The sequence below is a fragment of the Betta splendens genome, chromosome 5, assembly GCF_900634795.4.
Source record: "Betta splendens chromosome 5, fBetSpl5.4, whole genome shotgun sequence".
NCBI lineage: Eukaryota > Metazoa > Chordata > Actinopteri > Anabantiformes > Osphronemidae > Betta > Betta splendens.
This window is the reverse complement of record NC_040885.2, coordinates 3,061,014-3,205,192: the sequence shown is the minus strand read 5'-3', so window position 1 is coordinate 3,205,192 and position 144,179 is coordinate 3,061,014. Positions and strand designations below refer to the sequence as shown.

At 43.3% G+C, this 144,179-nt stretch overlaps 2 protein-coding genes and 1 long non-coding RNA gene across 16 annotated transcripts in view; 2 read left to right on the top strand and 1 right to left on the bottom strand.

The window, feature by feature from the left end:
• Positions 1 to 45,004, top strand: part of LOC129604081 (protein NYNRIN-like) — a 448,396-nt gene extending 403,392 nt beyond the window's left edge. For 3 of the 5 annotated variants that reach the window (XM_055508819.1, XM_055508818.1, XM_055508816.1), the window contains one exon: positions 39,960 to 45,004. In XM_055508819.1, the coding sequence (XP_055364794.1) occupies positions 40,630 to 42,591 (1,962 nt within the window). In that variant the 5' untranslated portion in view covers positions 39,960 to 40,629 and the 3' untranslated portion in view covers positions 42,592 to 45,004. Of the gene's footprint in view, positions 1 to 36,884 lie in introns of those variants that run through there. The other 2 variants (XM_055508817.1, XM_055508820.1) reach the window with 2 other exon arrangements.
• A 13,769-nt stretch (positions 45,005 to 58,773) lies between these two features.
• On the bottom strand, positions 58,774 to 121,308 carry chl1b (cell adhesion molecule L1-like b). Of its 9 annotated transcripts, none has more exons than XM_029150605.3 (29): positions 121,153 to 121,308; positions 88,048 to 88,244; positions 80,198 to 80,215; positions 79,512 to 79,620; positions 79,136 to 79,326; positions 78,503 to 78,625; positions 77,972 to 78,142; positions 77,674 to 77,700; positions 77,400 to 77,511; positions 77,067 to 77,248; positions 76,345 to 76,476; positions 75,553 to 75,693; positions 74,725 to 74,836; positions 74,425 to 74,591; positions 74,161 to 74,326; positions 73,937 to 74,061; positions 73,482 to 73,583; positions 73,065 to 73,262; positions 72,796 to 72,866; positions 71,825 to 72,047; positions 71,291 to 71,406; positions 70,855 to 71,059; positions 70,600 to 70,722; positions 67,150 to 67,329; positions 66,158 to 66,187; positions 65,416 to 65,487; positions 62,036 to 62,167; positions 61,222 to 61,294; positions 58,774 to 60,280 (listed from the first exon to the last, which is right to left on the bottom strand). In XM_029150605.3, the coding sequence occupies exons 2-29, from the start codon at positions 88,148 to 88,150 to the stop codon at positions 60,073 to 60,075; spliced, it is 3,612 nt and encodes a 1,203-aa protein (XP_029006438.1). In that variant the 5' UTR covers positions 88,151 to 88,244; positions 121,153 to 121,308; the 3' UTR covers positions 58,774 to 60,072. The 9 variants fall into 9 exon arrangements, with proteins under 9 accessions (XP_029006438.1, XP_055364939.1, XP_055364938.1 ...); XM_055508964.1 differs by lacking the exon at positions 121,153 to 121,308 and adding an exon at positions 120,836 to 120,853; XM_055508963.1 differs by lacking the exon at positions 121,153 to 121,308 and adding an exon at positions 109,569 to 109,710.
• Positions 121,309 to 124,655: 3,347 nt separating this feature from the next.
• LOC129604177 (uncharacterized) lies at positions 124,656 to 126,958 on the top strand. 2 transcript variants are annotated; one of them, XR_008694851.1, is made up of 3 exons: positions 124,747 to 125,692; positions 126,318 to 126,707; positions 126,804 to 126,958. It is a non-coding gene; the product is annotated as an uncharacterized LOC129604177 (long non-coding RNA). The 2 variants fall into 2 exon arrangements; XR_008694850.1 differs by having other exon boundaries at positions 124,656 to 126,707.
• Positions 126,959 to 144,179: the final 17,221 nt, after the last annotated feature.

Sequence of the window (144,179 nt, the reverse complement as noted above, 5' to 3'; positions counted from 1 at the left end):
TTAAGATACCCTAAACCCATGAAATTCACATGGACACGGTAATTAAAGAACTGCATCAAGTTTCCTAATGAGTCATGACCCTCCTCAACCGAAGGCTCTGGTTGAAATTCCCCTGTAGAGACTCACACAGTAAAGTAGCACATTCCTTAAGCAGCTGATGATACACACCTTCTGGGACACCTGCCTCCCCACAGCACCGTCTCACCCCTGTTTACTGTGACAGATGCTCAGATAATGGAGTGGGCCTAGCTACAGTGGTGCAGATGCATACTGTTGTGAGTCTCCTCCCAACCTCAGAGGGCGGCACTGAGTAACTGTTCTCTTCCGGGAACATCATTAACTTGGGGACTATTTAAGTGGAGGATGGAGACTCCTCCGGTTGTCAGTGTGTTATGGTGGACTCTCAGTTTGCATCTGGCTTCCTGTATGACGGTTGGTTTTGTGTTTAGTTTGGATCGTGAACAGCCCTGTTATTCCTATTTTGCCTACTCAGTGCAGCGACCTATTGTGTCCTAGTTTTGTTTGGTAGTGGCTTCTGTTTTGTATTATTCCTCTGCCTAGTTTGTTTGGTCCTGCTTCGCAGTGCGCCTCAGTTTAGTTTTTGCACCTTTGCCTACTCTGTAGTGACCCTTGGTTTTGTGTAGTATAATAAATATATCGTTTTGTATTCTGCCATCCTCGCCTGTTACTGCTTTTGGGTTCTGCCCTGTCTGGTCTTGGTGTTTGTAACAGTACACACTGACCAAACATGGACCCAGCAGCAGGAGAGGAGGCCTGGCAGGTTCCGAGCCTTAGCAGTGCTCGTTTGTTACTTGACAGCCCACGCACTACAGCCCGAGCTGAGGCCTTGCGTACTCTGCGGGAGATCGGCAGTGAACCAGCGTCTTTAGAGACGATCCCGTCCTCCCAGGTTAGATTAGCCCCTCCCGACAAGTTTTACGGGGATGCCTCTCGTTGCCAGAGTTTCATTACCGCGTTACGGCTAAAATTTAGAGTAGAAGCGGGGCTGTTCCGATCTGAAGGGGAGAAGGTGGCGTACTGCATCTCGCTGCTAGGAGGAAAAGGACTAGAGTGGGGTGCGGCGGAATACGGGAACAACTCAGCCTGTGTCGCCACTTTCGAGGGATTTGCAGAGGAACTCACTTCCCTGTTTAACCCCGTCGCGCATCGCCGAGTGGCGGCGGCCAAACTGTTCCACCTGTTTCAAGGACGTTCCTCATTAATGGATTACGTGGTACAGTTCCGCACGCTGGCGGCCGGGTTGGATTGGACACAAGAGACCTTGTGCGATCGTTTTTATGACAGTCTCGCGGAGGAGATCAAAGATGAGTTGGCGGGGCAGCGTACTTCCGGATAGACTGAGAGATCTTGTGGCGCTGGCGGTGGCGATCGGCCAGCGTTTTCGCACAACGCGAGGCGGAGCGGGGAGCGCTGCGTCGCAGCATCAGCCGACCCTCCATCGGCAGCAGGGTTTTCACACCACAGCGGAAACCGGGCAGCTTCAGCCGTTCATTCCAGGACGACGAGCGACGAGCGCAGGGGCCCAATCTGCAGCCGACGCGGGGGAATTCCCTACGTCACGTCGACGTCATCCGTCTCCGCCCACCCGCCAGGTGCCCGGGGGCTTTTCCCCAGGGCGCTCTCATAACAGAAAGGGAGGAGCCAATGGAGATCGGACGAGGTCACCTATCGACGGAGGAGAGACGGCGTCGTTTCAGCTCCGGACTGTGTTTGTACTGTGGGGGTCCGGGTCATCGCGCTAACCAGTGCGCGTTAAACGGCAACGCTCGTCAGCCGGTGGAGAGGCGCTGACGAGCTTCACCGTGTGAATTTAATCTCCCTCTCCAAACCATTGTTTCCAGCCACTCTGTCAGGACCTCTGTCGGCGCGAGAGCTTCCCGTGTTTGTGGATTCCGGAGCCGAGGGAAGCTTCATAGCCAGGCAATTTGCTCAGGAGCTGGGGCTCAGGCTGATTCCAGTACAGGATCCCGTGGTGGTCCAAGCGCTGGACAAACAGGTCATTCACCGCATCACCCATCGCACGGCGCCGGTGAGTTTGATTGTGTCGGGAAATCACAGGGAGGAACTTTCTCTCCATGTTTATGATTGTAAGGAGGTACCTGTTCTGCTGGGCATGCCGTGGTAACGGACACACAACCCACACATTGACTGGGCAGCGGAGAGAACTGTGGGTTGGAGTTCTTTCTGTTTGGCTAATTGTTTGCGGGCGGCGGGGCGGATCATTAAGGAGCCTGAGGTTGAAACTAATGCAGAGATCGACTTGAACCGGGTTCCTGCATGTTACCATGACGTGGGGGCCGTCTTTGATAAGGCTCGCGCTACTTCGCTTCCGCCTCATCGTCCATATGACTGTGCGATTGACCTCCTGCCGGGTTCCACGCCGCCGAGGGGGAGAATCTTCTCACTGACTAAACCGGAGCGGGAGGCTATGGACCAGTACATCGCGGAGGCGCTTCGCACGGGGCTCATCCGTCCGTCATCATCACCCGCGGGAGCGGGGTTCTTTTTTGTCGGGAAGAAGGATGGCGGTCTCCGTCCCTGCATAGACTATAGGGGCCTTAATAAGATTACTGTACATAATCGCTACCCACTTCCCCTCATTGCATCCGCTTTTGAACTTTTAGAGGGTGCTACTATTTTTACTAAGTTGGACTTACGTAACGCCTATCATCTTGTCCGTATAAGGGAGGGAGATGAGTGGAAGACTGCATTTAATACTCCCACGGGGCATTACGAGTATTTGGTCATGCCTTTTGGTTTGACAAACGCACCTGCGGTTTTTCAGGCCCTTGTAAATGATGTCCTGCGGGACATGGTCAACAGGTTTGTCTTTGTCTATTTAGATGATATTCTCATTTTTTCCAAAGACCCGCGACAACATGAGGTGCACGTGAGAGCAGTTTTGATGAGACTCTTGGAAAACCAGCTATTTGTGAAGGCTGAGAAATGTGAATTTCACACAGCTAAGACTTCGTTCCTAGGGTTTTGTTTGGAACCAGGAAAGCTGGCGATGGATCCAGGAAAAGTGGCGGCTGTGACAGATTGGCCGGAGCCGAGGGACCGTAAGCAGCTGCAGCGGTTTCTGGGGTTTGCCAATTTTTACAGGCGTTTTATAAGGAACTTCAGCAAGGTGGCGGCTCCTCTTCATGCCCTCACCTCATCTAAGGCTCCGTTCGTTTGGTCGGCAACCGCGAAGGGAGCCTTTGAGCTACTGAAGTCCCGATTTACGTCTGCACCCATCCTCTGTCTCCCTGATCCTCAGAGGCAATTCATAGTGGAGACGGATGCCTCCAGCACCGGAGTGGGGGCCGTGCTGTCACAACGCAGCGAACAGGATGGTAAGGTGCATCCATGTGCATTCTTCTCCCGCAAACTGAACTGCGCAGAGAGGAACTATGACGTAGGCAACCGGGAGCTGCTAGCAGTGAAGCTGGCGTTGGAGGAGTGGAGACATTGGTTGGAGGGGGCAGAACAACCTTTTATGGTTTGGACGGACCACAGGAACCTGGAATATATCAAGACGGCCAGGCGGCTTAACGCGAGACAGTCCAGGTGGGCTTTGTTTTTTGCTCGGTTCAATTTCACCCTATCGTATAGGCCCGGCTCCCAAAACGGGAAGCCGGATGCTTTGTCTGGGAAGTTTGAGGAGGTCACAGAGGAGGAGCCGAGAGCAGAGGAGGACCGTATCCTGCGCCCGCTGACAGATCCTACAAACACTCGGTGCCCATTCCTGCTGGCTGTCCTCCTCGTTGCTTGTTTGTTCCGCCTCCTCTGCGCACCCAGGTTCTACGCTGCGGCCATGATTCGCGGCTGGCATGTCATCCGGGGGGGTCCCGGACGCTGGCGCTGGTCTTGCAGCGTTACTGGTGGCCTTCAATGAGACTGGACGTTCGACGTTATGTGGCAGCGTGCGGCGTGTGCGCGAGGAACAAGACGTGCTGCTATCACTGAGTGATGACAAACAAGTTATGGGACCATAAGGCATTAAACACTGCACAGTTTTTTACATTAATGTTAAATGTTTAGTAGTAAAGTAAAGATTGTTGATTGTTGATGATGCTCAGTCTTTCACATGCTGCTGTAATTTGTTGGCCATGCACTTAAATGGTACTACACAGCGTTCAACCGGCATTTTAGAGTTGACAAAAGAAGAGAAATTATGCTGTTCATTATGCTCTCCCAAGATTCTTTATTGGCGCCCCACTCTAATGTGTGTTGAAGTCATTTTTGTGAGCATCTCTCCACCACAGCACCAGTGAGACAAGCCTCATTCCAGTCATCTTTCAGCTTTATGCCGTTTCCCCAGCAGACTGCAACAAAACATATAGTATGTAGAATTTCTCTGAAAAAGGATCTTTATCCTATTGCTCAGTTGCACACCTATTTTTTTTAAACAGCACCACTTCAGTGTCCACATCATATACTATATACGAACTGTATAAGCAGGGTTTTAGATTAAAACACCCACAACCATCTCCTTTTATCTTAGAGCCTCGGTAATAGGTAATGTTTGTGACTTCAGTCGCCAAAGGATTTTATTAGGTCTCTGTCATACTCTTCCTGTCAATTCCTGATACAAGCAGTAATTGCAGTGTCATCAGAACACGTACAGTATGTGTGCTTTACAGTATACTGTGTTTACAGGAATGGAGTTACAACAGGCCCCAATGGAGCCTTAGTGCTGTTTTCAACTTTACCAAAGATGCAGATTCCCAGCCTGACGTTACATTATGTGGCTTTTGTATTTAATTTAGGATTTAAGATACCCTAAACCCATGAAATTCACATGGACACGGTAATTAAAGAACTGCATCAAGTTTCCTAATGAGTCATGACCCTCCTCAACCGAAGGCTCTGGTTGAAATTCCCCTGTAGAGACTCACACAGTAAAGTAGCACATTCCTTAAGCAGCTGATGATACACACCTTCTGGGACACCTGCCTCCCCACAGCACCGTCTCACCCCTGTTACTGTGACAGATGCTCAGATAATGGAGTGGGCCTAGCTACAGTGGTGCAGATGCATACTGTTGTGAGTCTCCTCCCAACCTCAGAGGGCGGCACTGAGTAACTGTTCTCTTCCGGGAACATCATTAACTTGGGGACTATTTAAGTGGAGGATGGAGACTCCTCCGGTTGTCAGTGTGTTATGGTGGACTCTCAGTTTGCATCTGGCTTCCTGTATGACGGTTGGTTTTGTGTTTAGTTTGGATCGTGAACAGCCCTGTTATTCCTATTTTGCCTACTCAGTGCAGCGACCTATTGTGTCCTAGTTTTGTTTGGTAGTGGCTTCTGTTTTGTATTATTCCTCTGCCTAGTTTGTTTGGTCCTGCTTCGCAGTGCGCCTCAGTTTAGTTTTTGCACCTTTGCCTACTCTGTAGTGACCCTTGGTTTTGTGTAGTATAATAAATATATCGTTTTGTATTCTGCCATCCTCGCCTGTTACTGCTTTTGGGTTCTGCCCTGTCTGGTCTTGGTGTTTGTAACAGTACACACTGACCAAACATGGACCCAGCAGCAGGAGAGGAGGCCTGGCAGGTTCCGAGCCTTAGCAGTGCTCGTTTGTTACTTGACAGCCCACGCACTACAGCCCGAGCTGAGGCCTTGCGTACTCTGCGGGAGATCGGCAGTGAACCAGCGTCTTTAGAGACGATCCCGTCCTCCCAGGTTAGATTAGCCCCTCCCGACAAGTTTTACGGGGATGCCTCTCGTTGCCAGAGTTTCATTACCGCGTTACGGCTAAAATTTAGAGTAGAAGCGGGGCTGTTCCGATCTGAAGGGGAGAAGGTGGCGTACTGCATCTCGCTGCTAGGAGGAAAAGGACTAGAGTGGGGTGCGGCGGAATACGGGAACAACTCAGCCTGTGTCGCCACTTTCGAGGGATTTGCAGAGGAACTCACTTCCCTGTTTAACCCCGTCGCGCATCGCCGAGTGGCGGCGGCCAAACTGTTCCACCTGTTTCAAGGACGTTCCTCATTAATGGATTACGTGGTACAGTTCCGCACGCTGGCGGCCGGGTTGGATTGGACACAAGAGACCTTGTGCGATCGTTTTTATGACAGTCTCGCGGAGGAGATCAAAGATGAGTTGGCGGGGCACGTACTTCCGGATAGACTGAGAGATCTTGTGGCGCTGGCGGTGGCGATCGGCCAGCGTTTCGCACAACGCGAGGCGGAGCGGGGAGCGCTGCGTCGCAGCATCAGCCGACCTCCATCGGCAGCAGGGTTTTCACACCACAGCGGAACCGGGCAGCTTCAGCCGTTCATTCCAGGACGACGAGCGACGAGCGCAGGGGCCCAATCTGCAGCCGACGCGGGGGAATTCCCTACGTCACGTCGACGTCATCCGTCTCCGCCCACCCGCCAGGTGCCCGGGGGCTTTTCCCCAGGGCGCTCTCATAACAGAAAGGGAGGAGCCAATGGAGATCGGACGAGGTCACCTATCGACGGAGGAGAGACGGCGTCGTTTCAGCTCCGGACTGTGTTTGTACTGTGGGGGTCCGGGTCATCGCGCTAACCAGTGCGCGTTAAACGGCAACGCTCGTCAGCCGGTGGAGAGGCGCTGACGAGCTTCACCGTGAATTTAATCTCCCTCTCCAAACCATTGTTTCCAGCCACTCTGTCAGGACCTCTGTCGGCGCGAGAGCTTCCCGTGTTTGTGGATTCCGGAGCCGAGGGAAGCTTCATAGCCAGGCAATTTGCTCAGGAGCTGGGGCTCAGGCTGATTCCAGTACAGGATCCCGTGGTGGTCCAAGCGCTGGACAAACAGGTCATTCACCGCATCACCCATCGCACGGCGCCGGTGAGTTTGATTGTGTCGGGAAATCACAGGGAGGAACTTTCTCTCCATGTTTATGATTGTAAGGAGGTACCTGTTCTGCTGGGCATGCCGTGGTAACGGACACACAACCCACACATTGACTGGGCAGCGGAGAGAACTGTGGGTTGGAGTTCTTTCTGTTTGGCTAATTGTTTGCGGGCGGCGGGGCGGATCATTAAGGAGCCTGAGGTTGAAACTAATGCAGAGATCGACTTGAACCGGGTTCCTGCATGTTACCATGACGTGGGGGCCGTCTTTGATAAGGCTCGCGCTACTTCGCTTCCGCCTCATCGTCCATATGACTGTGCGATTGACCTCCTGCCGGGTTCCACGCCGCCGAGGGGGAGAATCTTCTCACTGACTAAACCGGAGCGGGAGGCTATGGACCAGTACATCGCGGAGGCGCTTCGCACGGGGCTCATCCGTCCGTCATCATCACCCGCGGGAGCGGGGTTCTTTTTTGTCGGGAAGAAGGATGGCGGTCTCCGTCCCTGCATAGACTATAGGGGCCTTAATAAGATTACTGTACATAATCGCTACCCACTTCCCCTCATTGCATCCGCTTTTGAACTTTTAGAGGGTGCTACTATTTTTACTAAGTTGGACTTACGTAACGCCTATCATCTTGTCCGTATAAGGGAGGGAGATGAGTGGAAGACTGCATTTAATACTCCCACGGGGCATTACGAGTATTTGGTCATGCCTTTTGGTTTGACAAACGCACCTGCGGTTTTTCAGGCCCTTGTAAATGATGTCCTGCGGGACATGGTCAACAGGTTTGTCTTTGTCTATTTAGATGATATTCTCATTTTTTCCAAAGACCCGCGACAACATGAGGTGCACGTGAGAGCAGTTTTGATGAGACTCTTGGAAAACCAGCTATTTGTGAAGGCTGAGAAATGTGAATTTCACACAGCTAAGACTTCGTTCCTAGGGTTTTGTTTGGAACCAGGAAAGCTGGCGATGGATCCAGGAAAAGTGGCGGCTGTGACAGATTGGCCGGAGCCGAGGGACCGTAAGCAGCTGCAGCGGTTTCTGGGGTTTGCCAATTTTTACAGGCGTTTTATAAGGAACTTCAGCAAGGTGGCGGCTCCTCTTCATGCCCTCACCTCATCTAAGGCTCCGTTCGTTTGGTCGGCAACCGCGAAGGGAGCCTTTGAGCTACTGAAGTCCCGATTTACGTCTGCACCCATCCTCTGTCTCCCTGATCCTCAGAGGCAATTCATAGTGGAGACGGATGCCTCCAGCACCGGAGTGGGGGCCGTGCTGTCACAACGCAGCGAACAGGATGGTAAGGTGCATCCATGTGCATTCTTCTCCCGCAAACTGAACTGCGCAGAGAGGAACTATGACGTAGGCAACCGGGAGCTGCTAGCAGTGAAGCTGGCGTTGGAGGAGTGGAGACATTGGTTGGAGGGGGCAGAACAACCTTTTATGGTTTGGACGGACCACAGGAACCTGGAATATATCAAGACGGCCAGGCGGCTTAACGCGAGACAGTCCAGGTGGGCTTTGTTTTTTGCTCGGTTCAATTTCACCCTATCGTATAGGCCCGGCTCCCAAAACGGGAAGCCGGATGCTTTGTCTGGGAAGTTTGAGGAGGTCACAGAGGAGGAGCCGAGAGCAGAGGAGGACCGTATCCTGCGCCCGCTGACAGATCCTACAAACACTCGGTGCCCATTCCTGCTGGCTGTCCTCCTCGTTGCTTGTTTGTTCCGCCTCCTCTGCGCACCCAGGTTCTACGCTGCGGCCATGATTCGCGGCTGGCATGTCATCCGGGGGGGTCCCGGACGCTGGCGCTGGTCTTGCAGCGTTACTGGTGGCCTTCAATGAGACTGGACGTTCGACGTTATGTGGCAGCGTGCGGCGTGTGCGCGAGGAACAAGACGCCACATCGCGCACCCGCAGGGCTGTTGCGCCCACTGCCAGTACCGTACCGGCCGTGGTCACACATCTCAATTGACTTTGTGTCAGTTTGCCACCGTCTGAGTGTATGACCGTCATACTTACCATTGTGGATCGCTTCTCCAAGCTCATCCACCTCGTTCCTCTGAACAAGTTGCCCACAGCCAAGGAGACGGCGGAGCTACTAATTGTCCATGTGTTCCGCGTACATGGCATTCCAGAGGACATTCTGTCTGATCGCGGTCCGCAGTTTGTCGCAGCTGTTTGGCGGGATTTTTGTGCAGCGCTGGGTGTCTCCGCCAGCTTGTCGTCTGGTTTCCATCCTCAAACCAACGGACAGACGGAGCGCAAGAATCAGGACGTGGAGACTATGCTGCGGTGTATGTCGTCCACCAGGCCGGCGTCTTGGGTCCGGCAGCTTCCTTGGGTCGAATACGCTCACAATACTCTTCCTTCCCAGGTGCTGGGATGTTCTCCTTTTGAGGCTGGCTATGGCTATCAGCCCCCGTTGTTTCCTTCTCAGCAGGTCCAGGGGCTGGACGGGTCGGTGGGAGCCTTCATCCGGCGGTGCAAGGCGGTTTGGACCAGGACCCGCGACTTCCTTCTCCGGGGCCAGACGAGAGCGGCCATATGGGCTAACCGCCGTCGGTCTCCAGCTCCGGAGTATCGAGTAGGGGACAAGGTCTGGCTTTCCACCTTGAACCTGCACCTGAAGGGGGCTAAGCGGAAGTTGGCACCCAGGTTCATTGGACCATTTGAGGTGACCAGGGTGGTCAACCCTGCGGCGATGAGACTCGCCCTCCCTCCCTCCCTGCGCGTTCATCCTGTCTTCCATGTATCTTGTTTGAAGTCGGTGGTGGACTGTGGTCTGGCGCCCGCCTCCGACCACCCTCCGCCCGCCCGGGTGATCGACGGGGGTCTGGCTTATACGGTGCGGGAGTTGTTGCACTCCAGACGGCGGGGCAGGGGGCTCCAGTACCTGGTGGAGTGGGAGGGCTATGGCCCCGAACACCGGCAGTGGGTGCCGTAGAGGTTCATCTTGGACAAGGGTCTCATCGAGGACTTTCATCGGAACCATCCTGCGGAACCCTCCTAGGTCGCCGGGGGACGACCGTTGGGGGAGGGGCTCTGTTGTGAGTCTCCTCCCAACCTCAGAGGGCGGCACTGAGTAACTGTTCTCTTCCGGGAACATCATTAACTTGGGGACTATTTAAGTGGAGGATGGAGACTCCTCCGGTTGTCAGTGTGTTATGGTGGACTCTCAGTTTGCATCTGGCTTCCTGTATGACGGTTGGTTTTGTGTTTAGTTTGGATCGTGAACAGCCCTGTTATTCCTATTTTGCCTACTCAGTGCAGCGACCTATTGTGTCCTAGTTTTGTTTGGTAGTGGCCTCTGTTTTGTATTATTCCTCTGCCTAGTTTGTTTGGTCCTGCTTCGCAGTGCGCCTCAGTTTAGTTTTTGCACCTTTGCCTACTCTGTAGTGACCCTTGGTTTTGTGTAGTATAATAAATATATCGTTTTGTATTCTGCCATCCTCGCCTGTTACGGCTTTTGGGTTCTGCCCTGTCTGGTCTTGGTGTTTGTAACACATACAGGTGTAAGAAAATGAGCTGACAGAGGAGGAGACATTGATGAAGACTCAAGGGGTGTGGTGAACAGGCTGTAGTGTTTAATATACTGTATTTTTATAAGATGGGGCATTATGGCAAAACCTGATTTAAAAGGCTCAAATATATTAAAATTAACAAATAATTGACATGTTTAATTCAGGCTGGTGTTGGCTGAAAGAATAAACTCAAAAAAAAATAAATACAAAATATTGATCAACAATATTTGTATGGATTTCATTTAAAAGCACATTTTAGCACATTGATGTCAGGATTAACAGTTGCTTGAGAGAACTGAGCATACACCAGAAGTTATAATGGACAGACCAAACTAGATCGTATGTATTTACATCTTGGAATTACTAGAAAGTGTATCCATCTTTTTTTCTTCCTACCTTCAAGCCTTATTTGTCTGAAATTAATCCAGCCACTAAACATAAATAGATTAGATTAATAAAGTGTAACCCTGAAATTCATGGTTTAACTGCCAGATAAGAGTTAGACCTTGCTGCTGCTCAGTAACTCTTATTAATGCAGTTTGGTTTCTGCTGGTGTTTTAAGAGTGATTTGGATTTTGTGGTGAGCTTTTATTCTGTTGCGTTTCAATTATTAGATCCTGGCTTGTGCAGCTCTTTTGTTTGATTACATGTCAGCATCTGTGTACCGGGCTTGTTAGTCTATGTTTTGTAATAAAAATAAAAAACGTTCTGTAGGTATCTGTACCTAATTGGATAATAGGTCTGGCGTGCCTCAATTGAGTTGAGTAAAGCTACAAATCATCTGGGATTTCATGTCTTTTAAACATGCTTAAAGTTTGACTAAATGGTTTGTTTCATGTGATTTCAGGTATGCATAACTGGGCGTCAGTAGCAGTGATAGTGTTTGCCTATATTTTCCTGTCAGTATTTAGTTTGATCCCTGTCACCTGTCTGTATTAGTATTTAAGTTCCTTGTTTGCATTCACCTATTGGTTTATTGTTTTGTGTTACATGTGTAGCTTTTTGGTTACCATTACTGTTCACCTGCATTAGCAATGATTTTTAGTTGCCATCACTTATCTCTTTGTGTCCTCATTAAATCTTTTCAGTTCACTCAATTTAGTTTGTGTGGGTCGTGCATTTGGGTCCTCCCTAGCGTCACAACTTGCCGGGAGCGAGCAGGAGTGGGAGACCCAAATGCACAGCTCGAGAGACAGGACTTGGAGCAAACAGGGTTTTATGGCATACAAACCAAACAGCAGGCAAAAACGGGGTCAAGCAGGCAGTCGTCAAAATCAATAATCCAAGATCCAGCAGAGGTACAGGCAAGGACAAGGCAAAGGCACGATCAAGGTACAGGCATGAGTCAGAAACCATAGACTTAAAGGTAATCGCTGGAAGCTAACAAAAGATCTAACAACAAGATGCTTGAACAATGAATCTGGCAAGGAGTGTGGTGAGTACTGGGGTTTATTTAAGGATTTGACTAATAACTAATTAACAACAGCTGGAGAATCATGTGAGGGGAGAGTGAAACAGGAGGGAACCAGGGCTGACCAGGAACTAAACAGGATGTAGAAGAAAGTAAAACAGGAACTGAACATGACAACACAAAACGACACAGGAACAGTCCAGGTTATGACAGAACCCCTCCCCCCCAGGGCAGATTCCAGACGCCCAAACATGGCACAAAGTCCAAGCAGGGTGGGCAGAGGGAAGACTGGTGGAGGGCAAAAATCAGACACGACCTCACAAAGTGAACACATGAATCCATAACAGGGAAGAATACAAAGTCCAAATACTCACTCAAGGAGGACAGAGGCGAGGAGAGTTCTTGCCCACCAGCCGCTGAGACGGAACAGCACTCTTAGTGCCCAGGAGCGGAACTAGAGTCCTAGGGGACCGGTGTTTGAGCAAGACGCCTCCACAGGCCCAACACGAGCGATGATGTCCTCCAGGCAGGTAATGCTCCAGGAGGCTGAGGGGTCGAGGTGGCCGGCGACGGCAGTGGCTGTAGCTTGTAGCAGAGGACAACGTCCTCAAAGGCAGGGTGCCGCCCCAGAGACAGGACTGTCGAGGTGGCCGACAACGCAGGAGGCAGCGCCACCCCTGTGTCAGATCTTCATAAAATGTATTCTAATACAGGTAGACAAATAGTTCTCTTGTTACTTTATTTCCTTAATAACTTAAGCGTAAAGGGCAGATTGGATGTTAACAAAGAGCTAAAACTGAAAAAGCCATTTCCCTGTTTCCCCTCTGAGACCATCATCAGTAATCAAGTCAAGATAAGTCTTTTAAATCCAACTCCATCAATTTATTCCTTGCTGAATGACTAACACTTTTTACCTTCGGAGGTGAAGGTCAGAAATCCTCCATAGCTCCACAGCTCTCGTTCCTTCATAGCGCTCTGTCTTTGCCTTTATATTTCCACAGCTCTCCTTCTCATTTCCCATTATACCAGGGTGTTATGTTTTCTTTTATTTTCTCCATTAGTCCTGAAGGAATGTTTTTGGTTTATTCTGGTCATGTTTGTTGTTCAAGTACTTCTTGTCATGGCTCATTGTATACCTTTGTTTAATTCATTAAAGTGTTTTTGCCCCAGCCTTGTCCTCCTTCATTGCTATGGTTCAGTTAAAAAGACCTTTCATAGATGTGTTCCGCCAACCTGTGTGGCAGAAAGTGACACAGATACGCTTTTATATCCAGACTGTGATGGCTTCTGCTGTCGCCTTAGGTCAAATTTATCATATCTTTGTGTTATTACATCTACAAAATTGTATTTGCTTGTTTTGCTGAGGCAACATGTTTCTTTCTTTAATTGTCTTTTTGTCAAAACAGACACTAGTCTTTGTGTGTAAAGCAAGAAACAAAAAGAGACATTATTATAGTTTTATTAGTGTTAAAGAACAAAACAATAAACAACAGATTGTACTTTGAAATTTAGATGTGATACAGTACAAGCAATTCATAGGTATTCAACCTGTCATTGTATTGAATGAAACTATACAGTAGATACAAACTGCTAGACACAGGATTCTTCAGAATCTGTAATTCTGATTCTGTATTTAAAGCAATAGAATAAAATGAAAGCAAAACAAAATGCTAAAAAAATTGGTACTTGTACTGTAATAAGAAGTTATTCAGTCTCAGATTGCCATATAAATTGTTGAAAAAAACTTATGTACAGTAAGTGTACTTTCCCCATCTTCTAGCACTGTGTACATTTTACCTTATGCATTTGCATTGTATATTCATATTTGTGTTTTGTATTTCAGTCCAGTGGAGGTACTGTCAAATGATACTGTATATAAAAGCAGTCCCCACCTTTGCAGCAATAGCCATTATACTATATGCTGATTCAAATTTGACATAGAATGCATTATTGTTATGATGAGCTTCAGTATCTAATCCATATGACAGTATCTTCACTGATACTGAGACAACCTCAGGAGAGTTAGTGAGGTACCTCCTTGCAGGTGGAAAGGCACATGAGAATGAGGATGATTCCCATGAGTGATCCTCATGCTTCTGCCTCCACATTGAACATAACAGGTGATGGAATGTCTGTGATTGGGTCCTCAGACAATCTGCCTCAGGAAAATAAAAACAATTAGTGATAAGCTTAAACCATTTTTAATAACTTTGAATTAACCTGACAGCAGGTCATTGAGCTAAGTGTGGAAGAAAATTTTAAAATTTACTGTAAATACCACTGAGTAGGTAGATATGCATAAGCAGTATCAATTATACCTTTTTTTAATCCTAGCAATATTACGCAAGAAGAGTTACAGTAAGTGCTCTTATTTATATGTTGGTTTTCTCTCTATGGATTTTCATAATGTTAACATGTTCAGACTAGGTTTGTTTGTCTTCTATGGATCTAAACATGTTACCGAAACAAATTAAACTACAGTATGTGAAACGTGATTATAACTGACACCACACGTTTTTATTGGCTAATACTTTAAAGAAGCACTGCAGTGCCAGAAGATTCCGCTTTATATGAAGACACCATCACAAAATTTGATGGCCATTGATATGGCCATTTGATGGCCATATCTTTCAGTCTTTCAATAACTGAAAGATATTTGATCTTCAGCTATGGTCTACAGGAACCCCTAACCCAGAATGGCCAGAATTGATAAATGACCCGACATGGCGTTCTCTTGCTCTCTTTGTAGCCAGACAGACAGCAGCCACACCCTCTATCTGAGCACGCCCCCACCAAACCTAGTAGAGGGCGTGGCTGCTGTCTGCTGCATTTCATGACAGGTGTGAAAAACACCTCCTGCATTTTATCAAGTCATGTCAAGTGTAAATCAAGTCATGTTTAGGTGACAATCAGCCCTTTGCACCACTGGAGGCGCTCTTGTGTTTTGGTTTCTTCTTGTGTTTATTGGTTTTTAAATCCTGAGTGGGAACCCAATGTGTTTTCGGGGACATGGAGTTTTGTTTTCGTTGATGCTGTGTCTTTGTTGTGAGGTTTGTCTTTGTGTCTGTCTTTTCTTGTGTTCTGGTTTGTTTGCCTATCGTATACGGAGCATTTTTTAGTTTAACAGTAGCAAGTTTAGTTTTGTTCCTGCCTGAACAGTGATTTTTAGTTCTTACATTTAGAGCTTTAGTCCTGCCTTGAAATGAGTTTATGTTAGTTTGTTATCTACCTGTGCATAATTGGTCCTGCTGGAAGCAGGGAGGTAGTGTTCATCTTGCATTAATAAATAATTATATGTTTCATTATATTTCTGTGTTGGGTCGTTGCATTTGGGTTCTACCCCTCTCCTGATATCGTCAAGCCCCGCGGGTTGGTAACCGGTACGGGGGGAGTTTGTAATAGTTTAAGTTCAAGTCAATTGTTTTAGGTCATGTCATGTTATGTGAACCAAGTCATGCTGGGATCAGTCATGTACAGCATGGTCCTTGTTTTAGATTAAGAGGTGTCTTTAGTTTCGTCAAGTGTTTTGTTACATGTGCAAGTGTGTAATTAAAGTTGTTTACTCACCACTTTACAGTTTTTCTATCTATCTTTAAGTTATTATATTAAGTTATTTTTATATTTATTATTATTCATTATACAGTATTATATTTTTACTATATTCACAGAATCTGGTTACATTTCATTTTGTTATAAAACAAAGGCCAATATTATGTCTTTATTTAATTGATTTAACCATATAAACAGTTGATATCAGTTGTATTCAGCTCAGTGGAAAACAACAACACACCACTACACTAGAAGGTTTGCACTTTAAATGACCACAGAATGGTTTTTAAGGCTTTTACTGTGAGTATAACACAATTAGGTTAGCATGTCAGTCATTGCTATAGAATGCAGGAGATCCTAATGCTGCTGGTTTCTAAACATTCAAAAACAGAAACAAGGTACACACTGGGCCAGAATACCTATCATGACAGAGGAGGGAACACAGACTCTCATTAACTGAAGCCGTTTGGAATGATCCCAGCACACAGCCTAAGGAGTGGGAGCCAACTCACTCTATTACAGGAAAGAGAGAGACTTCTAAAGGGCGCAACCATCTGGAGCAAGCCTTTCTCATTTTTTGTGAGCTGTGTATGGGTGGGAGGCAGAGTTCAGACTCATCAAGCAGGCTGATAATCAGGTGCTTTCATAATGTAGTCACGCTGCTCTGCTTAGGGTCAATTGTGGCCCTCAGCAAAACTAGACAAAATGAAACTGGGGGGGACTTTACTTGGGAAGTTTAATGTGAATTTAAGCAGGCTAATTAGCAACAGAACTAATAATTTAGAAAGAAGAACTAGTTTTAGTGTATAAAAGATTTCCCTAGCATTTCATCCAGCATCCAGGAAATGACAATGGAAATTGCATTATCACAATTAAAATTATTCACAAACCTGGTATTAGTAGTGACAAGAACTAAATAATAATAAAGTCATACAGTGAGTTTGGCCTTCTTTAAAGCTACACTCAGAAGAAACTAATGAGGACTGATACAATTAATAACATGTAAGCCTTGACTTCCTGAAGCTACTGTATTTGTCTGCTCTGTCTGTTATGCGAAAACACGCCTCAAGCACCAGGTTTAACAACCAAAACAATGACAAAGTGAACCTACCTACATTGCTAATGTTTCTGTGAAAGTAAATGTATGACATCACCATTGCAGAATGTTCTGTTTTGTAGTAATATAAGTATGGATTTAGTAAATTCTGTACCTCTGCACAATATCACTGCAAGTAGGGTAACCATATATTAAAGTGCCATCAACACACTATTGCATTAACCCCAAGTCATTCATGCAAGTGACAGGAAGCCTTAACGAATCTGCCAGCAACCAGAGGCACCGAGACCTACTTCCGCACTCAGATGCCCCATTTAGGGCAGATGCATAGATAATCAAAGCATGACAGTAGGTTTTATATTTCAAATAACCCACAGAGCATTACCAGCAGTTATTTACAGTGTATGCACAGCTCATTAATTTTTAATAGACCCTTAAGGTCTGGTTGACAGACAAAGCAAAGCACAAGAAAGACGGTTGTTGTTTTTCCAGCTCACAATAAGAAATATAGTAATGGCACTGAGTAAAGTGCTACACAATGCATTATTAATGTGGTGATGATGCAGTATATAAGGGTCACAACCATTGTCTCTGGGTGCAGCCATTCATCATGCTACTGCAAGTGTCTCAATGCACCGTACCGAATTCTGTGTGTCTGTACAGATGCTCTTAGTCAAAGAGGAAGCAAACATGTCCTTAAGAAAATTACCTCATCAAAGTTCATAGATCATCTTTACTAGTTAGGTAGAGTCTGGGACAATATTTCTTGTCCCTTGAGGTTGTTCTTGCCCAGAGGTGCATATTAGAATTTTTATTTGACCTTACTTGCTCACTGTCATGTGTCATGGACTCAGTCATTGCACCACTGTTTAGGTTATTTCCGGTTTTATGTTCTTGTCACTTCCGCCTCAGTCATTGTTAGTTTCTGCCAGCCTTACTTCCTGTTCCAGACTACTCACCTGTTTCCCATCTAACCATCATTACTCACTACTTAAGCACCACCTCTCACCCCAGCACCCTGCCAGATTGTCTACGAGCATTAGCCAGCAATCCAGCGTTTGTATCTGTATCTTGAAGACCGTGAATGACCCTGCTTCTCCTGACCTTGACTTGCCTACGATCCTGCCCTGCCGTGAGTTGACCCCAGCTCGTTTTGTGCCCACCGATTGTCTAACCCTGCCTGTACCGTAACTGCCTCCTCTGTGTACCGACCTTTGCCTGCCTGACCACGAGAACTAGTAAACTGCATTACCACCCAGTCTTGTCTCCGCTGTTGCATGTGGGTCCGCTACCTAGAGCGCCGTGACAGTACAATCTGGCCAAACATAGACCCAGCCAGCGCCGAGACCATCCGGACCGAGCTCCAAGCCCAGGTGGAACAAATCCGCAAGCAGGAGGAACAAACCGGGTTGCTGCTCTAGGAGTTAACTCAGCACGCGGCACGACAGGAGGCGCAGATAAATGCGTATGGGGAACAGCTGAGCTACTAACCCAGCAACTCGCCGCCCTCCTGCACCGAATGTTCATCTGGGAGCTCCAGCACGCTTCTCCGGAGACTCAGGTGACTGTCGAGCGTTTATCACGCAATGTGAGATCCAGTTTGAGTTGCACGCGCCGGATTTTCCCACCGAGCGAGCCAAGGTGGCGTACGCCGTTTCCCACTTGTCGGGCAGAGCAGAGCTGTGGGCCACGGCCGAATGGCAGAATAACTCCGCCTGCCTGAGCACTTTCACTGCCTTCTCCCAAGCGCTGAAGCGCATTTTTCAGGAGATAACGCCGGGACGCGAAGCGGCCCAGAAATTAACGAGTCTCCGTCAGGGCGATCGATCCGCGGCGGCTTACGCCATTTAGTTCTGCACACTAGCTGCGGAGGCGGGGTGGGACTCCACCGCTTTGAGGGACGTTTTCCTAGCAGGATTGGCGCGGCGGGTCAAGAACAGCCTGGCGGCCAGCGAGGCCTCATGGATTCCAGCCTTGTAAGACGGCTAGGCGTTAGCACTTTTCCCCTACCCGTCTCAATGGAGGCAACAGCCTTGGATGGACACCGCTTGTGGAGGGTAACTCACCGCACCGGCCCTGTAACGTTGACATTTGCGGGGTTGAACAAGAACAAGCCCGTTGGTCCTTGTTCTTCTCTCGATTCAATTTCCACCTCTCCTACCGCCCAGGGTCAAAGAACACCAAGCCAGATGCCCTATTCCGAGTCCACGAGTCGGGGGAAGAGGTGGAGACGCCATCAACGATCCTGCCCGCATCTTGCCTAGTAGGAGCGGTCACCTGGTCTGTTGAGGTTCGGGTGAAGGAGGCCACCCGGGGGTTGCCCCCACACCCAGCGTGCCCGCCGAATCGGCTGTTCGTGCACCCGGAGCTTCGGGGGGAGGTCATTCCACTGGGCCCACGCCTCCACTTTTAGCTGCCACCCGGGAGTCCAACGGACGGCTTTTGTGGTGGGCAGTCGTTTCTGGTGGCCGTCGGCCCTCAAAGATATCCGGGAGTATGTGGCAGCCTGCCCAGTCTGTTCGACCCATAAAACCTCAAACCAGCGCCCTCCGGGGTTCCTCCAGCCTCTGCCCGTGCCTCACCGACCCTGGTCTCACATCGCACTGCATTTCGTCACGGGGTTACCTCCCTCCAGGGGTAACACAGTGGTCCTCACAGTTATTGATCGTTTTTCCCGCTTGACCCATTTCATTCCTTTGCCCAGACTCCCGTCAGCCAAGCAGACAGCTCAGGCAGTGCTTGAGCATGTGTTTCGGCTCCATGGTTTTCCCAAGGACGTGGTCTCCGATAGAGGGCCCCAGTTCGTCTCTCGGTTCTGGCACGAGTTTTGTTCCCTGCTCGGCGCCCAGGTCAGCCTGACCTCCGGATACCACCCGGAGTCAAACGGCCAAACCGAGAAGACCAACCAGCAGCTGGAGACCGGTCTTCGCCTTCTTGCCTCCACCAGCCCGTCCACCTGGAGTCAACAGCTCCTCTGGGTGGAGTACGCCCACAATACTCTGCCTTGCTCCTCCACAGGTCTGTCACCATTCCAGTGTGCGTACGGCTACCAGCCACCACTCTTCCCATCATTGGAGGGGGAGATCGTCACCCCATCCGCACATGCCCTCCTTCGCCGTTGTCGGCGCACCTGGTTACGAGCGCGACGTGCTATGATCGCGAGCCAGGAGCGCCACAAGAGGGCAGCAGATCGCCATCGGTCACAGGCGCCCAGTTATGCAGTAGGCCAGCAGGTGTGGCTCTCCACCAAGGACCTACCCATCAAGGTCCAGTCACGTAAGCTGTCTCAAAGATTCATTGGACCTTTCGCCATAGAACGCATCATTAACCCATCATCTGTCAGACTCTCCTTACCTAGAACCATGCGTATCCACCCTACCTTCCACGTCAGTCGGCTCAAGCTTTTCATCTCGAGCACTCTGGTTCCCCCCATGCCCCTGCCTCCTTCACCACGACTCATCGATGGGGGCCCGGCTTACACGGTCCGGGCATTGTTGAACAGACGGCGGCGGGGTCGTGGACTGGGAGGGTTACGGTCCAGAAGAGAGATCATGGATCCCGGCACGGGAATTCCTGGACCCCAGTCTCATCCAGGAGTTCCATCAGGCCCACCCGGACCTCCCTGGGCCGTCTAGGAATCCGCCCTAGACGGGGGGGTTCTGTCATGGACTCAGTCATTGCACCACTGTTCAGGTTATTTCCGGTTTTATGTTCTTGTCACTTCCGCCTCAGTCATTGTTAGTTTCTGCCAGCCTTACTTCCTGTTCCAGACTACTCACCTGTTTCCCATCTAGCCATCATTACTCACTACTTAAGCACCACCTCTCACCCCAGCACCCTGCCAGATTGTCTACGAGCATTAGCCAGCAATCCAGCGTTTGTATCTGTATCTTGAAGACCGTGAATGACCCTGCTTCTCCTGACCTTGACTCTTGCCTTGCCTACGATCCTGCCCTGCCGTGAGTTGACCCCAGCCCGTTTTGTGACCACCGATTGTCTAACCCTGCCTGTACCGTAACTGCCTCCTCTGTGTACCGACCTTTGCCTGCCTGACCACGAGAACTAGTAAACTGCATTACCACCCAGTCTTGTCTCCGCTGTTGCATGTGGGTCCGCTACCTAGAGCGCCGTGACATCATGCTTTTTAGTGTAAACCCACTGGAGACAAAGAAACACCTTGGCAGACATATTGTATTGCCTTTAACCTGATGCTACTGGGAGTGGCAGGAGTCTCAGACACCGCAGACGAGATTGTGCAGCTGCAGTCTGTCTGTGTGAAGCTATATGTGCAGGTGAGAGCCCAGCTACTTGCAGAGCAGTGTGAGGCTGTGGCATCGTGTATACTCCTTCCTACCCTTTCTCCTCACACCACATTGCAATCTCATTGCCCATGCATATCTCATTAATTTCCATCATTCCCAAGTGCACCACCACACCCACCAGCAACACTTCTGCTGTCACCACCTCATAAGACCCCCGGCCACTGTGACAGCCACCCAAGGCCTCTAAACAAAGGAGCATGTGAGGAAGAAGATATGTGGCCTGCGTGGTTGCCACAAATCATTGAAGAGGGTCAGACAGCATCAACTGAGAAGTCACCTTGGGCTTGACTCCTTGCAGCCTTTTAAATGTACTGTGAACCACTGTCCGATGGATGAATTGCAGGAGTATTAGGCCTTGATAAAGATTGTTTTAAATAGCCACAGGCTCACTTATTGTATTTGTTCAGTGAGTGAAACATTTAATACATTTTAGTTATCGTTTTCACTAAAATGAAGCTGATCCAGGCGTGATGAAGTCAAGCATTTAATATAACTAAACTGAGATGTGGACAGCTTCTATACATTATATACAGAATAATTAGAGGGCTAATGTTGCTTAGTAGAAGGTGATTAGTGAAATCCTTGCAGCTTAGTGCTCAGTTCACCCTTTTGTATAACAGCTTCATAATTAACTTCAAAATGTCTAAATAATGATATTTGTCACTGTGACTGCAAAGACAGAAGTCAATTGCCTAAAACACTGTTTAGTGTAGAAAAGATGAGAGAACTCAGAGAGGACTCTTCTCAGTGACTCACTACTTACTTATATGTAATTGCTGCTTGTTACCCTGACCCCACTACAACAGGTCATAAAGTGGGTGTGGCTGCAGGTAAGGGGTATGGTTAGAGTAAATGGGCGAGAGCAGCAGGGTACATGACATAATCCTGATTTATATTTAAAATTTAAATATGTAAAAATGCTGTTAATTTTGGATCTAATTTGAATCTAATTGCTTGAAGATTTTGATGTTGGGATCATGTTTTCTGATTTTAATCATATAAAAAACTGTAATGGGATATAATATAATTTTTGTTAAATGCCAATTAATGCTTGTCCATGTGCCTTTTAGCATTTAGATGACAGGGAGCTGTCATGCTTTCATGTAACATTTTAGAATTTCAACAAGTTAACATCAGTTGTTTCCTCCTGGCTGCTCGCTGAGTGATCCCATTAAAATGTGGTATTATCCTGACAGATCTACATTCCGTAGTTCTCCTTTCCCATCTGTTTTTTTTGGCCTGTATGCCAGGTCCAGTTAAATCAAGTATTCATTTTCCCCTGCATAACTAATTTATCAATCATTTTTAGACCTGGATTGTGTGAACAGAAAAACAAAATAAATCACACCAAATCTGTACTACTGAAGACTTGTACGGGAGTATTTTCCCCACTTTTCCCCAATTTGCTTGCCATAAACAAAAGTTAGAACAAGGCTACATGATGAAATAGAAAAACTCAATCTTTTGGAAGACCAAATGCTATGGGTTTTGAGCAATTCCAAAGATTTTATCCCAGATAAGTTGACTGTTGCCACAATTGGTAAAAGGTGGCTTTGACAGCTTCAGGAAATTGAATCCCCAAAAGAAAAAACAAAACTTAAAATTGTGAAGTGAAGTGAGTGAAACACCAAAAAAATATTCAATTGTGAGATTTTACCAACATAAACTGTCTGATCACAGCTTAATGTGAAGAAATACTGTAGAAATAAAGTGTAATTACTGTATGGAAACTGTATAAAATTAATAAAACTAGAACATTCTTATACAGTGAGAATGTCTGGTGTGTAAACAGAATCCACTACTACACTAAAATGTACCTTGTTTCGACTTTTCCCGTCAGGGAACCAGGAATGGTTCCGGCGAGTTTTTTGCCTTTCCTGACACAACCCCTCTTTTTTATCTGGGCTCAGGACCGGCAAGTCACTGGCTTGCAACTCCTGCGGCTAGATTAAAAAATATTGCACTACAGTACAGATGTAATTTAATATTTCAGGAATACCCCTAACCAGCAGATGTTGATGTTCATTATGAAACTACAGTAAAGGCCGGCAGATTGAAAGACTCTATGGGAAATCTGGTCTCACTATCTACTGTACAAACAGCTTTTTAAAACTCATTTGGCTAATTATTAGGATTCTATAGCCCAAACTAAACTACATTATTACTCTGACCTAATTGATGCTAACCAAAGAAATACCAAAACTTTATTCTTTCTACTTAAAACAATATCTCGCTCACCCCTCTCTTTGCCTTTGCATATGTATTTTACTGCCAACTGCAACTCCCTTTTGTCATTTTTTAATAGAAAAATATTGGCTATCCACCATCAACTCAATCATAACCCCTCAGCTATTTTCTCCCCTGATCTTTTTACATTCCCCCAACATTTCCTCTCAAGCTTTAAACTTACCAGCATCACGGACATCTTCGACCTCATTACTTCAAATTCTTAACATGCCAGCTCGATCCCCTCCCCACAGTTCTGGTCAAATCCAGTCTCTCCTCTCTGGTCCCCTCTATCTCTACTATTAGCCACTCCTCACTTATCTCTGGAAGAGTTCCTACCCTTTTTAAAACTGCCATTGTCACTCCAGTACTAAAGAAACCTGGCCTAGATCCCAACAACTCTAATAACTTATGCCCAATCTCTAGCTGTTGCTGCTCAGCTCCATGTCCACCTAACCCCCAGGTGTCCCTACGAACCCTTTCAGTCAGGTTTTCGTCCTTGCCATAGTACCGAAACAGCCCTCATCAAAATTTCCAATGACCTTCTTATTGCAGCTGACTCTGGTTTGTTATTTATTCTTATCCTGCTCGACTTGAGTGCATCTCTTGACACTAAATCCCACCCCATACTTCTCAATAGACTATCTTCGATTGATATCACTTACACTCCCCTCCTCTGGATTCAACCCTATCTTTCAGGTCATTCCCAATTCATCCAGCTTAAATCTTATTGTTCCCGGTCCTCCCCTGTCACATCCAAAGTCCCTCAGTGCTCTTGTGGAAAATTTTTTGTTTGTCATGAGATGCTGTGCCTCTGGCTGAGGGTTGTTCCTGGGGGGGTCATCAAGCATTTGGTTATCAAATGGTGGGGGTTTCACTGTAGTGACCACGGGAACATTGTTAAAGGAAGTAAAGGGGGGTTTAATACACTCATGTATATCAAAGACCAGTCAACAGCTCATGTGGGGGTTTGTAACAGGGTATAAATACAGGTCTTGTGTCCTCAGTCCTTCAGTGGATACTTTGTACATAGTAAGATATGCCTTACATCTTAGATGTTATGTAATTGTGATCCACTCCGTGTCGACATGAGAGTAAACTTTGAGATGGTTTATCACACTGATGATCTCTGGTTGATTTCTTTATAAGAAGATTTCCTCAACACTCTGTCTTCAGGACTTTATTTTTCATTACCTACATCTTGCCACTCGATAATATTTTCAGAAAAGTCAACTCAATCAATTCAGTTTCACTGTTTTGCCACCTTCCTCCCTCACAAATTTTCTATTTGAGATTAAATCATGGTTTAGTGCAAACTTTCTGCAATTAAATAGCAACAAAACTGAGCTGCTCCTTGTTGGTACAAAAACCACTCTCTCCAAATCTAATAGCTTTTCGATGGCCATTGATAGTGCCACAGTATTTCCATACCCCCAAGTAAAGAGTCTGGGTGTCATTCTTGACATTACTTTATCATTTAAATCTCATATTAATAACAGTCTCGTTACTTCCCGAATAGACTATTGCAGTTCCCTTCTGCTCAACTCAGTCCCATGGGGAGCAGAGCCTTCAGTTGCTCTGCTCTCAAACTCTGGAACTCTTTCAACTAAACATTAGAAACATTGACTCTCTCTGTCTTCAAATTAAATCTTAAAACTCACTTCTTTAAATTCATTTTTTTTCTTTGAATCATTGTGTGCTACCTTGTATTGTTTACCTTTTTGTTACAGTTCGTCCCTCAAGCCTGCCGGGGGCGCCTTGGGTTTGCTCCTTTGTGTTTGATGTCACCTCCAAGTTGTTTCCTGTCTTGTAATTAGTGTCATTATGTCCACCTGTGTACTGTATGTAGTATTTAAGTTCCTAGTTTGAGTTTAGTCATTGCTGGTTCATTGTGAATGCTACATGGCTGTCACCTGTGTTCACTTGTGCATAGTGGTTGTGTTCAGTCCTTGTCCAGGTTTGTTTGCTCGTACTGTCGATCTGTGTGGTGTCTCTGTTGTTCTTTGGCAGCGCCTTTAGTTTTGTATTTCCATCTACAGTATGTTTGCTGTTTATCAAAATCCATTTATTGTCAGTCCTGTCTGTGGATCGTTGCATTTGAGTCCTCCTCTTAGTGTAGTTTGTCTGTCAGTATGTAACACTTATATCCTTGTTTGTTTGTTGAATAAAATGTATTATTATTATTATTATTATTATTATTATTATTTATATTATTATTATTTTGACAGTTTGGTGTTGCCATAGCTGAAGAAGATCTTAGGCAGTAAACAGGAAGTAAAAAGCACATGTTAGATATAATTGAATAGGTTCAAAATTGCTGCAGATGAATCCAGCTCCATCCCTTGATATTGCTTATGGAAATCATTGCCTGTGAGTATTACTGTACTGTAAGGATTAGCACTAAAATTACTGGCATTACTGATTTTCTTTCAACCAGCCAGGAATAAATGACAACAGACAAAGACCAAAAGCTTCCTCAGTCTGAGGGAAGTTCCATATTATCCTCCAGTTTGGCTTCACTTCACACTTGCAAAGAACTGGCTCATTACGTGAACAAAGACACAAAAGTGAGTAGATGTGAGGAACCCTTCCCCAACAAGGACACCAGACTGAAAGAATTGACATGACTCAACTTCCACACAACTTCACCTGAGCAATGAAAACCAGATATATTTGTAAAATGCTTAACAAGAAAATTCTTCATGGATCCATAACTTTAAAGGTGTTAGAGAAAATATATTTTCATCTATTATTAATCTATATCATTTCATTTATATTATACATTTATCTTTTTATGTATCATTTAACCCTTTTTACATTTTCTATTTATGGTTTTCATTTGCTGTGCCTTATAACCCCATTGACAGGTGCACAGACTTCTAACCACAGGTTTTCAAGTATTGTCATATACGAAGAACAATTTTGTCACATTTGCCATTTGCTCTGTCCTCCTACGCTGGCGTAGGGGTTTAAAACCACAAGAGGGGTTGGAGGAGTACTGCTATGCCTAATGTGTGTGTTTCCGCATGTTCAGCAATGATGTGATGATGGAGGCGTGTACAAGTGTCAATAAAATGTTGTGCTTTGGGGAAGTTCGTTGGAGTTGGTTGGTCTCTGAGTGAAGCGCTTACAATGCTAAGATCTCAGGCGAGCTCCCCTTGGCCAAGTAAAATCTCTGGTTGGCTCTCCGTGTACTATATTGTTCTCGTCTCTGTGTGTATCAGTGCTGTTGTGGTATTTTCAGACCCAACATAATTTGGTCCTTCGAGACGGATCTCCACTCAAATCAAGGCTTTGTTAACATAATGCTGTATGAAGAAATTTAGTGTCTGTCCATACAGTAGGTCACCCTCAGAGGACCAACAGCCTAGTCGTTAACACTGTATGAAGAAATTTAGTGTCTGTCCATACAGTCGGTCACCCTCAGAGAACCAACAACCTAGTGGTTAAGGCACAGAAGCTCCCAGCTAGAGACTCCTGGTGTAAACTTGTCTCTGGTGTCTTTTGTTTACCACACAAATTCAAGTGACACAAAATACAGAGATCTGTGCACCCCATTTTCTGTTGACAAGGCGAGAAAAATCAGACAAGGCAAAGAACATCAGTGCCTCAAGAATGGAGAGGCGTTGGGCCTGGTTGTACAGCAGGAAATCAGCATCATCATCCACCATATCCAGTAATAAAAGGACATCTGAATACATGTATGTGTTATGAGTTATGCCATCTGATAATCTTTCAGTTCTGTGTCATTTCAGTCACCTTACTGCCAAATCTTTCCACAATCGGCTGATTGTGACGACTCAATAATTTTCAAGTTAACTTAGAGACTTTTCTTAAAGTAGAAACATTACCAAAAGTGCAGGAACCTTTAGTCTGAGTAAAATTACATATTATTTACAAAAGCCTTCACTTCACACCTGTAAAGAACTGGCTCATCAGTTGAACAAAGGACTGTGAGAAGGTGTGAAGACCACGTCCCCCATCAAGGACATACCGTATTATTCCTCCACTGTCAGACAGGCCTGTGTGCTGCTGAGTCACTAGATTGAATGATTTGTATTTGGCTGCACACATTTCTAAATGTGTGGCTGCACACATTCAAAAATTAATAGACACTAGAGGACAAACATGTTATTAACTCACATGCTCAAGTCTAAGATTTAATTAGTTGAATATAATACTGTACTGTTTAATGAGTAATACATAAACAGACTAAACTGACTAAACAAACAAATTTAAATCACACTTTGGGCTAAAACTAAACACAAAACAGCAGTAACGACTTAATGTAGAACGTAAATGCTGAACAGAATGTCAGTTTTTAAATGAGGGAAACCATGAAACAAAACCAACACAATAATGGGTGAATTTCTTATTTTGCTGTGCAGGGGATCAGCGGCTCAGACACTGAAAATGGCAACAGATGTGTATGATCAGAGCCTCTTGGCAGTGAGAGGCTGAGTGATGGATTATGCAATAATACTGATCAACATATTAAAGTAGCTGAAATGCATTACAGTTTGTAAATAGGTGACAACACATTTTTCAATCCACCTAGTCTTACTTGAACAAGTGGTACATGCCAGTCAAGCGGCTTGTGGCTGCAGTTTTCCCCTAATACCACATCCCACTTTTTGCCTTTTTGAGACATTAACAAACATATGTCAACCAATGAGTCAGTCAATTAACAACCCAGCAACCTATTGTATGTGTCTACAGAGTCATTGTAATAATTAGGAGAACCCATGAAATGATGTCACATAATGTGAGCAAATCCTTTACCGGCATGTATAATAATGTGATAGTTCGTAAATATTTGTTGGTGCATCTCTCAAACAGTGACGTGGATTATGTAATAGGTCTGAGGACACAGTGTTCATCAATTTTCAAATTAAAACATAGGTGGTTTGTATGGAGTTCAATATTAATTAACAGGACATTATGAAATAAATACCTATATATACAAATGTTGTCTGTGCATGATTGAAACAAATCGAGTTTTACAAGAACTGACGCCGTTTTAACGTCACTTGTGTTGTAGTTAAAAGAAAATGAGGACTGAGTAAGTCTGCTCCTGAATTCATGTGATCTGCTTTCAATAAAGTGCCATTCTCAAACCTCTGTGTTTTGTCTTTGGAGCCTGGATTGAGTTTAACAAGCATAATTTTTTATTCTGTTCCGTTTTTGTTTCGGTGAGCATTTATTTATGACATCAAACTATTTAGTGGCAAATACAGGATGAGAACTGATATGTTAAAGCACGGCAACAAGGACATAGGTTACACAGGAAAGACGCATCGTAAACAATCGTCAACTTCATATTACAGCACCAGAGACATAGAATGTGAAAACACTTTATAATTTTTGTCCATATGATAACAAACAATACAGTAAATAATTCGCATAAAAACACAGCAGGTGTTCTTTAATGTTCCCCCATTAAACATAACACATGATACATTCTCACGAGGCCTGACCGTGAAGGAGTAACGAGGAACCGTCCTCAGGTGGACCCACCATCCACAGGACGATCCCTAGGGGGCTGGTGCATAGTGGATAGTGGATCACCTCCACACATACCTGGGCCACCCAACTCCTTAAGAGGGGCTGGACCCTCTTCTACTCTGGAGTTGTCCGCGGCAAGAGGCGTTGGTGTTATGTTATTGGACTCCTGTGCTAGGTATAGTTTGTCCATAACCATCACCATGTTCGAACATTACGGTGTCCATCAGTGCACATGGCACCAGGAAACCCTAGGCCGGAGGTCGATGATAGACTTTGTAGTCATTTCACCTGACCTTCGGCCATATGTTTTGGACACTCGGGTAAAGAGAGGGAACTGTCAACTGATCACCACCTGGTGGTGAGTTGACCTGCTGGCAGGAAAGGAGGCTGGAATGACTTGGCAGGCCCAAACATATTGTGACGGTCTGTGTCCTCTGGGAGAGTTTCGACTAGATCCCAAGGGAGGTTGGCGACATAGAGTCTGAGTGGACAATGTTCTCCACCACTTTTCTCAACGTGGCCATTCGGAGCTGCAGACGCAGGGTCTTCGGTGCCTGTCATAGTTGTAATCCCCGAACCCAATGGTGGACGCCGGATGTAAGGGATGCCATCAAGCTTAAGAAGGAGTCCTATCAGGTCTGGATGACCTGTGGGACTCCTGAGGCAGTTAGGGTCCCGACAGGCTGCAGCCGGTGCGGTTGCATAGGCAAAAACTCGGACGGTGGAAGGAGTACCTTGAGGATCTCCTCAACCCCCTCGACATGCCTTCTGCTGAGGAAGCAGAGGCAGGGGACTCAGAGGTGGACTTGCCCATCACCCAGGTTGAAGTCACGGAGGTAGTTTGTAAGCTCCTCTGTGACAGGGCAGCGGGGGTGGATGAGATCCGTCCTGAGTACCTCAAGTCTCTGGATGTTGTGGGGCTGTTTTGGGTGACACGCCTTTGCAACATCACGTGGACGAGGGACTGGACTACCGGGGTGGTTGTCCCTCCTCACAAAAAGGGGGACGGAAGAGTGTGTTCTAACTATAGGGGGATCACACTTCTCAGCCCCCCGGGAAAGTCTATGCCAGGGTACTGGAGAGAAGAATTTGGCCGATATTTGAACCTCGGATACAGGAGAAAGAATGTGGTTTTCGGACTGGTCATGGAACGCTGGACAAGCTTTTTACCCTCAGCAGGGTGCTTGAGGGTTTGTGGGAGTTTGCTCAACCAGTCTACATGTGTTTTGTGGACTTGGAGAAGGCATTCGACCGCGTCCCTCGTAGCATCCAGTGGGGGGTGCTTCGACAGTATGGAGTCCAAGGCTCTTTGTTAAGGGCTGTTCAGTCTCTATATCAAAAGAGCAGGAGCTTGGTTCGCAGGGCTGCCCTCTGTCATTATTTTTATGGACAGAATTTCTAGGCACAGGTTTGAGGACCACAGGACTGCATCTCTGCTTTTTGCAGATGATGTTATCCTGTTGGCCTCGTCAGGCCGGGACCTCCAGCGTGCGCTCGTGCGGTTTGCAGCTGAGTGTGAAGCGGCTGGGTGTCACTGTCTGGACTTTTGTGTGCCATTTCCTGTTTTTATTTTGCCATTTTCTGTTTTGTTCCTGCCGGTTTTAGTTCTCACTTTACGTTTTGAGGCACGTGCCCTGTCAGCTGTTTCTGTTTAGTAATTATCTCAGTATATTTAGTCTCTAGCCTGTACCTCAGTTCTCCGCCAGATCGTAGCGTGACATTACCTCTATCCAGTGTTTCGTCCAGTTCATGTACGATCCTGTTTTCATTATCGTACTTACCTGTCTTTGCCTGTTCCCTGTTGGTACTTTTGCCTGCTTTCTGGATGTCCTGTTACTGACCGTTGCCTGTATGACTCATAATTTTGCCTGCTGCTTTTGTGGAGTTATTTCCCATCAAACGAACATCCAAGCTAGTTCTGTCTCCGACTGTGCATGTGGGGCCTGCATCACACTCGTCACAGTTCCTGAACACTGGGATGAGAGTCAGTTCCTCCAAGTCTGAGGCCATGGTTCTTGACCAGAAAAGGTGTCTTGCTCTCTCCAGGTTGGAGGAGAGTTCCTGCCCCAAGTGGAGGAGTTCAAGTACAGTATCTTGAGGTCTTGTTCACGAGTGAGGAAAGGAAGGAGCGCAAACGTGACAGATGGATCTGTGCAGTGGCTGCAGTAATGCAGTCGGTGTACCAGTCTGTCGTGGTGAAGAGAGAGCTGAGCCAAAAGGTGAAGCTCTCAATTTACTGGCCAATCTACGTTTCTACCCTCACCTATGGTCATGAGCTTTGGGTCATGACCGAAAGGGCAAGATCACGGATACAAGCGGCCAAAATAAGCTTCCTCCGTATGGTGGCTGGGTGTTCCCTTAGAGATAAGGTGAGGAGCTCATTGTCCTCAAACCGATGTAAGTAAATAGATGTAAATAGATAAACAAACATACATTGCACAACAAAATTAAAAAAACAGTTGGACCGTATATGCTGTGGATTAACTATTTAGCATATTCAATTAACACAGTTAACAATACAATTAAGCACAAAATACTGTAGCTCTACTAACTATGTCCATAACCTACATAATAACTGATCTTATTAATGCTTCCAGTTGGAACTTTAAACAAAATACCGTTCCTAGGTTCCTTATTACTTTATTGTCCCGTATACTATTTTTAATGTTGTAACCACCTTACGCTTTTAACCATACCATCTTGCTTAGTGGTGCCTTCAGGGTCCTTCTGAAATAACACCACTCTGTCTTGACAGAATGTTATAAGGTCATAATAAGACTATTTAACACTACACACAGACACAAATACATTATGCATGGAAATACACAACATTCTCAAATGTTGCAATCAGTATTTACAACAAGCGGTTTTCAAATCTGTGCAACATAAAACTGGATTCAGATGCGTCACAGTTTGACAGACATTAAGAGCAACCATTGCAGCGTAAGGTAGTACACCCCATTCTCCTCCGAACCGTACTGGGTGACACAGCAAGATGATAGCAAAGTGTCTGCTAGATATGCTAGACAGCGCTGAAGTCCTTAGTGTTGCATATAGAATTTCAAGACGTGGCCAGCCAGCAAAACAGTTCCTCTTGTGCATATTCCACTTGGACACAACGCTCAATTTATCTGAAATGGTCAAGGAGTAATGGAGTAGTAACATCCCAAGCATTTCAAAAATATCACCTAAACAACTCTGCTGGTAAATTACCCCTATCTGCTTAATCTGGTAAAGTAAGCAGGACTTCACTGTTGTCCGCCATCTCTAACCACACAACCCCACATGGGTGTCTAGGAAAACAAATTGATGTGAAGAGATCAGCCAGTGGGCATGCAGGTCCCACCCACCAGCACTGATTGACAGATAGACTCATTCTGCTGTAAAGTAGCATGATGAAATAAATACGCCACAATGGAAAAGGGCATTATGCAATAACAGCCAACTACATTTTGAAATGACAACTTCTGGATTTCAATAAAATAGGCAGATATGATCATTTGTATTATTATGAAAATAATCATTATGAATTTGAATTTCATAATAATGAGCAGCATAATAAAACATATTTTAATAATAAGCTTAATTCTTAATTGTCTGTAAGAGTGAGTGTGAGAGCAAGTCATTGTCTGTCTGCATATGGATGCCCTCTCATGACCTGTACTCCACTTCTTGCCCAATTAACTGCTGGGATAGGCCGACAAACCCTTGTGAGAATAAAGCTATGGAAAATGACTAATATTAAGATGACATTCAGGAAATGAGCAGTCATGTATGTGACTGACACAACAAGAGTGGGCCACACTACCAAGAAAGAAGAAGAAGAAGAAAAGAAGAAGAAGAAACCTCCATCCTTCAGGGACTCCATCAAGACACATTTCTGAATGAGTATCGTGTTGCCAAACAGGGTCAAGGGCGGTGATATTCAGGTTTTGTGTATTCTGACATGTGCACCCAGAGGCTGTGCAGGGCTTGGTTAACTCAGGTGGGTTTTTCTTTCCCCCTTTTTCATGTCTCAGCAATACATCACAGCAGTGACTGAAGCTTTTATACATCTTACATCACTTTCAAGATTTTTTTTCCACAGGAAGAAAAGGTTCCAACGGCGGATAGATAGTATAACAAATCCTTACACTCCATCGACAAAGTAGGTTGTTCCCATGGGACAATTTCAAGTGAAGGTGCGCAACCTTCTCACTGCTCTTCAAAGCATCAGGTGAATAAAAAGGCTTGTACTCTTTAGGTTTCACCTTTCATAAAAGACAACTTGAAACTCCATTTCCTCCTCATGCTGGAAGGAGTGCATGAAGAATAGACTGCGTGAGTTCAGGGTAAATGTCTTTGATCCTCTTCCTTCTGTCCTTTACCCTCTGCCCATTTGAAAGACGCTCGAAGATGATACGTTTGAATGTATAAAGTCACTGGGGCTTTGGAGGAGACACGGCTGAAATATTAAAGCTGCATTATATGTTCACCTATGATGGAAAAGTGTCAGAGACAATCTGGAAAAATCTCACAGCTTTTACAGGACGAAGCCACATGGGTGTGTATATGGAGTATATGGAGTGGATAGTGCTATGAAATAGGCTATGTTGTTAAAAGTTAAGAGCTAGTGGATATGATGTAGCTGTCTATGCATCACATATCCTATTTCGCAGATGACAGGAGCAATTTTTTTTTTCCTGCGTTTATCAAACAGTTCTGACTTACTCGGATGTACATCCTCAGTACAACTGTAACAATTGTCAGCAAAAGCTAAATCCCACCCAGCAAATAAGGCGTTCCCAATCTCTCCTGTGTCAGTCCCATAAAAAAGACCTACTGCAACAATGAGTCTTCTTTTATTTTATTTCCTCTTTCTCATTTGGTTTGGTAGGTGTCACTGCATGATGCGTGTAGGCAAGTGATTCAAAGCTAAGACACAGTGTAGTAAAATTCAGAAAATATTGTGTCCACAACTAAAACACACAGTTTTCAGAAGTTTTAATGTTTTAGAGAAGATGATGTGGCTTCAGACATGGCTCAACGACACGGTTACAGGACTATTTTATTTTAAACAAAGACTTTCTCTCTGGAGACCAGCAAGGCCTTCCTAGAGAGCCATGCAGGCGTCTTCTCTGTGTCAGCCTTTAACGTGCAGAAAATAAGAAAAATGACACAGGGAGACCAAATAACTTTCTGTTCTGAAAAATGAGTTTCCTCAGTATAGAATGAGCCTAAAAACACTTTCACATTGGTTTAACTGATTGTTTCTAACTTGGTTTGGAGTTGTATGTAAGTGCATCACTAAGGCACTAGCGTTTATTTAAACTACAGTATATACTGGATTTGACCAAAATGTCAGTTGAAGCTTCGCAGTTTATTCAGAGACAGATTTGCATACTGTATGCTTCAATATAAACAGCAGTGGTACTGTGAAGTGGTTTCTCATATTTCAGTGCTTTCCCAATACAATAATATCTTATCACACAGAATTAACCCATTATCATGGTCAGCTACACGTAGACACTATCCAGCAGGCACACAACCGACCTTCAACCGACCTTTAATGTTAAAATATGGTTGAAATAATGTCAGTTATTGTTGTGACGTTGATGAAACATTGAAACAACGTTTGATCAATGCTTGATCAACGCTTGATCAACGTTAAATCATTGTTGCCCATCAACGTTGATTTACTTTTTAAAATCAAAACATGATCCAATGGTCATTCAACGTTGAAATGCCTGCTGGGTAGTGATGTGACGTTCTACATCGAGGCTAGGAAGCGTGTGCCGAGTAGGGGAGGGGGCGTTTCTGCAATGCGTATATTGAGGCTTCTTTGTTTAGGGAAGGAGCTGAAAATGATGACATCCGAAAATTAGTTGGTAAGGATGAACACAAAAAGGGAAAGCTGTGGGAAATCAACAATCAAACAAATCAACAACCGTTGTAGTCGTAGTATTCAGTCAGAAGTAAGTAGCAAGTAAACAAATGTTACAGCTTATCACAGAGGCAAAACACAAGGGGCATTGTACATTTACCCAGAGAAAAACTGTCAGCTTAACCTTTTCCCTAATGAATGGTGAGTATGGTATGGACAAGTGGGTCTAAAATATATGTCTTCATTTAGTATATTATGTACAGTATCTACTAATAAAGAGGTGCAAATTTGTATTACTTTTACTTTTTACATGCAGCATTTATATTTTATTATACATATGTTTGCACTGATTTTTTAAGCACTATCCCATCATGATTTTGGGTGGTGAAATAGTTTGCAGTTACTGTAGGTAATGTTTCTAACTTACCCATTTTGGTGAATGTAGGTAGTTGCCCGTCCACATCTGTTAGCTCTGCGATGGCTGACAACCTCATCAGGGCCAGCTCCACACCCAATTGGGATTGCTAATACGCTTTTATGAACAGAAAGTGCTTATTAAATAAATGGATAAATGCAATATGGGCAATATACAATAACAGATACAATCTATTTTAATTAAGTCCTCATATAGTAAGTTGCTTGTTTCTTTGTAAAACTATATAACATTGGACCATTTCCCTTGATTCCAAGCAGAAGGCTGCCTTGTTCAAGGGCCATATTTCAGATATGAGTCAACAGTGCATTCCATTACAGTGTGTACTACTTTGTCCTCATTGTGCATTCCCCACAGTTTATTCCAGCCATAAGGGGGATGACTAATGTCTGAGGAAATCCCATGGAAAGCACTCTGTGTGTGAAGTGGTAGCAGCTAAGACTCCTTCTCTTTGTAGTGACTGGGCCCAAAGCCATTTGTTACGCTTCTGGCGCATTTGCACAACCTACTCTCATTTATCAAATCGAAAGCTGATGAAAGACTTTTGACTCTTAATGAAGCTGTTGCAATATCCCAGGCTGAGCATCTGTAACAGTGTCATTATTTTAAAATATAACAGGTGTAAAATTATTTTTTCTCTAAATCACAATGTATTATGTATGATATATGGATATAGATTAGCATGACACTGATATTATATGAGTATGTTTCATTTTTGTCAGGGATGGATTTGTTTGATGCTAAAACATGAATAATAAAACCAACTCAGTCAGGTTGATGTCTGTTAACAAATCAGTAACTTCCCTCCGTCTCTGTGAGCCAATCATCTGTCACTTCAGTGTCACCACTGTCTCACTAATGTGTCATCAGCTCCCTATTCCTCTAATGTTGCACCATGCTCATCAGTCTGCTTCATTCACATGTTCAGCCGTCACATCTCTGCCACCTTTACTTGGGTTCTTCGCTGCCTTGTCACACACCTCCTTTACCCTCATCTTTAATGCTCTTCATCACAACCAGCCCTTAGATGCTGTCAGGTAAAAATCCCCATCTCTTGACAAATGATAGCATGAAGTCACATGAGAAACTAACCGTGTGACTGTTTAATAAAGATTGCTCTCACTTCTGTGATTCATTTAATTTCTGCTTGGGTGATTCATCCGTTTGACCTTCAGGAACTGCTGGTAATGAAAATAAGACAGGTCATAGCATTTCTATGCTATTCTGTCCTACCTGTCATTTGACCTAATCTTTGTTGTCTAATGGAAGAGAGAGAATGTGCATTCACAGACCGCATTAATAGGCCATAATACAATGCAGCATATTGCAATTAATTTCATAGTGTGAAATATAATAAACCAAGGTCTGCATCCAGAACACACAGATACGAGTTTTATCAACGTTAAGAATATTGTGTTCAATACAGGCAGCTCTTACCTTTTAAGGCAAATTAAATAGAACAAAAAAAAAAAAAAAAACAAGGAAGAATTTGTGGATTGTGTTATACACTGATAAACACCTTCATTAATTAATGTTTTATTTTTGCTCAAGTTTTTTTTTATAAGTTATCACAGCAAGACAATATGAGAAAAGACGGCATAATAGAAATAATAGAAATGTATTACTTTGACACAACTGCGATAACAATGATCTCATTATGCAAATGTGTTAGAAACCAAACAATATTTAAATCCATGGTACTCCATCTAACTTCATTACTAGCCCATAGTATTAAGTATTATAAGTCTAAATCACTAATTTGAGCAATACAAATTCAACATTCAACAATACAAATATGACATGATGTAACCGGATACAGTACCATAATAATTCTAACAGTGAATCTGTTGTGCTGGAACATCTTGGGTACATACATGTAAAGAGCAATTCAAGAGCAGACTTTCTAGAAGTTGCTTTTTTTAGCAGTGGATCCTGCTGTTCATACTTTAAATCATGTGGTCTTCATTTTCTACTACACCTCTAATGTTTGACTGGCATGGTTAGGACACCATCACTAGCTTTATTAGCTAGATTCCAAACAGAATATTGCAGATGGAGAGACTTTTAAGATAACAAGTGTTACTATAACAAGCATGTTACTACTTACATCATATACTGTACATGCATTTCTGTCAGTTGTGCTGAATTCAAATTGCCACATTGTTATGGGAAAAATTGTCTCTTCCTTATTTCTATGTCTCTTCCTTACTTCTATGCAGTTATTATATGATTTATGACTTATGTTCTGCAATTAATATCTTATGTTTTGTCTTACTGTATGCATTTGACATTTCACCTAGATTGTTCAATGGTTGTCTCTGCCTGATAGACTCTCAACTCTAGCTCCCAAACCCAAGGTCAGGGAGTTGTGTCTCTGTCTGTTGAGACTTGGTGCTCCTTTCTCACAGATAGTTGGACGTCAGCAATGCAGGTGTGAGAATGTAAATATCTTCACACACACTGCGACAGGGAGGAGATGGTGCATGTAATTTGATTGGGTTAGAAAGACATTCCACCCTAGTCGGACAGAGAAGCTAAAAGGCAGAAACAACTTTAGGATCGTGGGCTCTTTGCATCACACCTTCGTGGTGTGTGCACTGATCTCCCCAGCTGGTTTTTGGTTTGTTGATGTGCACGATCAACATCCATGTTTTTATTTGCTTTCCCCATTATTTTTATTTTTTTATCCTTTCTTTATTATTTTAATAAATCGCACAAAAGGACAACTCTCTCATCTGCTTTATTATGGAAAATTTCCACCACAGAAATTGGCGTTGTCGGCAGGATCCCGCAGCAGGTCGTCTGGACGGTGTGACCAGGGACGATAGTCCTGAGGACTAGGGTCGCTCAGCCTCCGAACCTCTACAGACATTCAGAGCTGGGAGGACTGCTCACCCGTCTGGATCGCCTCTGACGAGATCCACGAACTCAGATTCAAACTCAAATCCTAATTTGGCTCAGCTCGGTGAGAGAGATTCCTTTTAATTTGGGAAAAAACAAAAAGAAAATATAACTAGGAAAAGAGATAATATTTCTAAAACGACTATGTGGCTGAAAACATCTAAAATATAATAATTAGGACCAAACAATTTTTTTTAATTAAAAAACTTAATATGCGGGTAAAATTAATTAGGTCAAAGTGTGCCCTGGTGGTCGAGACGGTGGTTGCTAAGGGTTGGCTCGTGGAACCGAGCTTCCGTCTGTACTGAGGATACAGACATGTTTTTCTGATCTGTGCGTGGTCCACACGTGGGGGACTGAGTATAAAAGACGGCTTCTGAAAGAGGGAGTGCGTTTGCAGAGTGAAGTATTTTCAAGAGACGAGGGCCCCGGGCCTAGAGGGGCCTAACGTTGAGGAAGTACTTCGTGAAAGACTCTGTCGCCAGATCGGGTTGGTTCCCTTTTTACGGAGACGTCCGATAAAAAGGCATTTTGGGAAGGTTCCGGCCGGAACACATAAAAATCTAAGGCAGAAAACCGCCGGGACTCTGAAAGATGGGTTCGGGGCGATCTAAGTCTCCACCACCAGACTGCAGCATTACAAAAGTAAAAGTAATTAAAAGTAAATATGGTTATTAGTGCGTTTCATGTTTCCATGAGTGGGAAACTGGTTATGGGTTCAAAAGGAGAATCGCTTGTGTAAAAGACATATGCACCTTTAAAAGAAAAATTAGATACAAAAAGATGAAATTTGAAAAAGCAAAACTATCAAAACTAAAGCCCTAAAAGAAACAAAAGAGTGATGAGAGTAACAGGAAAAAAGGAGATAACAACTCTGGGGAAGAATTGTTTGCACTCGCCACACACACACACACCACACACACACATATCATGTCAAGAGCAAATGCTCCCATTCTTTCTGCTCTCTATTCTAATGCAGAACTGAGCGCGATGAGGGTAAATCCGGATCTGGACTCCTTTCCCACCATCAGCAGAAGAACCGAAGGAGAAGAAGCGCCTGACCAACAACCAGAACAGGGTGGAAGCTCTGACACCACAGCAGCTGGAGGACACAGACCACAGCATGGACGCCTCACCGACTCACACAACGTCTGCAGCCATCACGTTCTGGGCTCATCAGATGAACCAGCTACTACAGACCCTGCACCAGCATGAAAGGACTGTGTCTGAAGCTTCAGAGGAAACTGTCTTACAAGCGTGTGTGTCTGACAGACACCTGCTTATGACAATCAGCAAAGGAAAACAAGGACAGAGCAACAGCAGAGAAGACGTGCTCTGACACAGACACTGGTTGAAACAACAGGAGAGGCTTCAGACGTGATCGGCCCAATAGAGCTGCATGCGAGAATCCAGGAAAGGTCTGTCATCGAGGAACAACTGTCCCATTGAAATGCTTCACCCGCTGGCGCTCACATCAGACTGATGGTTGGGGAAGGAGGAAGGTGACGGTTCCTTTTCACGTGACGTACAAGACGGTACCGCAAACACACACACACACACATTCATACACGCAATGAAGTAACACGCTTACAGCTGATACACGCTCAAAATCATGTTCATGCTTATCTGCTCGCAATGAAGAATCGCTTTTTGCTTAAAAAAATCCCACAGAGTGATTTTAAAAATATGACAAACAGCTAAATGACAACTGCTGCATGACTTTACAGTCTGATGGGTTTAAACTATTTCAATTTGCAACAAATTCAGTAATAAAATCCTCCATGTTTCTAAAAATACTTGTGCACAATATAGGTTTGTCTGGCCAGACTAGAAGACTAGAAGACTATAGGAAACAAAACAGACTGTAGAAAAAAACAAAACAGACTATAGGAAGACTGAGACTGACTGAAACAGACTATTAATGACTATTAAAGGGAAGACGACTATTAGAGAGAAGTAATAATAATGACTGTACGTACCAGATTATTAAAGAAAAACTTATTCTTTCACTGTCATGTGCAACATCTGACAGCAAGACACCTTAACATTCATTTTTGCTTTTAAACTTATGCCCAGTTAAATTTTTAGGAAGAGATCTCATGTGTAGTTTAGGTATTTGATTGGTTTCCACTCCAGACGGAGTGCAGGTTACATCTACAGACATTCTAAATAATCCCTCTTTTGTTGGTGTTAACTTCAGCTCAGCTGTGCTCTTATCATTGGCTGCTGAGGGGGGGCTGTAACTGAGGCCCTCACACAGGCTGCTTCACAGCTTGTTTATGATTTAACACACACACACTGACAAACTGGCCTCAACTTCCCTCTTTTGGGATGAACACAGGTCTGCGCTTGCGATTTCTTTTACTAACGAACAAAAAGATTTTTGATGTTTATTCTACAGTTCCACACGTCCCTCTGTGAAAACATGATGGAGACAGATGCAGGACGTGGGTCCTTTCATGAACAGATGTCAACGGGGTGGAGACTGGTGAACGACTTCTGACCCCATGTGACGTATTCACCTACTTTGCATACTTTTAGAAAACTTCTTTTTATTCTGCCGTCATGTGCAGCAAACAGTAAACTGGGTACCTCCACATTCTAATGACACACATTACACGCTTTTGTTTTTATTTTCATTTTTCAGAGGACGCTCTGACCCAACACTCAGCCTTACAGGAAGCCCTGCTTCCCTGTGGCTCACACACAGACATGATGTAGGTTTGATCAGAGGATGTGAACCAGTGGTCATCACACCTAAATCTGACCACAGACCATGTAAACAACAACACCCTCTTAAAGGAAGCCATAGATGGTGTTACTGCAGACACCACTAAGCTACTGAAACATTGGATGCTACAGGCCACAAAGAGAGCCTGTCTAAATTACAGTTTGTTCAGACAAAGGTTATTTTCTGGGTCATTGTAATTACAGCTGATGGCAAATCCATCTCACCCAACAGAGTTAAAGCAATTTGAAACCTGCCTAAACCGTGCACGTAAAAACAGCTGATGTTTTTTCTAGGTCTTTGTTCTTATTGTAGGACCTTCAGTCCTAACTTTACTGTCTTTGAGGCCCCACTCAGGGTTCTGATGCAGACATCTTCATCGTCCACTTCTTGTCTCACGTGGACGTCTGAGGCTGAACAGGCGTTCACCGACCTCAAACTTGCTCTTCAGTCGGCTCCTACTTTGGGTCTGCCTGACCCTACGCGACCTTTCACCCAAACAGTGGATGTGAAATCAGGTTGTATGACCTCTGTCCTTTTACAGGATCACGGAGGACGTCCGCGCCCTGTAGCCTATTTCTCTGCTAAGCTTGACCCAGTCGCTGCGGGGCTCCCACGATGCCTCCGAGCAGTGGCTGCGGCAGAGAAAGCCGTGCTGGCATCACGTGACATTGTTGGCTATTCTGATGTCACCCTGCTGGTTCCTCATGCCGTGTCTTTGATCCTTTTGGAACAAAAAACATCACATCTTTCTACAGCCCGATGGCTTAGATACAACACCATCTTACTGGAAATGCCAAACATTACTGTCAAAAGGTGCAATGTGCTTAACCCAGCCACTTTGTTTCCAGGCCCTGACGATGGCGAGCCTCACAACTGTGTTTCGGTCTTGGACCAAGTCTGCACTCCGCGCCCAGATCTGTCGGAGGTGCCAATTCCTAACTGTGACCTCGTTCTCTTTGTTGATGGCTCCGCCTCTAGAGACCCTGCTTCGGGCCGCTGTCAGGTTGGATATGCAGTCTGCACCTCTCATACTGTTTTACAGTCTGGCGCTTTGCCAGGACATTACTCTGCTCAGGCTGCGGAGTTGATCGCACTGACCGAAGCCTGTAAATTGGCTGAAGGGAAGTCTGCTACTATCTACACAGACTCCAGATACGCTTTTGGCGTCACACATGACTTTGGTGCTCTGTGGAAACACAGAAGGTTTTTGAAATCTGATGGCAAACCTATCTTGCATCATGATAAGGTTGCTGATCTGCTCGACGCAATTCTGTTACCAGCTGCAATTGCTGTATGTAAGTGTCCCGCACACACTGGGGGCACTGATCCCATCTCTGCTGGAAACACACGTGCTGATGCTGCTGCGAAGGCAGCTGCTCGACATTCCCTTCCCTTTGCTCCCTGCCTCTTATCCTCCACCTCTACCCAACCTCCCTCTCCTCCCTCTGCTCTCCCTGATCTTCAGACATTCTCTACCCCACAGGAACGCAAGCTCTGGCTGACGAATGGCGCCACCAGTAGCCATGGCGTTTGGTATGGGCCCGACGGCAAACCTTGCCTACCTAAACACTTTTTCCCCCATTTCGCGAAGTTGACACATGGATTAGACCATGTATCAAAGGGGGGAATGTTAGATGCTCTTACAAAACATTGGTACACTAAGGGATTTTCAATCTATGCGCAAAAATACTGTAAAGCATGTATGACATGCGCCCAACACAACCCAGGTAAGACGACTGCCAAACCACTGGCAGCTCACCCACCACCGGAACAGGCGTTTGACCATTTAATGCTGGACTTCATCGAACTAACGCCGGCAGGAGGTAAAAGGTATTGTTTAGTGATTGTTGATATGTGGTCAAAATGGGTGGAGGCCTTCCCAGCTAAACATGCTAACAGCCATGCAGTTACCAAAGCCTTGCTGACAGAAATAATTCCCAGATGGGGAATTCCATCTAAAATCAGCAGTGACAACGGCTCACACTTCGCAAACCAAGCCCTCGAGGAAGTGGGAAAGTTTCTGAACATCGACATCAGAAAGCACTGCTCTTACCACCCTCAAAGCGGAGGGGCGGTAGAGAGAAAGAATGGCACTTTGAAAAACAAACTGGCTAAATGCTGCTCAGAGACTGGTCTCAAGTGGACTCAGGCTCTTCCCATTGTGCTCTCATACATGAGAATGAGGAGAAGGATGAGAACAAACCTCAGCCCGTATGAGATCCTATTTGGTAGACCCCTATGATGGGACTCCACCCTGAGACCGAGACTAGGATTTTACCACCTACTGAAATGTGCGAAGACGCAATGCTACAGTACTGTAAGAACTTATCCTCTGTTCTGTCCCAAATCTCCAAGCAGGTGAAAGCGGCTCTGCCCAAACAGGCGACAGAACCACTGCACATCATTCAACCAGGAGACTGGGTGATCATTAAGGAGCTTCGCAGGAAGCACTGGAACTCAAAGCGGTGGCAAGGTCCCTTCCAGGTCCTTCTGACGACCAACACGGCTGTGAAGATCGCAGAAAGAGCGACTTGGATCCACTCCAGCCACTGCAGGAAGGTCCCGGATCCGACAGACGACCCTCCATCTATATCTACACCACACGAGAAACCACCACTGACGAAAAGAACTGAGAAGGTCGACCCTCGCTGTGCTCACACATGCACTGAGGCGAGGCTGCGTTGACCATTCAGCTAAAGGTGTGAGCCAAGCGCCGCCTGAAGCTGCGCCGGTGAATCACACTATCAGACCATACATCTACACACACGCTCCTGAGAAAACACACACACGAGCAGCCTTGAGTTGCCGACGCTGGACGACGTGTAGAATCTTCACATCACGGGAGTGACAGTGACTCAGACGACATTGGGAGGAAACCTGGCGGTGATAACGAATCCCAAGTGTCTCTGTGATCAGCTGATCACAACCTGAAGAACCCCAACGAACTGTCAATACATCAACACACAGGTTGGAAACAATCTAACGCTACTGTTCAACAGGACGAAGCAGATTGTTACGAGACATCAATTGTAACCTCGTTGCGTTAGACATTTTATGTTACTCTGAATATTGCCTTTATCATATGATGTTTCCAGGTAACTTCACACACTACTTTTGAAGAAGAAAATTTCACAACACTGAGTTTAAATATCCTGAAGTTGACTTGGTGTTTAATTTGCTCACAATCACTTTATTCACTGCTACAATTAGTTCTATCCTTCATCTACAGATGAAAGACAACAGAAGCGGAAATATGCATCATCATTCTGGTTAAATCCCTGAATCTCCTATTCGCTCTAGACGCAAATGTACAATTAAAGATCCGAAAGCATTAAATCTATCTTAAGATTATATGAAACAGAACCCCACCGGAAACCTATGGCTATCATAAATTAATTGTATTTATTACATTACAATTGAATGGCCGTAGACACGTTGTTAGCAGAGAAAAGAGACGTTTGTGTTATGTTTGGAGACGCATGTTGTACTTCATCCTGAACAACACTGATTCTAATGGTATTGTGGCGAAGGCGCTCCACGGCCTTCAGAATCTCAGCTAACTCTGGTATAGGGTTTTTTCCCTTGGAATTGGCTAGACGAAATGTCTGGAAAATGGAAATCTGTTCTCATGTCCGCAGCTGTTTCCCTTATAATTGAGATGGCGATTCTCTTGTTTGGTTTTTGCGTTATCACACTGGTTAGAGGTCTCATCATGCGTGCGACCCCAGCAACACTCTCGTATCAAATGACACAATGCACTATGTTCAAAAACCCCAACTCTAATTCACTTAATGACTTTGACGATGGTCTTAGGCTATCGGATCAAAAATATAACATGATACAAATATGATAATGAGCTTATTTTCTTCACATGCCAATACAGAAGTTATTCTTGTATAACTACCCACCAAAACAGTTCCCAACCTTTTGTCCCTAAGTTACTTGCATTTTATGTGAAGGTGTATTTTGAATCTTGATGAGTTAATACCCTTATTGTTTCATTTGCAAGGGTCTTTTATTATTACAGAATGTGACGTTGACAATTTTTATTCTTTTATGGGTTGATTAATGTGTAATCAAAAGGGGGGAGTGTTATGGGAAAAATTGTCTCTTCCTTATTTCTATGTCTCTTCCTTACTTCTATGCAGTTATTATATGATTTATGACTTATGTTCTGCAATTAATATCTTATGTTTTGTCTTACTGTATGCATTTGACATTTCACCTAGATTGTTCAATGGTTGTCTCTGCCTGATAGACTCTCAACTCTAGCTCCCAAACCCAAGGTCAGGGAGTTGTGTCTCTGTCTGTTGAGACTTGGTGCTCCTTTCTCACAGATAGTTGGACGTCAGCAATGCAGGTGTGAGAATGTAAATATCTTCACACACACTGCGACAGGGAGGAGATGGTGCATGTAATTTGATTGGGTTAGAAAGACATTCCACCCTAGTCGGACAGAGAAGCTAAAAGGCAGAAACAACTTTAGGATCGTGGGCTCTTTGCATCACACCTTCGTGGTGTGTGCACTGATCTCCCCAGCTGGTTTTTGGTTTGTTGATGTGCACGATCAACATCCATGTTTTTATTTGCTTTCCCCATTATTTTTATTTTTTTATCCTTTCTTTATTATTTTAATAAATCGCACAAAAGGACAACTCTCTCATCTGCTTTATTATGGAAAATTTCCACCACACACATAGACAGAGGTTTTAACAAGAACGATACAGCATGTAATCCATGGTTTCATACAATAGACTTTTCTCTCTTTGTGATAACGTGACAGCTGTTAAAAATAGCTGCTAACATTAATTCTAACTGGAACATGTTTTATGACTGCTTCCTAAAAGCATTAATCACAGGGAGGTGCACTTCTGTTGTAAGGCAAACAAAGGATGTATTTGGCATCACAATAACAATATTAAGGATTAAGCTGTTTCTAGATTTCTAGACTCTAAATTTGAATATTACCTGAATGTAAAACTTGAAAATGTAATTGTTAATTTATGTATAACAATTTATAACAATTTTTACTGTATAAAACACCTTTTGTTTTAATCAGATGTATTATTGTATTTTGAGGAAAAAGGCCAAACGGTGTTTCCAGATCCTCAGTAAAGAAAGTAACTGTTAATATAACTAGCTACAGTAGTTACACTAAAGGTAAAAGAAATTATTCTCTAATGTTTGTTGTTTATCTTGGTCCTTTGGGCATCTGGAACAACACATTGTCTTCGATAGGTTGTGGTGTAATGTAGACCGAAGGGCTAATAAAGTACGAGACAGACTCCGCAACTGTGTTGAAAATCCGGAACTCATGATTTATTTAACAGCTGTGAATGATACATATTTACAAAAATAGAAAAAAAGTTAGCAAAGCAATTATTTTCTCCAAAATAACTCAACTAACACACAGCTGCACTACCTAGTCCTGCCTCACTCACCTCCCACAGCACACTAGTTAAATACCTAACTCAATCACGGTGAGCCGCTAAACACACTGCTGCTGAAAGGGGGGATTTATCAATAAACATTTCACAGACTAAAACAAATAATAAGTTTAATCAAAATGTATTCAAGTCACTCAACTTTCTCAACTGCTTTAAGACATAAATTAAAAGACCATTTTGGTCTCACCTACAGTATGATGTCACTGATGATGTCATGAGGTTTTAAAAGGAGTAAAAGGAGAAAGTACCGTAATTGGGTGCTTCTTCCTTTGTCTCCAATCTGGTCAGTATGTGTGTGTGCTTCCAAACAGGTTGCAAATTATATTAAAACTCAATGAATAGGGACAAATGGATGATCCCACTCACTTTGTCATAGGTAAATATTGGTATTACCTGAAGAGGGATTTTAGAGTTTGTTTAGCATAATTTAGCATTTTCTGTTAACGTGCTGCAGAAATAACAGTTAGGTCATGTGTTCAAGTGCCACAAATGTTGCTGAACAGGCTATCTTTCCATCAGACTAATATAAACCTTGCATGGTTCTTGCTTCTGCCATGCCCCCAGCCATCCACACTGACTTCCTGTTTTTTCCACCCAAATACCTAAGGTCATGCTCACCTGTGTGAGCATGATCTCTCTTCAGCTGTTAGTATATGTTTACCTGTTCAGGCCAGACAGATTGCTTACATTACATTTTGGTCATCTCACTATGTCTCCCTCTTACTGGTACCATGCCAAGTTCAAACCATGTAAGTCAGGTAAGTTTACATTACTTGTTGCACAAATTTTTTCACGCCACAATTTAATGAATCGTTATAAGTAACCAAGCCAAGCTAGGACAGGATAATAGGTGAGACCAAGATAGTCAGACTTTTGATTGCTGTTTAAACAGTACCATGTCAAGTGTGATCAAAACCAGTTTTATTCTGCTCTAGGCATCTTCCCTACTGAGTGTTTGCTCTCCTGTTTAATTATTTAAATCTTTGTTAGAGGAGGTTTCAGTTACTTGGTTTTGTGCACTCTTCATTTATTTAGGGATTTAGTTTTATGCCTATCTTCTGCTCTTAAGCATCTTTATTAGGGTCCATCTACCTTTTGTTGTACCTTGGTGATAGTCTGCTTTCCTCCTCCTGCTGCAGTTGACTGTATTGGCCTGTTGTTCAGTTCTGCACAAAACTGTCACTGTTGTGTCACTGTCACTGGAATGATGGGGATATTTATATTTTTCTTATATATAGATCAGGTGTTTACATTCATTCATATGGTCTACTTACAGTTTTTATTGGTCGATTTGACCTGTTTTATGAAACTAGTTTCCACTCAGTTTTCATCACTATTCCAGCAGATGTGTAAACCTGTTCTCAGGTATTTCTTCATCTGGATCCAATTCTTTGCATAAAAGGTAAATGTGACATAAACTACAATGACGACAAATAGAAACAGGCTCCAATGACAATCAATGAAGCACTGATTCACACTGAGATCAGTGGTTTGTGTTTTGCTGTCCACTGTGTTATGACTGATTGGTCATGTTCATATACTTGGTTGCAAATTGTATTGTTTGAAGGCAAAATTAGTTTTTGCTGCATATTTCAAGTGTTGGTGATGAATAATATGTAATTCTAGCAGCACAAGTATCTCATAATTTCCTGCGCATTTCAGGTGTTTTGACACAGTTACTGTAGAGCCTTTTGCAAACAAAACTTGTCATTATGACATTGGAGCCACTGTTTAGACCTGTGTGTGTGAACTGTTGAAAAAATGTGTTGTTTCATTAGACGGCTGCGTCAAAGCGACAGATAAAAACTGTAATATCTCATAATATTTAAATAATGCTGCTGTCCATTATCCCACATCCTACTTAGTACTTCAACTTGAGTAATGTAAGCGATTAATCAGTTGTAGTGGATGAAATTTTTAGACAACTCTTAAATAATGTTATTTTTTTTGTGTACTTTCACCACCACCAGCCACAGGTCATTATTGGCCACACAATTCTTATCAAATAGCAATATTTTAAGTGTGTATAACTAAATTAAACTAGTTTGTTTGAATATTATGTTTTTTCTTTTTTTAAAACCTGACACAACATAAGTCAAAGACTGTTTTCCATTAGGACAAAGACTTTTTTCCACAGAAATCCAAGCTTACAAATAAAGAGATTGACCTCTTCATGAATAGAACACGTGCACAAACACATGGTCTGACTTTAAAGTGTAAAGGGATGGTATCCTCAATGTTGGCAATGATGGAAGCGAATTGATGGAAGCAGTTTAAAGAGGAAATCAGATGTTGGATTGGATCATACTGTAATACGTTAATTATGTATCTGCTACAAAAGTAGGTTATTGGCTTGACACTTGGCAAAACACTAACAAAACAGACCATGAAGAAAATGAATGTAAATATGTTGGAAGTCAGCCCCTGGGGAGAGTAACAGAGCTGGTTAAACCAAGCAAAAATAAAGGTCTTCAAATATTACAACTCTGTACTGTGGCCAAAAGGTGACAGAGTGAAAACCACTGGATTATCGAATGCTGGTGCATATATTTGGTGCAGTTTGCCAGTTATGCTCTATAGAGCAATTTTTTGCGCACAAGAATCCAGACTTCAGACACCAGGTAACAGTATAATTCTGAAGCAATTCTGTGTTGCTGTGTTGTCATTGCTTGACATATGTGCTCACAGAGCCAAAAGCAGTACTGCTGATTTCTGACGTGGTGCAGTAATGATGAACTCCAGCTTGCAGAGAGGGTGAGCAACAGCAGAGTGGTGCTGAGAACAGGATGGAGGCAGTGAAATCAGATCCCTGGACCATAATGGAGAACAACTTCCAAATGACTGTGCCCTGAGGCTTCAGTGAGGCATTTGTGACATAACCATTGACATGGAGGGAAGCCTCTCAATAGTAAGCTCATCTGTTTTAAATCTGTTCTATTTCACCGACCACAACCCCTGGGGAATATGAAATATATTTAAAAAAAATATAGATTATAAAGCTGTTCAAACATTGATAAAATGACACCGTTGACAAATATTACACACGCCTGTCTTTTTGGATATTCTTAGTGATAGATGGCAGCACTTTGACAAATCTCTTGCAGTTCACCTGACATGGTTTAGTCTATTGTTATACTTATGTGGCAATTACTGTGACATAATGCACACTGCATAAAGGTTGCTGCAGATTTAGACTCCTGGTGGCCTCCATAATTCACTGAGCTTCTCAATTTTTTCTTGGCCTTCCTAATTCTATCCACTACCATGTCAGCATAACATATACCGTATTGCAGTGCTTAACACTGGACATGGTGGAAATTATCTAAAGAAACGTTCTGGAAGAAGTGACAAATTCTACTTCTTTGGACAGTCGCTTGCAGTTCTTCAAAATAGATGAGAAGAGAAAGGAAAAAAGAGGGAATTATATACTAGTTTAGTGACTAAATAGTTAAGAGTTAAGATACACTGTATCTACACTGATATAAAAAGCTTCCTGGACTTTCTTCTTCACAATTCTGGCCTCTGTGCTTGTTGAGCCAACCAACCAAACAGGCTTGTTTTTAGAGAGACAGACGTGGCAAAAGTGAGAAATAAATAAAGAGGTGAGGACTGGGTGCGGGTTATTAATTTTAAATCCATCATGTTTTACCAATAAATGTCAGCCTTGTGCAGATGGAAGGCAAATGATAGGCAAAATAAACACAGGTCAGAAATGCAATGAGACATCTGTAAAAACAGCCACGCTGTCGGGACATAATGAAATACACTTTTCAGTGTGATGAACTGGTCTCTGCTGGCTCAGTAAACCTCGGGTGATAAAAGGACGGCATTTGATTGTGAAATCTCTGCTACAGACGAGAAGAGAATAAAGTGACTGTAATTCAACCATGAAATCGTGGCCTGTAATCCAGCGTACACCAGTAAATATGTTAAATGACTATAATCATCAGTGCCTCTCCCCGCTGTCACGATCTGGGTTTTGTTTCTTGTTGTTTCCTGTTTTGTAATACTTCCTGTTCAGTTGTCACGTCCCGGTTTTAGATCTGCCTTTATGTTGAAAGGACTTCCGGCTACGTCACATCACAGCTGTTCCCTGTTAGTACCGGTCCGCATTATCCACACCTGCACTTCATCTGCTATTAGTTCACTTTGTATTTAACCACCACCTTTGTCCTCAGTTCCCCGCCAGATCGTTGTTCGTGTGTCATCGTGCTTTCCCAGTTTCATTGTTCCTGCCGTGTCTTCGTGTTTCCTGGCTTTGTTGATGCTCGACCTTGTTACTACTGCCTGTTGCCGACCATTGCCTGCCTGACCACGATTCTACGCCTGATGTTTGGTATCGTACTCACCTCTCGTATCTGATCTGTGCCTGCTCCTGACTACGTCTCTGCCTGATCCCATTTAACCTGTTCGACCTCCTGTGTATGACCCTGCCTGGATTTGACTCTGCTTACTGGAATAAACTGCACTCTTTAACGCCAGAAAATCGTGTATCGTGCTGTGCATGTGGGTCCTCTTCCGAACGAGCCCTGACAGAACGATCTGGCCAAACTTGGACCCAGCCAGCACTCAGCCGTCGCCCAGGTCAGTGACCGTTTTTGTTTCTAGTTTTGTTGGCGGCGAGTCTCATTCACCTGCGGGGAATATGAAGTTTACATGCGCCGAGCTACCCAGCGACCTCCGTCGGTACTTTGCAATCCTCGCGGAGGATTACCGAAGGGCGCCCAACCCGGAAACCCAGCGCAGCGCCGTGGAAGTGGCGTAGTGGTCCTTGGAGGACGAGGACAGCGTGCTGGAGATCCCCAGTGTCCGCCGCCTCTATGAGCAATTGTGCGCGCGGCTTGAGGAGTTAGGCAGCGCGCTCCGCACCACACCCGCCTCCACGCCGTCCGCTCGGGCCACGCCAGCCCCGGTCGCACCGCCGATGGTTTCGGTTTCCTCCTCCCAGCCCCGTCGGACCGTCACGATTGCACCAGCCTGCCCAGCCCCACGTTTGCTCCGCTGGGAGGATTTCCTACACTCGTGCGGTCCCCTGTCTCCGTGGTCTCCAGCTCAGCCGTGTTCCGTTCAGTCTCCAGTCCAGCCGCGAGCTGTTCAGTCTCCAGTCCAGCCGAGCCCTGTTCAGTCTCCAGTCCAGCCGAGCCCTGTTCAGTCTCCAGTCCAGCCGAGCCCTGTTCAGTCTCCAGTCCAGCCGCGAGCTGTTCAGTCTCCAGTCCAGCCGAGCCCTGTTCAGTCTCCAGTCCAGCCGAGCCCTGTTCAGTCTCCAGTCCAGCCGCGAGCTGTTCAGTCTCCAGTCCAGCCGCGAGCTGTTCAGTCTCCAGTCCAGCCGAGCCCTGTTCAGTCTCCAGTCCAGCCGAGCCCTGTTCAGTCTCCAGTCCAGCCGCGAGCTGTTCAGTCTCCAGTCCAGCCGAGCCCTGTTCAGTCTCCAGTCCAGCCGAGCCCTGTTCAGTCTCCAGTCCAGCCGAGCCCTGTTCAGTCTCCAGTCCAGCCGAGCCCAGTCCAGGTTCCAGTTCAGTCGAGCCCAGTTCAGGTTCCAGCCCAGTCGAGCCCAGTCCGGGCTCTAGCCCCGCTCCAGTCGAGCCCAGTCCAGTCGAGCCCAGTCCAGTCGAGCCCAGTCGAGCCCAGTCCGGGCTCTAGCCCCGCCCCAGTCGAGCCCAGTCCAGTCGAGCCCAGTCCAGTCGAGCCCAGTCCAGTCGAGCCCAGTCCCAGTCCAGTCGAGCCCAGTCGAGCCCAGTCCCAGTCCAGTCGAGCCCAGTTCAGGTTCCAGCCCAGTCGAGCCCAGTCCAGTCGAGCCCAGTTCAGGCTCCAGCCCAGTCGAGCCCAGTCCAGTCGAGCCCAGTTCAGGTTCCAGCCCAGTCGAGCCCAGTCCAGTCGAGCCCAGTTCAGGTTCCAGCCCAGTCGAGCCCAGTCCGGGCTCTAGCCCCGCTCCAGTCGAGCCCAGTCCAGCAGCGCCGCCGGCTCCCGTGGGGAGCCTGGGAGCAGCGCCGCCGGCTCCCGTGGGGAGTCTGAGAGCAGCGCCACCGACTCCCATGGGGAGCCTGAGAGCAGCGCCGCCGACTCCCGTGGGGAGCCTGAGAGCAGCGCCGCCAGCTCCCGTGAGGGGCCAGAGAGCAGCGCTGCCGGCTCCGGTAAGGACGTCGTTCCCGTCCCTGTTCCTGTCGGCCATGTTGAGGCCGCCCCTGTTCCTGTCGGCCATGTTGAGGCCGTCCCTGTTCCTGTCGGCCATGTTGGGGCCGTCCCTGTTCCTGTCGGCCATGTTGGGGCCGTTCTAGTTCTTGTCCCTGTCGGCCATGTTGGGGCCGTTCCAGTTCCTGTTCCTGTCGGCCAAGTAGAGGTCGTTTCAGTCCCTGTCGGCCATGTTGCGGCCGTTCCAGTTCCTGTCCCAGTCCCTGTCGGCCATGTTGCGGCCGTTCCAGTTCCTGTCCCAGTCCCTGTCGGCCATGTTGCGGCCGTTCCAGTTCCTGTCACCCTCGGAGCCGCAGTTCCTGCGCACCTCCAGGAGGAGGTCGCGCCAGCCGCAGTCCCGGCGGACCTCCAGGAGGGGGTCGCGCCCGTCGCAGTCCCGGCGGACCTCCAGGAGGGGGTCGCGCCCGTCGCAGTCCCGGCGGACCTCCAGGAGGGGGTCGCGCCCGTCGCAGTCCCGGCGGACCTCCAGGAGGGGGTCGCGCCCGTCGCAGTCCCGGCGGACCTCCAGGAGGGGGTCGCGCCCGTCGCAGTCCCGGCAGACCTCCAGGAGGGGGTCGCGCCCGTCATAGTTCCTGCCCACCTCCAGGAGGGTGTCGTTCCCAACATAGTTCCTGCCCACCTCCAGGAGGGTGTCGTTCCCGTCATAGTTCCTGCCCACCTCCAGGAGGGTGTCGTTCCCAACATAGTTCCTGCCCACCTCCAGGAGGGTGTCGTTCCCGTCATAGTTCCTGCCCACCTCCAGGAGGGTGTCGTTCCGCTGCGACGGGAACGACACCAAAACGAGCCCTGACACCCGCTCGACCTGCGACATACATCATTACCTTATTAATGGGATAGAACTGCATCTTTCCTGCAGTAAAGTGTGGCATTTGATTTTTCTCAACAACGCCATGCTCCATTATTGTTGCGCTTTGTTGCAGTTGATAATATTCTTGATCCTGTTTGGACACGCAAATTACATGAGAAACAGTTGTCTTATCCTTGATGAAGCTGTAAACTTATAACTGATGTCAGGCAGAATTTCTTATGTATTAACCTTTAACATTTGCTTGAATATTTTCAAAAAGGTAAAAATAAACACAAAGCCTCAAATTGATTTATAGACAAAGATCAAGTTAAGATATGTGAGCTGTGCAGAAGGAAAACAGCAGCAGTACAGCTGTATTCCTGTTAGGCAGTGAAATTTGATAATCTGCTCCAACGTCAGATAAGCTTCACCTGTTAGCGCCTTTCAACTCATCTTATGCCGAGAAGATCAATGTCAACAAGGTCATCATTCCTGAATAATCCCTCCAGTGGCACAGCTGGCTAAGAACTGCCTCGCTTGTAATACAAACATTTCTGGAAGTCACAGCAACTCTGTGGATGTGGAGCTTAGTAAGAGAGGATGAAACATTTATTTAAATTGCAATTGAGGCAGCAACATTCTTGCGAAAGTCAAACTATTTTATTACTTGTTTTTAATTAGTTTCTTGTTTACTGCATGTTTTTGTCTATTTATTGCACATTAATTAAGTAATTCATCCTGTCTAGACTCATCTATCCTAATAACAATGATTAAAGACACATGTGTCTACTATAATAGTGTAATTGTTGCCCTCTTTCATTTTTTTTCAGCCATGATTCACACTTACAGTTCCCAGCCCGTCTCTGTCCACACTCATGTTATGATTTTTTTCCCCTCTGTCACCTTTTACTTGGCTCATTTCACCAACTTTACTTACCTGTGCTTCCTCTCAGACTCTTATCTACAGTATACATTATACCCCTCATGTTACTCAGACAAGCTGCGAGACTGTCTCTGCACTGTGACCTGTTAGTGCTGGGCTGCGTCTATGGAGAAATTAATCCGTGAAGGATGTGTAATATACAGTAGGCCCATCTGTTCGCCTCCTATGCATCCATGGCTACCTTTGCTCCACCATGTGCTTCTCTGTAGCCTACATTTCCAAATCGGTTGCAAGTGAGCTCACACTCAATGTGTGTGTCTGTCCTAGATACGTCAGGATGCACTGGGCCGCATGCAGCCCCACATACTGTACTGACAGGATATTAATGCACTCAAGCTTCCCACACCTCCTCAGTAAATCAACTCCTACACAAAAAGAAAGCAGTGTATCGCCTAGGAGTTTTAATTTCACAACATCAACTTCTCGGTCCAAACGGCTGACATCGCAATGTAATCACCATTACCCTCCCAACAACAAACAACTGAGTCCTCAAATATCATAGAATCACTGCAGTAAAAAGGTTTCAACGATTAAACTGTCCTTTGTCTGAAGAAGCATTTGCTAAAAGGAAAGAATCAACCTCCTTTTATAATAATATTTCCTTATTTTGGCCTAATCTTACGAATGAGGGAAGGACTCAAATGCATGACCGCAAACAGGCTGACTGAACAGGACACAATCATCCACAAGTGACACACAAAGAATAATTAACTGAAAACGTTTCAGCAAAGTCAAGGCCAGAACAGACAGATTTTCAACACAAGTAAACAAAACATGAGTCAGCACAAACCTTGACACAGACAGGACCATGACAGCAAGGATAACATTTAACATCTCTGACGCGTGACAACTATGATGAACTGACACTCAACCATGAGGGAGGGAACCTTTAATAACAATGCACACAGGTGGAGGTGATCAACATAATTAGCAGACACAGACAGGGAGAGACAAGACCAATGAAGAAGACTCAAGTGAACACAGACACCAGACAGAATTGATTTCAACATTCTTTTACTAGACTCTTAATGGTTTTAGTCTTAGTTACTGTACTTTATTTATAAAGCCATTGCTGCTGAGATTCACAGTTTTTTTGGACCTGTTTTGCATAACTAGGTTCCACTTGTCTTCATCATCACTATTTCAGCAGTGCATCAGACACATGTAGCACATGTGTAAACCCGTTCCCATTGGATTGACACATTTTCTCCTCCCTTTTGCAAAACAGTAACACTGACGTCATTCAATCAGTCCAAATTCTATTGTTTTAGCTTTGGTGACCAAAGAGAAACCATCTGTTCCTAACTATTAGAAACCAGTAGGACCAGTATGAACTCACCATAGCACCTGTTTGACAATCCTCATCAGTCTTTAGACCTTGGTGCCAGGTCTGTGTGGGTCTTTACAGCATAGATGGAGGAGGTCTAAAGCAGAGACTGAGGATCAACAGTGGTTGTGTATCATCCTCCAATAAATTTTACTGTATTTTAGTTTACATATATTTACTGTAATATTTACAATATTTCAGTTTTCAGGCACAGTTTGAAAAATGAATGTCGTTCAATAAATCAAAGTATTTCTTCATCTGGATCCAATTCTTTGCATTAAACGTAAATTTGACATAAACTACAAATAGCAACAGGCTATAATGACAATCAGTGAGGCACTGATTCACACTGAGATCAGTGTTTTGTATTTTGCTGTCCACTGTGTTATGACCGATTGGTCATGTTCAAATACTTGGTTGCAAGGTGTATTGTTTGAAGGCAAAATTAGTTTTTGCTGCATATTTCAAATGTGTAATTCTAGCAGCACATAGTACTCAGTAATTTGTTGGAATCACAGCTCTTCTTTTTGTTGAGTCTTCTGCTTTAGGCTGCATTTAGGAGCTATACTATGGAGCTAAGATCACTGATTCACTGCATTCTTTATGAGTCGGATTAAGATGACCGGTCACCTCTGCTATAGTAGTGACATTTCTTTCCAAGTACTGTAATGTCTTAAATTTGTAAATTCAAAGGTCAGAAAGAAACAATCAGATAACAGAAGGTTTCAAGGAAGAACTGTTAAATTATCAATTTCAACCTCATGTCAGGACAAGATCAAGGGTGTGATATAGAAAGTGAGGAGGTTCATTTACATGCTGAGTCAAACCACTGTATTAAAACCAGCAAATTAAATGCAGTGTTGAAACAGTTATTGTGAACATTTACAGTACAGTCACACAGCCCATTAAAAATCTGAAAATTTGATTAAGAACTGTATATATGGTACAGGTGGATTGTTGTCAAAACTAACCACAAATGGTTTCTTCGTTTTAGAGTCTGGGTGGGTAAAGCTCAGAATGAGGCTCTCAAATGAATTACAGTACAACTTGGTTTAAATCTAGGAGTAATTAATTAAGTCTGAGGTACAGATGCTGCTACGCCTCCACCCTGACCTGTGCTCTGCCAGTGACATTTTAAATTTCAATATATTTTTGGGGTTTCTCCTGATACTCTAGTTCCCTCCTACAGTCCAAAGACATGCAGTCAAGTTAATTGGGGACTCTAAACAAGTGTAAGGGTAAATTATATGACTGGTAACCTGTCTGGGGTGTTTTCAGCCTCTCACCCAATGACATCTTTGCACCCCTTGCAACTATTATGAGGTGTATCCAGAGAAAAGAATATTACACCCCATCTAAAAAAATATAGCAGTCTGACAGGTAGGATTTAATCTCACATTCATTTTTATGCCTATAAGCCACTGAAATGAAAATATTATTTTTATAGGTAAAGCTCTTCTGGATCCCTTTTTTGCTGCTTACTGGAATAAAAGTTAATGATCTTTCTTATAAATTTGATTGCTGACAGCCCTGGAGACCTGGGGCTATTCATTTGCAGTCCAATATGCTGAGATCAGTTATTCAAATGTCCCAGATGCCCGAGTGCTTTGAAAGACCACAGGTTGAGCTTGCACTCAAAAATTAGCAATACATGCAATAAATTTGTGCTTTAGAGTACAGAGCCCTGACTACAATGGTAACACAGCATTTCTCGTTGCCGGACTAAAAGACATGTTTTAATTTGCATTAATTGCCACTACAATACATTCTGGTGTTGACTTGTAAGTGGCCTGCCTGTTAAAGACACAGAGTGCAATATATCTTCCTTTAACCTAATCTAGCAGAAGGAGCAGTATCTAGTCCTTTGTTCAAAAAGGAATCTCTAGTTGACCAATGACTAAACAAGCAGAAGCAGAGATTATGAGGGGACCAACGTACCTAACACCTTCTAGGAGGTCGTGTGCCATGCCAGGCACAGTGGAGCCTGGTTGACATTTGCCTTAGAACATTAAAATTCTAGGTCTGCTACTGGCTATTTGCATCCACACCTCTAAGTTGCTTATTTTCATGTCCATCATTTTGGTGTGTTATTAATATCACATGTTAAAAATGTTAAAATGTTAAAAACCTTTTATCATTTCAGTCACTTTTACTATGATGTCATGGAAGTAGTTTTTTATCTTACACTTAAAGTTAGTAGTAGATTGAAATACAATGGTTAAGTCATAATATTTAGTAGATCCAAGATCAGATGCAGCATATTATCACCTTATTACATACCAAAATGGACACACACAGGGACATAAATATGATAATATGAGCAGGGTATGTAATAAATACCACACTGATTTTAGCACAAACACTGTTGTCCTAGTTTTTTATATTTCTGAAATAGCTAGAGGCCAGTTTGTCTCTATATGGCTTTATTTATGTCTGTTATGGTGTTGACAGGGACTGGCTCCCATAAGTAAAGGGACTAAAACTTGCTTTTTTCTTGCTTGTACACAAAAGCTTAATTATGTTGTAATATCTGTTTGTCTTTGACTTTGATCTGCTACTTTGTAACAGGATGCAATGTATCAGGATGTACTGTATGTTTCCTTTTCTTCTCGTTTATGAAATAAATTCAAAAAACCACCCTTTTCCCTGAAACTGGCATGATCTTACATATTTTGAATTCAGCTCATATGAACACAGGTCTAATCATGTCTTTGCTCCCTCCATCGACTGTAATTGAAATCCATAGCACGGTGGCACATGTGTCTTCAGCACACATGTGATTATCTACTATCTATCAGCCACAATGTGATTTTATTTCTTTGTCTTGCATTATTCACAAATATTTAAACTGTGAAGCTATATGATGTAATTTTACCATATTTGGATATTTTCTTCTGTGCCAGAAGTGTACTAATTGAAGGTTCTATGCTACCTACATTTGTAATCAATATAATTAACCCTTTACTTCCTGCTTAGGTTTACATGTATATGCCCCTTTACAGTACCTTGTCGATCAAGTTCTTAGGCTGAAAAACACTTTCAATTTACAATTTGTTGTACTGATAAAAATAAATGAAATAACTATTTGTGTAAATTGAATTTATTTTGTTTTTTGTTAGTTGTCCTGACCAGATTTCTCTATGTTCTTAGGCTACCCAGAGGAACCGTACTGTACAGTATGTGCATGTGTAGAATCACATACAGTACAGCTGTTCACAATTCTGCATAAAAGCTGTGTGTCTTGTGTGTACCAGAAGGTTTATTATCAGCAATTAAAGGTCACATATAACCTTTTGTGGTTGGAGCAAAGCCCCAACAGCTAGGACAAACCTCCTGTAGTTGTGAGGTAGATGTGAACTAAGCAATGACTCCCTTCATCCCCTGGCATCAGCCTTCCAGCAGACATGATTACTGCTCTTGTTCCTTGATCCAGTGCCCATCTGAGCACATTCCTTTTATTTCTACCCAAGATGCTCACCTCAGACAAAGATTTAACCCCGACACAACATTTGTTAAAGTCATACAGCAAAAGGAACTTGTCGAATAGCTTTTATTTTGTTCAGAGTGAATTAGGTTGTCTTTACCAGACATTGCTTTCTCTCTTTAATACTGAGTGGATGTGAAGGCAGAGATTCATTCAGACTTGAGGGTTTATTAGGTGCAGCATGTGAAGATAAGTAATTTTCTGTCAATGAAGCTGGGGCCAAACAGGTAGTCAGTCAATTACCAGAATGTAGGAAAGTAAAGCAATTTAATGACATCAAAAACACCAATTAACATTTTCAACATGCATGGCTGATTTTTTACAAAACAACGTAAAAAAGTATTCAGAGAATAGTGTTAATGCTGACCGACATACTGACTGACTGTTTTAATTACAAAAAGTCTGGAATCCATCACAGGTGTTATGTGCTTTTCTTCTTAAAGGGGAAGTCCACCAACCCCACAGCTTCAAATCAGTTATACATCATGAAGCATGCTCTAAAAGTACAATGGTAGTCATAGTCAATAGTCAAAACCTGGGAGTCATACACTACAAATGTATATAATCTTGTGGAAATTATTGAAGAATCCTACATTAGGAGAATTGTAGGATTCTCATGGTCTGTATTCAATAGCTTACAGTTACTTGTGCCACCCTGCAACACTTAAAAAAGAAAAAATGTCAAAATATCGTGTTTAAAAAAAACAAAGGCAACTTGTAGCTGTGGTAGTATGTTGTCTATAAAGTGGTTTTCACTGTAATTGTGTTTCTATGTTATGTCAATAGCTGCTACTACAGGTACTGTAACTGGATATCTGTATTGAACTACATGTTCTTTTAAAATGTTTTGAGACAGCTACAAGCACAGTCCTATACCTCAGATTTATATAATGGATCTACATACACTTAAATAAGGCATAGAAACTAAATAATATTTCCTCTAACATCAAAGGGATATTCATGATTCTAAAATCAGTGCTTGTTGTGTAATGATATGTAAATTTCATTGTTATTTTGTCAGATATAAAACCACTGGAAAAAATAAGTTAATAATCAATGTTTATACAAATCTTATATCATATTTAATGAATCAATTTCAAATATAAAATGTCAGTAATATTTGTTGAACAGTTGAAAAATATTTTGATATTTCAACTCATCTGTGGTCTGCTACAAGACAACGTCAGATACGCAGCTGCATATAATGATATGCAACCGGAAGGGATATTTATACAAACAGTTCTGCAGCTGAAGTGATGGAAATGAATAAAAAGTTCAAGCTCTCTACATTTTTTGCGTAATAATAATTATTCAAAAAAAGACACTCAACACATAGAATATACACTATATATACACAGGATTTAGTAATGGTCATTCTGCAGGGCTTTAAAAAATAAAGATGGCAGTGTGCAGTAGGAATGACACATTAGATTTGACACAAAAAAGTTGTGCACAGTGTGAACAATGTCTTTTCTCCCATTTCATTTGTTCCTCTCAGCAGGTTTAATGAAAACAGTATTCGGAATAGAAAGAACGACAGTTCTGTTCCTCATGCTGAGGTTTGAACGGCGGCTTTGATCTCAGCAGATGCTCTCTTCTCCCTCTTTCGCCCGGCATACTCGCCGATGAAGGAGCCATCCTCGTTGAACTGCACGTCCTCGTCGCCGTAGTCCACCAAACTGTCCCCGCTGTCCCCTGCTTTGATCTCTCTGCTCAGTGAGTGCTGGCTGCCTTTTAGTGGTTTTTCGTCATTGTCACTATAATAGAAGCACAGTGGCTGTAGAATGACCTCATTTTACCCAGAGCTTCACTCTGTGGCTTACTGGGGGATTATACAGTAGATGGCGTCTCAAACTAAAGCTGCCTGTGTAATGAGCTGCCGTGATTGGCATTAGCATTTAGTCCTGGCTAATCAAAAGGAAATAATCGCATAGCTGCACATGCTGAGTCAATATTTAATGTTAACAACAGCAATTAAGAATAACAATATGTGCATCAGCGTATTTATGTTTAACTGGATAAAAAGGGAACATTAAACAGCACAGAAGCAGAGGCTGAGAACATAACACACACACATACGTTTCTGATGCGCTTACCTGTAAATAAATAAATAAATATATATGCAGATTCTGCCAATTCTTGTGGAATTACAATGATGAATTCAGCTGTATTACACTGTTATGAATTGGCCCATTAAAGGTTAAATGAAACATTCAGATATTACTGCCCTGGAGATGAGCTGCTTTCAGATAAATTGATTGGGTTTGGTTCCCTGCTATGCGCTGGGCAGCCTGCATTTAGATCCATCTGGACAGAATGTGGCAACATTTGCACGGCACTGCTGCTCCCTTAACGACGATGCGCTTATCACAAACGCTAACACAACACATTACTGTATCTAAGATCACAACGTCCTATAAAAGGAAGCTACCACATCGACACACTAGTGTAAAAACAGCTCGGGGGGTTGTTAGCACGGTTTATCACATACTTCCCAGTTACTCAGTCCATCAAATGTCCTGAACAGAATCGTCAGGTTCCGCGTGAACCTCGTGCGTGCTGGATTGTCTTTTCAGCGTGAGGAGAAATGCAGTAAGAGTTACTAAGAGAACGTAATGTAAGCGACTACTAGCGGGACATGCATCCACTGTTGTGTGTGAATGGGGAAGGTGGTGAAATCTCAGAGGCCTGCGCTTACCTGTATTCGCAAAATGTGTCATCATTCATGCCCTGGGATTCCACGTCTGGGTGGAGATCTTCTTTTTCTTTTACTGCTCACAAAACGAAGAGAACATATCAGTGATTTCCACAAGAGACCGCTGCCAATTAAGATTAGTGTCCCCTGACTTGTATTGTAATGATGTCTGAATAAGTTACAGTCAGAATGTCTTATTCTCTGCACTTGCTCACTGGACAAAAGAATGAGTGGAAGCTTTAGAAAAGATTGTTACTTCTTTACATGCTTTGCCTAAATATGAACCTACAAAAATATGTTAACCTTGAACAAGTGTAACTTCATCAAAACTGGAAACAACAGTGAGTTACAAAACATGAGGACAGGCTATTTTAATTATTATTTTTGTCCTGATGAACACAATGAACAACAACCACGATGGCCATTAGCTGTGAATAGTAAGGCTGAGTAAGACTTATGTCCTCAACATGAGCAATAATATTTATATACTGCAGATCTAATGTCATCACTGCCACCCTGAACATGTCCAGCATTTGAATCTTTGACACAGACACAGTTTTTCCAACAAAAATGCTCAATTTTCAGTTCTTTACCCTATTTTCTAATTTGCTCATCTAATAAACCTTTTATCTTCACACATTTAAATTCAAATTTGAAGCATGAAAAGGAAAAAAAACATAATTCCATATTGTTCTCGTACTGGAGGATGAATTATGCCTTTTATTGACAAACAGTGAATGAAAATATAATGATGTTCCAGGAGTAATTACTATTCAGAGCAAGGGGATGTGTGCTTGTACAGCAAGTGAGCACCTACCTGAATACTTCCCTCCTTTATTTCTGTTGACAAAGCAGGCAATCAGCACAATGAGTGTGAGGAGAGCGATGGCACACATAAGGCCGATAAACCAGCCCTTGGTGGATATTCCTCCATGGATGCTGGCCAGACCTAAGGAGAACAATACGCAGTGACTTTGACATCGCCTGGCCTTTTCATCAGGACCCTTGATTGAATGTTTACATCGACAGAGCCTAACTAATTTGAAGGTCAAAGGCGACAAGGCCCACTGAAGGTTGACGCGGTCCAATATTAATATTAAACAGCTAATCCCGCTTGTCTAATTAATCACGTAAGGGATGCTGTACAAATGTAATTTCTCAAGCAAGTACACGCAGCTAAATTAAATCACAGCAGAAGAACACACGCTGTGTTACTTCCCAAGGACACAATGTTAAGGGTAATTAGTTTTCCCTTCCTTAGGTTATTTTGGTTTCCCTTTTCACCTGTGGACTTGCTCATTTTACAGTAACATAGCATAACTTCATATATAGTATCATTATCAACACAGCTGTAGGGAATAAGTCATGCAGGATATTCAGGTCCGGATTCAGAGGCATTGAGGGTGAGGGAAGTCTTAAAGATGAATGACTTACTGCATCAATGCAGTAGTGAGAAAGTTAGAAGAAAGCCTGTGGATAATCATATATGCAATATAAAACTTGGTTTGTCCTCTTTCCTGCTGATACAGTATTTGTGAAGCTGTCACTAGAAATTGAGCTAACATTCAACAAGCACTGGGCCGGTGGAGAAAAATGGCACGTTAGTAATTCACACAAGGCTTCAGAGCCATCATGGACTGACAGGAGACATGTCATTTGATGATAAAGGATGTTTCTTTTAATTTTCTATGAAATAAGCCAGTGTGCTGCTCTGTTTCCTAATGCTGCTTTAAAAGAGGCATCGATTAGATCTGATAGAGGGAAAGAAGACGTTGGATGAATGTCAGCAAACATGAGCAAACTAATGCACATATGGAGATTGAAGCACAGATGGAGCATGTGCAGAGCCAGAATCCTCAATGGGAGAATTACAATTAAAACCATATGCCTTTTAAATTACAGTATTACCACAGTGCAGGAAGCTATTTCATCTTCCCTTCAGCTGGTAAGTCATCTAGAAAATGTTTAATTATACTATACCTAAAGGGAAAAGTGGGTTTTCAAAGCAGGTGTTGATACAGTATTGAGGTGCTTATTTGTGTACTGTATATATTTATGTGACATTTGCTCTTACTGTAGTCACTACAGCTGTCTCTTTTCCCCACAGGATCTTAATTAGATTAAATCTGGTATTTAGAGTAGCAAATGTTTATTATAGGCCAAAATGCATCCCATAGTATAGTACTGTAATGACTTAATGTTGGAACGCAGGTCCTTCAGAATATTTACAGTATAATGTTTTAAATTTGAATAATACTTGTCAATACATATTGAAAACAAAAACAATCAGAATTTGTAGTTTTACTTTTTGAACTAAATTATCATCATTGAATGCCTGGGATAGCTGCACATACTGTATACTGTAGAAGATTCGTTACTACAGGGTTTGGGGACTCCCTGTTGTTGGAACCCCACAGGGGGGTTTAAAGGGCTAACTAAACTAAATACTACATTTTGGACTTTAATTGCACCCAAGGCAGTCTACTATACATGTGAAAACAGATTTAGTTTAATTTTCATCAATCTCCATGTAATTTTAGACATTTTCTTTCCAATAACACTAAGCTCAATTGCTCATTTAGATATTTGAATCTACTGTACTGTACTGCAGTATTCTGCAGTGTGCAGTATGCAGTATATAAAATTGTTTATGAATGTCCATACAATTGTTTTCTTATTAGGTTTAAGGATTTTAATGCTTTCATGTCCTTCCTTGTATAATCATTGCAGGAAAAAAACAAATGCTCTTATTACATTCCCTCATTGATTTTTTATAAGGAACCAAATATTGATTGGTTGCATTATTGATTTTAATATAGATTTAGGATTTATAATTCAAAGTACCATCATTATTCAATTGATTAGTCTCTGAGCTTTTGCTGCACAGCTGTGTCTACAAATCTCTCAAATTTCAACCAACTAATACCCCACATGCTTTTCTTTTTGCCTGATACATGTGCCAATTATAAACAAATCAGAACACTCTGAACTCTAATTAAAAAATCTTTTGAATCTAAAATGTACGATTGAATTTCCTGACACAAAACACAGCACAGGAACACAAAACTCCACTTAGCAGCTCAAACCGCTTCCTAAGTTTGACATTTTACGCAGTTCCTACTTTAATTTACTTAAGATAAAAAAAAGCAGTAACCCATACATAATTAGTAGTTTTGACATTACTTGTCTAAAATATTAGCTCAGGTGATAATTTAGCACAAAAGGACACCTGCGGCTGTCTACCAGTGCAAATGAAACCCTCTGACTTCAATGGATTAGCCCGCAACTATGGTAATTGCAATCCTTTAAACTGTCCCCAAACTGAAAATGTCCACATTCTAACTGCTGTATTTTGTCACCATGTTTCTCAGCTTGCTAGTACGTACTGCAGAAAGCAGCTGCTCACCCAGTGGGAAGCTGATGCCTTGGAAGAAGCCCCTTTCAAAATCAAAGGGCTGTATTTTCCCTTTTTTTACAGGAAGAGGCCAGTAAACATTCTCATATAGGAGCTTTCAACACCTTCCACTTATCCACTTATCTCAGTGTCCTGGAAAAACCCTGCAGCTTGAGCTCACACATCCCACATCCCAGCACATCCCTCCCCTTGTTGCATTTCTCAGACTCTGTCCTGGACAGCTTCTTGTCTTGCTGTTTACCCAGTTGAAGACTACATGGAAATGTCAGGTGACTGTTGGGTCAATAAACCGCTGTGTATGGGGAGGCGGTGGGTGAAGCCCGACCAATCAGTTATTGACAATTAGTCATACAGAGTTAGTCCGGTTCTCGTGACTGCACTTTACGCCTACACCGTCTGGTCAGGATATAGATCTAATACCCCAGATTTCCCTGTGGTATAGCAGAGAAATTAAAACCAGCTTTCTCATCAGCCTGCACTTGTCCTCTAACAGACCATAAAGCTGAGTTGTTAACTTGTGTTTTTAGCTCTGGGAATGAAAGAAAACTATCAAAGGAAACACTACTATCACTTACAGTACGTAGCATCAATTTACTTCTCAGTTTTTCTGACAGAGGTTGAGACCAATATGAGACCAGAAATTCCCATGCATTAACTGAAATTTTTTGGTCAGAACATGTTTGATGTACATTTTTGTGAGTACTGTAAATTGTTTCTGCTCATGCCATTTGTTTGGCACTGTGCATCAGTGCTGGTTGTGTCAGAATGTGCTGCAGCTCTACCTATTGTGAAACGAGTGGGTTTGGTCACTTTGGATTTTGAAGTGCTTGGAGGTGAGGGGGAAGCTGACCTGCCTGGAAAGAAAGACACATTTTGTGGTTAATAACTGGGATTGAACCCGTGGGGATTGGGGGAAGGCAGGGACGCTACATTCTACTGTTAGCTTACATTCTACTCTATTCTGAGCAGAAGGAAAATTAGTAATTTGTACAGGTGTACAGAAGTAGCTCATTTTAGTATGCTTAATACAACAGATGAAGGGGTTTTACTTTTTTAACTTCTTTTTGTGCATCATTACAAAACAGATGGATGAGTTTGGCTCCTAAAGCGCCACTTATTGCCTCAGCCTAAATTAAACATGTTTTCTGCTGTACGATAAAGTCAATATTCGTTTACAGTCGCTAATGAGCCAAGATTAATATGAATTCACAATTAGGTTGCTCATTTCCATTGCTATTAGAGTAGAAGCCTCAAACTTTATCTTAGAAGTTCACATTCTTCTAATGAAAGGTGGCAAAAGAGTGCTCTCTGCTGATGGCAAGGGCAAACAGCAAACAATTATCAATCAACAATTATCTGCAATGAAGCACATTGTTCGGCACCTTTATTTTGAAAATAAAGTGTGATGAACTGAAGAGTCGAGACCAGCTGGTTCTATCATGCAATTTTAGACATACACCGGAATTTGAGAGCATGTTAGGGAATGGAGGGTCGCAGTGTCTACGCAAACACAAATCTACATACTGGGGCCGACAGTGGAAGCCATTGTGGAAGCTGCACGAGGGAAAAAAGAAAAGACAAAGATGGACGGGACAAACTAAGCAGGTGTTTGTTCATTCACACACGTACAATACAAGACAAGTGCAAATTAGCTTCAGAGCCGTGAAGCAGGCACGACTAACAGAAACAAGACTGACAAACAGACAGACACAGCAGAGTTATCTCTAAAACCTCTAGTTGCCTTAATGCCTTAATCTGCAGCACAGCTCGACACATACTGTACTGTACGTAATGAGCAGATCTCTGTGATCATGATTCTGGATAAGGATACAAATAAACCTCTACAAGCTTAAGTTAATTTTCCTTCTGTGATTGCAGTGATTCTTTCATTTTTCCAAACAGACTCCGATTTTGTTTTACTGACACCCATATGGGCCCACGCCTCTTTCCTGTTTCATTTCCTGTCCAATCATTCCTAACTCTGCCTGCAGCCTCAAAGAAGATTGGCTTGAGCTGCAGTCAGCTAAGTGTGGAGCCTAATCCTCCGCAAATGGTGAGTAATTGAAAAGAAAAGCATACATGCTACAATTTGTCTCATTATGATTACTTATGTGCCACGTCCTTCATGATTACACAAATCAACTTCAGATCCTTCTGCCCAAAGCAGTTCTCTTCTTAGCTGATTGTTTTATGGCTCTAGCTCTCTGCCCAATCAATAAGCACTTGCAATCTCATGACAGTGACAAATGAAAACCTCCACTAAACCCAAATGAAATTGTTTATCCACAAAAATTACTTACATGGAAATATGAAAAGCGTGACTGCCCAGGCATATATCATATTCTGCATATTCTGCTGTTGAATGGCAGTTTGAAATAATACAATGGCTTTGGGACCAATTCTGCATCTCAACTTTATTCTCATCATCTTCAACCCCAGACACACACACACACACACACACACACACACACACACACACACACACACACACACACACACACACACACACCACTTACTTGTTTCTAGGGTTGTCGTGCACTCCTTGCTGACGACGGGCCCACAGCCCACCATAGTGCAGGAGCGCAGGTTGAAGTTGTATCTGCTCAACGGCTCCAAGTCACGCAGGATCCATTTGGTGGTGTCAGGGTTGCTAATGTCTATGGTCTGTAGCGGTCCCACTTCATTTGTGTCATTGGCTAAAGGTAAAAATGACAAAGAAGTATTAATTACTGGTTAGTATACTCTTCTTGATTGGTGACCTCATTCATTTTTTTAATTTTATGTTTTTTCATCCAGTATGTACACAGCCAATTGGTCTGGGCTCCACCAGTGACTCTGGCCAGAGTGCGAGCCGTGCAAAAGTGCCGCCATCATGTACTGCTCCAGCAACTGGAGCACCACCCGTCTGGTGATAACTGCACCCACCCACATTAAAGTTCTTCACATGCATAGGTAGGATTGTAGGTTATACTGTTTATTTTAGAGTCTGTTGTGGTTTCCACACGTTGCCAGACAGTGAGATTTCTGACTTTGATAACTGAAAGTCAATTCTGTTTCGGCCTGCACATTATTTATTTATTTTACTTTTTGGCTTTAGATAAAAAACTTCTCAGTTGTAGTCCTACAATAATAACCATTTAAAGAATATTAGGATTTAACAAACAAACCAATTATGTCTGCCCAACTTTCTTTGTGCTGCAGTTGTTGTCTGTGCTCACTACATTGTGTTGGGATCCCATTCTTACTACATAAAGCAGCACAGTAGGTGGGGACGTAGCTTTTATGTTCTTTGCAACAACAACAAACACAGCAGGTGTTGAGGTGACCTTTACTACTTCTCTCCGGTAGCAAAGACTGAAACAAATGTATTGGCCTGTTTCTCTTTTCACATTATATCCACTAGCATAATCAAATGTTTTGTTTCCACAAATAAAAGCTGGATATATTTTTCATAAATTATGCTAAAACAGGCTATAATAAAGAACAGGCCTCTTCCACCCCTATTGTACAGTATCACTATGGCTCCTACAGTAACAGTGAGCAGCAGGACAACAGAAGGAGCTGAAGTCAAGGTAATAATCATTACCATTAGGTCAAATGTCTGTTGGATACTTGGTCTTCATGGTAGAATGCATAATACCAATGTGCAATATCTCTCATAATTTACACTGTGTGTAAAATGTAATATGATGTCTAATATGTTTTTCAACTATCCATCTGCTATCCATTAAGGCTGTAAATATACACGATATGCTTTTTCTAAATCTACATTTATGTAAGCACCTTGTGTTATTTTTCTTGCACAGTTAATACTGTTTTTTTTTGTTTCTATCCTGTTTTGTCTGTTTTGTTTAATGTTACATTGCTGCTACAAACAAAAGAATTTCCCCATCGTGGGATTAATAAAGTCTATTTTAGAATGGTCCAAAATGTACAAAAAAGTTTATCCCATAAATTGTGTCTAAATTGTGTCTAAATTAAAACCTTTTATGTGAAGGCACAGTTCGAAAACACACAAGAAATCAAACTCCCCCCCGATAAACAGTTTACAGGATAAACAGTGTTTTTCTGGATAAACTAAATGCATGAATATAGACATGCCTAAAATCAAATTAAACAGCAGAGTGAGGGCTACAACACTATATAAGTGTCCTTCATGTACATCAAACACAGATGAAGATATGATACAATAAATCGCTAGCAAGTAGTTAGTATTACACAGGCCACAGTCAGATGTTGCTAGGCGGAGATATGGCTGCACAGACACCTGTCCCCCCAGTCGTCTGTGCAGCAACAGATTTGGAAAGAGTGGACACAAATGAACACCTTCACATATGTTTAGATTGGTATAGGTAAGTGTTATTTGCACATATTGATCACTTTAATTGCTTTTTTAGGTGAATAGTGGTGGAAAAACATATAGAATGTCCACACTTGGAAACCTCTAAGCTCATTTGACTGTTGTTATAACTTGGTCCTGCTTCACTGTATTGAAGCTAACCTTTATTGAGTTGATGTTCACCAATTGTGCTATGATTTCATGAGGTTTAGAAGTTCCAGCAGCCTCTGCTTTACTGAGATATTCATCCTAAAAGTGCATTTCTTTTTAGACATTACTAAAACATTTTACTTTTCTATTATTCATAAACATTGCATCAATAACATCCTACCTACACTGATTTTACACCTCATATCACATCTCACAAGAGTCCCCTACATCCATCCATCCATTTTCCAAGCCGCTTATTCCCTAATGCGGGGTCACGGGGGTGCTGGAGCCTAACTGCGAGAGGCAGGGTACACCCTGGACGCCAGCCCATCGCAGGGCAACACAGAGACAGACAACCATTAACACACACACCCACTCACACTCACACCTACGGGCAATTTCGTTGGAAATTGGAGAGCTTATTAATCCATGTCGTGATACTCATAGCCTTGTTTCTTTATTCTAATAGCCTCTGTTCTCACCAGTTATAATCGTTCTTTAATCAATTTGAATAGGTTAGGTGTTTGCGCCAACTCTCAGGTATCCAGCTTCATTCTTTGGGTTCAGCTCAATTAAATTCTCGATAAGACCCCATCTTGGCAGACGCTTGACAAAACGATCAACAGGTTTTTCAAAAAAAAGTATTCAGTGTTTTTTTTTTTTTTTTTGTTTGTTTGCACTCTTCATTTCATTAAATGGGGCATGAAACCTATAGTATCTATAGGAAGCCTACTGTATTAGATGTGAATTCGATGAAAGGGAGGACGGGTGTAACCTTCAAAACCGAGATGCTTCTTGTGTCACCAATAATATATTGAACTCTAGCTGCATTATTGTCAACATTTCTCACATGACATTCTTCAAAGGAAGTCACACTTCAAAGAGTCTAACTTTATTGTCATAGCACAAGAAAAATGTTCTCTGTATAGCACTTGGCCTGCTTGTGCTTTACAGCCACCAAATCAAACTCTCTTAGCCTGTAAATGTTTTTTTGGAAGCTACGGTAGTAACTGTTTGGTCAGTGATCCTATGCTCTGGGTCTGTGCGCTATAGTGAATGTGTCCTTTATGGAAAGGATGGGGTCAGTAAAGACTGACCTCAACAGACCATGACACAAAGTCAACAAAGCAGCAGTCAAGCTATCATTGTGACACACAGGTTGGCAGACCACCATGAAATGGTTTCTATCCTATTAAAGCGATAGTAATTGTACATTACATATTCTTTGAAAAGGATCATTTTAATTTTGAACTACAGGTGGGACTAAAGGCCTGAGTGAGTGGCTAAAAGTGAGAATTTAATTTCCTGCATCCAAAACATTTATTGACCTTTCTAAGTAAGTCTTCTAAGTATTGTTAAGAACAAAAATCAGAACTGAGCTTTCTTCTGTGGCCTGCTTAAAGATCACCTTGTGGCAAGATAGGTACATCAATATGTCCTCTGAGTTATTTTGGCCTTTTGCTGTGAGGATACGTACTGAGCTGATATTCAAGGAGGTAGCCTGTGAGAATCCCGTTAGGTTCCACTGGCGGGGACCAGGACAGAGAGACTGTGTGCTTCTGTACATCGGAGACCCTGAAAGCAGGATTTTTCTCGGGGACTGCGGAGGCAGAGGAGGTAATACACATAGTAAGCATTTGTGTTCAACAACCCAGTTTCCTTGGCTATTATTAGATTTTCCCTTCAGTAGTTGTGAATCAATACTCTCTATGTTGGTTCTCCACAATCCTACCTCCCTCTGGGGTTCTGAAGTTGACGGGATGGCTGCCGGGACCATTGCCCCGCCCGTTGAAGGTCATCATGATGAGGCTGTACTCAGAGAAGGGCATGAGTCCTGGTACCGTGGCGTGGTTCCGGTCCCCGGGGACTGTGAGTGTGTGCTTGTCTCCGTGGTTTTTCTTTGAGTCCACAAGACTACGCAGACGCCACCAGTTTATCTGCATCAGCAAAGAACATGGAGACAGCCTTAACAGAGGTGTAGAGGACATAGGTAACATAAATATTTATTTGTTTATGTAATAATTCCTTGGTGATATGAACAGGAAAACAACGAGCCGGTGGAGTAGAGTAACCAGAATGTGGGAAAGTGAGAAGAGCAAACGTTTAGAGCAAGGTAATGGCCGTTCCTTTTAAAGTGTGAAAGCAAACGTCTGTTTTTGAGATATTACCCTGTATCCTCCCAGATGTCCATTTAGCTTGTCCTTGTGTACAAGCGTCCAGCTAACCTTGACCAAGGAGCTGTTCATCACCTCTACAGCTACATCATCAGGTACAGCAGAGGGAACTGCAAAAGTAAATGTGCCGGAATTTACAGCAGCTGAACGTAAGTCGAGAAAGAACAGAGCGGAACATCTGTGATTACTCTACATCAGAAGTGAACAAATTACTTAACAGCTATCTCCATTTAACACTTAAAGGGACTGGTATCACTGAAGGACTCTTCCTACGGTCCAAAAAGCTAAGTCAGCACATCTAAACGTAAACACAACAGCAAGGATCATGACCTGAGGTGACCTCCTGTGGGCAAGTCCAGAAGAAGGCTAAACAAAGTATAAAGTATAAACATCTGAATAGACCGCTGCTCCTGAGAAACAAGAAAATGACAAGTCCTATCAAGGAACTGTCACCAGGTCCTGAATCATGTAAATAGCATAGTTAAGTTTTTTTGTAGGTTTGAGACTATAAACAGGAGTGTTACTCACAGTCCTCGCCCGAATAGCCGGTCACGATTTTGGGCTCGGGCCCCCAGCCCTGGTGATTCCTTGTCTGGATCTTGATCTCATAGGGCACAAAGGTGGGCGTGTTCTTCACAACAAAGGAGTGTCTCTTCACCATGTGTTCCTTCCAGTCTTCCCCAATGTCCTGCCGCCTGTAGCTCACCCTATACTCCAGACCGGGACCATTGTGCTCAATGGGCAACAAGGGCTAAAGAAAGGAACAGAGAAAAAGAGACAAAGCATTGTGTGGAGAGTTTCACAGAGAAATGTCAAGTTGCAAGAGACACTTGTTGTATTTCTTCACTCAATGTCACTGCCTCTGTGGAATTAAAATGACAAGCGGGCCCAGTGAACTATGCTTGGAGCATTGACAGAGTTTTATCTCGCTATAAAATAAAACACTGAAACAATTGACCTGGTCTGGCAACAAGGCTTTTCTTTAATATAGGGCTTGCTAAAACATTGGAGAAGAAAGGATTTAAGAAGAAGTTGGACTGTGAGAAATAGAATGAGATACCATTATCCACAAAAGCAAATCATTAACAATGGCAGAACATATGAATCGAGGAATCAGGGGCTACATTACCATGACAGGACAATCAGATAAAGGAGGTATTCATCTTTCTATAACAAAGCTGAATACATTACTGCAGGCATTAAAAGGAAACCTTCCTTCACACAGCCCTTTTTTTTCTAGTTGAAGAAAAGGAGCAGCTTTCTGCCGATCACAGGAAATGGCTTTGGTAAAGATCAGAATCACAGAATAAAACATCAAAAGTGCAGCAGGTTATGTCTATTTCTTACATTTCAGTAAAATTCTGATTAATCTTTTGAGGAAATTCTTACACTTAATAAAATAATTTTACTGAATGTGAATGTTTCTCAATGCAAATGTTGTCCACACACCAGATTTGGATAATGAAATATACAATAAACGATCATATCCCATCTCTCACCTCCCAGTTGATATCCATTTCATGTGGTAAATGAGCTTCGATTTTGATATTCTCAGGGTTCTTGTCGGGGGCTGTAGTGATGAAAAAATATAGATTTTAGTGACATTACAAAAAGGCACGAAAAGACAAGCTATTTACAACAAGAGTGGAAATCAATTATGATGCAGATCTGAGTTTCTTAAAGTTCACGGAGCAACCGCGGTGGCCCTTTGAGGATCCTGGAGGGCCTCATCAGAATGTATAATGAAGTGTGGAAGGAAGCATCAGACCTGCTGGGGGAGGTTTGTATCTCTCTGTGGGCTCACTGGGAGGACCCCTGCCAACAGCGTTGATTCCAAACACGCGGAAGCGATAGTCGACATGGCCATAGAGTTTGAGGACAGCCGAGTTGTGGTTCCCAGGTACTCGGAGCAGCTCCTTCCAGTTTCCTGGTTCCCACTGGTTTTCTTCGTACTCAACAACAAACTCTGTTCACAAGCAGAAGGTGATGAAGTGATCCCTAACTTATCTGAGCAGCATCTGATCTGGGCTGGGGTATTCTCTAATCATAATAAATATTCGGGTGAATGAATAAAAAAATACACATTGTACAAGACAGTATCAAACAAATCTATTTACATAAAGTAGGTTGCCAATATGTTATATTAGTATCATTATTTGATCTACAGTAGAATCAGGTGCTCTACCTGTGACTGAGCTGTTATGATCCTTCCCAGGGATCCATTTCAGTTTCACACTTCTGCTCTTGTGGTCAGACAGCACCAGGTCCTCCGGTGCATCTGGGACATCTGAAAATCATCACAACCACACGGCTAGGGAAAAATCACTGACACATCAATCTCTTCAGCAACAAAAGGCCAAGAGAACAAATTTTCAATCCAACTGAAAGTCAGAGGATGAGGAACAAATTGCATCCCTGCATAGTCTGCCACACTGTCTTGACTTAGATGTCACCAGTTTCTCAGCAGAGAGCTGTCAGACACAGCACTGCGCTGATAAAGCCGTGGTTCACATGGTCACGCTATGCTTTGACTTCCTGACATATTGATCCATCCATGGATGTGTCATACATTAATGTAGTGCCAGAGGTCTCTGATTCTTGAGCCAAGTGAGTAGAAATACTGTTCATATATTAGCTCACCCAACACTATGAGCAGCGCTGAAGCCGCATCGTGGTCCACTGGGGTTCTCACCACACAGGTGTACACCCCCTGGTCCGCGTGGCTCACATTAAAAATCTGAAGGATACCATCCTCTGCAAAGTATCTATTGACAGAAAGATGAAGATGGAATATCGATTGATAAAAGGGAAAAGTGAAATGAACCACCAGTCAATGCTGTAATAACAAAAACAAAGCATCCTACCTTGAATTCTCAGTGTAGTTGAGGGCTATCTCCATATCATCTTTTTCCCAGAGGAGCTCAAAGTCATCGCTGAAGGACTTGTCGTACTCTGCCAGGCATGAGAGTTGAGCCGTGGTACCTATTAAGATCTGCTGGTCCTCTGGGACCACGGCAATTCTAGTGGGATCTTCAACAGACAGAACAGCATTAGTTACAGTACATTTCAAGGCCTGCGAGCCACAGCAAACAGGTTTTAAAATACTAAATGCTCTATGTGAAGTTTACCTTTCACATAGAGCATGGCGTCAATGGCAGACGTCCCCTCCATGTTTTTAGCTAAACACGTGTACTGTCCCGTATCGTCTTTCTCTGCATGATAAATCTCCAGGGTCCCATTGTCATGAACAGAAAACCTCGGCCCCTCCACAGAGTCAGTGGAGTCTTCTCTGCTCCTAGGATTCATGGAATAAAAAAACAAAAACACAAATCAACAACACAGCCTGCACAAAAACCGTGTGCAGGAGCTAGTTGAGATCTGCTGCTCTCTGCTGGTCTACGGGAGACAGGAGCACACTGTCAACGTACCAAGTGATCGCCGAGGGAGGAGAGCTGAAGACGTTACAGTGCAGCATCACTCTCTTCCCCTCCACAGCAGAGTATTCCTCCCCGTCTGTCGTTAAAATCATCGGCGGCACATCTGAAATAATGAAGCAGAATGTCTAATCAGCTATCTATGCAACATGTCCTTTGTGTGCATTTAATTGTTGGTTTCTATGGGTAAAAATGTACACAGCTGTTAGATTGTCATAAATATATAAACGTAAAATAAAAATTAAAGCAGAAAACAATCCAATAATGAGTTTGCCCAGTGTGTGCACCTTATCAGTTAAAGCCAAATCCTCCAAATAATATGTTTTGTCTCCCCTAATTGTTTACAAACGCAGCAAATGGGACTCATTAACTCCTGTGTCAAAAGGAGCCAACTCCCCACTCTTGTGCAAAACAATATTTTTGTCTTCTGGGCTTTTTTTATCTGCACTTGCAAAGTAGTACATGTTTTTCTTATGCCATTGGAATCAGTGCGGAATTGAAGCAGAACTTGTTAGCATATAAATGGCAGGGAACAAGGCTTGTGGCTCCGCAGGGAGGACCCCCGGTTTGAATGAGAGAGCGGAGAGCTCGTCGACAGCTCTCCCTCCCAGGGCTCCTTACTGCTCCTTACTGCTTTATGGGCATATGCTAGTATCAGCATCAGCAGCGGCGCTCTGGCCTGACACATCCGTCAGCAGTCTCTCAGTGTGTCACTGCAGAGTTGGACACCTGACACTTAACTTTGGCTCTGTTTTTTTATTTCTGTGTACATGGTAAAAGTTGCCTTTCAGTAAAGTGAAAGTCACGATGGGTCACACTTACTCATAATCATGATGTTTGCATTGGAAAGGAGGGTTCCGTGCCTATTGGAGGTCTCACACTGATAAACAGCACTGTCAGATGCTTGAGCCTTACGTAAGACAATGGTGTCACCAAACACCCTCCTGTTGGCTGCCGGCGAGTCTGTAATATATAATTAATCGATCCAACAATCAGTGTGTGTGTGTAAACATTTTCCTTTCCAAGTGAGGACATTCACTTAGGTTAGAATTGAGTTTTTTGTTCGGATTACAGCAAAGGTTAGACGTCTGCCTCTATGGTTAGGGTAAGGGGCTAGGGAAGGCATCATGTCAATAGTTTTGTGGTGTGTGTGTGTGTGTGTGTGTGTGTGTGTGTGTGTGTGTGTGTGTGTGTGTGTGTGTGTGTGTGTGTGTGTGTGTGTGTGTGTGTGTGTGTTTGTGTGTGTGTGTGTGTGCGTATACGCATTTTACTATATATATATAGTAATATATATATAGTAATATATATATAGTAATATATATATATATAGTAATATATATATATAGTAATATAATATATATATATATATAGATATATATATATATAGTAATATATATATATATATATATATATATATATATATATATATATATATATATATATATATATATATTACTATATATATATATATTGTTAAATGCAATATATATATATATATATATATTACTATATATATATATATTGTTAATGCAATATAGATCAATGCAATATAGATCAATATTTTTTTAGGAAAGCAACATAAACCTCAGCAGTTTTGTGACATCAGATACTGACCCTGCAGAGGCAGACCGTTCACCCTCCAAATGACAGTGGGCTCAGGAGACCCGCTGGCCGAGCATTTGATGTGCACATCGGAGCCAATCATACTGAGCTGACTCCTGGGCTCAAACACCCACTCTGGAGGCTCTGTGAACACATAGACACACACACTGTCAGCGGGGTAACAGCAGTGTATTAGGCATTTTTGGACAGAGGACAAAAATCACTGAAACTGCTGTGTCTAATCTAATCTAAAATCATTCAACTCCATAATGTATTTGCATTTCAGTTTTGTTTAATTTCAACATGTGTTTACAAAAAATTGCACAGAATTAGGGACCAATGCAACTTTATGTTCAGGACATGAATAAAAGTAGCTCTATCACCTGCAACAATACTGTTTGTTACTGCTTTCAAATGCTGGAGTTACATATACTGTAACCAATCAGATAAGGTCATTTGTTTAAACAGTAAAACAATTTTACACAGTACTGTATATGTTCTGGTGCATATCTTATCTATTTTCTACTCACTTAATGTACTGTATACGCTTCCAGCACAAAGTTGTTCACATTGATTTATTGCCCTTTTTGCATCATCTCTTCCTCTAAATGCAGAGTTAAAGCATCCAACAGTATTATATGATGCCAGAGCTACTATTTCTCCCTTTTAAGTATCACTATTAACTGAATATAAATAATTTAGGCGTATTAAACAAACATATGTTCCCTGGTTACCTTCAATTGTCACAGTGAAGTAATGGACAGCCTCTCCAAGAGGGTTCTTTGCCTTGCACATGTACTTCCCACTGTCTTCCTGCTCCACCTTTGGCACAATCAGCAGCTTTCCATGATTCTCCAGTCTTGCCTTAGCAGGAAGTTGATGACCTATCTTTACCCAGTCAACCTGTGGAGTTGGACTAAGCAAAAGAACAAACCATCTGGAACCAGTCACTTTGCAGCAATCTATAATAAACCAAACTGTTAACCAAACTTAAAACCTGAAAAGTTTTTGTAGAATTTGACAAATCCTCAATTTTGCAAAAAAATTAAAAGAATAGTTTTACTCACAATCCCTCAGCAATGCACTCCAATTTTAGGTCCTCTCCTTTGATCAACTGTGTCTCTGATCTGACACCAGAGGGAGTCAGGAGAGATGGTCTTCTCTCCAGAATTGCATTAGCTAGTGAAAGATAATGGAGGGAATTAATAGCATGCTAAAAAAGGTGTAACACTGTTGGGGGTTGTAATCTCTGCATACACTATTTTATATACTGTAGTCATATTCATACACCAGTCTTACACTCAAAGCTGTTGCTACAATGTTTTTCTTCTTTAAACTTACCAGTTTCAGGATTCATGTCACTTTTTTCTGAAATGGAGGTGGATGAGACAAAAAAGACAATGAACATGAGAACAACACAGATGCATCATGACAAACATTGTCGAGATCAAAAACCGAGGAAATATGTAACCAAGACAGCGTGACACACGGATGGCTTTGAAGTTCTTCTGTAAATAACGAAATCAACAAACATGCTGGAAATGATTGGTGCTTTACAAACAAATTAAGGTGTGCATTATACTGGGTGGAGAAGATAATCAATCTCCTGCAGAGACAAAAACACTGACAAGACACCTACTTGTCTTGACGATGACAGACATGGCGGTTTTCTGAACAATGGTTCGTATTCTAGGGAAGGCAGCGAAGCAACAGTAGTCTCTTCTGCTGTCCTTCTCCACCGCGTGGGAGAAGTAGAGGTCACCATTCAAGCCTGTAGACACCCGCTCATCCTGCTCTATGTGCTGGAGACCTAAAGACACAGGATTTCACTAGAAACCTTTAAAGTACCTTTATTACCTTTATTAATCCGTCCTAAAATCTAAATTCTAATATTTGTCAACCATTACAAAGTGTTCAAGGAGCATTTTTCAAAGCTGGACACATGTCATGCTTTATCCATCAAATCCAGAGCTGTTAGGTCAGTTTACAATATTACGGTATGAGGTACGGTATGCTGACTTGTATCATATCACAGTTTTAAACCTACTCAAAACTTGGTAAACATTTGATACATACACCATATAATTAAGCATATTTGCATAAAAATAAACATATAATAAACATCATGTAGAGCATTAAATTAGCTGTTTAAATAGAAGGTCCCATTTACTGATTGTCATCCAGTAGATCTGTAGGGGTGGTATTCCTTTGGGTGGGTCACATTTCAACGTAAACGGCTGTCCTTCCTCCACCATGAATGGGTCAATCGTTTCTTTAGGAAACTTGGGAACATCTACACCAAACAGACCAAACTTACAGTGAGCCAATGAAGTCAAGTAATGAACGAATAACAGAAGCTGTGCAGTTCTCCTCATTTCCAGAAGATGGCAGTAGCTCCATTTATTAATTCAGTGTAAGCCATGTGTTGTCTAAACTCTGTATCATTCAGTTGACCTACAGTTGATGCTCATTTATTGCCTGTACACAAAACAGACATCACTGTGACTAGTGTGAATGACTTTGAGATTGTTGAGATTGAGAAATTTATGAATGAAAAGGAAGGAGAGGTTAGATCACATTAGGAGTTTCTCCACTACAAAACTATAGATTAAATGGAGCAAGGAACAGAGTGCTCTGGAGCTTCAATGACATCCTGCTACATTTAATGTCATTAATATAATAAAGAGTTCACAATCAAAAGATACATTCATTACACATTGTCCTAAATTACTTTGAATGCACTGTAACAGAGCACCCTGCACCCACGAACATGCACACGCCCTCAAAGATGTATGTTACTCACGGGGCACAATGAACTCAATCTCCTTGGATATAGCCGTCCCCAGTTTGTTTGAGGCGTAGCAGCGATAGGTTCCCTGGTACTCTGTAAGGTTCCCATTATTGGGTATCACAAAGGTCCCAGAGTTCTCCTCTTTCATCAGTCGAGGGTCTAGGAAGGGGTCAAATTCCTGGCCATTCTTCATCCATCTGAATCTACATAAAGAAAGGCCACATTAAAATGTCAAGTTCCTTCAGCTGAGACTGCAACATGCTCATTTTTCAAAGTTGGCACACAGAAAAGAGCAGCACAACAATCTGATGAACTGTTGCCATTGTGTGCTACTGGTGTCTGTCTCCATCCTCTCCTCCTCACAAGTGATGCAAAGTCTGATACTTACTCTGGCTCGGGATTCCCTTTGGCTTCGCATATCAGTGAGAAGCTTTCGTCAAAAGGGAAGGCAATGAGGGAACTGGGTGACTGAGCTGTGATGGTTGGCAGCTGTTCAACTAGGCAACAAATAAACAAACAAGCATGAAAATGTAACCAGCCAACAGCGGCCTGAGAAGAGAACTCTTTAAATGTATCCTCTATTTTACATGATGGGAGTGGTTTCCAACAAGAACAGATAAATGAGAACTCTACATGTCATTGAATAAAAGTAGCGAAAGTGTCATATCACATCGCTTGCATCACAGTACCATTACCACCAAGCTGGGAACCACTGCAGTATTTCTCTATAAGCAGAGTTCTATCCCAAAAGAAACGATTCACGATAATGTATATTATTCACAAAAATCTCAGATATTTAAAAAACATGGACTGTGTTGTCTTTTTGGAATAAAACTCTTATACTGTATCATGATTTTATGATGGCATGCACATGAGGATGAAAACATACAACATAGTCTTTAATAAGAAAATGAACAGAACATTCCGTGGGTCCTATAAACTATGATAAGATTATGGAGAGTTGACTGATGACACGTGATACAGATTTAATACAATATGGCTGTAAATAAAGCTGTTGCCAGGAGATTAAACAGACAGACTAATACTGGCTACAGCATGGCAGAGTCAACTTACTGTTTACATGACCCAGAACTACACAGCCCATAGCAGCAGGGGGGAGAAGGGGACACAAAGCAGAAAACAGTCAGGAGTTTGGGAATAATCTCAACTCATTACACCCACGAGGGATAATAGAAGAGTGAATAAAAACACTTAAGTCACTTTACTGTTTTTATCATGAGAAATGCGTTTGTATAATTTGAGGCTTTGTTACTAGTTTATTTCAGATGAGACTACAAATGTTAGTGTTGCTGTTTTAGTTCAATTTTCAGTGCCAATGCCATCAAGTGGCACTGTTATCTTTTGAGTTATGCTAGTGACATTTATCAATATCACATCTGATGTTTTCTTGTGCTGATCTGGCCTGATTAAATATCTCATATACAACTTAGATATAAGTGTCACAGGGCCCACTGGATGTGATATCACTGCCTTTATTATTAATATAACTATATATCTGGTCATCATGGTAGTAACTTTGTATCAATTGTACTTTAATCATGTATATTTTGTAACTGTCACAGTGATAAAGCATAACAACAACAAAGTGGCCCTTTGTGAAATATGACTTATACAGTATGTTTTGAATGAGAAACCTCTTAAAAGAATTTAACTTATGTTTGTTTTTTGATTCTACTGTCCATTCCATTGTCCTTTTTGTATTGTATTTGGTACAATATAGTTTAGGGAATGTTAGGTCTGTTTCTGCAAACATGTGCAATACAGTGGGAAGAAAAATACAACATGGCTTTAGTGATCACGTTTTAGACCCAGGCTGTTTAGTAGTGAGGTGGAAATATTTTCTATTCATTAATGCATCTATACCACTTTCTGGCTTGCGGAGCAGAGGTTGGAGAAACCCAGAGTTCCTTCACCCTGTCATGGACTCAGTCACTGCACCATTGTTTATGTTCATTTCCGGTTTTATGTTCTTGTCACTTCCTGCCTCAGCCATTATTAGTTGCTGCCAGCTTTACTTCCTGCTCCAGACCACACACCTGTTTCCCATCTAGCCATCATTTGCCACTACTTAAGCACCACCTCTTACCCCAGCCAGTTGCCAGATTGTCTACGTGCATTAGTCAGCAATCCAGCGTTTGTATCCATGATCTTGAAACCCGTGTATGACCCTGCTTCTCCTGACCTTGCCTCTTGCCTTGCCTACGATCCTGCCCTGCTGTGAGTTGACCCTAGCCTGCCTTGTGACTACTGCCTGTCTAACCCTGCCTGTACTGTACCTGCCTACTCTGTGTATCGACCTTTGCCTGCCTGACCACGAGAATCAGTAAACTTCGTTACCACCCAGTCTTGTCTCCGCTGTTGCATGTGGGTCCGCCACCTCGAGCATCGTGACAGTACAATCTGGCCAAAGATGGACCCAGCCAGCGCCGAGACCATCCGGACCGAGCTCCGAGCCCAGGCGGAACGAATCCGCAAACAAGAGGAACAAACCGGAGTGCTGCTCCAGGAGTTAACTCAGCACGCGGCACGACAAGAGGCGCAGGTAAATGCGTACGGAGAACAGCTGAAGCTACTTACCCAGCAACTCGCCGCGGGGCTGACGCCGCCGCCCGCTCCAGCTGTGTCCGCCGCTCCGGCCCCGCGTCCTCCTGCACCGAATGTTCTTCTGGGAGCCCCAGCGCGCTTCTCCGGAGACTCAGGTGACTGTCGAGCGGCTTACGCCATTGAGTTCCGCACACTAGCTGCGGAGGCGGGGTGGGACTCCACCGCTTTGATCGACGTGTTCCTAGCAGGATTGGCGCGGCGGATCAAGAACAGCCTGGCGGCCACCGAGCTTCCGCCCGAGTTGGACGAGGTCATCGCGCTCGCCATCAAGGTGGATCGCCGGCTGTGGAGCAGTGACCGTGAATGCAGGGAGGAGGAGCGGGCCGCCCCCCCCGCCATCCTCGACCGCCGTCTCGCAATGCGGCAGCCCCACCCAACCTGGCGGTACGAGGGATTCCGCAGCCGCCCGCGCGTCGGACCACGCCCTATGCCCCGGGATTGGTGGAGCCCACAGAAGCGGTTGCGTCAGGATCCGCCGTCGAACCAATGGAGGTGGGGCGGATTAGGTTGCCTGAAGCCGAGAAGAGCCGCAGACGGGCACTCGGGCAGGCCAGCCTGGCCACATCGCAGTATCTTGCCCAGTAAAAGCCCCCGCTCACCACTAGCCCGGAGGATAGTCGAGTGGTCGAGTCTTCCTATCACCCAGTCGTTCTTGGGTACACCTGGCTTCGCCGACACAACCCCCGTCTCGACTGGAGGACCGGAGAGGTGGTGGAGTGGGGTCCCAGCTGCCGCGATTCATGTTTCGGGGCAGGGCCCGAGACCACGGCGGAACCGTCCCCGGAGCCCAGCATGGAGGAGATCGATCTGTCTAAGGTACCGTCCTGCTATCATGACCTCCAAGCCGTCTTCAGCAAGGTCAGAGCCACCAGCCTGCCGCCGCATCGGGCACACGACTGTGCGATCAATCTTCGCCCCGGAACCACGCCACCCAAGAGCAGACTATACCAGCTCTCCGCTCCAGAACGCCAAGCCATGACGGCGTACATCAACCAGGCCCTGGCCGCTGGCCTCATCCGTCCATCCTCCTCGCCGGCTCGCTTCTTTGTGGGGAAGAAGGACGGGTCCCTGCGACCTTGCATTGATTACCGGGGGCTTAACGCCATCACCGTTCGGGACTCCTACCCCTTGCCCTTGCTCTCGTCCGCTTTCGAGCTCCTAGCCGACGCCAAGGTCTTCACCAAGCTTGACCTGAGGAATGCTTACCACCTAGTTCGCATCAGAGAGGGGGATGAATGGAAGACAGCTTTTAATACCCCCACCGGACACTATGAATATCTAGTCATGCCATTTGGACTCACCAACGCGCCGGCCGTCTTCCAGGCTCTGGTGAACGATGTGCTAAGTTCCACGATTAATGTGTTTGTTTTCGTCTATTTAGACGACATCCTGGTATTTTCTCGAAATGAAGAAGAACATCACGATCACGTCCGCCAGGTCCTGAGGAAGCTGCTGGAGCACGGGTTGTACGTCAAAGCAGAAAAATGCGAGTTCCATGTCTCCACCATCTCATTCCTAGGTTTCGTGATCTCCCCGGAGGGCATTCAGATGGACCCTGCCAAGACCCAGGCTGTGACAGAGTGGCCCGTACCCCAGTCTCGTCGGGACGTTCAACGGTTCCTGGGGTTTGCAAATTTCTATAGGCGGTTTATCCGCCGCTTCAGCGCAATAGCCTCCCCTCTTCATGCTCTCACCTCCCCCAGGACAACTTTCCAGTGGACCCCAGAAGCCAACCAGGCGTTTCTCCAGCTCAAGGCCAGTTTCACATCGGCTCCGGTGCTGCGGATGCCGGATCCGGCTCGTCAGTTCGTGGTGGAGGTGAATGCATCTGACTCCGGCGTGGGTGCAGTACTATCCCAGCGTGATCCCGAAGGTGGGCGACTGCATCCATGTGCCTTCTTGTCCCGCAAACTCTCCCCTGCAGAACGCAACTACGACATCGGTAACCCGGGAACTACTCGCGGTCAAGGTGGCTCTGGAAGAGTGGCGTCACTGGCTCGAGGGCGCCGAGCAGCCGTTCCTGGTGTTCACCGACCATAAGAATCTGGAATACATCAATACCGCTAAGCGTCTGAACTCCCGCCAAGCCCGTTGGTCCTTGTTCTTCTCCCGTTTCAATTTTCACCTCTCCTACCGTCCAGGGTCAAAGAACACCAAGCCGGATGCCCTATCCCGAGTCCACGAGTCAGGGGAGGAGGTGGAGACGCCATCAACTATCCTGCCCGCATCTTGCCTAGTAGGGGCGGTCACCTGGTCTGTCGAGGTTCGGGTGAAGGAGGCCACCCGGGGATTGCCTCCACACCCAGCGTGCCCGCCGAATCGGCTGTTCGTGCCCCCGGAGCTTCGGGGGGAGGTGATCCACTGGGCCCACACCTCCACGTTTAGCTGCCACCCGGGAGTCCAACGGACGGCGTTTGTGGTGGGCAGTCGTTTCTGGTGGCCGTCAGTCCTCAAAGACATCAGGGAGTATGTGGCAGCCTGCCCAGTCTGTTCGACCCACAAAACCTCAAACCAGCGCCCTCCGGGGTTCCTCCAGCCTCTGCCCGTGCCTCATCGACCCTGGTCCCACATAGCACTGGATTTCGTCACGGGGTTACCTCCCTCCGGGGGTAACACAGTAGTCCTCACGGTAATTGATCGTTTTTCCCGCTTGACCCATTTCATTCCTCTGCCCAGACTCCCGTCAGCCAAGCAGACAGCTCAGGCAGTGCTTGAGCACGTGTTCCGGCTCCATGGTTTCCCCAAGGACGTGGTCTCCGATAGAGGACCCCAGTTTGTCTCTCGGTTCTGGCACGAGTTTTGTTCCCTGCTTGGTGCCCAGGTCAGCCTGACTTCCGGATACCACCCGGAGTCAAACGGCCAGACTGAGAGGACCAATCAGCAGTTGGAGACCGGGCTTCGCCTTCTTGCCTCCACCAGCCCATCCACCTGGAGCCAACAGCTCCTCTGTGTGGAGTACGCCCACAATACCCTGCCTTGCTCCTCCACAGGTCTGTCACCGTTCCAGTGTGCATACGGCTACCAGCCACCACTCTTCCCATCTTTGGAGGGGGAGGTCGTCATTCCGTCCGCACATGCCCTCCTTCGCCGTTGTCGACGCACCTGGTTAAGGGCGCGTCGCGCTATGCTCGCGAGCCAAGAGCGCCACAAGAGGGCAGCGGATCGTCATCGATCACAGGCACCCAGTTATGCCGTAGGCCAGCAGGTGTGGCTCTCCACCAAGGACCTACCCATCAAGACCCAGTCACGTAAGCTGTCTCAAAGATTCATTGGACCCTTCATCATAGAGCGTATCATCAACCCATCTTCTGTCAGACTCTCCTTGCCTAGAACCATGCGTATCCACCCTACCTTCCACGTCAGTCGACTCAAGCCATTCCACTCTAGCCCTCTGGTTCCCCCCACGCCCCTACCTCCTCCACCACGGCTCATCGATGGCGGCCCGGCTTACACGGTCCGGGCGTTGTTGAACAGTCGGCGGCGGGGTCGTGGGCTGCAGTACCTCGTTGGCTGGGAGGGTTACGGTCCAGAGGAGAGATCCTGGATCCCGGCACGGGACATCCTGGACCCCAGCCTCATCCGGGATTTCCATCGAGCCCACCCGGACCTCCCTGGGCCGTCTAGGAATCCGCCCTAGACGGGGGGGTTCTGTCATGGACTCAGTCACTGCACCATTGTTTATGTTCATTTCCGGTTTTATGTTCTTGTCACTTCCTGCCTCAGCCATTATTAGTTGCTGCCAGCTTTACTTCCTGCTCCAGACCACACACCTGTTTCCCATCTAGCCATCATTTGCCACTACTTAAGCACCACCTCTTACCCCAGCCAGTTGCCAGATTGTCTACTGTGCATTAGTCAGCAATCCAGTGTTTGTATCCATGATCTTGAAACCCGTGTATGACCCTGCTTCTCCTGACCTTGCCTCTTGCCTTGCCTACGATCCTGCCCTGCCGTGAGTTGACCCTAGCCTGCCTTGTGACTACTGCCTGTACTGTACCTGCCTACTCTGTGTATCGACCTTTGCCTGCCTGACCACGAGAATCAGTAAACTTCGTTACCACCCAGTCTTGTCTCCGCTGTTGCATGTTGGTCCGCCACCTCGAGCATCGTTACACACCCTGGATCTTCCCAAGCCAGATGAGAGACATAGTTCCTCCTCTGGGGTCCATGCATCCAGGAGGCATACAAAGCAACGCCCCAGTCCCCACAACTGGCTTCTTACAATGTGGAAAAGCAACGGCTCTACTCAGCTTTTCCTCAGTGGTAAAGCTTCTCATCCCACTCTGTGGAAGATATTTAGCCTCTTATAGCCAAGATGTTATCCTTATGGTCACAACTCTAAATTTATGACTGTAGGTGTGAGTAGGAACTACTAGTAAATAGCTGTAAAGTAAATTTTGCTTGAGTTTCTTCATCACAGCAACAGACTGGTGCGTAAAACGACTACAGTACATTGCTGCTACCAATGCATTGATTCGTCTGCTGATCTTAGCCACCATCTTTCCCTTAACTTTGAACATGATATTTGAACTCCTTTACTTTGTGAAGGACCTCTCCACCAACAAGTAGAGGACAAGCAGTGATTTTACAGTTGGTGACCATAGCCTCAGACCTGGATAACCTAGATTCAAATTGCCCTCTGGCTGTCACAGTCTGGGGTTTTGTATGCATTTCCTCTTTTATTTTGGTAGTATTTCTGGTTCCTGTTCTGTCATGCCTTTTGCCTGCTTTGCCTTTTGTCACGTGATCACCCAGCTGTTGTTAATTTGTCGTTAGTTCAGTATATAGCCACCAGCTCTTACCTTTGTTCCCTGCCAGATTGTGAGTTTTGTATCCGTTCCAGCATTCTGTTTTCCTGCCTGCCTGTTATCGTTCCACCTGTTCTGACCATGAATGAGATTAGATCTTCCCTGCCGGTACCGTAGCCTGAGCCTGTACATGTTTTTGACCTACTTACCTATTCTGACCATTCGCCCGCCTGCCGCTTGTGTACCTCTGCCAATCTGCTCACCTGATTTGACCTGTGCCTGTACTTTGACCAAGCTGAACATTAAACGTTCCTTTTACGCTTCCTGGGCTGTGCATGTGGGTCCGCCATCTTAGCGACTATCGCAATTGTGACACTGGCACAAAAATGATCCCAGACTGACCCAGGTCAGCAGGACAATATCATCAGCAAAAAGCTACATATATTCCTAGGAATTCTAATCTTAGTGACAGCCTAGTGCAGCTCTGTTGGAGTCCAACAACCACAGGGAGCAGGTCTGACTTACCAGGCTCCTTCTCCATTGGTACAGGAATACATCAGCTCTTAACATAGAGCCACTACAGTATGGTACTCAGAGAGCTAGCCTTCACCAAATCCTCAAAAGACATTAGAAATGCTGGGATAACGCCAATGAACCACAGGGGTAGTGAGAGTATGAAGCTAGTCCAGCAGTTCACCTCTGGGGGAATAATCACATTGTTCCTATGCAGTCTGACGTTCAACTACTGTATCTCTCAGATTCCCTGTGAGTAAGGCTGATAGGTGTGACCTATAGCTTGGAACGGCCCAAAGAGGTAACTTGTGTCCAACTTCAGGTGGACCCAACATCCTCATGAGTAGCCAAAGAAGGTTGGTGCTGTGCAGAGTGGGTAGCAGATGAAGGCCACCAAATCACAGGGCACAGAAATTAACCTTTGGGACATGGAAGGTCATCTGGAAGCAACCTGAGCTTCTGCAGGAGGTTGAGGTGGTACCAGATAGATATAGTTGGGTTCAGCACAAGTCACAGCCTGGGCTACAATAACCAATTCAATATCCTGGATTGTGGATTGGCCTTCACAGCCATGTGTTTTCTTTGGTGAATGAAAAGATACTCGCACCATGGGCAATGACAGTGACGTAATTGGGGGGAACAGCATCCCTGATGTGACGCTGAGTAGTGTTCTGTTATTGAACTTATGTGTCACACTGAAGTTACTTAAAGTTAAAGTTAAAGTCAAATAATTAGCTTCCAAATGCTACAGAGAATGTGATATTATTAGAAAACCACTTGTTGCAACCAGGAGCGCAAGAGTTAGGATAATGAACCACTGCATTACCTGCAACCACTACAAAGGTCACATGCTGTATAAAACACAATTTAAGGTTATTAAATCAGTTTTTTTTAATTTTATTATTTTTATAAAAAATGAAGACATAATGTAAGAAAGCTAAGAATATTTTGAGGTAACTGGGATTTTACAGGTATTAATCAATAAACCAAACATAAACATTGCTGCATACTGTGTACATGCTGTAAATAATCACTCACCATCCAGTGGGATGTCCATGGCAGGTGTCATATGAAAAACATAAGAAATGCAGGTGATCAAGCTTAGTGCCGTGCCCAGTCCTGGGCTCCTCTGCTGCCTCATGTTTGACTGTAAATCTCAGATGTCCTCAGGAAGCCAGCGCTCTCCTCCTTGTCCTCAGTTCATTTCTCTGGGGCTCGGAGATGATGTACTGTACCTGTGAGAGGAGCACAGACGGTGAAGGCCCCATGAATCCACCCACTCGCTGGCAGAGGAAAACGCAAACCCCAAACACAACTCCCCCGTGATCGCAAACCCGACTGCTCTCTGCTCAGCCACGCATAATCAGACACACAGAACATTTTCATGTGCATCAACACAAGCTCTGCACTAGTTTAAATTCTGTTGTAACAAAGAAATATTCATATGGAAGCTGCCTCTCATCCCCCTACCCTGGGACTCAAATAGTTTTACAGTTTGATGTCTAGAGTGAAGTTTGTAGCATGAAATGAATCTTTCTAATGCAACAATGAAAATAAATAAATAAATAACTAAATCAAAGAGCTCACAGGTTGCTTGGACGGATTATTAATGCATACATATGTTCTACATTATTGAAAGGAAAAAAGACATTGTTCTAAAACAACAAAATAAATTAAAACAACCATCAAAGCTGAGGCACTATTGCATCGATTTAATCATGTTTTGCTCTGATATGCACCTGCAGGAGTCTGATAACAATGATTAAACAATGCATTTGCACATTATCTATCTTTTGCAGCAAGTATTGTTCAACCTAAGGGCTATGGAAAATAAATATCACACGTATTTAACATCATGCACAAAGCCAGGCTGCTGAGTACAAAGCGTTGGATCATTTTCCAGTTAACAGACCTGAGTCAGGCTCATAATCACATGATCTGTCCAAAGTGTGTGACTAGAGGAGAGACATAAAAAGCAGCGTATGGGAACCCTGACGTCTACAGGGGTGCTGTAAAAGCCCCCGGCTCATTAGTATCCCTTGCTGTTGGCTGTGACCCATCTTATTAGGTGACGCTAAAGTAATTCTCAACAACTAATGTAACCCTTGATGATCATAAAAGAAGAAAAACAATACATAACATTAGAGTTCAGGAGTAATGTGAAAGTGTAAGACTACAGGTGTACAAGGACTTTCTGCTGTGCAGTAAAAGTGTTTACCAATTTGGGAAGACGTTTGATCACGTGTCTTGAATTCATTAATTTATTTTCAAACGTTGCTTCTGCCTCAGTAAGCTCAACAGATGCACTAAGGCCAAACAAACAAGGGCAAGTATTGAATAATTGATCAGAGATCCTCATTCTCTGCAGGTTATTGTTAGGTGTAGGTGCAACTACTTGCAACTTTGACCTGACCTTTGGCCCTTGCCCTGCACACTTACAGTAGCAACAACAAAGTGTCCTACACCCATTACACATCCACTGTAATCAGTCATAATTCAGATTAATAGACATTGATTTTTTTCTACCTGAAGATTTGTGTCTCAGATTTATAAACAATCCAAAGAAGGCTCTAGGCTTTAGGCTGCTCTTTGTTTCAGTCTTTCCCAGAAAAAGTGATTTATGGAAGGATTCAAATCAAAAGATAGGCTTTGTGCTAATTGGCTTCTTTTTCTTGGTCAGACTGGCCAGTTTAAAGGTGGAGGAAGGGGTTTACAAATCCAATAATGCAATTTGTTCCCATTCTCATACTTTGCTGGCCAAAAACCCTCAGCACTTTAGATGGATTATCCACTGAAACCATGGTTGATCATTTGCCTTCTGATTTTCTCTCCTCTCATTAAACATTCATTGATAAGTACTTCAACTCCGACACGTGGATAAGGGAAGTATACTCAGAGGATATGGTGCCCATTGGAGCTATATAATACATGGCAGTGGAGCCCCCGCCAACTCGCCTAATTTACAGTCCACAGGTTGTTCTTAATCCCCCAACACCACCCACCTCAGCAGCAATTACAGCAGTCTGAAATAGATGGAGCTAGCAGGAGGTTAGAAGCTGCTTGTGGAGTGAAGGCCAATATAAACCCTGACCTTGCTTAGCCAAAGCTCAGAGGGGACAGAAACTCTGATATAGAGGGGGCATCAAGAGAAAAACAAAGCAATTTAGTCCGAGTGAAATCTGCAAATTTACCTTTTCTGCAAAGAATTGGATCTAGATGAAGAAATGTTTGGAATTATTGAATCCATGACATTCATTTTTCAATTGTGGCAGAAAACTGAAATATTGTAAATATTAACGAAAATAAATTAATTTTCTACCGCTTGTTCCCATGTGGGGTTGCGGGGGGAGCTGGAGCCTAACCCAGCTGTCTTTTGGCAAGAGGTGGAGTACACCCTCGACAGGTTGCCAGTTCATCACAGGGCAACACACAGACAGACAACCATTCACAGACACACCTAAGTGCTACCCACTGCACAACTATGCCACCCCATGAAAAATATATGTTAACTAAAGTCAGTCAATTCTATTGGAGTATGAGACACAGCCATTGTTGATCCTCAGTCTCTGCTTTAGACTTCCTCCATTCATGCTGGTAAAGAACAACACAGACCTGCCACCATTTTTATGGTCTAAAGACTGATGAGGAGTGTCAAACAGGCGCTATGGTGAGTTCATACTGGTCTTACTGGTTTTTAATAGTTAGGAACAAATGGTTTCTCTTTTAGGTCACCAAAGTTAAAACAATGAAATTTGGACAGATTGAATGACGTCAGTGTTAACTGTTTTGAAAAGTGAGGAGAAAATGTGTCAATCCAATGAGAACGGGTTTACACATTTGCTACATGTGTCTGATGCACAGCTGTAATAGTGATGATGAAATTAAGTGGAAACTAGTTATGCAAAACAGGTCAAAGCGACCGACAAAAACTGTAATAAACCACTTCTAGATGGCATTTTGATGTTTAAGTATTTAGAACTTTTGGCCTAGTTTTTTTTTCACTTTTCTAACCTCATTAGTTGTTACTAAGTCCTTAGGAACTGTCTCCAGTTTTCTGTGACAAGACACAGAAGTGTCTTGTCACAAGTTTTCTCTAAGGAGCAACTCATTTGTCCCATGTTGATCTTTTCATACCAAACAAACAAGCATGAAAACAAGGTTTGGAGAAGCCAGAACGACAGTGGAACTTGCTTGTCTGCTGTCAGTTTGTCATTTCTGTGATGGGACGGGTCGTCAGTACATTATGAATTATGTATCGTATCTATTATATTTTAAATTGTCTAAAGAAGATAATTCTCAATGATGACTAATGCAGCAACTACACTACAGTGTGTAGTGGGTTAATAATGAGTAAAAGTAGGATCTTAATATTGTATTAGGTCAAAGAGTCTTTTCGATTTCCTTCTCACTAGCGTATATTGTAACTCAGATCTCTGTCCGCCTTTCAGAAAACTGGTCTGGCACTTTATCATGAACTGGACAGCTTCTTCTCGCCTCCTGTAGTTCAGCCATCTGGTCTGGCATGACACCTTACAGTATGTGACCAATAAATTACTATATTTTATAAATATAAGACAATATCACACATGATATTGGAGCTGCCTTTCAAAAGACGAATAAAACATCAAGACATTTCGTAGAGCTTTCTTCACACATGCTGTTCAGTTACACGGTGGGGTCGGGGCTCAGCCATTCAGAGTTCACTACAGTAGGCTCTGGAGCTTGGCACCATCTGCTTCTTTCTCACACAAAGACAACAGACAAATAGACAAGTGTGCGCCTACTGTAGTTTAATGTGCAAGCCTGTAATAGGATTAGGCAGATCCCCATCTTGTCAGCCTGGATTAAAATACTCTTTTTGCTAAAGACCCTCAGTAGGAAGACAGGGGCTCCACACTCCCCTCTCACGGTCCTAATAATGCCTCCACACTGAATTCTCTTGGATCATTTAACAACAAAAAAGCAACAGCCAAGGTATTTAACATAAAGTATCAATTGACTTGCGCTTTGCTATTATAATGACCCACATTTTAGATCATTTTATTTAGTTTTTTCTTTCAACTCTGACTCTCTGCAGCTTTGAGTGAAGTGAAGTGGTTTTATACAGAATGTATTAATACAATTATGACTGCATTTAATTAATTACTTTTGAGTTTGTTTTTTATCTTTGCTTTATTCTGACCTTTAACGATGACAAGCTCATCTGTATTCTACTACAAGGTGGTAATTTATCTTTTATTCAATTATTAGCAGCAAAAAGAAAAAGTAAACAAGATGCTAAATGAGAATGAGAAAAAACAAGTGGCCGAAATAGATAACATGCTTGTGTAATTGAGATGTGGCTCAGTTTTACCGCACATTGCGAAGCGTAACATTTCAATTATCACGCCATTACTGTTCTAGGGGCCTGTAGTAGAATAGACTTGGGCTCTCAGCTGCAGCAGAATGACTGTGAATGCAAGACAGAGCGGCTGTTGATGAAGTGTGGGACGTGTGACCCCTGCACTCTATATGAACTAATGGAGTACAACCTTTATGACCCGACTGGGGAGAAAGTGGGACACAATATGTGTAATCTGCAGTGAACCTGCACAAAAAGCAAACACAATTTAGATGTTAAATGAAATGAAAGCCAATTTCTAAACTGTAACATGAAAAGAGAATGTTTCTAAATTTGTAGTGAACCTGTCTGCACCTCAGCTTACATCATTGTTTTCATTTTCTCTCTGATCTGCACTCTTTGAAGTCCAACAGGAGTGTCCCCTCACCCAGGACAATAATCACATTAGTGTGTCATTCTCAGTGAGTAGCCAGCAGAGAGATGAATTCACAGGCTGGACTGCGGGGACTGGAGTATTATTTTGTGTAAAGTAGCACAGCATGCTCCTCTCCACACCTATTCCCTCGGTCTGACTGATGTTGGCAATTTTCTCAGACGAAACTGTGCAACAGCAAGATGTGATTGATAGTCCTTATATCACAAACCCTCCACCAGATCCCTAAGCCATGTATTTTTGGTAAAACCAAGCTTTCTGAGGTTTTTATACACATTTCACGGTTTTATACAAACACCTCTCCATTTTGAATCCTTCTAGGTATCTAATATAAAGAAGAACAATCACAGTTTCAATCTGAAACTAGAGCTTCTCTGCTGACAGCATTTGGATTCCCTGCTCAGTTCACATCCAAGCGTCTGGGAAGAGTTACTCTGCGTATGCTGTTTGATAAAGCTGTTGAATGTGTGTCTCACTTCCTGGGGCTCTCAATCACCTGATAGGGTCGAGCTGAGGTTTTGTTGAGACAAATCAAATGCAAAAAAACAAAGAGGAGACATTCAAAAATTTTCATTTTAACATGACTAGGACGGATCTAAAGATATAAATATTTGCCATTGTCACTGGAAGTTGTAATGAGGCAGTAGCTAAGTGACATTTTACTGGACTGGCAGCAATTTAAGGGTTTCAAATCACATCAAGGGAAATTATGCTTAATTTCCATCTCATAGAGTTCTGCATGTTATAACAGAAATTTCACTGATCCACTAGGAGCACAACAAGGCAACGCACACCTAAAAACTGTTGAATTATGAGATGGGTTAGGGTGACAAAAGGTCAGTCAAGAATTGTGGCTTGTTGACCTCCACAAACTGCAGGTGTTAGTCGCTGTTTGTCCCCTACACTGTTAAGCATTAGGAGTGTGCTGGCAAAAAAGAAAAAAAGGAGCAGAGAGAGATGAAATCTGACAAACAACAAACAACAACAACAAAATCGTCCAGTGTCGTCAAACTTCAATTACAGTACCTGATAATTAATCTATCAATTAATTAACTGACCAGTCACAGTAGTTCCATTTGTACTAATCGTGATTTTCGGTCAGTAAATAGAATTTAAAACTATTAATTTAGTCTATATGTAAACCTTTATAATCTACAATTTACGTGCTGTATCACATATTAACAGATGGTGTAGTGCACTTTTATGGTCACATATTTCCAACAAATGGTCACATATATGGTCACATATTTCCAACAAAACACTGCTGTTGTGAACACATGTATTGTGTTCTGTGATTGAGCCATGAGGCTTTTCAGATATTTATCAGACGTCACAATAAACTGGACAAAAAGCAGCTCATGCACGTCTCCTGCATGTGGAAAGACCAAAACACACCTAACTTAAATGTGCTGCAGCAGCTTTACAGACATCCCCCAACACTATTCCATACTTACTCGATTTTACTCCATTCTCAGCTCTGGTTCCCAGGAGAAGAGTAACAATTCCTTTCCAGGTAATGACATCCAGACCGAAAGGAAGCCATGAGGGTAGATAAAATACGATTTCTGCAAAAAATACAGTGTGCTGAGCCCATATTGAGCTATGTCACGCGGGAATAGAGATGGCAGAGGAGACACTGTAGTCACATATGTTGCCAAAGCCCCTGGCTTGGCTAAGGCGCGCATTAAGCCATTGACAATCATTCCCACAAAGCCTGATCTAAAGGCTATTCACCGGGTGTGTACAAAGGAGAGTGAAGGAAGGCAAGTTCCATCTCACCCCCCATAAGGGACATGAAAGATTCTTGCTGCACCTAAAGCCTCAATGAAAGTGAGTATTTGCTTTAAAAAACTGAAGAAAGTATGAGGTATAAACGGTTATATCTATCGAGTTTTGGTACTGCTCCAATCTTCTGCTGTCAACGTGTGGCAGTCCCCTAATGGTTAATGCTGCAGGAAACTGTCACCCAGCATTAGTTTTTAAAGTGCAGTTTAGTTTAATCTCCCTTGGAAACAATAACACCGGCTGCAGATTTCCCCCTTCACTCTGAATTGAATTCACTTCATTTAATTCACAGATCCTCCTCAATATCTCACTGCTATTGTGCACATACAGCAACAAAAAGCATTGTTTTATTACAACTACTGTATGCTGTTGATTTATCTTTCCCAGACATTGTAGACCAACCGAGGTCGTAACGATGTGGTAAACCTGCTGCTGTATAGTATAGTTCTTAGCAGCCAAGGCTGCTTCTCATTTAAAATTTTAGGTAAAAACTTGAAAATCCAACTTTGTGTGCTAGACAATGAGCTACCAGAAGAATTTACGCATCATCGCACAGTCAAAATGTAGCATGATCTTTCATTCTCAATAATCCACATATACACAGCATAGGGAGTCCTGAAAATGTTGATAAGGGCATCCAACTCATAGTCTCTCTCCCATGAAAGGAGGGAGGAGGGAGGATGAACTCCCCCGTCGGAATGATATATGGTGTGGATTCTGCTCTGAGACTTGGGAAGAAAGAAAGAAATGAAAGGAGGGAGGAGGGTCATGCTTGAATTATGCTGATGTAGGTCGTTCTGTGGTGGTAAAACCAACCAAAGGCATGGCTGCTTGATGGGGACTTGCTGTTACAAATAGGATTATTATCACATTGAAATGGTGGAGGTGAAACTGTCCACTTTTGGTAGTGGACAGATATATTTAGCAATTTATAACCCTGTTAAGGCCAATTTAAAGATATTCATTTCACTGAGAAAAGTTCTAAGATCTAATTCCAGGCTAATTAGGCTGATCTTGATTTGGATCAGTAGATGTAGTTTTTGTTGTGCATACAGTGTATAACCTAATTTTTTTTTTCATTTTGAGCTTTACATTTAGTTAGTGTCTTAGTTTTACCGGCAGATGGAAAACACGATGAATCCTGATACAGGATGTTGAGATTCAGAGTGGTCAAAGAAGGGGCTGGTTTCATTCATAATGAGAGCAGTCAGTCAGAGTCAGTAACTGAGAACACTCACACGCCTCCGCAGCGCCAGCGCCAGGCCCTCAGAGCCCATAAGCACTCTTTGAGCTACAACAGGATGGAGCTGTCATTATGGCCACACAAACAGAGGGGCGCCTTATGAACTTTGCACAAATGCTTAGTGGTCCGGGGCCGGACAGCTCTGGAAGCCAGGAAGAGATGGGTAGGTACCGGGGAAGCCTGCCAGTTTCAAAAAGCTTAGTGTTCATGTATTCAGGCCAGACAAACCTGACATTGTCCTGGGCACTGCCCTGAGGAAAGCCGCTTCCCCTTTTTCTCTCCTACTCATTCATTCTTCCAGCCCTGCGGATTCACATTTTCAGTGGTGCCATGATTTAGTGAGGTGATGGCAAATATTTATTCACACTTTGAACCAACTGAAAAAATGTCACGAAGCATGCGTCACTCAAACACTAATCTATTACACTTGCTTAGTTTGTGTCATGTGTCTCATTTCCTTATCTTCAGACAAATCTTTTTTTTCTGCAGTTGTATTGTCTTCAGCATTTCTTCCTCAGCTGTACTGTTAAATTAATGTTGTGTTGTCCAGCTACGCTTCATCTGTAACACAAAAAATACACATACAACTGCAACCCATTGAAAACTATAGCTAAGTTGCTCCCCTGCTGCCTGATTTGAGCACTCAGAAAGAAAAATGCAGGTGACTGCACCTACAGGTCAAAACCTCAATAAAACCTCCAAATATAGCTGTGTTTCCAATGCATGTGCTTATGCATGCAATACCTTAAACATCCTTCTTCCACCTGTCAAGTTCAGATAAACGTTGAGCGTTGAGCGAATTTTTAAAAAAAGAGTCAAGGCAGAGCCTTCAACATCCCTAAAGGACAACCAGATTGCTGACGAAGCACAATGCATGTTTCTGACCATTTGTCAAATATGCTAGCGTTGCACAGTGTGTCAGGCTTTTAATTGAACTTTGGGCACACGGCCCATTTTAGCCAAAAGTCGTCTGTTGCTCAGTCTGTCAGAAACGGTCAATAGGCCTCTAACCTGGCACACACAGATAGAAGCAGGGGATCTTGACTTTTGCTGACACCACACGCGTATTTACACTTTGAATCAATACAAAAACTCATGTAGTCCTTTAGTGTCATGATCTGTGTTTTTGTTCTTGTCATGATCTGTGTTTTTGTTCTAGTTGATTCCTTGTCTTATTTTGGTTCCAGGTTCCGTTTCCTGTTTTATTTTGGTAGTCCCCCGGTCTTTGTTTTGTGTTCTAGCTTCACTTCCGAGTCATGTCACGTCACAGCTGTTCTTGTTTCACCCGGTCGTTATCCTCACCTGCGCTGCATCAGTAATCACTCACCCGTGTATTTAGTCGCCTCCTGTTCCCGTAGTCACTTGCCAGATTGTCGTATTCGAGTCCCATGAGTGTTCGTGTTTCTTGTGAATCCCTGAGCTGAGCGTCCCTAGTTTCCGGAGTCCCCGTGTTTCATGTTTCCCGTGTTTTGTTCCTGTCTGCATCGTGTATCCTGCCCGACCCTGGATTATCTACTTACCGTGAGTTTTTGCCTGTTCCCTGTCTGTACTTTCGCCGAGCCTTTTCGTGTATGACCTGGACCGTCTGACCGTGCCTTTAAGAATAAACCTTCTGTTGATTATACTCTCGCCTCCGTGCTGTGCATGTGGGTTCGCCGCCTGCCCGAGTTCCTGACAGAACAATCTGGCCACACTTGGACCCAGCCAGCACTTAGCCTCCGGTCAGGTCAGTGACTGTTTTTCCCTTGTTTTTTTACGGCAAATATAACTCTCCCGCGGAAGTATGGAGTTTACCTGCGCCGAGCTACCCAGCGACCTACATAAGTATTTCAAGATCCTTGCGGAGGATTACCGACGGGCTAGTAACTCGGAGGATCAGCGCAGCGCCGTAGAGGTGGCAATAGTGACGCTGGAGGACGATGACACCGCGTTAGATCACCCCAGCGTTCATCGCCTCTACGAGCGACTGTGCGCGAAGTTTGACGAGTTAAGCGACGCGCTCTGTGCCACGCCAGCGCCAGTCGCACCGCCGATGGTTTCGGTTTCCTTCTCCCCGCCCCGTCGGATCGTCGTGCCTACACCAACCTGCCCAGCTCCATGGTTGTTTCCCTGGGAGGATTTCCTGCTCTCACGCGGCCCTCAGTCTCCAGTTCAGCCGCGCGCTGCTCAGTCTCCAAGTCAGCCGCGCGCTGCTCAGTCTCCAAGTCAGCCGCGCGCTGCTCAGTCTCCAAGTCAGCCGCGCGCTGCTCAGTCTCCAAGTCAGCCGCGCGCTGCTCAGTCTCCAAGTCAGCCGCGCGCTGCTCAGTTTCCAGTTCAGCCGCGCGCTGCTCAGTTTCCAGTTCAGCCGCGCGCTGCTCAGTCTCCAAGTCAGCCGCGCGCTGCTCAGTTTCCAGTTCAGCCGCGCGCTGCTCAGTCTCCAGTTCAGCCGCGCGCTGCTCAGTCTCCAGTTCAGCCGCGCGCTGCTCAGTCTCCAGTTCAGCCGCGCGCTGCTCAGTCTCCAGTTCAGCCGCGCGCTGCTCAGTCTCCAGTTCAGCCGCGCGCTGCTCAGTCTCCAGATCAGCCGCGCGCTGCTCAGTCTCCAGATCAGCCGCGCGCTGCTCAGTCTCCAGATCAGCCGCGCGCTGCCCAGACCCCAGTTCAGCCGTGTGTTACTCATGCCCCGGTGCAGCCCTGTCGTCTCCAGGCCCCAGCCCAGTCGAACCTAGTCCAGACCCCGGATCAGCCGTGTGTCGCCCAGACCCCGGATCAGCCGTGTGTCGCCCAGACCCCGGATCAGCCGTGTGTCGCCCAGACCCCGGATCAGCCGTGTGTCGCCCAGACCCCGGATCAGCCGTGTGTCGCCCAGACCCCGGATCAGCCGTGTGTCGCCCAGACCCCGGATCAGCCGTGTGTCGCCCAGACCCCAGATCAGCCGTGTGTCGCCCAGACCCCAGATCAGCCGTGTGTCGCCCAGACCCCAGATCAGCCGTGTGTTGCCCAGACCCCAGTTCCGTCCTTGTCCCCGTCAGAGGGCACCGCCCGTCTGACGATTGTTAACCCCACCCAATCAGGCCCGTCGTCTTCCCCGTCGAGCTCGGCAGCCGTAAGTTGTCATGCCAGCTCCGGAGTTGACGCCGTTCCAGTCCCTGTCGGCCATGTTGCGGCCGTTCCAGTCCCTGTCGGCCATGTTGCGGCCGTTCTAGTTCCTGTCGGCTCCTCAGAGGAGGACGCCGTTCTAGTTCCTGTCGGCTCCTCAGAGGAGGACGCCGTTCCTGTTCCCGTCGGCCATATTGAGGCCGTTCTAGTTCCAGTTCCTGTCGGCTCCTCAGAGGAGGACGCCGTTCTAGTTCCTGTCGGCCAAGCAGAGGCCGTTCCAGTTCCTGTCGGCCAAGCAGAGGCCGTTCCAGTTCCTGTCGGCCATGTTGCGGTCGTTCCAGTTCCTGTCGGCCATGTTGCGGTCGTTCCAGTTCCTGTCGGCCATGTTGCGGTCGTTCCAGTTCCTGTCGGCCATGTTGAGGTCGTTCCAGTTCCTGTCGGCCATGTTGAGGTCGTTCCAGTTCCTGTCGGCCATGTTGAGGTCGTTCCAGTTCCTGTCGGCCATGTTGAGGTCGTTCCAGTTCCTGTCGGCCATGTTGAGGTCGTTCCAGTTCTTGTCGGCCATGTTGAGGTCGTTCCAGTTCCTGTCGGCCATGTTGAGGTCGTTCCAGTTCCTGTCCCTGTCGACCAAGTTGAGGTCGTTCCAGTTCCTGTTCCTGTCGGCCATGTTGAGGTCGTTCCAGTTCCTGTCCCTGTCGACCAAGTTGAGGTCGTTCCAGTTCCTGTTCCTGTCGGCCATGTTGAGGTCGTTCCAGTTCCTGTCCCGGTCGACCAAGTTGAGGTCGTTCCAGTTCCTGTCCCTGTCGGCCATGTTGAGGTCGTTCCAGTTCCTGTCCCTGTCGACCAAGTTGAGGTCGTTCCAGTTCCTGTTCCTGTCGGCCATGTTGAGGTCGTTCCAGTTCCTGTTCCTGTCGGCCATGTTGAGGTCGTTCCAGTTCCTGTTCCTGTCGACCAAGTTGAGGTCGTTCCAGTTCCTGTCCCTGTCGACCAAGTTGAGGTCGTTCCAGCTCCTGTCCCTGTCGACCAAGTTGAGGGCGTTCCCGTAGGCCAAGTAGAGGGCGTTCCCGTAGGCCAAGTAGAGGTCACCCCTGTCTCTGACCCCGTTCCTGTCGGCCCTGTAGCGGTCGTTCCATTCCCCGTTCCCGTCGGCCCTGTAGCGGTCGTTCCAGTCCCCGTCACCCTTGGAGCCGCAGCGCCCGCCGGCCTCCAGGAGGAGGCAGCACCTGCAGTTCCTGCGCACCTCCAGGAGGAGGTCGCGCCAGTGGCAGTTCCTGCGCACCTCCAGGAGGAGGTCGCGCTAGCCGTAGTTCCTGCGCACCTCCAGGAGGAGGTCGCGTCAGCCGCAGTTCCTGCGCACCTCCAGGAGGAGGTCGCGTCAGCCGCAGTTCCTGCGCACCTCCAGGAGGAGGTCGCGTCAGCCGCAGTTCCTGCGCGCCTCCAGGAGGAGGTCGCGTCAGCCGCAGTTCCTGCGCGCCTCCAGGAGGAGGTCGCGTCAGCCGCAGTTCCTGCGCGCCTCCAGGAGGAGGTCGCGCCAGCCGCAGTTCCTGCGCGCCTCCAGGAGGAGGTCGCGCCAGCCGCAGTTCCTGCGCGCCTCCAGGAGGAGGTCGCGCCAGCCGCAGTTCCTGCGCGCCTCCAGGAGGAGGTCGCGCCAGCCGCAGTTCCTGCGCGCCTCCAGGAGGAGGTCGCGCCAGCCGCAGTTCCTGCGCGCCTCCAGGAGGAGGTCGCGCCAGCCGCAGTTCCTGCGCGCCTCCAGGAGGAGGTCGCGCCAGCCGCAGTTCCTGCGCGCCTCCAGGAGGAGGTCGCGCCAGCCGCAGTTCCTGCGCGCCTCCAGGAGGAGGTCGCGCCAGCCGCAGTTCCTGCGCGCCTCCAGGAGGAGGTCGCGCCAGCCGCAGTTCCTGCGCGCCTCCAGGAGGAGGTCGCGCCAGCCGCAGTTCCTGCGCGCCTCCAGGAGGAGGTCGCGCCAGCCGCAGTTCCTGCGCGCCTCCAGGGGGAGGTCGCGCCAGCCGCAGTTCCTGCGCGCCTCCAGGAGGAGGTCGCGCCAGCCGCAGTTCCTGCGCGCCTCCAGGAGGAGGTCGCGCCAGCCGCAGTTCCTGCGCGCCTCCAGGAGGAGGTCGCGCCAGCCGCAGTTCCTGCGCGCCTCCAGGAGGAGGTCGCGCCAGCCGCAGTTCCTGCGCGCCTCCAGGAGGAGGTCGCGATCGCTCCCGTCCCGGCTCCGGCCGCACCTGCATCGGTTCCTGGCGGCCCGGCTCCGGCCGCACCTGCATCGGTTCCTGTCTCCCCGGCTCCGGCCGCACCTGCATCGGTTCCTGTCTCTCGTCGCGGTGGTCCAAAGAGGACGCCGCTGGCCCCTGCCTCGTCCTTGCCCCGGCCGCCGGACGAGTGGCCTCGCCCTCGGCGCCTCCTGCTGCCCGGATGGCGCTGCCTCTTGCGGCGACGCCCGCCTCGACTCCTCAGCCCATCGGATCAGCGTCCGCCTGGAGAACGTTGCCATTCGGGGTGGCTCCCGGGGACATCGGTCCAGCCCAAGGGCACTAAGAGTGCCACCCTGGCTCAGCGGCTGCTGAGCAGGATCTCGCCACGCCGTCACCCTCCGTGACGGAATCTCTGAACTTCATGTCTTCCCTGGTCGTGGACTTTGTTGTGGACTCTTGTTTTGGCCCTCCCCCGGTCCTCCCTCCTCCCACCCTGCTCGTGTACCTTGAGGGGTAGGGATTCGGTCCCTCCGCCTGGGACCACCCTCCGCCCGCCCTGGTTTGGGGGGGGGGGCTTCCGTAGGCGCCGTGGAAGGCGCCATAGGGGGGGGGGTACTGTCATGATCTGTGTTTTTGTTCTTGTCATGATCTGTGTTTTTGTTCTAGTTGATTCCTTGTCTTATTTTGGTTCCAGGTTCCGTTTCCTGTTTTATTTTGGTAGTCCCCCGGTCTTTGTTTTGTGTTCTAGCTTCACTTCCGAGTCATGTCACGTCACAGCTGTTCTTGTTTCACCCGGTCGTTATCCTCACCTGCGCTGCATCAGTAATCACTCACCCGTGTATTTAGTCGCCTCCTGTTCCCGTAGTCACTTGCCAGATTGTCGTATTCGAGTCCCATGAGTGTTCGTGTTTCTTGTGAATCCCTGAGCTGAGCGTCCCTAGTTTCCGGAGTCCCCGTGTTTCATGTTTCCCGTGTTTTGTTCCTGTCTGCATCGTGTATCCTGCCCGACCCTGGATTATCTACTTACCGTGAGTTTTTGCCTGTTCCCTGTCTGTACTTTCGCCGAGCCTTTTCGTGTATGACCTGGACCGTCTGACCGTGCCTTTAAGAATAAACCTTCTGTTGATTATACTCTCGCCTCCGTGCTGTGCATGTGGGTTCGCCGCCTGCCCGAGTTCCTGACATTTAGCACAGTTTTCTTAAAAGTTGTCATGGTAACAAGAGCTTGTCTCTTCAAAAAGATTACTTACCCATGAACTGTTTACCCGAAGTGATGAACTTGGAACTTGTTAACTGAGCCGTGCAAAACGATAACGTGTTTGGGATCTGCCAAAGTGCAGCACCATCAGAACCTGGTGTGACTGGTTCTTGGTTTATGACCTGTGACTGAAAAAATTCCAGCAATAAAATTGCCCACATTTATGTGAATCGGCGTCACCCAAGGCACTTTATTAGTCCCCTTAATTATTTCCAGATGCATGTTGACAGGTGATTTATTATGAACCACACACTGCAAAAAAAAAAACTCTCAAACAACACACAACACTGAAAACAGATGAGAAGGGACTAAACAAATTCTGTGGTTATATCTGTACTAAACAAAAATCTTTTACAGTATATTCTAATAGGTTAGTTGATGAAACAGCTCTCAGTGGTTACAGGTTACGGGTCTGCTCATCAGGTTTGAAGGCACAGTTGAGAGGACAGGACAGGAGAGGCTGAACCACACGGCTCTCTCAGCCAAACTAGCAGCCACCACAGCACCACAGATGGTGCGCTCCGCGATCGTGGCAATGATCAGGGGATCTCTACTCCTGATTAACACACCTACTGAACACAATGTGCACAACAACATCTGTTCCAGGTCTGGCTGCACCATGCCTACAGTAGTGTAGTTACTTCACAAACAAATGAAAGTTAACATCAATGTTTCAAGCAAATAAAAATTAAAACAGCACTTCATTTAAATTCTTTAAATATGGAAATAATAAGACCCTCCACAAAAGCAGACTGGCCTTTACACTGTTTTCTCCTGTAGACAAGTTCAAATGAAGCGTCCACTTAGAACTCAATTTAATCATGTTCACCCCCAAAATCAATAAGCTATTTCCCCCAGGTCACTTTTAGCAATAGAAAAGGCCTCTACTCCACAGCTATTTAGAGTGTGTACACAGCTGACACTGAATACAGAGGCAAACATAAGCTTGAAAATGAATTCATTAGATAAATGCAGTGTCTCGCAGTGAAATGCGTAGGCATGGTAACCAGGCTTGGCTCTGCTTTGAGGTACACACACAACCTTCCAAATGGTTGGAGGGATCTGCATGCACATGCACTGGCAGAGACACACACCAACGCATACGCACGGGTCTGATCACTAACGTGCATGCACTAGTCTGAATCAAATCCCCTTGGCTCAGTTGTAATAATAATGGAGAGGTCCTCCAGGCAGGATGCTAAATCAGAAGATCATCTCCATCAGCGGCAGCCCACCTGCCAGGGAGAAAGACACCTCTGAAGGCACGAGTAATGCGCACTGGCACACTAGTAATGCAACAAGCAGGATTAATTATTTCCTGAAAACAGGCTTTTTTCCACCTGTCGTCATATCACAAGGGGGAGTCAGGGCAGACAATTCGGTTGCACGCCCACTCATAATAGGCAGTGAGGATATAATAGCCTTTTAAGGAGCGTCCTGCTGGCTGCCTCTTCACACATATATTCTGGGGTCAGATCTTTAGGGGCAGCGAGGCGAGGCAGCCTGTCGCAGTACACAATTAATCCTGCAGTGGAAAATGTCGGTGGGATCAGTCTCACATGGACGCGCAGCAAGAGACGAGTAGACAGACCAATGTTGGGTATGAATTAAACCTGTGAGCATGTGGAGGAGGGCAAGGCCTTGTGTGTGTGTGTGTGTGTGTGTGTGTGTGTGTGTGTGTGTGTGTGTGTGTGTGTGTGTGTGTGTGTGTGTGTGTGTGTGTGTGTGTGCGAGTGTGTGTGTGTGACATTTCCGGCAGTAGACAGGTTGAACAAGCTACTGTACCTCAAGGCCATGCACTGAGCATAAACCTGGACAGGTCTGCAGCGCCTTAGTATGTGTAGGTTGACTATTGAGTAGATCTTGTTTTGCACAATGCCGATATAAATCTGAAACGTGGCAATAAAGGCATGGGAAACATTATTTCATTACAACAAAATGATTAGAAAGAGAGGGAAAAAAACATCTAAGGGAATGTAAATACCAAGAAAAAACTTGGCAGCAAGTTAAAAACTAAGGATGAAAAAGAAGTCCCGGGGTCCAGACAAAAATTGCATTCAAAAATGCCCCTAAAAGAAATTAGGTGCTCAAAGAACAACTGAGAATATTATCGCTAAAGACTTGCAAATGGACCTGATGAAAGCAGAAATGAAGGCCTCAATAAGAAATATTAAATGGACACATGAGATACCTCAAAAGGTTAGGAGTCAGTTTTACAGAGCGATAAAAAATAAACATCAGGATCAGCTTCATGTCTGGCAAAAGGCCTGTTACAAGAATAACCAACCAAGGATTAAGTGGGATACATCCTTTTGTGGAGGTGATTTGTTGCTCTGGACCCATTACAAGCGTCAGGGATGATCAGGTCATTTTAACAATAATCAAGTCACATTTCTGTGAACTTTTTAAGAAAGGAAAAAAATGGGTTAAATAATGCCCTTTTGGGGATTTGATTTTTTTGTGGTACTAAAACTATAACATTACTTTCAAATCCCTTAAGATAGATCCTTACATTTTTAGCTAATGAAGTTGTGTTTTTTTCCCAAGTTTTATTCACATCCCTAGCATTGTGCAGTGTATTTTCTTTGAGTCTATACACGTAGTCATGGGAACTCCCAAGTCCTATCATACTCAGAACCTCTCTTGGTAGCCAATTAGCCCACTACAGGTGCTAATGTCCTCAGGCAACAACAACAGGAACTGTATTACAATGCAAAAATCCCTTCTGGCTTTACTTGATGGATTGTGATAATCAACATCTAGTTATAGCTATTGTGTTGCGAATGTTCCAGGAGAGTTTTGGGAGTCAGGGTACAAGTGGCTTATAAAACTTCAAATCAATATGAATTATTCACTGTATCTTTCGAGAAGCCAAAAAATTTGACATTTGGGTTAAGCTGTTAAAGCAGTACTGCGGACTCATTAGGTCAAATATTGAACAGGTAATCAGAAAAAAATAGTTTTCATCACCTGAAACAAAATCAGATTTAGCTTTAATCGCCAAGTTTGCACAGGACAACAAAGGAATGGTCTGACTCCGTCTTTGTTCCCTCTTGTGACAAAGACGATTATTTACAATTTTAATTATATTTATTTACCAAAAAAACAGACAAATAAAGAATATAAACTGCAGCTCACTATATCACATTTGTTGTTATTGCACATTTATGTTTGTGTCTGTGAAGAGTCATTGTGTTGTGTGACCGGTAGAGTTCAGCTCAGACACTGCCTGGGGGAAGAAACTGACTCTGTGTCCGGTGGTTCTGGTGGCTATGGCTCTGTGACGCCCGCCAGAGGGGAGGAGTTAAACAGTTTGTGTGCAGGGTGTGTGGGGTCAGCAGTGATGCCCATGATGGCAGTGTAGAACATGGTCAGCAGCTCCTGGGGCAGGTTGAACTTCCTGAGCTGTCTCAGGAAGTACAACCTCTGCTGGGCCTTTTTGTGGACAGTGTCTTTGTCGGGGGACCACTTTACTGTAGGTCCTGTGAGATTGTGGACCCTAGGAAGCTGAATGAGTCCATGGTAGACACTGTGTTATTGTGGATGTTGAGGGGGAGGGGGGGTGCAGTCGTTTCTTCCTAAAGTCCACCGTCATCTCCACAGCCTTGAGCGTGTTGAGCTCCAGCTGGTTCTGACTGCACTACTGGACCAGCTGCTCCACCTCCTGTTTGTATGCAGACTCATCACCGTCCTGGAAGAGCCCAATGACGGTCATGTAGTCTGCATACTTCAGGAGTTTCACAGACGGGTCGTGCAGTCGTTAGTGTACAGGGAGAAGAGCATTGGGGGAGAGGACGCAGTTTATGTACATCAATAATACAGCTAAATGATTTAGTACAAATCATAAAACAAGGCCAAACGACAATACATCTGCATTGAAAGTGTACCCGAGACCAAACCCTTTATGACAGATAAGCAATAAAACAAAGAGCTTCCAGTTCTCAGTGTTTCTAACAGACGTTGCCACTTGAAAGAATTATTTGAACGAATGGAACAAGTGCTTGCTTTACACTAAAACACAAGGCACACCCATAAAGTTATCTTTTCATAACTTGAAAGGACACATGGGGCATTAAAAAATCTACTACTGAAAGAGGCTTTTGGAGTTCGTGCCTTTGTGTGGCTAACATCAAACGCCCAGCCTGAAGACAGAATAACGCTTTGTTTTCTCTGTGTGGGTGGAGGTCGGCTGTTTGCTGTACTAAAAGTCACGTGAAGCAGAGTGGTGTCTGCTATTTTGTGTAACTTTAAATGAATATACAGTAACTCCCACAGTCACAGATTCAGTTCAACAGCTGTTGTGCTGCTGCACTGATCATCACACAGATTTGTGTTCTGATGCTTCAAATAAAACAAAGAGAATAAAGCATAAAAGTGCATCAGAATCTTTTTAGTCTGAAAAACAGAAACATTGGAATGACTTTTGCTATTGGTTTTTCACTATCATTATATTTTCTACACTTTATATCAGTCTAGAGCTTCACTTTGTCAAACAGGTCATCATTCTTTTAATCATGCTAGATGCTCAACCTACTGTATGCAACACTTTTTGAATGTACATTTAGCCAATGTTACAGTACGTGCGTGAGCAGGGTTTAGCAGATGGCATTTTAGAGCTAATGGCAGTAAAAAGCTTTACATATCAAATGAGTTAACTCAGGTCTCAAGAGGTATATTGTGGTTGGAGCAATAAAGACACCGGAGCTATGTTCCCAATCTAAACCAGCACCAGCTACTACATTGGTTGTTATGATGCGCTCTAAGGGACACAATCTAATAGGTCTGCTTATGTAATGGAACATGCAGCAGGATATTGAGTGAAGAAAATGGACATAAAAATCAGTAGCAATAGATAAGCTACTGTATAGACTTAGTATTGGAAAAAAGTTTAATAATACAGTTTTTATTGATCGCTTTAATGCAGCCATCCAATGAAACTCCACATTTTCTTAACAGTTAACACACAGGCCTAAACAACTGCTCCAATGTCAAAATTACATGTTTGCTAAGGGCTCTAACTCTAACTCTAAAAACATTTGAAATATGCAGCAAAAATGAATTTTGCCTTCAAACAATACAACCTTAAAGAAAGTACATGAACATGTCCAATCAGTCATAACACAGTTGACAGCAAAATACAAACCACCAATCTCAGTGTGAATCTATCTTCATTGATCGTCATTCGAGCCTGTTGCTATTTGTTGTCTTTGTAGTTTATGTCACATTTACCTTTTATGCAAAGAATTGGATCCAGATGAAGAAATGCTTTGATTTATTAAAACCATGACCAAACTGCGACTGAAAGCTGAAATTACAGAAAATGCAGTCCCTTTTGGAGGATCAGACATGGCCACTGTTTATACTCTCTGCTTTAGACCTCCTCCATCCATGCTGGTAAAGACCAACACAGACCTGGTACCTTTTTACAGACTACAGACTCATAGCGAATTGAGGATTTTTGTGGAAAAGTGTCAAACAGGTGCTATGGTGAGTTCATACTGGTCTTACTGTTTTCTAATAGTTAGGAGCAGAAGGTTTCTCTTTGGTCACTAAAGCTAAAACAATGGAATTTGGATTGATTGAATGATGTCAGTGTTAGCTGTTTTCCAAAGGGAAGAGAAAATGTGTCAATCCATTGAGAATGAGTTTACACATTTGCTGCATGTGTCTGATGATCTGCTCTAATAGTGATTATAAAGACTGAGTGGAACCTATTTTCTTGAAACAGGCCATATCGATCAATAAAAACTGTAATGTAGGCTACTTTCACCCCCTGAGCTATACACTATAGAGTTGATTAGTGGTTTAGGAAACATTCCAGTAACAGGCTGGCTAACCGGGATTTAGATATGCAGCCTCCCAGTATTGTATGTACTGTACAGTATGTGGCAACCGGATATTCAGGTTAACCAATGACCTCAATGTCATTATTTCTTTGACATGAATAGTTTAAAATCTGCTTCACTAGTGTGATAGTGATCTTATAAACATAGTCCCACAGGAAAAAAAAAGAGATTGTGTAACAAAACATCAAAGCACAGAGGTAACTAAGATGATGGTCATTGAAAAAAAGGTTTAATAACCAAAGACGATTCTAAACATCAACCTCTACTGTAGCTAAAAGATCCAATATAACATATGTACAGTACATATGATAACATACAGTATGTACTGTACACGTGGGTGATGTGAAACAGCCTCATGGCCTCTGTAACTATAATACAGTATCTAGGCAGCACAGCTCAGTACAAAGCCTCCAGCCTCCAACATGTGAGCATTTAACTCAGCAAAGTCTGAATACGTATATGCGCAAAGGAACAAATAAACAATGACACAGATCACTTGTTAATATGGCATTACTAGAACTTAAACCTTTTACCTCCTTTCTCTAACACACTAACTGTAAGTGTGGTGATTCAGGGATTTACTGTTTATTACCGAGATAGCTTAATATAGAAAACAGGGTTCACCTGGAATTGTCCTGTTCTCACCAATAAAATGGTTTATGTTTTGTGTTTCTTTCTTGTCTTGTCAGTCAGCTTTTTTAGCACGACACACACCATTCACTCCAATGTAATCCTAACCCTAACCCCATTAGAAAATTCATAGCATTTCTGGTTGTTTTTTTTTTGTTTCTCTGTTTTACTACTGTACAGTATGTCATCCAGTGTTAGTCTTGTAAACAAATCTGTTTGTTCTGTACCATTAAATAACATATTGAAAATGGACTTAACGGTTTGCTGTATTTTCTTATCTCCTGGTCAATACAGCATTTAACCTGTTCCAGCAGTAGCTTGACCAGAATGTCACTTAATGCTTCTGAGCAGCTGACCTATTTGTGACTGTCAACACACAGATAAAAAGTAAGTACTTTCCCAAGCGATCAGTAATGCCTGTCTGTCTTTTACTTGTTTGCTTGCAAACATCTGCAGTAGAGACGCTAGCGTCATTGTTTACACAAAGGGGCACACTGATACTTAAGTTCAATGCAACTCAATCAATGGAATGCCCAGTGGTTTTAATGACAGCTGTTCTTTTATTTATTGCTAATATTCTAATATAAATAGTCCATAGACTCTACAGTAACCACATGGTACTGTACCAGTAAGATTTTTACAGATTCTCGGCTCGAATGTCACAGCTGAGGTTAGCTCCAGACAAAGGTTTCTGTGACCACATTCACAGTGAAGAAAGAAAGAAAGCTCGATGTTGAGATGAAATAACATGCTCACATGCTTCTTCCACATGGAAATAAAGGACTAGATGCTCCGTTCCCCAGGAAACCAGCAACCTTGTTGTCATATTCCTCATGTTCTCTAATGTGCCTGGCTTTTCAGGCTGTCCCCAGCCACAACCACTATTAGGAGGGACTATGCCATGTCGTGACATGGGAACCCTTATAAACGTGTTAAGAGCCGGAGGCATTAGCATTTTGGACGCTACTGAATGGAGGCATTTGTTCCTTTTCCTGTGCCTCCCTGAAAGACTCTATTAAAGGGAGTTTTAGGAATTGCTCTGTTTTGGACATAGTGAAGTTGGGACAGCAGGGACACAACATCCGACAGTACATTATACTATGAAATGTTTGTTTTTTTATCCTCACCTTTTTATAATTTTCTTAATACAGACAGCCCATTTTTTTATTCATTCCTTTTTAGATATATTTTCACAAAGTTCCTAAACCATTTTTGTGGTAACAGCCTGAAAGTCTGAATCATGGAAAACATTGATATGTACTGTATGCTATAAATCGTTTGTCCTAGTAACTTAGTGTTCAAGGTGGATTTAGGTGTCAGTGAAAGCAGATTATGCTTCATTGCTTGTGCTTGAACAAAGAGAACAGACTACACTACTTTGTAGAGAATAGTAAATTCCACCTTAAGTTACACATAAGTTGGCACTTTTTTACACTTACTTATTTCTATCCTGCCTACACATTTAATGTGTCACAAAGATAGGAGTGTTACTCACACCTTGTTCTTGTTGCTCTTCAGGAAGCAAAATTAAAAAGTTTTCTCTTATCTCTGACTTTGTCTCGTGCTGTAAACACAGCAGGATCCTTGGACATTCTACTATATCCTTTCCGCTGTCTGACACCCAAGCTTTCATCTCTAAAACACTGACAATTTATGTGGAACAAATGGAGTGACGAAATCAGCCATAATGCATATTCTACCTGATAATGAATAATGGTCGAGTTCAATGCATCTTAGCAACATGTGCACACACCTCATAGTAGGCGGCTTTGATTATCTTTCACCATTTGTCTTCAGTGCCCAAATGCTCAGCCGCTAATCCAGAAAGCTTTAGAAAAACGGAATGAATTGAAATGCAAGTGAACTACATACAGTGGCTCTAACGCACAGTGGTAAAACCATATCAATATATTGAGTTTTTGAGCTGCTTTGTTATTTCCTTAGCTTGTTCATTAGGCAGATACAATATTGTATACAAGAGTGTTGCAATGATTTACAATCTTGGCAAAAAAACAATAATTAAGTTTGTCAGTAAAAAAACATGTAAAAGTTAGTGAAAAAAGGCAAAAAATGCTACTGCTGACAATTTTTAACAGCACTGGCCTCAGAGGTCCAATTTTGGTCAACTGGCGACCAAAAGAGCAGCAACAGTGAGCTCCAGTTCCAGATTGATTCGATGCAATATGAGTATTGATTAGATAGGGACAGAGGACAGACCCTGAACTATTCATCAACAATGACACCCTACTTGCCAGAATCACATTTTAATGGATAGATCTGAATTCAAAATGTGAATTAAACTCCATGTTAAGATAAATTCAGACATTAGTGATGTAGTATATATTAGGAGCATATTGTCAAAACATACAGTAATTGAGCCAATTTGTAAAATGAACATTTAGGCTGGTTGTACAGTACTGTAGCTAAAACCTAGGAAAGGGCTCATAGACTGTGCCATTGACATTTGACCATGACAGGCTTTTCATGTAATTGGAAAATGATGACCATGTAAATGTTTTTTTTTTTTTTTAATGAAGAAACAAACTTGATGAATGCCCCTTGTCAAGATACTTTATTGATTTTTAAATATTCCATTTAACACCTTCTTGGTGATAAATCTTCATTTCAACACAGGTATACACATATGTGCAACCCCACTGTATCTGTTAAAGTAGTTTCCATTAAAAATGTTCATATCTTTATTTAAACTCATATATATAATTAAGGGTTTAAGGACAACACATCTACAGCCCATCAATTTCACAGGTCCCATCCCCCCAGTTTTACACTGCCAGCAATGTGTCTCTCCTCCCCACTGCCCTTCTTCACAGTGTTGAAATGAATAAACAGCAACATCCTTTCCAGCATTTAAAGGAAGATAAACAAGGACAAACTTTCCAATTAGCCTACTTTGTTAATTGGAGGGTGGCTGAAGTGGACGCTGCCGCTAACGTCTCTCACTGCTTTCAAGCCAAAACAGGAGCATTGAATTAATTCATGTGTTCACACCCTGAAGTCTCACATGAGACCTGTGAATGTGCCGAGGCAGCAGAACAGGGACGGCCATTAGTGTCCACAGCATTGCAGCTCTAATGATGATGGCTGTAGACTTGCTGTGCTCTGCATTCTGGATGGTCAGACTGGGAGAGGACTGCTTGCTGCTTTAGACACACCTTTGTTGCAGTAAAGCATGTACAGCTTTGATCGGGGCAACCCCTGCCCTCTCTCCTGGTGCTGTTTTGTTTAAATTTTGAACATTTGTTCATAAGAAAATATAAATTGCTCATATTCAAACTGTAATGCCAGAATAGAATGGAAAAATGTATTGTCCAGTACAGTACATTATATTGAGCCTGTTTGATGTCATTTTCCAGGGGAAAGGCTTAAAATAACTCAAATCAGTTGTGGTATATATACTGTGTATATACCTCAAACTAAACTTGTTTAGTAACGTTAAATGTAACATTAAGTAAAATGGGAGACACTAAAAAACAAATCTATGTGTATTGGATAAAAAATAAACATCTGGAACCTCTGTACAATTGTTGCGCTGTATTAGCCAATAAGCAGCTACAGTATGTTGGGTCGTTTATCATGTTTCTCATATGACCTTGTTTATTTGAGTCTGCCCTGTGTTGGCTGTATTAAAAACCATAGGTTACAGACAAGTAACATTAAATAAAAATGTAATAATCAATAGTGTATTTACATTCTTTATTCAGCTTGGCATGCATTACTTTGGTTACTGTAGATAAACCATTTGGGGGCTAAGTGGTTAGTGAGGATTGCATTATGCTGGTTGGTTTTAAAATCGTTCAAACATATTGCTTCATTTCATCCTCATTTTGGCCAAATGCTGTGCCTAACATCATCGGTAATATACGTAAACACCCATAAATTAGGCAACTCAAAGCAAGAGCCTCCGGCCTGGGAGCTATCACACTCACCTGACACTGACAGAGGAGCTGAGCTACAGTACACCAGCAGCCCCACACCCCCTTTCCGCCTCCTTTTTAAAGAAAGCAAGCAAGGAAATTAGAGCAATGTAGACTAATGCATCAACACTGGGTGTTGGTACTGCATGTGGGGGGTTTAGAGACCTCACTGGCTCGTGTTGTGTGGAGTGTGTTCAGTGTTGGCTTTGTAATGAAATATTCTGATTTTATTGCATCCCCATTTACCAGGATGCTCCTCCAGCTACATACGATATAAATCAGCACACAGGCAGTGCCCACACTGTTGATGAACATTCATGACATATTCATTGTGTTCCCATCTCTCTAAGCCAATCACTAATAATTATTATTAGGAGGCTTCAAAACTGGTATTTTTATCTCCCGATTCTGTTCCTCTTAATTCTTAATTCTTCCAATCACAGCTGTTTTACCATCTGCGTTGAGCTGCCATGTGGAGAAATTCCAACACCATGTAAATATGTACAATATATGGATTAATATTTTTTAGCAACTCATTAACTAATTAAAAGTACTGATGAATGTGATCTGTGCAGATTTAAGCTCTTTTACACATGTATCACAAATGCTATGTGTAATGTAATGATTGGTTGGCTTCTCTGTACTGTAACGCTCATTAAGTGTAAACTTCACGAGTCTAACTGAACCATAAGGTCCTCAGAGACAGGCTCGACAAAAATGACTAAAGAAGACTTGTTTCCATCATTATTTGAATAGTTCTTAACACTCACTGGTTATGTAGAAAATAGGGGGCAGGATGCCATTTACTTCATGACTAGGATTGCTGAGCCACACACAAAGAGGAGCAGTCCAGGCTTGAAAACAAGGCTTGTGTGAATAAGAAGACGAGTATCCAGTGTTGCAAAATCTGCCTGAATGTATTCTGAGAGCTAGCAACTATATCCATGCTCCCTGGAAGGAATGTGGCCTGTGCTATTATGAACAGAGGAGGATTCTGTCAGTGAACTGGCCTTTATACAAAAGCACAATACACAAGGTTAATAGCAGTGCATCTGGCACACTTCAAACTTCAGCTAAAATCTCATTGCACCGTAGGTGGTGTGGAAATAAAGGAGCTCAAGTATTAAAGAGGTCCCGGTGTATTAGTGGCATTCGACATGGAACAACAGAAGAAAATGTGGCTGTAAACCTTCTACAACTCTTGCTGCAAATGTGCATCTGCTCTTAGCTGGGGGTTATGGGCCAAATGTATCACCAGCAGGTGAGTTACACAACAGGCACACACGGCACCGGCTAAAACAAGAAGACAAACGGCTCCCTGGGGAAATCAGACCTGTAGGTGAGTTTCAAAAAGGTATCACGGCCTCCGCAGCAGCCACATATTTGGGTGCAAACTGTGGCTCAGCTGGGGCAAGAGGCTGTTAGAAAGAGATTACTGAAGTGTAAGATGATTTGAAAACACAGGCGGCATGCATTTGTTATCTTACAGCGAGTGGACGCTGCACGTGAACCCATCAGCTGTCAGCAGACTGACAGACCACAAAGCTAATGGTGTCAATTATCCTCACCTTCTGAGGTGATCTCTGAGCATCCTGTGTCAAACTGTCATCCCATGAGCCAACGGTTCCTAATTACCATGACCCCTGCAGCGCCTTGACTGAGTAATTGTTATTTTTTAGAGCAAATAAGTCAAGGAGGCAGCTTTGGCACATTAAATGCGAAGACCCTACACACTTGTCTGGTAGCATAACACTGAAGGATGGGATATTGGTGCTGTAAACCATCTTGAATGGGTAAAACAGGGTGAACTCTAGCCTCTGTTGAACCACCTTTTAATACCAAACCAACCTGAATCAAAACATACAGCAGATAACTAGAAAATGATTTAGTGGCCTGGTCAACTAGTTTAATATAACAGGATTTTGCATGGTACAGTACATAGTCACACACACACACACACACACATATGCACATATCACTAGGTTAGCTTGATTGTTTGATTTGAAATACCATCAAATATTCATTTCATCCATTATACTGTATACATAATAGCGGTAGGACAACTCAGGTGTTTTCACTGTTTTAAGAAGGAAGTAAAATGGCTAAAAACAGAATACTTAATAAAAGGAAATAATAACTAGGAAAAATATTTTAATATTGAATTTTCTCTCCAGTATGAGTATTTTTTTTCTTTTTCTTTACTACTGTAATTATTTTTGGAGAACGTGCATGACTAGGTAGAATTTATTTTGCAGCTTTGAGGGAGAATTTGTGAGAGACAAGTGGCTTTCAGCCACTCCTGTGTGTGAAACAATGTTAGACCTCTGTTATCATACTTGTAGCGGATGCTGAAGAATTAGCGGCAAAGCTTTCCACGGATTGCTGTCCCTATCAAGAAAATGAATCGCAGAAGCATGAACTCAATTTAAATGCAAATAGCTGCCTTTTAGATCCAACTGCCTACAATAGTCAATGTCAAGGACTTTTAGTGATGAAGGTGAGTCATAGAAAAAGATGGTGGTGACTGGAAAACACAGCAGACTGCCTCTGGCTGGTGACAGGAAAGCAGATGAGTCAGCAGAAAGACAGCAAAGATGCAAACATCTGCTGAAAACAAAAAGACAAGTCTGCCTTGTACAGTCACACACAAGCTGGGATCCCGGGGTAGAATTTCAGAGATCATCTCAGTTTTCTGTTGCTCTAAGCCATCACTTGAAACCTTTTCAATTTTTCAAATTGACAAAGCATTCAGAATGAAATGAGGCACAGGTCTCTCTTTGTCTTAAAGGGTTGATTGAGATTACAAATTCAATGTCGGACAAATACAGACCCTGTTTTAGCTTGAAACAACCCTAAATTTGTCCTGAAATGGATCGGACCTAACCAGACCAAGTCAAGACCTTTAGGATTCTTCATTGATCAATGTGAGCCAACAAGCTAAAAGAACTGGGCTGCAACAGATAGAACTAGCACTTGTTAATTATAAATAATGACAGAACAATGTCATTATGTATTTCTTGTTCCTGTTACTTTTATACAGTTCTTGTGTTTTCTCAGCCCTGGAATGAAGACAACAACCCTGCAGCTGTATTTTTGAAAACCAGCAAATAATGATATTCTAAAATAGCTTGTAGGAAAAGCAATAGATACACTGTAAACATTGTAATACTTACTATTATAGGGCAAAATGGCTTAGGACAAAAAACATCAAAGGAATGATGTAATCCACCAAGCTTATTATTTCCCTGAAGTATCAAGCCCTTGCATCGCTTTGTTTATAAGATGTTTTCACATTTTCTAATCTCTAATTATGGTGGATGCTACACTGGTTGGCATTTTATAATGAGGCCTCCACTCACACTTAGCCTTACGTTAGCAGTTGTGTTCGGGGAAGCCTGCATTATACTGATTACCTAATGTAATTACACAGTATTTAGCCCTTCCACTGCCCTTTGTGCGTCACAGCAAACGTGAGCAAAATGCTTGGATGTCCGGTAATGAAACACTAAGCCATTTTGTTTAACTTTTCATATCATAAAAAAGTGAGCCAACCATGTACAACACAAACATATTACAAGGTGAAATTATAAGGCTATACAAGCAAACTTTGCTCTGTTTCCGCTTCAAAGAATCTGAATCAAATATGTCTGTCAAATATGAAGGTCAAATATGTCTGCAGTTCTTAGTGGCTTACGTTTCAAATTAGAGTGTGGCCCCTCCAAGCTGATGAGTTCATTTGGATTTGTCCCAGATTGGCAAAATTCAACTCAACATTTGCTGTGTCTGGGGGTGAGTACATTATGAAATAACCATGCTGAGTTCTAAATGAAAGAGCCTTAAGGTAAACAAAACATCTACTTCTTACTCAGGCCGTATGTTAGTCCACTTATCAAATTGAGCGCTCAGCCTCTTTGTTTTGTGATTCTAATCATGCTTGATCTGCTCTCTAATCTGCCATTTGGGGAATAGTCCTATCCCGTTCTCGACTTTGGGCCTCACTAAGCCAGTAAACAGGCTCTTACTATGCTGAGCAGACACCGTGCTTGCATGTTCACACCACATCAACATACTATACATGGAGCTGCACTGGCTCAGGGCTCCCAGCAGTCCACTTATGACACCCAGCAGAGCCAACATGGTGTAATGAAGTCCCAGGGGATGCCTCCAGACACACAACATTGCTGCCCTCGTAGAAGCCCATGTCACACAGGCACATATTACTCATCTACTTCTTGTCAGACTGAGAGACGACTTAAGGGAGATTTCATGCACACATATGCGTGCAGATGATTAAACCCATTGATTTTCATCTACCCCCAAGATATAAACACATCACTTTGATCTTCAAACCTTTAATTTTTTTTTATGTCCAAATACCTGCACATTAACCTGCCTGAGCTGCACACGCTAGCAGTTGTTAGCTTAGTTCACTACCATAGCTACCATGTTAACACCAAAGATAAAATAGTAAAGTAGAAATAGCGCAATCCACTCCTGCCCTGGTTCGTCCTTGGTGCCCTCTGCCTGTCATGTGTGTCCTACCTCATCCTTGGTGCCCTTCACTCCTGTGTCCCTAGGGTCCCCTTGTAACCTTAACCACACAGCCACACACAATACTCTTCACGGGACAAAAAGCCAGCAATACTGCACTCTTTTGTTCCATTCTCTACATTTGTCACTTTTATTCTTATGGTCTTTGTTCCCCTTACCCCTGTATGCATGAGTTAACCCAAATTGAAATGGAAATCATCCCCACATCACAGAGGCTCTGGAGCAATAACTTCTTACTCTTTGAGGCATAGTTGTCATGTTTGTAGTTCCTTGGAGAATCTTACGCTTGCGCTGCCCTTTTCAGAGTGTTTTAACATAAACAGTGAATTTAGAGGATGCTTATGTTGCGATTCAAAAGCCGTGTGATAAATCTAAGCAGGCATCCAAAAATTGGAACAATACGATTGGAAAATAAGTTTGAAGCTGACAGCTACGCACAACGGGATTAGGATTCCTCTCATAAAACATTCCCTCATTGCTAGTGTTTATTGGTTATGGTTTTCATATTAACATCATAAAGGATGCTTAATTAAACATAGCAATTACAATTCTGCCGCCACAAGGCATAAACACAGTATATGTTGCACTCAGCCCAAAACGAGGTGGAAAATTCCCTTGAACAAACAAGCCGGGAGGTAAAGATGATAATACAACAAGTGGAAGTTGTCTAGAAATGCTGTTACACAGACATAACAATAACAGACATTATTATTTTTTCCTCTGAATGATGACACGATAAGACATTATTAAAGCAAAAACCTGGCAGAAAAAAAACTATATATATATATAAAAAATAACAGGCTAAGCTATACCTCTGAGGCAGGTACATACTGTAGCTAAGGCTGCTGCTCCTCCGTTCCCACCTGCTGGGAAATGAAACAGTGAACATGAGATAACATTGACCTGACTGCGGTTTTGTCCTTCAGTATAAACTTTAGTGATTAATCGTCTCTGCATCGCCTACAACCATTGATCATGTTGCCCCATGTGGCACAAGATGATGCAGTGGCTTATTTAATAAGAAATAAACCCTTATTTTTCTGATCATCACCTCTTATCTCTGCACCCTCCCCCCAGCCAGCATCAGAGGCAACATGGAGAAAATTATTTCCACTCTCCCCTCTGAATTCCTTGAAGGTATGATAAAAAAAAATGCTCATTGGTAGCGAGCAGACGAAAATATGAATATTTCATGTAACCAAACACATTTCCAGAACATCCTGGCTGGAATGTGCCTTTCTGGCTGTCACCGGTGACAAACATGAAAGAGGAGGGTTCAGGTACGCCGGCGCTGCAGCACCCTCGACTGCCTGCAGCACAGGGAGGATGAATCTTCACTGTAATTGTTTGTACCGCTGGAGCCTGAGCTGAACCTCAATTAGAGCGCGGTTACTTGCTAAGCGCCGCACCTTCCCACCACGTCTGACAACCAACGCTGGACAAACACTCTTTCTGTCTCCAAGCTGCACTTACACCAACACTTGTTCACAGCTAATAGACATCTCTGGTTCTGTCTAACAGAGGCGATCACAGACAGAATGCATTACATAAAACAGCTTTTAAATCAAATATGGAAAGTGCTGGTTCCACCCCTCCCTGGCTCAGCTTACACCCACCAACTGTATCACTGAGGCTGCATCTTGTTCATACATCTTTCAGCCTGAGCTGTTAACAACCAGGTGTACAGGCCTCAGCAGCAAAGAAAGGGCTCTCTGTTGTCTCTGTTTTCCCTTTTTGCTCTCGACCCATTCTTCTTCCTCATCCCCCACTTTACACAAAACAATAAACTGAGTATGTGTCAGTGCAAACATGTTTGTTCCAAGGCAAACATGTTTGAACAGGTAAAGACAAAAATCACTGTCTCCCTCTGTACTGCACGAATTCAATGTGCTTCCAGCCTCAGAAAGGCTTTGTTAAAATGATACAAAAGGATAGAAATAACACAGCGAGGTGTAAGCGCAGGTGTTTCTATTACTTCTTTGTTATTTTCAGTCTGAACACAGTGGAGACGGCCAAATACCGCGCTGTGGGAAGTCTCGGTCAGTTACGTATGAAGGGAGTCCGTCTGCAGCTACAAAGGATGTTCTGTGTCTTGGATTTTATAATCAAACTAATGAAAAAGGTCCATGAAATGCATCAGGTTGAAGCTGCATATTAAGTGGCAAGAGGCCTGGCTGACACGGAGCGGCCGGGCGATGGGCGACACTTTTGCTTGTCCAATTACTGGCTCCCGCTCAAATTGTTTGGTGAGAAGCATTCGACCTACTTCTGGACACAAAGCAACACTGCCCTGAATGCAGAGTGGTTAGGGACCATGTGTGATGACAAGTGCCATTAGTGGCTGTTGTCTTTGGCCTAGAAATTAAATCCAGACAACTCACCTGATGTGGGATATATTTGGCTATAAACGTGGTACGTGGAACGTGGAAGAACCCACAGAACGTTCTTCACTTCATGTTCAAAGCATAACATCTACACAGTAAAAAATAAATTAGAGAGCATGCTGATCTTTGCATTGAACATTAAGCAGCAGTGTCAATGGGAGACCAGAACTACTATAAGATTTCTTTTTAGTTTAAAAAAGCACAGACTCTCAATATAGGGCAAAGCTTGAAAGGGTTTTCAATAATACAAGACAGGCAACAACAGGAATACAAATATTAAATTATGGGTAAACTGTAACGCGTCTCTGTTTCCTGGGACTCCCTCAAAGAAATCTAATGAGAAGCTACACAACGTTTTAATCTGCTTTCACACCACATGTGCAATGCATTTGCATAGCTGGTGAATATTAATTTTTCAGAGAATCATTCCATCCACGTGAGATGAAGCTGGTCTACACATGCAACAATCTCAATCACACCTCTATCCATTACACATCATGGCCTCACCAGTCTTCTGATTAAAATGTCACGATAATGTGATTTTAATCGCACCCATTAATGTGCAATCATTCTGATCTGGGGTCTCGCGTGGTTAAGGCTCATGCAAAAGTGACACATGCGACCGAAAGCAAGGTTAAGGAAGAGGATGTGGAAGCTTAGTATTTTCATTCCTGCAAACAACATTGTTCAGAATTTGAAAAACAGGTATCAGAAAGTCCTGTAGTGTCTTGTTTTGGTTAAATAAAACATTTCATAGAATCCCAAGGCTGTTTCTTCCAAAAATAACAGAAATTGTACAGAAATAAATTTGCTGAATATGCATAGTATGATTCTTCTACAGTAGTTCAACCATCAGCGAGGGTCCCAGTTGTGCATTTCACCTGTGGCTGTCACAGCACGTTTCAAATCAAATATGAATTTGTTGCAAATAAACAACTGAGATCATATCATTAACCACCCTGGATGACAAGCTACAGTATGGTTCAGTTCTGTACCTCATGCAAAGCAGCCGCAGCAGGCGGAGGTCATCTATGTGTATAATACTGTATGTATATAAGTACGGTCTCCAGGCTTCACTTATATAAATCATACACAAACAAATCATATGCATACAACTTAAATACATTAAAGCTTCATGACACTATGTTCTCACCAAGTGGCTCTGCAGGTGGGCTTCAGGTTCACCTCCAACTCCCATTGACTACCCAGTAAGTCTAGTTCATATTCCATTCATGAAAAACTGAAGCAGTCCTAAATCTGTGTCCCTGCACTGAATCGCATGCCTTCTAAGCCTCGCTGCTTCATTTTCAACCACCTGTCAGTACAGTACGTGTCCTCACAGGTGCCTAAGAGCTCCGTCATCAAAGCCATGCAGCTTTAATTTCTACCGCTGCAACACTTTCCAGGCGTGCAGAATGAAACGTTATTTTTTCAGACGTTATAAATAAAACAGATACGTGTGAAGCTCACCTTCAGGTCCTACTCATGTTGTGGCAGCCTTTCCGAAAGTTGAATTCTCTCCACCGCTGGAAGAAGAGTGAGGATTAACTGTTAATGTGACGCCGCTTTGCCTCGCACTCAGCCTGAACCGGAGCACACTCCTCCCCCCTCGGATGCTACTACCCCCCCCCCTCCCTTCCTCCGCCGCTACTCGCCTCTGTAAAAAAAAGTAATAGCGTTTTCTTCCTCCTCCTCCACTAACACAGACTCAAAGAAAAGAAGGGACCCTATCGCAGTCAATAGGTTTAACAAAACCCCATGGCAACGCAAAAGAAAAAAAAAAACCGTGCGCAACTTCTTCGTGCTGTGAACGGGTTAAAGCGTCCCCAGCCCCCCAAACGGTGACAGCGGCATTATTCCCAGGAATGAGCAGGTTTTACTGGTAGGGGAGGCTTAGCGGACACTGGGCAACAAATTACTGCTGCTACTGATGCTGCTCAGAGAGGGATGAGAGGAAACTACGTTTAGATTCGGTGGTTCAGTAGATTGACGGAGGGATGCTATTGTTTTTCTTTACTTAGTGGGAAATACTTAAATACACTCTTAATAGTTTTTACTTCGTAAAGTAAAGCACCGCCAAGGCTCGTAATCGGTACATTAGAGCTGACCACAGATTTTACTCCGTGCCTTGCTCAAAGAGCTCCTAAATAATGCATTTACCCTAATAATCAGTCTTATTGTGATACTGCTGAGCTCACCCTATTAAAAATAGTTTCCTGAAACAGTGTCCTGTCATGTATGTAGGTATTTTATTTGCTTAACTTGGTGCTTCTTGTTGAGGGGTAGAGTCAGAGCCCCCTAAAAATTCTGATTACCAAGCACTGGTGCCTACTTGATCATTACTTTAGGATTAAAACTCATTTCAAGCCTTTAGCATTTTAATAACTGGTGGAATTCAAGGAGATTACATTAATCATTATATAATGTAATACTATATGCAAATTATTACAAACAAAAATACAATGTATTTTATAGACAGACAGAGAGATAGATAGATCATTTATCAACCCAGATTCACACCTTTCAGCAGCATAACGAACACAAATAAAAGGAAAAAATATAGAAAAACACAGATAATAATAAAGCACTAAGATAACCATAAAAATATTCTTAACAGTTGATGCAATAGAGTGCACAGTGCAATTGTTCATGTTGTAAAATGCATTGCTAAGGTGTAAGTACCACTGTACTGTACAAGTGTAAATGTGCTTGGACATTAGCATTGGCTAAACCACCCCGAGTGAAATTAAAAAGCTGAAGGACCTTCTATATCTGTCTGTGGAGCAGCTCAGTGACCGCAGTCTGTTGCTGAAGATGCTCTTCTGGCTGGCAATTATGTTGTGCAGTGGATGCAGAGGATTGTCCATTATTGACTAAAGTCTGTTCAGTGTGCATCGCTCCACCACAGAAGTTAGGCTGTCCAACTCTGTGCCAATGACAGAGCCTGCCTTCCTGAACAGCTGATCCAGTTGCGAGGAGTCTTCTTCTTGATGCTGCCTGCCCAGCAGACCACAGTGCAGAAGAGGACGCTTTCCACAACAGACTAGTAGAACATCTGAGGTATCTTTTTGCAGATACAGAAGGATGCCAGACTTCTTAGGAAGTACTGTATAGGTGGTTTTGTCCTTTTTTACACAGTGTCTGTAATAGTCATCTAGTACAGTTTCTCATCCAGCTGAACCCACAGGTATTTATATGACTTGACCACCTCCACATGGTCACCGTTGATCGACATGGGGTCCAGTTAAGGTTTTCCAATAAAGTATGATTTTCATTGTATTCTTAAGTTATGCAATTTAATGGCATAATTGAACTGAAACACTTTGCATTAAATGTAACTTTTTACCTGGTATTTATGTGATGAAATTAAATGGAAAAATTACATGTAATTAAATTACATAAAGTCCACGTTTTAGGCCTGATTATTTTTTTGAGAGTAGTAACACATGTTGGCTCAACCCCATCTCTGTCAGTTTGCCTCTGAGGAGCAGTGGTTGGATGGTATTAAAGGCACGGGAGAAATCCAAAAATGTAATTCTCACAGCCCCGTTGCTCCTGTCCTGATGGGAGAGGAATAGGTATAGGATTTAAATAATGGCATCCTCCCACACCCATTTTCTCCTGATATGCGAACTGCAGTGGGTCAAGTGCATGGCAGTCCCGTGGCCTGATGTGGTGTAGTGGCACCCTCTCTATCGTCTTCATTATATGCAACATCAGGGCAACTGGTCCAAAGTCGGTCAGCTCTCCAGAGCTTGGTATCTTCGGGACTGGGATGATACAGGATATTTTGCATAAAATGGGGACCTTCTTCTTTTCCAGGCCAAGGTTGAAGGTGTGCTTTAGAGGATCTCCCAAGTCCAGTGAGCAGGCCTTTAGCAGGTGTGAGGATTCTCAACCTGGACCAGCTGCTACAGAGAGGTGTAAATGAGCTGGGGTGGTTGAATCTATTGAAGAAATCATTTAGCTGATCTGCTTTCTCCACATCACGTTCAGAAATTCTTCTCTTTGAGCTGCATCCAGTGATTGTTTTACGCCATTCCACACCTCCTTCATGCTGTTGTTCTGCAGCTTCTGCTACAGCTTCTTCTTGGACTTTGCTGCCCAAGCGGACTATTATCCCTAAAGGCCTTCTTCTGTTTAAGATGACTCTTGAGATCATTTGTGATCCACAGCTTATTGTTTGTGTAGCAGCACACTGTTCTTACTTGAACAACAGTGTCCATACAGAAGTTTATGTATTCAGTAGTGCAGTCAACAGCCTCCTGGAGGTCTCCCCCCCTGTGCCCCACGCAGTGCTTTCCAGTCTGTAGAACTGAAGCAGTCTCTCAGAGTATGTTAGCACTACAAACAAGCATATTTCGTTTCGGTGTATACAGTAGATGCACCATGTATCGGTATTCCACCATGACTCATCATTCTGTTGTACAGTGTTCTAACGTGTCTTTCAACAAGTTGCTGAACCCTATAGTGCCATCATGGTGACATACTGTAAATACAAACATTCATAAATCAGGCTAAAACACATTTCAAGCCCCACTGATTGAATTGCATCAGGTGACCATGACCATATCAGCAGTGGTTGAGCCTTTCATCCCAGTGCAGGATCATGTAGTGCAGACTGATATTATCTGTAGGAACACCTCTGACAGTTCACCATCATTAAGAACTTGCGTCAGAGGACTGAGGAGTAAAGGTCGGCTAGAAATCAATTCTCCAATAACCTCAGACCCACAGACAGAAACCAAGTCGATTTCCAGGCTGAAAATGACGGGATGGGAAGAGTCTCTGACCACTGCCACTGTGTAGGAGCTGATATCCTGCTAACTGTGATTGAGTGGGTTAGTTGTCCTTGTTTTCATATACAAAAACTGACTTGGACACAGAAGATTTAATAACAGACCATGTAGTATATTGTTATACACATGGTCTCGTTTCCTGATGCTTCACACTTGTTCAGTATCTTTTTTTTTTCGTAAACATGTTTAAAACAAGTTTTAAATTAAAATAGGTAACAGACTTCTTGCAATCACCAACAAACTGTACAACAGGGTACTGTGTTAAAGGGCTCATATCATGCAAAATCTACTTTTTAGACATTTTGGAGCGTTCCTATGACTCTATGGGTCACATATACACACACTGAGCACGGTAGAAATGCATTTCCTGCTTTTTTCACATTTTGAAAACGTAAATTTTCTCACCCAATGAAAACAGACCACGACCTACTCTGAGGCCGTGTCCCAGTTGTCGTCACCTTGGTCGGAAGTTCTCCCTGCAAATCCTGAACCACCACCCCCACAATGATCCCGAACCAAAACTGGACTTCCGCCATTTCCCCCCTCTCACTCACCGTGAACAGACCAGCACGGCAGCGCCCAAGTCCTCCCATAGAAATAGTTCGGTTCTTGGGTGTTCTAACCAACACCAAAGTCTATTCACTTTAACAAGGGATCAACAAGTGAGGATTTGTGGGTCACTTTTATTTTTAACGGACCGGTGCCAGAAACACTGCCTCAGCATTTATACTTACTCACTGAAGTAAGTACATGCTTGATATTTATAATGTTTTAAAATGTTAGTTTGTCCGTTTAAATGTAGTAACCTATGTGTGGGGCAAGTTACTAGCTAGCTATGCTAACGGCTACAGCCAGTCGACCGAGCCTTTGTCCCCTTCAAATGTGCTCATGTGGGCTCCTGCAGCCACACCTGTGTGGAGAAAAGCTAATGTTTATCGTATTGGCATCGAGCGACCACAGCCAGGGAGTGGTGGGTCTAGCTCGCTGTAGTAAGTACGTGCTTGATACTTACTATGTTTGTTGGTCTGTTTAAAATGTGTAACCCACATGTGAGACAAGCTAATGCTATCGGCATCGAGCGGCTACAGGCAGGGAGCGGTGGGTCTAGCCTCTGTCCTTTTTCTGTAATCGCATACACCTGCGGGGAACAGCTGATCGTTATCGCCCTTCCAGCGGCGACAAGCAGGAAGCGGTGGATCTAGCTCGCTGTAGTAAGTTTGTGCTTGATACTTGTGATATCTAAATATGTTAGTTATGTCTGTTTAAAATGCAGTAACCCACATGTGAGACAAGCTAATCGCTAGCGTCGCTAACGGCTACAGTGAGTCAACCGAGCCTTTGTCCCTTTCAAATGTGCTACTCTGAGTTGGTGCAATCACACACCTGTGTGGGGAACAGCTAATAGCGATGGGCCTTCGATCGGCGACAGGCAGGAAACGGTGGATCGAGCTTTTGTCCTGTTGACGTGCTGCCGCTCCTGTTTGTGTGTTGCGTTAGCCGTTAGCATGCCTTTAGGCCTTTGCACTTTAGAGCTACAGCTGGTCGATCGCTACAAAAAGAACCTGCAGATGAACGCGGTTATGTTTGTTATTACCCCGTCCTGTGTCACAGCCTAAATCAACTTGTGATTTGGGGTTATGTCATTGTTCTATCAAATTCTAACATGATTAGTTGGAATGATTACTGTGTTGTGTTGCAAGCTTAGTTGCTAATTAGACACATCTCTACAATAACTGCTGCTTATCTGGTCAGTAACCTATAGCTTGTACCATAGCCATTATATTTGTAGGACCAATACAATTTACAGTAAATGTAACAGTCTTTTCTATACTGTAGGAGGGCAAATCCCAGTTACCTACATGCAAGGAGGCTGTCAAACAGAGAAATCACTGCAGACTGTTGGTACACAGGCATCTGCTGCCCAGCTCAGGAGTGAAGGTATGTAAGTTTGTATGTACCAACAGTAAGATAGGCAATAGAAGATTTTAATTGGTATATACTGTTTAGATTTTATATTTGAATTGTAACAACTGTTTATCTGTTGTTTTAGCACAGACAGGCCTGTCCTCTTGTTTGATTTAATTTTTTTTTCTGGTATTGTGTGTTCTTACATTAGAGAAGGTTTTGACCTACATAATAATGAACATTTCACTAATCTACAATTCTGATTGCAGTACCTTTTTGTTTTGATGAGGTGATGGTGAGGACAGCCACAGCTTCCATCTGGTAGAGGACTGTTTCCGCTCAGTCTTCCAAATAGTGATGAGAACAAGGATCACCACATCTCCCTGTTTACCCTACTTTCATGCATTTCGTCTGCAGGGCCCTGCAAAAGCTTCTGACCTCAAACCCCCAGACTTCTTAATTAACTCAGTAACCTATACATTGCACATTGGAGTGTGAAGGTAACAGTTTGTTCTAGCTTTGGAGTAGTGGTGCATTTTTTTGGTTTACAATAAAGTTGGCTTTAACTATTATGTATTTCACTGAACTCTGTTTCTGAAGGGAAAACACTTTTATTCAGGAAATCATGGTATTGAAATGACATGTTTTTCTCTTTCTAATATGGTAAGCTATAAAGTTGAAGCGGCAATAAATAAAAAGCATATAAATTATATATAAATAAAAAATAAAAAAATTCTTTGAGTATTGCACTCACAAAAAACACATTTTTACTCAAATGGTAAAGGAGTTATTCCACAGGTGGTTTACATCCATCATACAATAAGTGTTTTAGTGTTTTATCCATCAGGAAACTCTGCCTTCATCTACAATCCAAGCATGAAGAGATGGCAACTCAGATTCTTCACCCCAGGAATCCTCAGCACCAGCTCACTAGCCTCTGTAGACTAGATACCTGTAACAACTTCAGATACAGAGACATATTACTGTCAGATTTATCAAGAATGACAAAAAACATAATTAAAAGCAGTAAAAATACGTCAGGTCAATATATAATTTGAACCAATGCTTTTTGTTCCCAGGAAGGCCATGCAGTGATTGCTCTAAATATTAATGCACATTTTTAAATAAAATTATGTCAGAGCAGCAGCACAAGTAAGACAAAACAGTGAAATGTGTAAATGTAAAATGTATTTATATTATTTCAGCTATGCTCTCAAACTTATTTATTTGTATAACGTGAGCTAAAGTAGTGTTATCTATTAACGAGAGTTTTCCAGGTAAGTCGTGTTGTGAATATTCAAGCTGCATAGGCCATTTAGCATACGCATTAGCAAGCGCTAGTCGCTTTGCAAATTACATAAATCAATTAATTTGAAGTAAATGCGACATTACCGATGAGACACATCTTGCATCAGCCGAAATGTGGCGACTTCAACAGCCTCCTCTTCAGCTTCAGGGTCAGATTCGGATCGTAGACGTATGGTTCTACTACGCTACGAACAAGCTGGCTGGCTAACGTCGTGCAGTTCTGTAGTGGGTCTTCTTCTTCTGTGGAGGATGCGGTGGATTTCGTTCTCAATGTCGCACTACTGCCACCTATAGTATCCTAACCGTGCGGTGGCTCGTATCCATGGAGCCAAAAAACAACAACAACAAAAAAGGTATGCGCTTCCGCACAGAGGTGTGGCGAGCAGCTTCGCTTGCGACACGCCCAGAAAACACAGCGTTTGCTGATGGGGAGTGAAAACAACATATTGACAGGGGCAGTGTGGACGATCTAAAGAGTTTTATGGAATGAAAATTTAGAGAGACCTTACTGAGACATTAAAGTCCAATATTCTTTAGAGTGAAAAGCTGTATGATCAGGGAGCTTTAACTGTGGTTTCTCATGCAGTACATGAGATCTGTGAATGGGTCTGAAAGAAACAAAATCTCAATATACATCTCAGAATACAGAGGTCTGAGCCAGGTCAACTGTTTCATCCAACTGGCACCACAGAGGAAAGATGTAGCCCTTTGAGGGTTACGTTCAAGGGGAAATGAACAGATTGACTTGAATGCAAATAACCTGATTTAGGGTATCTTAATCCTGCTGAATGGGTTGCAAAATGGCTTGATTAAGCAATAAATGTAACAAGACACCTTTGTGAGGTGCTCTGTATTACATTGAGTGCTCTTATCTATTAAAATTAGATTTGCTGGGACATCTGCTTCCTTCTTTTTCAGAGGAGCTGTCTCATCTGTAAGTGGTAAATGGGACAGAGTGGAATAAAGTGCAGTTTTACACGACCTTGAGGCCCAGGTTAAAAGCTAGAATATGTAAATTCATCAGAGCACTGCAATGTTTTGCATGTGACGTCATTATGGCTTACCAAACCATACCCACTGAAACGTGACTGTGAAATATCCACATGTGGACAGGTGCAGGTGACAGCTATGACCATGACTCCTTCATCATAGGTCTTTACATAGCTTTTTTAAAAAGTTTTTAACAAAAGAATGTTTGCTGTTTTTTATATTAATACATTTTATAATATACTAATCATATATTTTTGATGTTTTGGAGCATTATCTTGAACTCTTATTAGTTTTTAATTTATAATGACAACAACATTCATGACAAGAGTAATGTTAAATGACATTAGCGTCATGAGCGTCTTTAATTCAAATCAAAATCAGGTCTCCTGTGGGAATGTATCTTCATCCACTGCATTCCCCTCCTAGCAAACCTTAGGAAGCTGTTGCAGTCAACCTATTATTGTATTACTCTATTATAAGAAGTATTGTGCCAATATGTATCAGCCACAGGTGAACAAGCTATAAGCCGCATTCATAGCATTTCAAAGCAAAATTAATAAAATAATAAACTATAACCAATATTGTCATTTAATATTACAAAACATTTTCCTTACATCATAAGCAGTAAATACCTGCACATCTCCTCTTTCAACTGTGCTTCCTCAGTTGTATTTGAGGAACCCTGTTCTCAGAGTGTGATACCAGATTACAGTTGTAATTATTACACACTTAATTTCTGGGCATTTTCAGCTCAGATGCCTGGGAAACATACCTAAATTCAAATGAAAGCTCATCTCCAATCATTTAAAGTGTATATAAAATGGGCTAAAAGACGAAAAGGATCTAAAGAATGAAGGAGCCAAATGCATTTATATATGAAAAAATAAATCAAATATTGGTAAAAACTAATATATGGGACCTATTTCTTATAAATCTATGATATTTTACTTTGCTCCAACCCCCAATCCGCCTGGGCCCTGTAACCCTATATTAGAGTTCACTGTAACTTAAAAGCTTATATGTAACAATCTTGGACAATAATTCATAGGTAGGAAAGAGCAGGGGTGGTTCTCAGGAACTTGAAGATGACTGGCTAGGGGTAACCCTAGTTACCGCATATGTGGGCATTATCCTCATATCCTCAAATTATTTGAATTATTAGTTCAAGCAGAATACTTGCAGTTGTCGGACCATTGTGGTTTTCGGACCATTCTGGATATAATGTTACGGTTTGGATCAAAATACTTACATTACATTACACTCGCTGGATCGTAAGGGACAGAATGAGACCATAAACGAATGGTTGATGAATAAGCAATGTTTTTGGGGTTCAGAAGTCGTCAAAAGTAAGTGATGTGAAATTAATGGTTATTGGTCTTTGAGCATTTGGTGACTGCACTGTGTTGTTGTTGTTGTTGTTGTTGCTGCAAATGGTTTATGTGGTTGTAAGGACGAGAGTCTATGCTTTCCAACATTGTAAGACATGCCTAGGTGGCACGGCCCCCTCTCTGTGTCAGGAGTGAGGTTTTTAAAACAATTGTAGTTTGATGTTTGTTTGGTTTTTGGTTACAATGGCAACCAGTCTGTCATGCTTTAAGCTTAACAAGTAGAGGTAACCATAAATGCAGCCATAATTAGAATTTCAGATCTAAATTTGCATTTCTTACAAAATAACTAGTGTAATATATGGAGCCAAAGTCTGCAGGATTCAAAATATGCTACCAATTTTAAATTTGGACTGTTTTCAGTGCTAATTGACTGGATGACTTCCTATAATCCTCAAAAAGAACTTGCTATTTTCTTTTCTTTTTAAAACATGTATATTCAGATCACTTTGTTTCTCGGGCATCGTGTTGTTGGCCATACAGTACTATAGGTATCATAATGAACCAGGGAACCCCAGAAAGGTAATTATGACGCTCATGCTAGACAGGGCAGGGCTTCATTACGTTAGAATGAATGTGAAATTTCCAATGGAGACTGAGCAATGGGAAAAGAATGAGCTGGTGCTGCTAAAGCAGGGCCTGGAAACAGAGGGTACCTCTGTCAAACGTGTCAGAGTTCAGGGGCGAAGCATGAATGAATGCACCCCCCATCGCTCGGCTTTCTACTTGTTTTTCCTTATGCGAACCCCCCCCCCCCCACCCACCCAACCTTCTCTCTCCCTCTATATTATAGAATATCACTGTGCGGCAGAAATCCCCTTATTGACGTCTGCAGGACTGCATAATGAGAATAAATGAGCTGGAAGTAAATATGCAGGATGTGTGCTGTTTGCTACTCTACACCAGTCAGCCCATAGGCTTTCATCAAAAATGAAGATGGATTGTGTTGCCAAAAGCCTAACAATGTTACACAGTGTTTTATTAATCTAAAGCTGAATTTAAGGACCATTTCAATGGATTTAACATCTATTAATTCCCGTTAGACACATTTTGTTTATAACCTTTTGCTGATATTTATTTTCAGGGAATTGGGTGGTGGTGATCTAATGTGGTGTTTGTGCAAGTGTAATTTCACACTTGCAGAAGCAAACAGCGAACATGTGTTTTTGTTACAATGAAGGGAAGGGCACTGAGCTTTGGGAACCATCAACAGCAAAAAAAGTAGCTTGAGAACCTGTAGCAGAAAAATTCATGAGTATCATCAAGGCAAAGGGTTGAGACTATTAGTGATTTAACCTGACTGCAATGGTCTGACACTAAAGAAATTCACAATTTTATTGCTATAACAATGAAAACAGTGAAGGGTAAAACCCAAACATTGATGACAAATAATTTTTCAGCTACAAATAAAAGCGTGCTTTATGTGGGATTTGTCGGATTTTATTTCTGTAAGGTCTTAAACCTCGCCTTGTGAAGCGCCTGGAGATAACTTTGGTGCTATGCAAATAAAACTGAAACGAATTAATTGATGATGTAAACAGACAATAAGTTGTCAGGAGGGATTAATGTGCCCGTTCTGAAACCTCTGGAGAGAACATCCTAATGTAATAGTGCATTGTCAGCTACAGCCATTGTTCATCCAAGATTTTTAAAACATATTCGTACAGTATATAAGATGAAAAAAACGGTGCAAACGGTTTCCTCTAAAACTAATTCTTACTTTCTAACACTCTTTTAAGAACACACACAACCAAATACTTACAACACACAATCAACGAACCAACACAAGAGTATGGAGCTTAAATCAATCAATACAAAAGCTATGAAGATAGGTCTAGTACCAGCAGACAAACAGGAACCAGGACACCAGAAACAGAAGACAGACAGGAAGTGATGTCACACCAATACAGGACTAAACAGAAACAAAGACTGTAACAGTGATATTTGAAACCATACTGGGTGACGCAAGAAGGCTGAAACACAGTTTTTTCTTTGGCTCGGGGGAATCACACAGATCCATAGCAAGAGGCTACATACAAATTGAGAAGATGCGCTAGACCGTTATCCCAAGCGGAGGAGGCCAACATTACAAGATAAGTCCAAGAGCATGCATATGACACATCCATTACTACATCTCACAATGTTCATCTCACTTACATGTATTAGGCCTTAACCATTTAAAGTGTGGACTTTCTTGCGAGTGAATGTGTGGTAAGACATGCAGTAGTTGTTTGTAGATGCAGCATTTGTCATCCAATGAAACTTGTAACTCACTTGTCAGTTATCATTTTTAACCTTGCATTCATTGCTGAATAATTGTGCTGTTACACCCAGCAAAAATCCTGGTACATACATATATACATATACAATGTATGTACCTGTACCTGTAACCTATGCTGGTTAGTAGTAGCAGTGAAAGTGTTCAGTGCTGATGGACGCATCATCAGTGAGTAAAAATGTGTATAAATCAGTAATTCTTGGCAAAAAAGCAAAAACATTTCAATATTGTCGGGTTGTGAACTGGTTTGGGCTGCCAATTGAAGTGCACTTTTCAGGCTTGTGATAGGCTCGGGCCGAATGCTGTCGGGTTCAGGCCCTCTCAAGCCAAACTTTTCAGGCCCGGTTACAGCTCTACAGGGTGTATCCTGGAGTTCAAGAAACACAATGCCTAAGTGTGTTCCTGCTCTATCATCATGGAGGACTGCTGCAATTTGCCGCATCAAAGCGTTCAGCTCAGACTTCCAGTGGCTCAGCTCTTGCTGATGCACCTGCAAGCAAAGGATTCAGAATAAAACAGGCGCCTCGCCCAATTTCTGTATTCACATGACACCATATGAATGTGTGAACAGCATCTGTAGCCTCCTTGTGGGTTGTTGTAGCCCCTCCCAGCCTCACACAGGAAGCGCTGGAGGCAAAGCCGTAGCTCTCCAATCGTAATTAATATCAGCAGCAGGTTGGGAGAGGGCGTTTTCCTTTGGCAGACTGCTGTGCGTAGGCATTCTCCCCAGGGACCATGAATAGCGCTGCTCGTGGAGCTTCATCGTATGCTTTTGTGGAATCATTTAGCCTTTATGAGAGCGACAAGGAGCATCCTCTCAGCAAATAAAAGCTCGGAGAGACCGTGCCGTCTAGATGGGAGAGCGCTCACTGTATGAAAGCTGTTTCCATAGCAATCCAAATATTGCAGCTATGAAATGTAAGCTGAGGTGGGAGACTAGTGCCAACCAACCGCCAATCATTTAACAAAGGAGGGAATGGGGAATAAGCTTCCCTTCTCCACCTGGAGTGATATAGCTGCTGAGCCATTTGATAGAGATGAAGTGTTATCATTAAATGTGGGCCTGTGTGGTGCAACTGTAATTGTGACGGTCAACTATCGAGACAATTGATTCTGCTGCATTGCAGTATCACCCCTCCAAATCTATTATGAAAAGTCTGACCCATCATACCCTTTAAAATCAATCAAAACAAATCAGCTCAGTAAAGGGTTGTGCACTTCACGTCACAGTACAACCGTCGAATTAAAAGACTGAGTTTCACACGGCAGTGCGGCTAATCCTCACACAGATCACAAATCACGGAGAGGACTTTAAATTCCAACTGGCCACGCTATGTGGTGAGAGACAGGAAATGCTACTGCAGGAGAGGATGGGCCAGTGTCACCGTTCTCTACAAATTTACTACTGTATAATTAAATTTCTTTGTGGTTGGATGCAACACAATGACTGTGTGATCATGCACATAATTGCCTTTCCGCTTGTACTTGGGCATATAGGTCGACAGGCGTGGCCATATCAGAACTTTGGGAACACGGTTTAAACAGCATGATGTCATTACTAGTGAATGGATTCATCGGTTATCAGTGCTCCTCTGATCCTAGAGGTTGTGTGATCATCCCCATATGAGATATAGAGGTGTGAATGATGCTGTGGTGTTACACTGGGCTCAGAGCTGCACAGCGCTCTCAGGGGAAGAGCATAAGACGGTAACAGAATAGAGCCCATGGGATAACAGGGGTGTTATTTTTGTCTGTTTCAATTAAACGTCTTCAGGAGACATCTGATGGGGCCAACTACATGTTTGCTACCAAACATGCTGTTGACCCTGTGGGCAAACCTGGCCGTAAGGGAGTTGGAGCAATTGGTAATAACCCTTTTACTGCCTTTAAAGGAGCCCACCAGCAAATCAACCGTTGATAAAGAAGTCCATATAATCTAGATTTAAGCCCAGGAGCTAATTAAAATGAAACAATAGAAATCAATGGAAATAATCCGTCACGTTTGCTTCAGTGTCTTAACTGATTCTTGTTAAAATTCATACAGTCTTCTATTATCTACAGAGTTAATAAAAATGGAAGATGCATTATTATATTAGCTCATTTTTACACTCCATATGTATTTACAGTGCAGCTGTCTGTATGGTGGGTAAGAGATGAGGCACACGTGTGCATCACATACAGTAACGTGACCTATCGATTGCTGCAGTTATGGATTTATGTGACATTTTCAGTCTGTGTAGTTCAGCAATTAAGGTGTTTCTGCTTCTTGACGCTGGTTTGAGACAATTGTTCTAAATAAAAAAAATCTATCCGTGTTTCACACAATAGCTCTTCTTGGAGAACTATTGTTTTTTTTCTCATTTTATTTATAGTTTATTTCCTGAAACATTTAGAGTCTTTGCAATTTTATTATGCTATTTGTTTAGCATGCTTTATTCAGACCTGCTTGCCCTTGTAAGTGTTGTAGGGATGCTAAGCCTAACCCAGATGCTATTTGGCGACAAGCGGGGTACACACATGCATTTTCATTTTTAACGTTTGATATATATTGCCTCCACTATTAGAAATGTGATGCCATTTCTTAAAACCATATTATGTTCTTCAAATCTGGATATATTGACCTCTGCTATTTTATTCATACTGTATCTTTTCAGTCTAGCATGGACATTATGTAGGAGTTATACCACATGAGGGTTCCTTTAATATTAAATCTCTGGTCTCCCTCACAGCTCCTCACAGTGTATCTTTTGACTCTGAAAGGAGTTTATACACCATTTATGTCAGTATACAACATTAACAAAAGAAAATGAAGTGTGAGACATAAACAGCCACAGTTGGAAGAGTGCTTGCGACATCTTATTGTATAATTTACAGCATGTCCCTACAAAGCTTATTTCCTGTGGTCTCCCCAGCACCCGGACACATCCTGGATCTTGTTACATGTCTGATGTGCACACACAATCTGATCTATGGTGAGGGTCAGAGGGTCAGCGAGGGGAAAAAGATTCAGAGGCGTCGTCGGCAGTGATTCAGACGACTGGTTGATGTCACTTTGACAGAGAACAGAGAGGGCCATGTTGGTGTCAGCGGGGAGCCAGACACGCCGACAAGCTCCGCTCCTCCTCCCTCTCTCTCTACTACAGCCTCTCCTTCTCTTCCTCACAATCTTTTGCTCTCACAGTAATGACTTGTTTATCTGAGTTATTATGGCCCATGCTCCAAAAAGACAATCTGACTAATCATATGTGGAATTGATTAAAACCTCATACCATTTTGTAGTTTGAACAAGTTGAAAATCTAATCGTCCATGTGTTATTCAATGATCAAAAGGGATAAGAGTGAATGGGCCTTGGAAAACTATGAAAGGAGATGGCTGGTTTAGTTGCCATGGTATAGATATAGGGTGGAACTCAGGAAGTCAATTAGTAATCTGGTTGCATGTAATTAAATGTCTAGCAGTACTGAGAGGTTGGGGCTGGGATATATTTCTTATCAAGAATTACCCTTATTCATTCATGGATGTCTTTTCCTGCAGCTTGCTTCAGTGAGCAGTGGTCAGTTAACAATCAGGGCATCTGTGACCCGTCAGCAGCAGGAAGGATGATGACTCAGGGCTCCATTTAAATGCTCCGAAGCAGCTATTATAAATCTCAAATGAGGTATAATCTGGAGAGACCACATGTGTTTTGTCTCTGGTCCTGGTGCTGAAGACTTGGGATGGCCACAAAAGACACTGCTGATAAATCTGTCTATGCAACAAAGTCCTGAAAAGAGAAACACACTTAGTCTTGAGTGATTTACATGAACTCTAAAAATACTTCAGAAAAGTAGCTTGTTTTTCTGTCTTGCAGCTCTATTGTGTCTCTGAGGATCAAGGGTGGAGCATGAGCAATGAGCAACACCGCTGCTGAGCCAACCCCCACGCACACTGAGGGGCTTGATATTGCAATGTGAATTCCAAGTGGCATCTCAAAATCAGTAATGAAAAACAAGATGGATCCTCCAAAGGTGGTGAAGAGTTTATCACGGGAACTATACTGTATCACAGCACGAGTATCTGGGAAAATGCTAATGTATTCTCTGTCTGTTATCACCACCAGTTTCATTGTAGAACCTGATGAATCCACTGGCAGAGTCCATTCATATATTCATTTATGTGTAGCTCCTGGCAGCAGCGGTCGCCCTGTCACTGTGTCTGACAGGCAGATGACATCAGCATGGCCCCGAGCAGCTCCGGGGATGTGGCATCTCATCCTCATCAAGCAAAATAAAGGAGGACTTTGATGGTATCATCTCAGCGTTGACCCCCCCCCCCCCCCCCCCCCCATGCGGCCACTGTCACACAACACGAGACTTTCATTTCCCAGTAATCGAGTTTCTGTCTCGCTTCTTTGTGTATAGATGAAGCTCTGATGAAGTCCCTCCTCACCAGACCTCTTTCCCCCACCTCTGTAACGGAAACCGTCCTCCTAACTGTGTTTCTGTCTGCTTATTTCCCACTTCGGTGCACATAATGAAAATTGATTACGGAACTTAACAATTCTGACTTGACCTTTTTTTCTAATACCATAAAGTCAATACTGAATAATTAATCAAATATTACAGTTTCTAATTGCATTTAGGCATCGTACATGTATCTGATGAACAAATGATCAGCCATAAGTAGAAATTTTGTTTTGTACTGAGCTATTATAATCTCATCATCAAACTAGAAAAAGTAATTTCTCGAGAAATTACGTGGGACAGCTGATCTGCTGCCGCAACGATGACAAACGCTGATTAAGCTGCTGACGTCAAAAAAGTTGACTACGTCCAAAAGTTGACTATGGCAAAGCGATGAAAACGAGAAAACGTTGACAAAGAATAAAACGATGACAAAAGATGGCGATTAAAAAGATGATGATTAAAAAGATGACCAATGTCATACTAAGACAAGATTAAAATATGACAATGATTCAAAAGTTGACCAAGGTAAAAAATATATCAAAGATTAAAAAGTTGACCAGAGTGCATTGTTGACAATCATAAATAAGCTGACTAGCTTTTTAATTTGAAGAAAGTATTTGTAAATAATTACCTGTGTAATAGTTTAATAACTAGTAAAAATTTACCAGTCAGAAACAAAAATCTTGCCATTTAAGGTAATAAATTACATTGGTGCTTTTATTTTGAAAGGATTTAGAGGTTGTGTGTGGGCGATTACTAAACTATAAAATAGTCATTAGATAGTCATAATTTATCAGTCAATAGCTACAATAGCCCTATTAAAGCAAAAGATTTAGATTTAGCCCTTTCAGAATAAAAGCACCCTAATAAGTTTGAGTGGCTATTTACTGAACTCTAAAGTAGTCTCTATAACGATTGGCAAGTATTCAGAACCACAAATTTTCTAATCAATCTTGCCATTAAAGGTAATAAATTGTAATTGGTGCTTTTATTTTGAAAGGATTTAGAGGAAATGTGTGGGGGTAATAGCGTAACTGTCAACTAGTCTTTAAATAATCATAATTACCCATTCAAAGGCAAAAACAGTGCAGTTAAAGCTAATAATTGGCATTGGTGCTTTTATTTTGAAAGGGTGTAGAGGAAGCACGTGTGGGTAATTACTAAACTGTTAATCTATCTTTAAATAGTCATAATTACCCATCTAAAAGTTGAAATATTGCTATTAAAGCTAATTATTTGGCTTGGTGCTTTTATTTTGAAAGGATTTAGAGGAAGTGTGTGCTTAATTACTACACAATCCAATAATGTAGTTGAGTAATCAGTAATAAGCATGGAACTGCTGTCTACACTGAGCATCAGCAGTTTGACCTGTCAGTGAAATCTGCAGCTGCGCCGTCGCCATGGAGACGAAAGGCGGGAAAATCAGGCTCACTCTGCTCTGTAAAAGCAGAGTTTCACCCTGTATAAACAGGCTTGTTCCAGCTAAACCATGATAGTTATCACAAAAATTATTTCATTTTACGAGTCCCAAGGCTTCAATGAGCAAATGGTGTGAATTTTATGTTTGAGGACAAAAGCTTGTAGCCACAGTGGCAATTTCAAAATATGTCTCCTCTGTTTTTCTCCCCAGACGTCTGCCAAAAATTATCATTAGGGTCTATGGGAGAATTTCGGGATCTCTCTGCACTTTGAGGTCGATAGCGACTAAAGTATAGGTCTGAGGGTATATCCAGACACATCATTAGAAAGAAGACAATTATGACTATGATTTAGTGAAATTATTACGTTGATAGAGTAAAAATTGTGGCTGTAGTGACAAGTTAGAGACAGAAGTTCTGTCTTAAAAAAGCGCACCTTCTCACTGTAGCTGTGACATCACGCACTCTAACTGACCCAATACACACTAATGGAAAAGCTGAAAATTTAACAAATACCACACGATATTTAAACGCTCACAAGTCGAAAACTATAAAAGATACGAGGACGCTGATTTACACGGAGAACGTTGAAAGATTATAGACGCTTTTGACCTTGAAATGACGTTTCTACGCCAAAGTATGACGATGATAGACGCTGATGAAAAGAGGCAAGTTGACAAAAAGTTGAACGATGATTCCCATAGACGACCATTATAAAAAAACAACGAAAAACGTTGAATAACTTTAAAAGTTGAAAAGCTGAAAACGTGAAAAGTAATAGCCCCCATCTCCTAAAGACGACACACGTTTAAAAAGTTGAACGGCGATTCTACGACGAAGCGTTGAGACGATGAAAGCGACCGAAAAACGGGGCGAAATAATAATAATAATAAGAAAAACTAGAAAAAGTAATTTCTCGAGAAATTACGTGGGAGAGCTGATCTGCTGCCGCAACGATGACAAACGCTGATTAAGCTGCTGACGTCAAAAAGTTGACTACGGCAAAACGATGAAAACGATGAAAACGAGAAAACGTTGACAAAGATTAAAACGATGACAAAAGATGGCGATTAAAAAGATGATGATTAAAAAGATGACCAAGGTCATACTATGACAATATTAAAGAGATGACAATGATTCAAAAGTTGACCACGTTTAAAATATTAAAAAGTTGACCAAGGTGCATTGTTGACAATCATAAATAAGCTGACTATCTTTTTGATTTGAAGAAAGTATTTGTAAATAATTACCTAACGGTGTAATAGTTTAATAACTAGTAGAAATTTACCAGTCAGAAACAAAAATCTTGCCATTTAAGGTAATAAATTACATTGGTGCTTTTATTTTGAAAGGATTTAGAGGTTGTGTGTGGGCGATTACTAAACTATAAAATAGTCATTAGATAGTCATAGTTTATCATTCAATAGCAAGAATAGCCCTATTAAAGCAAAAGATTTAGATTTAGCACTTTCAGAATAAAAGCACCCTAATAAGTTTGAGTGGCTATTTACTGAACTCTAAAGTAGTCCCATTAACGATTGGTAAGTATTCAGAACCACAAATGTTTTAATCAATCTTGCCATTAAAGGTAATAAATTGTAATTGGTGCTTTTATTTTGAAAGGATTTAGAGGAAATGTGTGGGGGTAATAGCATAACTGTCAATTAGTCTTTAATTACCCATTAATAATCATAATTACCCATTCAAAGGCAAAAACAGTGCAGTTAAAGCTAATAATTGGCATTGGTGCTTTTATTTTGAAAGGGTGTAGAGGAAGCACGTGTGGGTAATTACTAAACTGTTAATCTATCTTTAAATAGTCATAATTACCCATCTAAAAGTTGAAATATTGCTATTAAAGCTAATTATTTGGCTTGGTGCTTTTATTTTGAAAGGATTTAGAGGAAGTGTGTGCTTAATTACTACACAATCCAATAGTGTAGTTGAGTAATCAGTAATAAGCATGGAACTGCTGTCTACACTGAGCATCAGCAGTTTGACCTGTCAGTGAAATCTGCAGCTGCGCCGTCGCCATGGAGACGAAAGGCGGGAAAATCAGGCTCACTCTGCTCTGTAAAAGCAGAGTTTCACCCTGTATAAACAGGCTTGTTCCAGCTAAACCATGATAGTTATCACAAAAATTATTTCATTTTACGAGTCCCAAGGCTTAAATGAGCAAATGGTGTGAATTTTATGTTTGAGGATAAAAGCTTGTAGCCACAGTGGCAATTTCAAAATATGTCTCCTCTGTTTTTCTCCCCAGACGTCTGCCGAAAATTATCATTAGAGTCTATGGGAGAATTTCGGGATCTCTCTGCGCTTTGAGGTTGATAGCGACTAAAGTATAGGTCTGAGGGTATATCCAGACACAACATTAGAAAGAAGACAAGTATGACTACGATTTAGTGAAGTAATTATGTTGATAGAGTAAAAATTGTGGCTGTAGTGACGAGTTAGAGACAAAAGTTCTGTCTTAAAAAAGCGCACCTTCTCACTGTAGCTGTGACATCACGCACTCTAGCAGAGCCAATACACACTAATGGAAAAGCTGAAAATTTAACAAAAACCACACCATATTTAAACGCTCACAAGTCGAAAACTATAAAAGATACGAGGACGCTGATTTACACGGAGAACGCTGAAAGATGATAGACGCTTTTGACGTTGAAATGACGTTTCTACGCCAAAGTATGACGATGACAGAAGCTGACGAAAAGAGGCAAGTTGACAAAAAGTTGAACGATGATTCCCATAGACGACCATTATTAAAAAAACGACGAAAAACGTTGAATAACGTTAAAAGTTGAAAAGCTGAAAACGTGAAAAGTAATAGCCCCCATCCCCTAAAGACGACACACGTTTAGAAAGTCGAACGGCGATTCTACGACGAAGCGTTGAGACGATGAAAGCGACCGAAAAACGGGGCGAAATAAGAAAAAAAACTAGAACTAGAAAAAGTAATTTCTCGAGAAATTACGTGGGAGAGCTGATCTGCTGCCGCAACGATGACAGACGCTGATTAAGCTGCTGACGTCAAAAAGTTGACTAAGGCAAAACGATGAAAACGATGAAAACGAGAAAACGTTGAAAAAATTAAAACAATGACAGAAGATGGCGATTAAAAAGATGATGATTAAAAAGATGAATAAGGTCATACTATGACAATATTAAAGAGATGACAATGATTCAAAAGTTGACCAAGGTTAAAAGATGGCAAAGATTAAAAAGTTGACCAAGGTGCATTGTTGACAATCATAAATAAGCTGACTATGTTTTTGATTTGAAGAAAATATTTGTAAATAATTACCTAACTGTGTAATAGTTTAATAACTAGTAGAAATTTACCGGTCAGAAACGAAAATCTTGCCATTTAAGGTAATAAATTACATTGGTGCTTTTATTTTGAAAGGATTTAGAGGTTGTGTGTGGGCGATTACTAAACTATAAAATAGTCATTAGATAGTCATAATTTATCATAAAATAGCAAGAATAGCCCTATTAAAGCAAAAGATTTAGATTAAGCCCTTTCAGAATAAAAGCACCCTAATAAGTGTGAGTGGTTATTTACTGAACTCTAAAGTAGTCTCATTATGTCAGACTTGGGCAGGCGTCGGACCCACATGCACAGCACAGAGGCGCAACGATAGTTAAACACAGGTTTATTTTGCAAGGCAGGGTCAGACGGTCCAGGTCATACACAAAAGGCTCAACAATGAAGTACAAAGAGGGAGCAGGCAATCTCGAGTCCAGTACGCAGGCAAGGTTCGATACACGGAAGATCTCGGTGACGGTACAGACAAGGGATAAGCAAACTCACGGTCAGTTGGTTAGTCCAGGTTCAGGCAGGAAACAACGGTCAGGGAAATCAGGATCAAAAACACTAGGGAACTAGACATGACGCACTGAAACGATGTATGGAACTAAGGAACTCAGGAAACTCGGCAATCTGGCGGAGAACTAAGGACACAGGTGGTGGTTAAATACACAGTGACTTGATAACTGATTACAGACAGGTGAGGTGAATGAACTAGGGAGTGAAGAACTGAACTGATAACAGGAAGTCTACAAAATAAAACAGGAAGTACACAGAAACGTGACAACAGGACATGGCGTGAAACATGACACATTAACGATTGGTAAGTATTCAGAACCAGAAATTTTCTAATCAATCTTGCCATTAAAGGTAATAAATTGTAATTGGTGCTTTTATTTTGAAAGGATTTAGAAGAAACGTGTGGGGGTAATAGCGTAACTGTCAATTAGTCTTTAAATATTCATAATTACCCATTCAAAGGCAAAAACAGTGCAGTTAAACCTAATAATTGGCATTGGGGCTTTTATTTTGAAAGGATGTAGAGAGGCTGTACGTGCTTAATAGCTAAACTGTAAAACAGTCACACTAACCAGTCATGATTACCCATTCAAAAGCACAAATAGTGCTATTAAAGCTAAAAATCTGGATTGGTGCTTTTATTTTGAAAGGATTTAGAGGTCGTGTGTGAGTAATTACTAAACTATAAAATAGTCATTAGACAGTCATAATATGTCATTCAATAGCAAGAATTGCCCTATTAAAGGAAAAAATTTAGGTTAAGCCCTTTCAGAATAAAATCACCCTAATAAGTGTGAGTGGTTATTTGCTGAACTCTAAAGTGTCTCATTAACGATTGGTAAGTATTCAGAACCAGAAATGTTCTAATCAATCTTGCCATTAAAGGTAATAAATTGTAATTGGTGCTTTTATTTTGAAAGGATTTAGAGGAAACGTGTGGGGGTAATAGCATAACTGTCAATTAGTCTTTAAAGAATCATAATTAACCATTCAAAGGCAAAAATGGTGCAGTTAAAGCTAATAATTGGCATTGGTGCTTTTATTTTGAAAGGATGTAGAGGAAGCATGTGTGGGTAATTACTAAACTGTTAATCTATCTTTAAATAGTCATAATTACCCATCTAAAAGCAGAAATATTGCTATTAAAGCTAAATATTTGGCTTGGTGCTTTTATTTTGAAAGGATTTAGAGGAAGTGTGTGCTTAATTACTACACAATCCAATAGTGTAGATGAGTAACCAGTAATAAGCATGGAACTGCTGTCTACACTGAGAATCAGGAGTTTGACCTGTCAGTGAAATCTGCAGCTGCGCCGTCGCCATGGAGACGAAAGGCGGGAAAATCAGGCTCACTCTGCTCTGTAAAAGCAGAGTTTCACCCTGTATAAACAGGCTTGTTCCAGCTAAACCATAATAGATATCACAAAAATATAAAAAATTGACGGAAAACGTTGAATAACGTTAAAAGTTGAAAAGCTGAAAACGTGAAAAGTAATAGCCTGCATCGTCTAACGATGACGCACGTTTAGAACGTTGAACGATGATTCTGCGATGAAGCGTTGAGAAGTAGATAGCGACCGAAAAACGGGGCGAAATAATAAGAATAACTAGAAAAAGTAATTTCTCGAGAAATTACGTGGGAGAGCTGATCTGCTGCCGCAACGATGACAAACGCTGATTAAGCTGCTGACGTCAAAAAGTTGACTACGTCCAAAAGTTGACTACGGCAAAACGATGAAAACGAGAAAACGATGACAAAGATTAAAACGATGACAAAAGATGGCGATTAAAAAGATGATGATTAAAAAGATGACCAAGGTCATACTATGACAATATTAAAGAGATGACAATGATTCAAAAGTTGACCAAGGTTAAAATATGTCAAAGATTAAAAAGTTGACCAAGGTGCATTGTTGACAATCATAAATAAGCTGACTATCTTTTTGATTTGAAAAACGTATTTGTAAATAATGACCTAACTGTGTAATAGTTTAATAACTAGTAGAAATTTACCAGTCAGAAACAAAAATCATTTATGGTAATGAATTACATTGGTGCTTTTATTTTGAAAGGATTTAGAGGTTGTGTGTGGGCAATCACTAAACTATAAAATAGTCATTCGTAGCACTTCAATGTG

What these genes read in the sequence shown, in the direction of transcription:
- chl1b (XM_029150605.3), bottom strand. Translation starts at nt 88,150, where the DNA reads ATGAGGCAGCAGAGGAGCCCAGGACTGGGCACGGCACTAAGCTTGATC. An exon ending in GAGTGCATTGCTGAGGGATT is followed by an intron (nt 77,249 to 77,399) that starts GTGAGTAAAACT and finishes TCTTTTGCTTAG; the next exon opens with TCCAACTCCACAGGTTGACT. An exon ending in CGCCATGCTCTATGTGAAAG is followed by an intron (nt 74,327 to 74,424) that starts GTAAACTTCACA and finishes TGTCTGTTGAAG; the next exon opens with ATCCCACTAGAATTGCCGTG.